General features: G+C 35.3%; 11 protein-coding genes and 4 pseudogenes across 17 annotated transcripts; 5 read left to right on the plus strand and 10 right to left on the minus strand.

The window, feature by feature from the left end:
* Positions 1 to 5,041: 5,041 nt before the first annotated feature.
* On the minus strand, positions 5,042 to 6,704 carry LOC125215625 (putative aquaporin PIP2-2). The gene is made up of 4 exons (XM_048117093.2): positions 6,392 to 6,704; positions 5,892 to 6,187; positions 5,402 to 5,542; positions 5,042 to 5,305 (listed from the first exon to the last, which is right to left on the minus strand). Exons 1-4 carry the CDS (start codon positions 6,669 to 6,671, stop codon positions 5,180 to 5,182), a joined length of 843 nt encoding a protein of 280 aa, XP_047973050.1. The 5' UTR covers positions 6,672 to 6,704; the 3' UTR covers positions 5,042 to 5,179.
* A 10,122-nt stretch (positions 6,705 to 16,826) lies between these two features.
* Positions 16,827 to 17,504, minus strand: LOC148931014 (uncharacterized). Its single transcript, XM_089066684.1, has 2 exons — positions 17,478 to 17,504; positions 16,827 to 17,402 (listed from the first exon to the last, which is right to left on the minus strand). The coding sequence occupies exons 1-2, from the start codon at positions 17,502 to 17,504 to the stop codon at positions 16,827 to 16,829; spliced, it is 603 nt and encodes a 200-aa protein (XP_088922810.1).
* A 9,256-nt stretch (positions 17,505 to 26,760) lies between these two features.
* On the plus strand, positions 26,761 to 29,664 carry LOC125212845 (putative protein phosphatase 2C 38; annotated as a pseudogene). Its single transcript, XR_016136611.1, has 5 exons — positions 26,761 to 26,924; positions 27,178 to 27,690; positions 28,289 to 28,656; positions 28,861 to 29,097; positions 29,171 to 29,664. The product of XR_016136611.1 is annotated as a putative protein phosphatase 2C 38 (transcript).
* LOC125212846 (CDP-diacylglycerol--glycerol-3-phosphate 3-phosphatidyltransferase 2-like) lies at positions 29,607 to 33,151 on the minus strand. Its single transcript, XM_048113121.2, has 7 exons — positions 32,598 to 33,151; positions 32,094 to 32,191; positions 31,946 to 31,996; positions 31,499 to 31,612; positions 30,557 to 30,613; positions 30,363 to 30,448; positions 29,607 to 30,250 (listed from the first exon to the last, which is right to left on the minus strand). The coding sequence occupies exons 1-7, from the start codon at positions 33,022 to 33,024 to the stop codon at positions 30,127 to 30,129; spliced, it is 957 nt and encodes a 318-aa protein (XP_047969078.2). The 5' UTR covers positions 33,025 to 33,151; the 3' UTR covers positions 29,607 to 30,126.
* A 1,921-nt stretch (positions 33,152 to 35,072) lies between these two features.
* Positions 35,073 to 38,416, minus strand: LOC125212847 (protein TONNEAU 1a-like). The gene is made up of 8 exons (XM_048113122.2): positions 38,102 to 38,416; positions 37,321 to 37,453; positions 36,760 to 36,848; positions 36,552 to 36,674; positions 36,206 to 36,339; positions 36,086 to 36,111; positions 35,852 to 36,008; positions 35,073 to 35,396 (listed from the first exon to the last, which is right to left on the minus strand). The coding sequence occupies exons 1-8, from the start codon at positions 38,186 to 38,188 to the stop codon at positions 35,360 to 35,362; spliced, it is 786 nt and encodes a 261-aa protein (XP_047969079.1). The 5' UTR covers positions 38,189 to 38,416; the 3' UTR covers positions 35,073 to 35,359.
* A 971-nt stretch (positions 38,417 to 39,387) lies between these two features.
* Positions 39,388 to 42,712, minus strand: LOC125211094 (mitochondrial hydrolase YKR070W-like). Of its 2 annotated transcripts, none has more exons than XM_048110783.2 (12): positions 42,558 to 42,712; positions 42,369 to 42,472; positions 41,976 to 42,011; positions 41,619 to 41,677; positions 41,495 to 41,535; positions 41,049 to 41,120; positions 40,769 to 40,964; positions 40,578 to 40,673; positions 40,395 to 40,462; positions 39,912 to 40,113; positions 39,737 to 39,820; positions 39,388 to 39,573 (listed from the first exon to the last, which is right to left on the minus strand). In XM_048110783.2, the coding sequence occupies exons 1-12, from the start codon at positions 42,650 to 42,652 to the stop codon at positions 39,514 to 39,516; spliced, it is 1,113 nt and encodes a 370-aa protein (XP_047966740.1). In that variant the 5' UTR covers positions 42,653 to 42,712; the 3' UTR covers positions 39,388 to 39,513. The 2 variants fall into 2 exon arrangements, with proteins under 2 accessions (XP_047966740.1, XP_047966739.1); XM_048110782.2 differs by having other exon boundaries at positions 41,619 to 41,692.
* An 8,787-nt stretch (positions 42,713 to 51,499) lies between these two features.
* Positions 51,500 to 54,791, minus strand: LOC125212584 (putative late blight resistance protein homolog R1A-10; annotated as a pseudogene). Its single transcript, XR_016136669.1, has 2 exons — positions 52,236 to 54,791; positions 51,500 to 51,916 (listed from the first exon to the last, which is right to left on the minus strand). The product of XR_016136669.1 is annotated as a putative late blight resistance protein homolog R1A-10 (transcript).
* Positions 54,792 to 63,781: 8,990 nt separating this feature from the next.
* On the minus strand, positions 63,782 to 65,280 carry LOC148931015 (zinc finger CCCH domain-containing protein 34-like; annotated as a pseudogene).
* A 4,010-nt stretch (positions 65,281 to 69,290) lies between these two features.
* Positions 69,291 to 73,153, minus strand: LOC125216501 (putative late blight resistance protein homolog R1A-3). The gene has a single exon (XM_089068781.1). It carries the CDS (start codon positions 73,080 to 73,082, stop codon positions 69,339 to 69,341), a length of 3,744 nt encoding a protein of 1,247 aa, XP_088924907.1. The 5' UTR covers positions 73,083 to 73,153; the 3' UTR covers positions 69,291 to 69,338.
* A 5,000-nt stretch (positions 73,154 to 78,153) lies between these two features.
* On the plus strand, positions 78,154 to 83,739 carry LOC125210261 (putative late blight resistance protein homolog R1A-3; annotated as a pseudogene). The gene is made up of 5 exons (XR_016136831.1): positions 78,154 to 80,576; positions 82,289 to 82,396; positions 82,498 to 82,752; positions 82,915 to 83,216; positions 83,574 to 83,739. The product of XR_016136831.1 is annotated as a putative late blight resistance protein homolog R1A-3 (transcript).
* Positions 83,740 to 88,652: 4,913 nt separating this feature from the next.
* On the plus strand, positions 88,653 to 94,789 carry LOC125210262 (kirola-like). The gene is made up of 3 exons (XM_089066295.1): positions 88,653 to 88,822; positions 94,201 to 94,244; positions 94,499 to 94,789. Exons 1-3 carry the CDS (start codon positions 88,695 to 88,697, stop codon positions 94,777 to 94,779), a joined length of 453 nt encoding a protein of 150 aa, XP_088922421.1. The 5' UTR covers positions 88,653 to 88,694; the 3' UTR covers positions 94,780 to 94,789.
* Positions 94,790 to 99,610: 4,821 nt separating this feature from the next.
* On the plus strand, positions 99,611 to 102,123 carry LOC125212439 (Tetratricopeptide repeat (TPR)-like superfamily protein). Its single transcript, XM_048112612.2, has one exon. It carries the CDS (start codon positions 99,713 to 99,715, stop codon positions 101,684 to 101,686), a length of 1,974 nt encoding a protein of 657 aa, XP_047968569.1. The 5' UTR covers positions 99,611 to 99,712; the 3' UTR covers positions 101,687 to 102,123.
* A 15,128-nt stretch (positions 102,124 to 117,251) lies between these two features.
* Positions 117,252 to 120,410, plus strand: LOC125216910 (ethylene-responsive transcription factor RAP2-7-like). 2 transcript variants are annotated; one of them, XM_048118696.2, is made up of 9 exons: positions 117,252 to 118,040; positions 118,264 to 118,289; positions 118,378 to 118,408; positions 118,500 to 118,587; positions 118,669 to 118,814; positions 119,163 to 119,266; positions 119,376 to 119,482; positions 119,642 to 119,731; positions 119,888 to 120,410. In XM_048118696.2, the coding sequence occupies exons 1-9, from the start codon at positions 117,565 to 117,567 to the stop codon at positions 120,110 to 120,112; spliced, it is 1,293 nt and encodes a 430-aa protein (XP_047974653.2). In that variant the 5' UTR covers positions 117,252 to 117,564; the 3' UTR covers positions 120,113 to 120,410. The 2 variants fall into 2 exon arrangements, with proteins under 2 accessions (XP_047974653.2, XP_047974654.2); XM_048118697.2 differs by lacking the exon at positions 119,642 to 119,731 and having other exon boundaries at positions 117,253 to 118,040.
* Positions 120,411 to 124,222: 3,812 nt separating this feature from the next.
* On the minus strand, positions 124,223 to 126,250 carry LOC125213736 (glutathione S-transferase L1-like). The gene is made up of 10 exons (XM_048114444.2): positions 126,056 to 126,250; positions 125,897 to 125,971; positions 125,746 to 125,806; positions 125,563 to 125,649; positions 125,363 to 125,461; positions 125,184 to 125,286; positions 125,027 to 125,103; positions 124,711 to 124,818; positions 124,495 to 124,578; positions 124,223 to 124,393 (listed from the first exon to the last, which is right to left on the minus strand). Exons 1-10 carry the CDS (start codon positions 126,199 to 126,201, stop codon positions 124,376 to 124,378), a joined length of 858 nt encoding a protein of 285 aa, XP_047970401.1. The 5' UTR covers positions 126,202 to 126,250; the 3' UTR covers positions 124,223 to 124,375.
* Positions 126,251 to 126,683: 433 nt separating this feature from the next.
* On the minus strand, positions 126,684 to 133,023 carry LOC125213735 (uncharacterized). 2 transcript variants are annotated; one of them, XM_048114442.2, is made up of 12 exons: positions 132,879 to 133,023; positions 132,230 to 132,368; positions 131,491 to 131,618; positions 131,266 to 131,416; positions 130,994 to 131,103; positions 130,147 to 130,230; positions 130,018 to 130,066; positions 129,836 to 129,927; positions 129,020 to 129,158; positions 127,969 to 128,926; positions 127,469 to 127,579; positions 126,684 to 127,376 (listed from the first exon to the last, which is right to left on the minus strand). In XM_048114442.2, the coding sequence occupies exons 2-12, from the start codon at positions 132,320 to 132,322 to the stop codon at positions 126,790 to 126,792; spliced, it is 2,502 nt and encodes an 833-aa protein (XP_047970399.1). In that variant the 5' UTR covers positions 132,323 to 132,368; positions 132,879 to 133,023; the 3' UTR covers positions 126,684 to 126,789. The 2 variants fall into 2 exon arrangements, with proteins under 2 accessions (XP_047970399.1, XP_047970398.1); XM_048114441.2 differs by having other exon boundaries at positions 132,832 to 132,963.
* Positions 133,024 to 134,972: the final 1,949 nt, after the last annotated feature.

Below are 134,972 nucleotides of genomic sequence, written 5' to 3' on the forward strand. Positions count from 1 at the left end.
CCACCCGCACGACTACTCGCCATTATAGATAATTGAAAAAAGAGGTTAGAGAGAGAAACTTGTCAACACAAGTGGTGTGAATGAAATGATGTTGGAGGAGCCCTATTTATAGAGTTTTAAAAAAAAATTTAAAAATTCCGGACGTCCGGGTCGGACGTCGACCCGGACGTCGACGCGAGGGGCGAGCCCTTCGCAGGGGCACTCGGGACGGGCGTGGGCGCCCTTCCCGCTCACTACGACGCCCGTCCGATCGGACGTCGCCGACGGGCAAACGGGAAGGGCGCCGTTGGAGACACCCTTAGATTCTTTATGTTCCAATACAGCATTAAATCATTTCATGTGTTTGATTACCCATAAAAAGGGAAGAAAGTGGCTGTTTTATTGAACCACCACTCTTTTCATACCACATTTTGGCTCTTTGTCGCCTGCTATGGATCAATATCGCTACCAGAATAATAACGGAAGGAATATGTAATAGGGGTGTATTAGGAAAATTAAATTTTGTAAATAATGCTATTTGGGTGACACGTTTGATGGATTCGTTATATTGCTAACTTACTCTTAAATTGCTAACTACAACTAAATAATAGGCTTTAGATTATTAAATCAGGACACATAATCATATATCTACGAATATATCAATACAGTGTAAAAAAAATATCAATCAAAGGTATTAATGTCAATTAATAAAAAGTTAGTTATAACTAACTTTTATAAATCATTCCAAAACTTTAAATGATTATAACTATTCTAATTTAAATTATTTTTTCACACCAACACATATCAAATTAAAGATAATTTTATAAGGATTTCAACGAGATCTTACTGTTGGAACATATATACTAAAAAACATTTTTCGAGTTTATTATGAATTTGATAAATTGCTTGTATATTGTAAACTCTCTTCCTTTAATGAGAATAATAAGTGTTTTCTTCATACTGTGCATTTTACTTTAATGGGTATTGACCATATTTAATTATATATTAAATTGTATAATTAAAGCGCCGGAAAGTAAAATCAGTCTAAATCTTCTACATTGAAGGTTGGGTCGTGGAACAGGTCATCACAATAGGTGGTCCAGCCGGTACCTTGCAGAAGTAAAACTTTTTCACAACCTAGATAGGCTTTGGCTACCTATCGCGAAAGGTTGCAGTGTCCATCCGAAAGTCGTCTTTACCTTGAGAATGACTAGTGACACTGGTGTGGTATCGCATTGAAAGGATCTAAATAATAGACACGTCTTTATTGCTATCTACTGTAAGACGATGTCTTGGAGATTTAATATTTCTTATTCTTTGTAATAATATAGGGTACACGTTAATCGATCATACGCTGTTTTGACTTATCAATAGGTGCGGGTTTTTCGTAACCCAATATTCCTGATATCTTGGGTAGTAGTAATTGATAACTAGTATGATGTCAAGTTTATTATTACAATGAATCGTGTGCCCGTGGTATGACTATATCCCCAAGAGGTGTTCGAGAAAAGTTCTATTGCTCGGAAACCCGACCTGTTTGGATTTTATCCAAGAATAATAGAAAAGGCAAAGTACTCCCTCCGTCCCATAAAAGTTGAGACAAAACTTTTGGGTACGGAGGTTAAGAATTTATATTAAAGGAGAGATGAAAAAAGTAGAAAAGATAAAAGAGAATAAAGTAAATGATGGAATAAAAAAAGAGTGATTAGATGTTTTGTCTTTTGTTAAAAAAAGAAATGACTCAACTTTGTTGGGACGGACTAAAAAGGAATACGACTCAACTTTTTTGGGACGGAGGGAGTATATTTTAATATACTTCTCGTACTAGACAACTCTTGGAAATAAAAGATATTGATTAATTTAAAGTCCATAACAGACTACAAATTAACTAATGGATATAGAAAGTCTTAGATACGTGAAATAATATATTAAAGAGGTTAACCCGGATTGGATGGGCGGTCAATATTTCTTCGATAGTGGCACAAGAAATATTCCATTGGCCTTATATTGAATTATGAGTTATAATTTAATTAGTAAAGAAGGTCCAATGGGGAGTCCCAATCCAAGCCCCATAGATCCCTAACCTAGCCCACACAAAACTCTATATAAAGGGATGAAGGAGGCATGACAAACACACACATCACAAGTGTGAAACCCTAGCCTCCACACATCAAATTTTCAGCCCCCTCTCTCTATAGGGAAGTCGAAAATTGCACTTTGTGTGTTCTTGGCATTCTTTTCTTCTCCTTCGAGATCCCTACATTTCAAAGAGATTCCTTCCACAAGGTAGAAGATCCTTGGTCTTGCAATCGTGTTCTAGTTCCAAGATCTACCGTGGAGAAGTAGCAAGCCACTTCGATTCTTAGGAGAATCATTATTGTAAGTATTCAACGACATAATTTAATTGTAAGTTATGTGATTAATTGTACAATAATATGTCTCTATATGTTCATGCATGAAACTGAACCGGTCCACATAATCACCTAAATAGATTCTTATGTGGATTTATTTTATTTGCAATTTCCGCTGTGCCAATTCCCCAACACTTACATGCATATGTTCCGACGTCAAAATTTTTAAAAAAATTTGTAAATTTTCAAATTTTCGACAAACAACCTAATATCAATATAGATCACATGATATGTCAGCATAATATGTGTACAATGTTAATATTAAATTGTGTTTACATATTCAATGCATTGTGTTGATATCTTTAATACACTAAATTGACATTACGATTCAAAACCCTAAATGTGATAGGTAATCTTATTTTTTTAATATTAAATATAAAAAATGAAATTGCACATGACAAATTATGGACCATTAGATTTCTTAATGTCTATGGTCTTAAATTAATTGTAGTTAGCAACTAAGGAATAATTTAGCAATTGATCACTCCCCCACATTTGATTCGCATAGAACTTAAGAAAACGGTCCACTAGGGGAGTGATCATTTGTAACTCAACCTTTAATTGCTAACTACAACTAATTTAAACCATAAGATTTGTAGAGATCTAGTGGTCTATAAATCGCTATGTGTAAATTTGTTTTAATATTATTTAAATTTAAAAAGATAAGAAAACTATCAAAATTAGGGTTTTGGATCAAAATGTCAATATAGTGTATTAAACATATCAAAACAATTTAGCATTGACATTATATATATTTTATATTGACATATTATGATAGCTACATTGACATTATGCTGCTTTTGAAAATTACGAAAATTAGAGAATTTTTTTTCAAATATTGATATAAGTTATGTAAAAAAATAATTTAAATTGAGATAGTTATAATCATTAAAAGTTTTTGGATATTTTTTTAAAGTTAGTTATAACTAACTTTTGGTCAATTTACATTAATACCCCTAATTGGCATTTTTTGTGTATTGTATTGATACTCATGGATGGTTAATTCTTGTCCCTTGATTTCATGATCCAATGTCTATTATTTAGTTGTAGTTAGCAATTTAGGGGTGAGTTAGCAATATAACACACCCCACGGTCCACTATGTAGAAAAAATGTTATTTTTTGGGGGATTTCAAATATAGTTGTGGTATATTATTATGGAACGTATGAAGGAGTGGGTACAAGCTATTCGAATAGAAATTTGTTGTAATTTTCTTTCTATTTATTTTTGTAATTTTCACAAAAAAAGTTTGACGTTACAAAATTTGTAGTGAAGCCTCTATAAGTTCCATTTTCAGAGAAAAATAGAGCGATAGGTAGGGGCCGATATAATCCCTATGCCCAGGTCAATTTAAGCCCTATATTTTAGAATAGGGCTCGATGTGTTAGTTTGAGTGGGATGTGAAAGGAAAGGATTAATAACTAATAAGCATATTAGTTAAATTTAATGCGTTCATATTAAATTCAAATTTATTTTGACTATATGGTGTTAGTAAGAGATTTCAGATTAAGTTTAATTTAACTATGGACCAATGTTGTCAAATGGCGGATATGGCGGTGCTATGGCAATGTTATGGTGCTATGGCGTTTCCACCACTAAACGCTATGCTATAGCGCCATGGCGCTGCCATATCCGCTATTTGATAACACTGCTATCGACAAGCTATAAAATAACAGCATGATGGTGGTGAAAACTGAAAACTATATATATTATCTCTACCTATAAATCTAGTGATCTTTTATCGTATAATTGTTTTGAAAATGTGTTTGTAAATTACACATTGGATCTTGTACTTATAATCTTAGCCTGTATGGTTTAGTGAGTAAATTATATGCCGTTTTGTGGTAAAGCTAACATATGATTAGAATTATTATAAGTAAAGACAGAGTACAAGTACTTCATCGAAGTGGGTAAATTGCATGGGAGTTGAAGAAATAAAATAAAATAAAAATGCTGTCTAAAATATAATAGTTCCATTATTAAAAGATACTTATATCTTGGTAAGATAAATATGTTATCTCAGTCAGACATAAAAGAGCGTAAGTATAGGAAGAAGGCGTAAAATATAAATATGCTGTCTAAATTAAAAGAGCGAAAATGTAGGAAGAAGGCGTAAAATATAATCACGGATTTCAAATCATGAATAAAGCTTGTATTATTTGATATTAACCACACCATGTATATTGTGTGGATCGGAAATAAAATTCAATGCACTTGAGTGACTGATTTTTTTGTCTTCATTAAGTTTTTTATGTTTAATATAATATCATTTTAATTTTGAATATCGGGTGAATTTTGTTTCATTGATTGTGACGTATAAAATATATATTCGTTTAGGTAATTAGCATTTACTAACACTTATCTGGTAATTAGAATATCGATGTGATGAATAAACTTACACCTCAATTACCCAATTGATATGTAATTTCGATTATTGCATCGCATGATATATATTTTGTTATAAATAACGAAACAATATGTTTAAATTGTTGTAATTATCTAAATGGTGATACATTTTCTAGTAAACGATATAATAAGGAGACAAAATCTATCATTTATCCGCAAATTTATATATAAGTTGGTGCAATTACGTCAATATATATCACTTATTTAGGGAAAGGCTATTAGAAGTTAACGTTCATAACATCAGGCTAAATGAGTAACTCAAAACTAGCATAAATTCACATGAAAACGATAAAATATTTTTCTTGTTCCATTTGCTGCCCGATAAAATAAAAAAGATTACACAATTATCACTTTCTTTTTTGGTGAGAAATTCATCATAGAAAATCAAACATGGTGGGAAGCATTGCTCCTGAATGAGCCAAGGGCCTTAGCTGCTCCTGCCCTCAATATGAATTGATGGTAGAATGCTGCAATGGCTGCACCAATAAAGGGTCCCACCCAAAATATCCACTGCAAAATACAATAGTAGTAACAAAAATCAATACAAAAAAAATATATTCAAGAATTAGCTATATATATTTGGAATTGAAGATGAGAATTAGTTACTTGATCATCCCAAGCCTTGTCCTGATTGTAAATCACTGCAGCTCCTAGACTTCTAGCCGGGTTGATGCCGGTGCCGGTGATCGGGATCGTGGCGAGATGCACCATGAACACCGCAAATCCAATTGGAAGAGGCGCCAACACCTAATGTCCGATAAATTTAATTAGAACTATTTTTCGTAGACAGAGATAGTATCCAGTATTATATCCAGTATTATAGTAATAGGTGGGGGAATCTTTTCCATTGCCTAATTGGTTATACTTATAAATTAATTCCAAATCCTATTTATAGACATAGATTTCTTTAAATTGTGACCACCACATGACTTTGTAACTGCACAACATATGCTGACTCGGATACACATTAGAAAAGGTTGGATTTAGCTACCAAAAAGGTAGGCAACATTCAATAAAGTATAAAAATAAGTATGCATAACAAACAATGTCATTTATATCTAACTTTAGTCTTCTAAGTGAGGAAATTGAGACTAACCGGAATATGTGAGTCTCTAGCGCTTCTCTTGGGATCGGTGGCGGAGAAGACGGTGTAGACGAGAACGAAGGTGCCGATGATCTCGGCTCCGAGCCCCACTCCGGTGGTGTATCCGAGGCTGAGCTCGTTGGCACCGCCGCCGTGCTTCTTGTAGTAGGAGCTTTGGAAGGCCTTGACCAGCCCCACTCCACAAATTGCACCCAAACATTGAGCCACCATGTACATCACGGCCCGAACCAACGACACTTTTCGGGCCAACAGAAGCCCGAATGTCACAGCCGGGTTAATGTGACCCCCTGCAACAACAACACCAATATTGATAGGACCGTCGACATTAGTCTGATTCACTCCTAAAAAAGCCTCAAACTAATCGGAGTTACAAATAACAACACTTGTATACATCTTCCAACTGATACGGGATGAGTTTGTAACCCAACAAATATAACGTTAATAAAACGAAAAAAGAAATGGTTATAAAAAAATGAAAAGAAGCTACTGACCGGAGATTCCGGCGGTGCAGTAGACGAGGATGAAAATCATGCCACCGAAGGCCCATGCGATGCCGAGAATGCCGACCCCGCCGCACTGGTCGGTCGCGGACTGGCTTTTGTAGGCGATGACAGTGAGCACAGTGATGTAGAGGAAGAGCAGAGTTGCGATGAACTCGGCGATTAGAGCTCTGTAGAAAGACCATTTGGTGAGCTCCTCCGCGTCCATCAGCGGGGCAGGAGGCGGATCGTGGTAGTCCTTGGCGCCACCGTCCGACACCTCCTTCGCCATTTGTGGAGAGAGAAAAATGCGTAGAGAGAGATCGTGGAGTGCAGTGGGTATTTATGGAAGAGATGAGCTTACTAAGTGATTAGTGGGAATAAAAAGTGATTAATTTTACTAATTCTACTAACTCATTTCACCCACCTTTTATTGAAAATTAATACTATCCACTTTCCTTTTTTATTTGTCTCAATCAAAATGAGTCATTACTAAAAATAAAAATACTTTTATCTCTATTTTATTCTATTGCTCTTACTTTATTTTCTCCACTTTAACACATAAAATAAAGTCACGTGCCGTACAAGGAAGATGTCATCTTACTTGGGACGGAAAGAGTATATATAAGTGGAATCTATATTCAACTAGTTTTTTTCCATCCATTGTTTTAACATTTTTTAAAACTTGTGTTACCAAAAAAATATAACTTCTTGGAACAAGCATGAAGAAATTAACGATATTTCTTTATCTTTTGAACTGTTGTGCCGGGTCGGTTGCTCAAGATCTTTGATCTGTACATGCACCCGATGAAAAAAATGGGATCACTTCTTGATGACGGAGGAAGTAATTGAAATTGAGTGGAGATTGGGCCACAACAGGCTGGGTTTCGGTTTTCACCGACCCACGAGTCGGTGGCCCACTACCTTTTCAGTTTAACGGCTACTTTAGTGATATCAATTTCTCGAGTTCTAATATAAGAGAAATAATTTATTAATTTTTTATTTATGAGATGGTTGATACAACAATTACTTTTCTTGAGATAAAAGTATAATTTGCTCGATATGGTTTGTATATAAATTTAATAACTAGGTTAAGGAAAAGAAGTTTTTTTGAGATTTTATTGTTTTGAAGAGAAAGTTTAGGTAGGCTATCGTTCATGTTGAAAATGGACCGGCCATGACTTTATAGCTAACGTTATTGGCTCAAAATTTCAATAATTTTGTTACGAGTTAGGTTATGTGACTATTTGCTACTTTTAATCACACTCTCATGTTCTTTAAATAAATGCACTCTTAAATAATACTCCATTCATCCTTAAACAGTAGCTATAAACTATTTTCTTTTTTAGTCCATCTATCAACTTTCTAATTTTAGGAATTCAGTTACATTATTAATAATGTGGACTCCACCCTCGACTAATACTGTTTTCACTACCTCTCTATATCTTTTTCTTACTTTACCAATTATGTATTAAAACTCGTACTCAACTAAATGTTCTAGGGACGAGGGAGTCCTATCACTCAAATACCAATTAAATTGTTTATGGGACTAAGCTTCTTAAGTAGGAATCAGATTCTTAACAAGAAATTTCTTCTTCAGTTCTTGAAGATTCTTACAAAGAATTACTGCCGATTTTTCTACTCAACGGAAATAAGATTATTCTTTTAGGTATGGACGTAACTCTTTTTTTTTTTTTAAGTTTTGCGCTCACATAATTATGTAGTTTGTGAAATTAGACGTTTCCAGTAAAGTGGAAAAAATAAGCATATTGTTGATAAAGACTACTTCAAAGTGGAGCCCAAAATCAGATTTAGACAATCTGAAATCGATTTCATTCTGCCGATAACCTGATTTTTTTTAATATTCTGCACTAATTATGACATGTTAAATTATTTGATAAGTAGAATCAAGTCAATTAATTAATTTTTTAGAGTACATCAATTGATTTTTTAGATGTACAATGAATTGAATTTCCTTCTGGATGAAGGTCGTTAGAGAGCAACTAGCTAGCAATTAAACCTGTGACAATCTAATTTGCTCCAAAAAAAATTTAATAAAATAAAATCTAATTTGCTCCAACTCTGAATAAACTGTTATCAAGAGTCAAATTAGAGACGAATACACTAATTAAGTCAATTTCGACTGCTAAAATATTGAAGCTTCAGGGAATTCGTCTCTAATTAGTGGAATAGTAATTAAATTCGCTTAAAATGTAAACATTATTAACATATGGATTACCATCAAATCTAATTACATTATTAGAACAGTCCCGATAAAATTTATCATCATCGTCTATTATTGAATGTTTTCCAAAATCATGTTTCGTTCATCCACCCGTGAAAACCCAGTACTTGATTTTTCAAATAAAAAATGCCAAAATTTTTTTACAAAATATAAAGTTATTTTATATAGTACTGGCTGCTACAATTTTATTATCAAGTCGAAAAATTAAATCTGTTGGAATTTAAAGCTAAAAAAGTTGGTAAATAGATCACTTTCCCACTATAAAATTGAACCAATAGGAGTATTTTTGTACAAAAACAAAAAAAAAAAAAAAAAAAAAAAAAAACAGAAACCAAAATAATAGCCAAAACAACATAATTTTGAAATATATATGTACTTATATTATAAGAAAAAATATTCCCGAAATTCATCCTATAAAATAGCCAACAAAGCAACAAGATAGAAAAAGTATGCCTAGAATACACAGTTGAAATCGAAGTGTACATGCATATTTTATCTATACCATTAATATTAATAAAATATTTAAAAAACATTAAATTACATAAATCAAAAATGGAATAAATATTGCAAAGTGCGAGGCTTTTCATGATAAAGAAAATGGTAAAGTAACAGAATGGAAAATAATGATGCCAATTAATCATGTTAGCCCCCCTTTTTGCGTGCAAAAGATAGAACTATGGAATTATTTGGCATGATTTTCTAGAAAAGCAGTGTTGCTTAGAAAATTATACTACTCTAATTTATTGGCAGAAGTATTTCCGAAAATGATTGGTTTTAAGTGGCCGGGTTTAGTTTAATTTAATTTATTTTTTACTTCTATCAAATCAAACTATGGTAAAACAAGAATATAACTTTCTTTGAGTCACTATACTAGGCTTTTTATAAAACAACGACGACATTGTTATTAAGTTACATATTTGCCAAAAACTAATAATTTTTCTTTTCTTGAAATTGCAATCTATATATGCTTAAATTGCTTGTGTTCGTTATAGATGTGTGAACGTACGCTTTACTATTTGTACATAAGTAAATACTTCCTCCATTCCATGGCAGCGGAGATATTTCTTTTCAGCACGAAGATTAAGAAAGGAAGAGAGATGAAGAGAGAATAAAGTAAAAGTGAGTAAAGTAAGTGAGAAAAAATGTGTTGAGGAAATAGTTTCACTACTATGAAATTTACCAAAATGACAAAATGACTCCACTACTATGGAACGGAGGGAATAATTGCATTTGAAAATCATTGTGACAGAAGTTCAACATGTATAATCATAACATAGCAATCAATTCAAATCCACCCTAGTCTTTCTCTATATATTAAAAAGTGCATAGATGTCCAAAGTGTGTGGTTGAGTGATGAGAGTTGATGGTGGATTTGTATATTTTCCTTAACAAGATGATTTAAAAAATGGTGGAAGATGATTGTGTAAGAGATTTATCGAGTAAACAAAGCGTGAAAAATTGAAGCTCACAACTACCTTTAGTTTCCAGTTTGTCACAACTAAATTCCAATTCAATTTCTCTCATCCATGAACATGCCAAGTTTTCTATAAATAATTATACGAGTATGTATTACTAAAATTGCAGTTCTCTTTAATTATAACTAAGAAAGTGATTTATAATTATAAATATAATGCTTCAAAAAATTAATGTGAACAAATTTGAGTAAACAATGTGTTACTTCTAGAAATCAAATTTCTTTTATTTAGCTTACTATTTCTGGGTTAATTGGGCTAATTAAGATTATTGTGTCTTTAATCAGTGTCTTTAGTTACTAAGCCCATTGGGATTTTTCAAGCACCATATTTTGTTAATTGAATAGAGCAATGTGTTCCCTTTCGGGTCAACTTTATATGTAAAACATTCTTAAACTCAACAATGCAAATAAAATATTCTTATTTAATACTTCATGCATCTCATGTTAACTGATTGCATTCCTCTTCCAAGTATCCAAGATCAATTGAGTTAGTAGTATTATTTTTACAAAAATATAACTCTCTTTCACTCTCTTACTTTAATCCCTTTGTCCTAAAGAATTATCTCAAATAATTTGATACGGAGAGAGAGTATAATGTTTAACCTTATTTATCACTGAGAAATTAAAACAAACATCAAACTAAAGCACGAAACAATAGGTTATGAATTTTGTACTGCAACATTAGTTTCAAATAGTTTGAATAGACATATATATTTATTTAGTTCCTCTCAATCTTAATAACTTTAACTAGGTTGAATATCCATTTACTTAATTGTTGGTCTTAATAAATCACTTTGGTTAGGTTGGATATGTATTTACTTAATTGTTGATCTTATCAAGTTACATTAATTAGGTTGAATATGTATAAACTGTTGAAAAAATATGGTAATTTGTATTTGCAATTAAGGGCAATAATGAAAATGTTGACTCTTTTTTTTAGCCCTAATGAAAATATTGACTTATGACCAAAAAAACTCAAATGTGTATTTATGCAGAGTAGATTACATGTGACATATATTAATGTAGATTACATATTTTTATTAGATATTCGCCGTATGTTACTATGACTCTATTAATGTCATGCATGATTCACATTAGTGATCAACATTTCTATTTTCTAACCATACTTAAATTTGAGTTTGTGTAGTAAGGAAAAGTAGAATCATGGCGTTGTGTAAAGTCCCGTCAAAGTATATTTCGATTCTTATAGGAAAGTAATAGTCAAATTTTATTTATTTCGTAGTATCGTATGCGTTAACTGTTTTTAAAATACTATGGTTAATATCACTTTTCTTTCTTACTTAAATAATGAGTGGTTTTCCTAATGCTTTATGTGACTTTTTCATTGTAAAGAATTTGCTTTAGGCTTTATTTAATTTTCATGTTGATTTATAATGCATCTTATTTATGTACTAAAATAAATTTCTTATATATTTGATGAGAATTTAAATTTTACATTACTTTTTGTGAGATTGTGGCCCTTATGCAGGAGGCCCAAGAATTAGTCCTGGGCCCAATATCCACTGCTCAGCTTCTTCTGGCCCAGCTTGTAACCCTAGCTACATGTCAGTGTGTGAGTGGGTGCTCTCTCTCTCTCTCTCTCTCTCTCTCTCTCTCTCTCTCTCTCTCTCTCTCTCTCTCTCTCTCTCTCTCTCTCTCTCTCTCTCTCTCTCTCTCTCTCTCTCTCTCTCTCTCTTATGCTATCCGGAATCAAACCGCCTTACTCACTCTTCGATCTCTCTCTCTCTCACTGCTTCCTCTCTCCTTCAATCTAGGGTTTTTTCCCTAAGATTGTGACTGCCTTCTCTCTGTGTAATCTTGAGAGTTCTCATCTCTTCCTTCATCTCTAGTGTGAGTGTAAGGTGTGAGCTGGTGTTAGGCTGCTTGTGGAAACCTCTGGTTTCTAGTCTTGTTTCTTGGACTGGTGTTTGGTTTCTGGGTTGAAGAGGCTCCTCCGAGAGTGAGTTCTGGTGTGTATCGGTTTGGTTGAGTGTTGGATGTGTGGTGGTGGATCTAGGGTTCCGGTGTGACTTGTCTTGATTGACTGCGGTCGATCTGTGTTCTCCCTTGGTGTAAATCGGAGATGGCTGGATGATTGAGGGCCGGATGTATAGATCTGTGTAGTTGTACGTGGTGCAACTTGAGCCACATCAAAACTTTGTTTTCTTCTTAATCTTTTGATTCTGTTTTGCTATTCTACTGCATTCTATTGTTGTTGAAATTACTAACCGTTTACTTAGTGTTTCAGGTTAGCTATCGTGGTTGCAGCTATAGTTTTAGTATTTTCTGTATCAGATCTGTAATCTGAGGGTTGATCTCCTCAGGACTTGTTGTAGATACTTGGATTATATCAAGCCTTCGGCTGATCAATACCTAACAGTGGTATCAGAGCCACGTTAGGATCAGTCAAGGCTTTGGTATTCACATAGCCTCGCACCTATCGTGGATATCTGGTAATTCAAGAGATCCTTCGGTCTCTTGTGTGGTATTGTTTTCTGAACCCCTTCTTCTTTGGTGTTCTGTGTTTTTCCTGGTTTTCTCTTCGTTTTTCCGCCGTGCTTCCTTATTTCTGTGGTTTCTTGGATTTAATTGTGGGTGGTGATTTTGCCTAAGGCTATCTCAAGTGGTCTGTAAAACTGTGTGGTTGCAATAGAGCTTAAGTCTGCCTCAGTGACCCCCTGCGCCCTCAAAACATTAAGTGTTTGCGAACTGGGAAATCCTGGGGATTGGATGCTCTGTTGTTCTTGACAACTTGTAGTACCTTGTTCTGTCAGAATCACTCCTAGATTAAGCTCAAGTTCTTGTTTCTGTTTCCTGTTGGCCATCTTTGGTTTGTGGTTTTGTTGTGTTCTCCTCTGTGCTTCTGTGCTTTGTGCTTGTTAGCCCCTGGTTCTTTTTCAACATGTCAAACCTTCCCTTTGGACTCACTCCTTTCAATGGAAAGGGTGATTTCAGCATCTGGAAACAGAAACTTAAGTGTGTTTTAATTCAACAGAAAGTGTATAAAGCTATTGATCTTAACTATTCTGATACTGATACTGATTCCACTAAGGCAGAAATGAATGAGTTGGCTTGCTCTACTATTGTCTTGAGCTTAAGTGACTCTGTGATGAGGAAAGTTGGTGTTATTGACTCTGCCAAGGATTTATGGGACAAGCTTGATGATTTGTATACTGAAACTTCTTTGTCCAACCGTATGTATTTGCTTGAGAAACTGTTCAAATTCAAGTTAGATATGTCTAAGGATATTGATGAGAATATTGATTGTTTCTCTAAGCTTGTGCTTGATATTAAAAGGTCTGGAGACAAGAATATTGATGATTATACCTCTATTGCTCTCATGAACTCTATTCCTGAATCTTATAGTGATGTTAAGGCAGCTATTAAATATGGGAGGGATACAGCCTCCCTGGATCTGATTGTGAGCTCCTTAAAATCCAAAGAGTTGGAACTAAAAGAGAAGAATGACTCCAAGGCTGTTCTGGATAAAGCCTTGCAGGTCAGAGGCAGATCTAACACCAGAGGAAAGGACAAGCAGGCTAATGGCAAGCCCTCTGAGAAAGGAAACAAAAAGCATCACAGAAATAAGTCCAGATCCTCCTCTCAAGACCCTAAAAAGTCTAGGAGATGTTATAAGTGTAATGAACTTGGCCATTATAGCAGGGAATGTCCACTTAAGAAAAATAAGAAGGATGATCCTGATCAGATTGCAAATTTGGTCAAGTCTGATGATGAAGGAACTTGCTTCATGCTAACTGATGTTATCTCTGTGAATGCCTCTCTTAGTAAAGAGTTTAATAAGTCTGAGTGGTTGGTAGACTCAGGCTGTACTTATCATATTTTCCCTTTCAAAGATATCTTTTCCGAATTAACCCCTGTTACTAATGGTTTTGTTTCTATGGCCAATAAAAAATAGTGCAGGATTGAAGGCATTGGTACAATTTGCCTCAGGTTTAATTCTGGTTGTAAGTTCACTTTGAAAAATGTGAAATATGTGCATAGCCTGCATTATAATCTGCTTTCTTGTGCTTCCCTTGAGGCTGAAGGGCTAGAAGGTAGATGGGGCAATGGGATGATGAAAATCTTTAAGGGCTCTTTGTGCATGTTCAAAGCTGAGAAAAAGTATAATCTATATGTTTGCACTGCCCAACCCTTATGTGATATTTCTGTTGCTCATACTGTGAAAGTAAATAATACTGTTTTATGGCACAATAGATTAGGACATATGAGTGAAAAAGGCATGCATATTCTTCATAAGCATGGTTATTTGCTGGATGATGATGTTAACTTGCCTCTTCCCTTCTGTGATACTTGTATAAAGGGGAAGCAACATAAAGTTTCTTTCCCTGTTTCTGTGCCTACTTGTTCCAGTACAAATGTGCTTGAATGTTTACATGCTGATGTCTGGGGTCCTTCCTCAGTTACTACACATGGAGGCTACTCTTATTTCCTATCTATTGTGGATGATTTCTCCAGGAAAGTTTGGGTTTTCTTGTTGAAACACAAGTCTGATGTGTTTGCTAAGTTTCAGGATTGGAAGAAGCTTGTAGAAAACCAAACTGGAAAGAGAATTGGGACTCTAAGAACTGACAATGGTTTAGAATTTTGTAACTCTCAGATTGATGAATTGTGTGTGAATGCAGGTATCAGAAGACACAAGACTGTTCCTTACACACCCCAGCAGAATGGGGTGGCAGAGAGGATGAATAGGACCTTACTAGAAAGAGTGAGGTGCCTCCTAACCCTGAGTGGCCTATCTAAAAAGTTCTGGGGGGAAGCCTTAAACACTGCAGCTTACTTAGTTAATAGGTCTCCCTCTGTTCCCCTAAAGGGCAAGTGCCCTGAGTCTGTGTTCTCTGGTAAAAATGTCAGCCTCACACACATTAGAGTTTTTGGTTGTAGTGCTTTTTTACACCAAAAGACTGATACGCTTGAGCCTAGGTCTAGGAAGTGTGTTTTCTTGGGATACCCTGAGGGTGTTAAAGGGTATAGAGTGTGGCTCAGAGATGAGTCTGGTTTCAGGGTTGCTACTTGCAGGGATGTTATCTTCAATGAGTCTGAGTTCCCTTGTCTCTCTGAGTCTGTCACTCCTATGACTACTGAGGTTACTCCAAATGAGGTGGAGTTTGCTCCAAATGAGGTGGGGGAACCTCAAATCCAGGAATATGTTCCCAGACAAGAAGTTGAAGCTGAAGCAACTCCAAATTCTCCAAATAGGGAAGAAGTTTCAGTTATTAATAATCAGGATGTAGATTCAAATAGTGATCTAACTGATTATGTGTTGTGCAGGGACAGGACAAGAAGGACTATCCATCAGCCAAGGAGATTTGCTGATGAAATGAACCTCGTAGCTTTGGCCTTTAATGTACATGAGGCTGATGGGGATGAGCCTCAGTCATATAAGCAAGCTCTCAAATCCATGTTCTACCCCAAATGGCTTATGGCCATGGAAGAAGAAGTTAAGTCTTTAGTTCAAAATAAAACTTGGATTCTTGTTCCTGAACCTACTAACTGTACTATTGTTGAGTGTAGGTGGTTATTTAAGCTGAAGCAGGAAGTTAGTGGTCCTAGATACAAGGCAAGACTTGTAGCTAAGGGATTCACTCAACAAGAGGGGGTGGACTACACTGAGATCTTTGCACCTGTTGTAAAGTTTACAACAGTGCGGTTGTTACTTGCTTTATGTGCCATTTTTAACTGGAACTGAAGCAAATGGATGTTAAGACAACCTTTCTACATGATGATCTTGACAAGCCTATATACATGAGGCAACCTGAGGGATTTGTAGATCCTAAATTCCCTAACCATGTCTGCCTGTTAAAGAAAGCTCTCTATGGTTTGAAGCAGTCACCAAGGAGATGGAACATCAAGTTTGATCAATGCATGCAAGCTTCTGGGTTCATGAGAAGTGCCTTTGATCACTGTTTATACTATAAAAATCTCAACTCTGTTCCTACCTTTCTCTTACTATATGTAGATGACATGCTTATTATGAGTCCTAGTCCTAATGCTGTTAAAGATGTGCAGGATATGCTATGTTCCAATTTTGACATGAAGGACTTAGGAGATGCACAAAAGATTTGGGGATTGATATTATCAGGGACAGAAAGAACTCCCAGATGACCTTACACCAGAAGTCTTATGTGAAGAAAATATTAAGCAAGTTCAGTATGGCTGATGCTAAGCCATGTACTGTTCCCTTGGCAGCTCATTTTGTTCTTAGCAAAGATCAGTGTCCTAAGAATGAGGATGAGGTTCTGAAAATGAAGAAAGTTCCATACTCCAATGCCATTGGTTCAGTTATGTATCTGATGGTGGGTACAAGGCCAGATATAGCCTACTCTATTTCCTGTCTATCTAGATACATGTCCAATCCTGGACCTCCTCAATGGGAAGCTTTGAAATGGCTTCTCAGGTACCTTAAGCATACTGCTCACTATGGTTTACATTTTTCTAAGTGTTCAGATGTTACTAACCTGTGTGGTTTTGTAGACTCAAATTATGCTAATGATAGGGACAAAAGGAAATCAACCACTTCCTATGTCTTCACTGTTGGAGGTTCCTGTGTGAGTTGGAAGTCACAATTACAACACATTGTGGCTCTCTCAACTACTGAGTCAGAATACATTGCTATCACTGAGACAATGAAAGAGGCCCTCTGGTTGAAACGGGTTGTGAGTGAACTGAGGTTCCTCAAGCAGCCCATTGTTGTATACTCTGACAGCCAGTCAGCTATCCAAGTGTGTAAAAATCATGTCTTTCATGATAGGACAAAGCACATTGATGTCAGGTTTCATCTTGAAGTCAGACCAAGTTCTGATAGAATTTGGTGGTAGCCTCATGAACCAAGTATTCGCCTCCCCTTTAAGAGCAAGGGGAAGGGCCTTCATCCTATAGTCATCCTCGCTTGATCCCACAGGCCGCTTTTGTGCCTTGCAGATCTTGCAAAATTCATGTAAAAACTCATAAGGGTTGTCACAACACCTCCCCAAGAACACAGGCAGGACGGCCATAATGTGGGGCTTCACGTAGACAGCTTCTTGTCCTAGGGTCGTGACGATAGCTTGCAGTGGTTCAGCAATTAAGTGGGCGTACAGTGAGCCTATCTTAGGATCATCTTCCTGGTCGTCAACCATGTTGGCTTTCTCCTCTTCAGATGTGGATAATGAATCCGGTTCACATGCAAGGCAATCTTCTTTAGTGCTCGCATCCAAGTCAACATGCAAGGCAGTGGTTAATCCTGAATGAGTGATGACTGGATCTACCCCTTCTCTCCTTAGCCAGTTGGACTCAGTGTCTTTAAACTGCGGAACACAAAAAATAAAAAAAAGTTTATTTACAATATTTACACCAAAATTCTTAACAAAAGCACATGATACGCCATCCATCCCCGGCAACGGCGCCATTTGACGGACGAGGTTTTTATAGGGCGGCGACTCTTGTGTGTGCGTGTCAACTGGCCAGGAGGGTGCCTAGACCTAGCTGTGTCGTTGGGTCTGTGCCTAAAACCTCTTGTCAACAAAAATACCTCAACCCACTTCTACTGGTTAGTATAGTGGAGTAAGGGTCGATCCCACAGAGATGGATGTAGGCGAAGTGCAATTGCAAAGACATTTTGGAAGGGTTGGTTAGCTACCACGCTTTTGGGGTTGAGTTCTACCTAGGCGTAAAATTAAAATGAGACTCTACCTATATTGACCAGTAGGTAACTAAATGCTTAATGCTACTGGATGTGTACGTGAATGTGAAAGTTGGACACCTAGTTATGCATATGAGAAGCTACTAGACGAAACTTACTAAAAATGGCTAGACAAAAGGTAAAGGGAACAAAGAACATGCTGGCAGACTGGCTGCTGGGTTTGCAGAAAAGCTGAAAAAAGTGCAAGTTCAAAAGAAAAAAGTAACTAAAGCAACATATCTTTGATTGTGACATTTTCTTCTTCACCAAGCTAAACTAACCAGATCTAACAAACTCCATTGATGAATGATCAAGCTCAAAAATTCGTAAATGCAATATTTAACTTGAAATCAAGAACGAATGCAAGAAAAACTGAGATTTACGCATACTGGTCAAAAGGACAGGGTGACAGAAACAAGCATAAACGAATTCCATGCATTTTTGAGAAACTTAACCATATTAAAACTTGTAAACATTAAGGAAAAACTAGATCTAACAAAGCTAGGCAGATTCAATTACTTAAACAACAGAAATCAACATAAAACTATCAGATCTAGCTAACTAGAGAGATTTAAAGCAATAACAAAGCTAAAACTCAAATAAAACCATAAAAACTTAACTTCATTCAAACGTTCAAACCAAAAGATGCTTCAAATAGATTTAACTACTGAAATCCGAGACAAATGCAAGTAAAACAAGTTCTTAAGCTAAGAAAGCATTAAAAGAAAGCATGTAAATGGCTGATGGCCTCTTCTGAAACTGGAACTGGACTACGGTGGCTGGAATGATTCAGGCATGATGACTCCCCGCCGGCTGGTGGCCGGAATCTTCATGGCAGGCTGTTGGATTTAGAGAGTGGAACTTAGAGCTAATGGAGCTATTTTCCCAAAAAGTGTTCTCAAAGTGATGATAAAAGTGATAAGTCCAAAGTGATGATAAAGTGATGATAAAGTGATGAGTTAAAAAGTAATTCCTCCTTATGTTCAACTCCTATTTATAGGGTGGCTTGCTCTAATTTCTAGGGCTGCCTCTTCATGCGAAATGATAATTTTGCCCCTCTTTAGTAGTTGATTGTTCCAAGCAAGTCCTTCCTTCTCGTGTCCAGTTCCGTAGCATCCATTCTGGCCAGTTTGCACCTTTTCTGCCCATAATTGCCAATTTGCACTTTTTCTGCTCATACTGGCCAGTTGCACACTTTTTGTTGCTTTTTCACGCCATTCCCTTCTGATCCTTTCCTCCTGATTTAGTACCGCAACCTGCACACTTTAGCAACTATTTTGCACATATTATAAATAAAGCACGTTATACTGACCAGTAACCAAGGCCTAGAACGAGACTCATCAGGCTGCTTGTGGAAACCTCTGGTTTCTAGTCTTGTTTCTTGGACTGGTGTTTGGTTTCTGGGTTGAAGAGGCTCCTCCGAGAGTGAGTTCTGGTGTGTATCGGTTTGGTTGAGTGTTGGATGTGTGGTGGTGGATCTAGGGTTCCGGTGTGACTTGTCTTGATTGACTGTGGTCGATCTGTGTTCTCCCTTGGTGCAAATCGGAGATGGCTGGATGATTGAGGGCCGGATGTATAGATCTGTGTAGTTGTACGTGGTGCAACTTGAGCCACATCAAAACTTTGTTTTCTTCTCAATCTTTTGATTCTGTTTTGCTATTCTACTGCATTCTATTGTTGTTGAAATTACTAACCGTTTACTTAGTGTTTCAGGTTAGCTAATCGTGGTTGCAGCTATAGTTTTAATATTTTCTGTATCAGATCTGTAATCTGAGGGTTGATCTCTCCAAGACTTGTTGTAGATACTTGGATTATATCAAGCCTTCGGCTAATCAATACCTAACACTTTTGTTTTTTTCGGATCTCATATACAACTAGCTAAAGAAAATCTCATCAAGCTTATGTACCAATCATTTTTACGAAATTTAGAAAACAATATTAAAGCAGTAGAAGTTGGGGATTATATTGCGATATGAATCCGCAAGTTGAACACTTTTTATATAGTAGCATTAAAATAAACTTACGAGTATCGCATTCATGAAAACTAATAATTAGATTCTAAGTATTGCAACATAAATCATACTATGCATTATCTAAACCACATGTTTTAAAGGATTTTATTACTACTAAATAGCCATAAATAAATAAATAAATAAATAAAGATAGAAATTTCGGATTGGATCAATTGAAGAAGGGAAATTCCATTTTGAGCATTAAGTCATTAACCCTTCAATTCAATCAATAGTAACTCCTTGTCTAGAATTAATACTACTATTATATTCCCTCCGTCCTACTTTAGTAGTCCCATTGACTTTTCTGCCCTCTTTTTTGTAAAAATGATAAAAAAATAGTTAGAGAGGAGAAATGGTAAATTAAGAGAGAGAATAATATAGAGAAGAGTCTTATCTACATTATTGTCTCACTTACTTTACCAGTTCTCTACTTTAACTATTTTTTATCATTTTTATAAAAAGGAGGGCAGAAAAGTCAATGTGACTGCTAAAGCGGGACGGAGGAAGTAATTTATATACTCATGTCTAGATTGTAGATTACACTGTTAAATTCCATTTTGAGCATTAACCTTTCAATTCAATCAATAGTAACTCGGGCTTTTCTAGAATAATCACTATTATCACTATACTTATGTTTAGATTGTAGATTACACATTGACCCTATTACGAATCACGAGTCTTGATAGTTTTTAGAATCATTCGTGCTCTCACAACTTAGTTTCAAACATTTTTGGTTAATATTCATTTCTCAAGTTTGGTATAAACGTAACATATCATTCAATTATTAGTCAAATACTTCATTTGTTTCATTAAAGATGACTCACTTTCCTTTTTACTTTGTGTAACGCCCCGAAAATTTGAACCCTAATTTTAGAGCAGTAAAATTTTATTTGATAACGTGGGAGACGTGAATTAATTGATGAATGAATTTATTGCATGAGTTCTTATGACCGAGTTGTGTCTAAGGTTTGCGTTGGAAGTTTGAAAAATTAAACTTGTTGATTATATGATGTGGCATGCGATTAATTAAATTATGAGGTGAATTATTTGTTTAAGGGTGAGTGAGAATATTAGGGAAAATTTCCATAAATACTAGCCACATAATTTTGAGATTTTCGACCCCTTCACTTTTGGAGAATGAATTCTATTTTTCCGGATTTAATTTAATTATTGGGATATTTATCCAAATTAAATCCAAAACCCAATTATTCTCTACTTCTTATTGAGAAAAATCGAACCCTCTTGTTTTTAAGGTGATTTTCAAAAATCACCTATTCTTGGGAAGGAAGAATTTATTTTATTGTTTAATTGATTCCTTATTGATTTCCTTCCATACCTAGAATTTAAATATTCTACCAAATCTTTCCATACCTCAAGAGATCTTGCAATATCTTATTTTAGTTAATATTGAAAATCCATTCCTTATATAAGAGCCATACTACACGCCTATTTTCAATCTCTAGGTGGGAGATTTATTATTTTATTTTGCTCCGTGATATTTTATTCTACTCCGAAAAATATACCAAACTAAATCTTGGCTAAATAAGGGCCATAATTTTCGAAATCTCCATGCCTTGAAACCCTAGTTCTCTTTTTATTTCTTCTTCCCTACTCCACAATATTGATTTTTATTTAATTGTGGAGAACCAAATCTTCCCAAATATTCTATTTTATTTACCTAGAGATTTTGTTTAACTCTATAAATAAGAGAAACTCCTAAACCTAACCCTAAAATTTTCGCCCCCTCCTCCATAAGTTTCGCCCCCTCCTCCATAAGTTTCGCCCCCTCCCTCTCTCCACACTCTCTCAATTTTCTTCTACTTTTCTTCAATAATTCTTCATCCTTTGAGAAGAATTAGAGTTTGAGCCTCAAGATTTTTGAAGAACCAAGTCTCTACTTTGTTTCTACCGTTCGTTTTTTCTCAAAAAGGTATTTTTATATTAATTCTTCTTCTTTCTAACCGATTAATCGGTATTCTTGAACTCTCATGCATATGGAACGAGTGAAAGGGGGGAAATAAATTGATGATTTGGATGTGTGTGTGTGTGTGTGTGTGAAATCGTGTGTGTGTGTGTGCGTGTGCGTCGTGTGTGTGTGTGTTGGCAAAACACTCATGTGTGATATATGTTGATGATAGATCTAGAGTTAAGATGCGAATGAAATTTATATGATGATCATGATTTTGATTGGTGATATTAAGATAAGTCGATGGGAAAAGGGAAAGCGTTGAGACATGCATGTTTTAGGAGTTGATTTTGAAACTGATTTGCGATATGTGCCTATGTGATTAAAAGGTGAAACCTCGGTTGCGAAGCAGGATAACAAAGGGAAAGAGCATACTTGAAATCTAAGCAGTCGAGGTGGGCTTTATTCTTAAACTTTCTTATGTTGCAAATTTATGAATGCGGAGAGATAAGGGTGGTTTAACTGTTATGCCATGCCTATGTCTGCTTTGTTGTGATATTGTGCGTCTGATGCCCAGTTTGAGAGTTCGCTCCATTGGGCTATAGGGCTATGGATATGTTTAAACGAATTCGGGTCTGAGTAGGGCCGCAAACCCTACCAGGCTGTGTACACGGTGGGATCGGGAGCCGTCCTTGCTAGTCGGTCGGTCTCGTGGGCGAAAAGTGTGGCCACACTTTCGTCGCACCATGGAAATGTTGTGATTGTGGAAATTGATGAGAAAAGTGGGGAGTTGTTTGACTGGCCAGTCTATGGAAATATTTTTGTGATACTCGATGATATTTCTTTTTAATAACTGCAAAAACTCGAGTTCACTATGGTAAGGGTGGCATAACTATTAAAATGTTTTGGCAACGAGTTCACTGAGTATTTCAAAATACTCAGCCCTGCATGTGTTTTCCTTATGTGCAGGTTGAACGACGACGAGCGGTGGCGGGTGTTGAGCATATTAATTAATTAAGATGGATGTTTTGAACTTCGAGCGTAGTCGTGTCTTCATACATGGCTTCGCTTTCTCTTGGTCGTTTCCGCTGAATTTTTTATACACTTTAGTATTATCTGGATATTTTGCATTTATTCCTTTCGGTATAGAAGCTTTAGACTTCTTGTAGTTTTCTTGGATATTATGTCAAACTCTTGAGATATTTGATCGTAGTTTATGGTATCTTTCTTTTATTTATTAAAGCTTCTAGGTTAAACCGTTGACTCATTGCTTTGATAGTTCTTTTAAATACTTTGGTCAAATCTCTTTAAATGAAACCCTAGCCTATGTTTATTTCTTTTAAATCCGTTTGGTAGCAGTCGACGTATTTATTATACCCTAGAAAACCGGGCTGTTACACTTTGTCTCAACCAAAATGACTCATTACTAAAAATAGAACACATTTATCTCTATTTTATTAATTTACTTATTTTTACTTTACTCTTTCCACTTAACACACAAAATAAAGCTGCATAAAATCCTGTGCTGCCTAAGAGCAACTCCAAGGGGAGAAGGTAAATGAAAAGGGTATATCATTTTTATACCTTCTCAAAAAGTGCAATATACCTTCCCAAAAAGCAATCAACTCCAAGGATGAAAGGTATATTGAAAAGGTAAATAGGTATATTGTTGAGATTTTGTCGCTTCTCTCTCCCGTTTCTCTCTTCCGCCAATCTCAAAATCAGTTTTTCTATTTTACCTTCTCTTCTATGGAGAGGTAAAGATACCTCCTCAATATGGGAAAATGTATTTTACCTTCCCATTTACCTCCTCCTTTGGAGGGTGTTTTTCCATTAAAAAAAAGATAAATTTGGCGGTTATCATTGTTTATCTTCTTATTTACCTCCTCCCTTGGAGTTGCTCTAAGGAATGAGTCATCTTCCTTGAGATGGAGGGAGTAATTAAAATCATCCAATTACATGTCAAATAGTCGGTTTTATAAAAAAATTATTAAAATAACAAAAAAATTTAATAAGATAAATATTTGGAGTCGATTACTTTCAAATCATAAAATTCTAAATGTTCAACTAATTAGACAACTAAACTAAAATAATCACAAGAAAAGAATATGTTTAACATGATAATTTTGTCGACTCTGGTCTTCTTTGGATCATTACTTTGCTTTGCCTTATTTTTGTTAGAGGTAGTAGAGTAGTTATAAAATATGAAGGGATAGTGAATATTAATTGATCATAAAAATAAATCCTACAAATAGAGATTAGAATAGGAGGTCCTATGGTGGAAGCTAGATCTATAAACAGATAATAGTAAATTCTTGGAGAATTATTTTTGAGTCAAAGTAGACCTATATATATAGCATGGAAAGGCTTACACGTGGTACTTCGTCTGTCTCACGCTAAGAGTCATATTTTTCATTTTGATCCATTTCACAATAAAAATCTTATTTCAACTCTTTCCATAAATAATGGGTAGACTAATTTTGCATATTCCACCAACTTATTTTACTAACATTTTATTATAAAACTAAATATGTAAGTGAGACCCATATTCCACTAACTTATTCAACTCACTTTTATTTACATTCCTTAAAACTCGTGTCATAACTAAATAGGACTCCTATTACAAGATGGAGGAAGTAGTATTTTGAATTTTAAAATATACTATATTGTACTCCTTAATATGTAGTAAGAGATTGGGCTTCAAGAAGAGTCAATTTATCATTGCACTACCTCACACAGTTTTCATTAAATGGTAGTAGTAACTTTCTCCGAAGAACTACAAATGGTAGTAGTAACTTTCTCCGAAGAACTACAATTGAAACGTGTAAGGTATCCACACAAATTTCATTTTAAGATTAAGCCCATAGTAACCTTAAAAGTCTGATTATAATTATTTTAGCCTTTTTTTTATTTTAAAACTCAACAAACTCAATCAAAATAATAAAATGGACAAAAGCATACTAAATCATGCAATATTTAATCAAATCAAGCTTAGTCTAATCCCTAAAAATGTGTAAAATCTATGTGGGATCATTCCAATGAATAAATTATTTTTCAAGATCTTCAAAGATGATGCTTTTTGGAGGTGACGATGTCTTGGTTGAATCCTAACCCTCCAACAACAACAATGAAAATGGAGACAGAGAATTATGGGGATAAATCAACGAAAGTTGGCAGAGCAGAGTGGTCGCAGCGAATTTTAGGATTGAGGGAGAATTTGAGTATAAAGAAAATTTTTAATTCGAAGTTTGAGATAAATAGATGACAAATTTTGATCAGTCTATCAAACTCCCAAGTAAAATTTTGTCCAAAAAACCATAAATTGACTGAATTTTATTCAAATAGAGTTAATAAATAACTACTACTATTATTTTGTACTTACTATATATATTGACAATTTCGCATTTTCCCTATAGGATAAAACTCTATGTTTTATTGCTGCCCACGTATTTTATGACGTCAGGTCAATTAATGGCTTGGAACTAGCACATTATTAATCAATAAATACACTATTAAACTTGCTCTTAGATTTGATTAGTCAGCGCATTATAAACTTGATTAGTCAATTAAAATTTTACATTATGTGCGGCTCATAACGAGAATTCTCCTGGTCAAAATCAGCTCTTATTTGAGCTAGGTTACATAGTAATGTAATATTTCAACCATGCCAACATTGCATTGAAATTTATGATTATTCATGCTAGACAAATTCATTTATCTTATGTTATACTATATCTCATTTTTATTATGTCCAACAAACCAAACATCGTGCTAAGACTATCTAGCAAAATTACTACACATACCTTTTGAATACGTTATCATGACTAAATTAAAAATAACCGTCCAATAAAAATTTCATTACACCTTCTCTCATGACATGTGAAATACTATTATTAAAAATTTTGATGGATGAAACATGTTAAATATAGGTAGAACGTCATTTATGATCATTTCGATCTATCCATTAAAAATAGTTTATTTTTATTTTTCAAAAACTTTTTCATCACGCGTTAAATTACTAGTTATGCAGATTCAACTATCACAAACATTCGTTTTCAAAGTTTTTATGTAAGTTGTTTTTCTTAAAATATCGAATTGACGAATATGGGTATTGTGCTAAAATGTAAAGATAGAGCATTATAATTGAAATGAGAAGTGCATCCAAATCCATGCTCTTTCGCAAGAGCATGGATGTAGGCCCGGACCCACATTTATTCATTTTTTAATCCATATTCTTTCGCAAGAGCACAACACTCACATCCATGCTCTTCCGCAAGAGCATGCTCAAAGGTCCCACCATTCTATTATTCAATTTAAATATTTCAAATACTAAAAACATTTTCACAATATTAAAATGCATTTAAAATACCCGAAATACTATTATAAATTACTGCAAAATTTAAAATTACATAATTAAAATCTTAAAAATTACAAAATTAAATTCATAATTAAAAAATTGAAGTACGAATGAAGATAATTTGATGTAAAGAATGGATGATCAATGTAGGTATTTGTAGATGATTTTGGGATAATTTTTTTTTTAATCAAAAAAAATTGAAAAAAAGGGCTATATTTTTGGGAATCCGTAAATATATTTTTTTCTTTTTTCCGAATTACTTTTGATCTTTTATGATTTTTTTAAAAAATAATTAATTTAACGGAATAAAAACGAACCTTCGGCACGGCGGTGCTCGATGCATCAAGCATGGACGTGCCATCGTCAAGAGCACAGCGGAGAGCAGGAGCTCGCCGCGCCGTCGGCACGGTGCCTGCTCAATGTATCATGCACCAATGCAGGTGCTCTAAGATGACTATTTTATTTTCGTGATAACGAAAGACAATGGAAGAACTGAATATTTCAAATATTATAACTACTAATTTTTGGTAAATTAAAAAAGAACATATTCGTTAATCGTTAGTAATGATTTACTCCAGTAATAAGGAAAGAGATTGAAAGAAAATGGAAGAAGTGAATAGTAAATTAAGCGTACTAAACTTTTTGGTAAATTAAATAATCATAAGAAAAGAGATGAGAAAAACTTGCCTAAAAGAAAGGTGCGTTCTTGGTCAAATTCAGAATCCTCTAACCCCTCCATCTATGAAAAATAAATTCCCTATAAATTCATATAAATTGACAAATGAAAATCCCCAAAAACCCAACCCAGAAACCGGCCAGCAAACAGCCCACAGGAATTTGATCATACACGATCAATTCTACTCCTAATTTATTGTATGTATCTTCGTCTGCTCTCCATGTCTCTTGATCTATCCTTTCTGGCATTATTTATCAATATATGTTAAAAAGATGCAATTTTTAGCCCCTCTTTTTTGGAATTTCAATATTTTGTTGAGCTAGCTTTTGATTGTTGGTTCTATTTTTCGATCTTTTAACTCTACTCTTTTAATTTGTGAGTTAGTTTAGTTTGTTTGCAATGTATTAATGGTGTTTGTTTATTTACTTAGTTAATTTTGGCATAATACAGATTGATGGTGCTTACATTTGTCTGCATTCGGAAATTGTGAAATTGGATTTGATAATAAGGGTTGAGGTTGGGGGCAGAATTCATAAGTATATCTGAATTTTGCACATAAAATAAAGTTATATTGGGGCTAAGAGTTGGTCTGGTGAAGAGAAGAGTGATAAATTGTGCTTATGAGTAAAATGGGGACAAATTCATGGAGAAAGTATGTTTCCCCTTGTTGGCGGCCCTCGGTGGAGAGCCGAGCAGTGAATTGCAACACTAGAGGGGGCAATCCTAGTGGTTGTGTGGACGGGTTGTGGTGGTACAAAGATATAGCTCAACATATACACGGGGAATTTTCAATGGCGGTTATCCAAGCAAACAATGTGTTGGAAGATCAATGCCAAGTAGAGTCGGGGCCGCTGAGCTCTATGGAGGCTGGCCCTCGTGGGACATTTGTTGGAATCTACGACGGGCATGCTGGCCCTGAAGCTTCCCGGTTTATAAACAGCCATCTATTCAAAAATATTAAGAGTATGCACATCTGCGTTCTTTGTTGCTATTATGGTCTTACCATGTGTTGCGTTTAGCGTTGTTCGTATGTTTGTGGTTGTGCTGTTTGATATGTTAGACTTCTAGTTGATGTTTCTTTATTTTACAGTGAAAGTGTTTTCGATAAAGTTTTGCACTTCTGGTAATATTCTGCTCTTTAGGTCGATCACACTAATGCTAATCCGACGAAAAATTCATGAAAAATGTGGAGTACTATGTTCAATAAGTGCCTTAATGCGATTTAGATTCTTTCTTAACATCATGTTGGGATAATATTTTTCGAATATTGTGTGTGTACATGTTGCTTATGTCGGTCTTTACATGTAATTTAGATAAATGCAGTTCCTATATGAACTCTATCCATGTACTTTTTTTTGTTTTGGTAAAAAAATTTAAGTAATTCCAATCTGGAAATGTCATCTAAGCTTCAAATGATTTATGATGAGATATAAGCCACTTGATCTATTGTTTTATTGTTTTTTGGAAGAGTTGTTGATCTATTGTTTGAAGTCCCTTACACGAGTTGATCGAAAACTTGCTAAAACTCGTTGTTTACTCACTTTCCAGCTGTCTGATGCAGGATTTACGTTAGAGAGTCAAGAAATGTCTGCGGATGTTATAAAAAGTGCTTATTTAGCAACGGAAGATCAATTTCTTTCTATGGTAAAGAAGCAATGGGAAATCAAACCACAACTCGCGTCTGTGGGTTCGTGTTGTTTAGTAGGCATAGTATGCAACGGGATGATATACACTGCAAATGCTGGAGATTCCAGGGTGGTGTTGGCAAGACTAGAAAAGTCTGGTAAAGAGGTCAAAGCCGTCCAATTATCAGACGAACACAACGCCAGTTTTGAATCTGTTCGGGAGGAGTTGCACTCGTTGCACCCCGAAGATCCGAACATCGTTGTTTTGAAGCACAATGTTTGGCGAGTGAAGGGTCTCATTCAGGTAAAAATATTGTTTTAAAGAAAAAGACTAAAACAATGGGGATTCTTTTGCAAGACGGTATATGCTTCCCTAACTATATCACAAAATCGTGCAAAAATCTAACTACGAACCATTTGAGGAGGACGTCATCAATTGTTTTCATTCCTTTTCTTTGCAATAATATGCTTCCCTAACTGTGTGTTTCCTCTCCTTGTTCCATCCCAGATTTCGAGATCAATAGGTGATGCCTACTTGAAGAAAGCAGAATTCAACAAACTGCCTTTGTTACCGAAGTTCAGAATTTCAGACCCTATCGAGAAGCCAATCCTGTTGGCCGAGCCATCGATACAAGTTCAGAAACTTCAACACGAAGACCAGTTTCTTATATATGCCTCGGATGGTCTATGGGAACACCTTAGCAATCAAGAGGCAGTCGACCTTGTCAACCACTCTCCGCGCCATGTACGGTTTCTAAACTTTCAAAAATTACTCGTTTTTCTTCCTCACGTAAAATCACACTATACACCCATTACAGGGTGTTGCCAAGAAGCTAGTAACAGCCGCCCTCCAGGAGGCTGCATTGAAGAGAGAGGTGAGATATTCAGACCTGGAAAGGATCGACAGGGGAGTGAGGAGACATTTCCACGACGACATCACTGTAATAGTCGTCTTCCTTGACTCCCATTTGATCAGCCGTAGCTCGTTTCAGGGGCCGATTCTCTCAATAAAAGGAGGCGGGTAGCACCCGGAGAAGCCAACACATAGACTAGATTGGTATAAACATGTTTTGTTCTTGATTAGTTTCATCGAAACTGAAAAGGAAAAGGGGAGATACTTGTTCAGATGTACAGAGCTGCCTTTGGGCATCTCACAACAGTTGATATATGTTAATGATTATGCCAGGAAGATGCAGAGGGACTCATGTTCTTTAAATTTTCTTGCTCACTGGCATATGAAACACACCAATTGACTGGAAAATAAAAACAGAAGGAATTATTGATGATGAAATGTGATAAATTCAGTGCTGTATCTCTGCATTTGTTCCATAATAGTGCCACTGAGTATAATATAGATAAACAGCATCATGACTATGCTTCATGATTTTATGATACCATCTATCTATATAGTACATTTGATAACAAATAATACTAGCCTAAATCAGGTACCAAGCTGCTAAAGCAGTGACTTTTAACAAAAATAAAGAAGACTGCCTCAGCAACACATGGAATGTCATCTACTGTTGTTCGCTTGTTACATTGGTGACGAGGGGTCACTAGAGTGACGGGCATTATTTCATCTACTATATTTTTTGGATAATTGGAACACAGCTCCTGGGATAGAACTCAGTTGATGCTAAAGAATCTCAAATGGAGAGCTGCACTTGCTCACCCATATTTAGAACAATCTCTTCTTTTTACGGGTGGGGATGTCTTTGCTCCTCCATTCTTCGTTATAGTTACTACGAACCATGATAAAAATTGATACGCCAAGTTACTGGCTAAGAAGCACTTTCCATATCTTACTCATGTACACAACCAGTGACCATAAGGCAAGCCATGCTGAAATATATAGCAACACAACCCCAGAATAAGCAAAGGTTTGGGCTCCGATGATGCTGCATGAATAGGAAAACGGCATACCAGTTTCAGAAAACAATAATGTGTGTATATATCGGACTTCAATTGAAAAAAAGCTGGATAATATGAAGGAAAAGAAGAAAACTGAACCTGGCATCTCTGGCAGCCAAGAGGATGGTTAATGCACTCATCTGTGTGGCAGTTTTCCACTTCCCCAAATTATTGACTGCAACAGCCTAGAAAGTAAAGTAATAAATTTGGATGAGTTCTTCGATTCCATTATTCACCAGTTTGTAATATTAATTTTAATTATGAATTTACAATTCAAGGCCATTGGTTCAAACCTCAAGAAGCTTTTTGTCCTGAGCAGCAGCCCATTCCCTGACAGCGGACATAGTAATCTACATGTAGACATAACAAATATGTAAATGCTAGAACTAAACCAAATTGAAACATGGCCATGTATCAAGCTTTAAATATAAGGATCTACAGTGCAAAATTAGAGGTGAAGAAATTCAAGAAAATAAGATTTCCAACCGATGAAAAGAAATAACTTTCCCCCAAAGTCAAAATGAGCTATCCAAGTCTATTAATGATATCTAAATACAAAAGAATGAAGTTGAATTTTTTTCTTGTTTGTATGCTCTATGTGCATTTCAAGCTGGTAGCTGATTGTTTCTCCCATATGAAGATTATAAAAGAGTTATGATATTGTTTTAAATCATATCTATCAATTCTAATATAAGCTCAATTGCAAATTGGTGCGAGAAGAGATTCAGAAAGTGTCATCCACTGCTTTTCTCCCATACGAAGATTAAATATGTCTTATGATATTGTTCTAAAGTATCAGTGTGTGGAGAGATTCAAGAAGTATCATCCACCTCTTTCTTCTCTTAGGAGGCACAACTTACAATTTTCAGAGTTGCAGGGGATAAAAAATAACCATGTATCATTTCCCTATTTATAAGAGAATTAACTCATTGTTCCTTGCAACTGTACCAAACATCATGGATTAGAAGGATAAAAAACTTAAATTTCCGACTGTTTCCCCTATCTCCCTTCACTTCCTCTTCTAGGCACAATGCATATCTTTAACAGATAGAGAGAGAGGGGTTGAAATATTGTTGATGTAAAAGCTTTGATATCAATATTCAATACAATATATAAACGTACTTATTTCAATGGCAGATGCACCAGTAGCTAAGCATAAAAATTTTATCTTGTGTATGGATATGCCTGAAAAGGCACAAATTTGTTTCTGTGAGAAGAAAGTGTTAAGCTCTTACCTCTCTGCCAATTACAGCAATAGCAGGTATAGTTAACAGCCATGGTGCATGCTCTAACCCACCAGCTTCAAGAGGTCGGGTACACAACAAGATCAGTGTGGCAGCAACCATAAGCTGCATTCATTTTACGAAGAAAGAAGATGAACATGTAGCAGTCTTCATGTATTTCAACATAAGTCATGCAACAGTTGGTCCCATAAAATAAATAGAGGACAATACTTCTACAGCAAGATGTATGTATCTCCATAGGTTAAAAAAGTGGGCCCCTTGTGTTCAAATTTTGAATTAAGTGTACCCTTGGGAAAAACACCTGGGTTTTCCTCTGAAAAATGTAACCCAATTTTGTCATATTGGAAGATATTTTCTGATCCAAATTTATTTACATAATCAATGTATTTAGTGAGACTTGTTTTTCTGCCGAGTGAGTACAATTGCTCTAAGTGTTACCTTATCTGCCACTGGATCTAAAAATGCACCAAACGGAGTTCCCAAATCCATCTGTCGAACAAAATATCATCAGAAATAAAGAAAAAAATGAAAATAAAGATAAGCATGACAAGATAATTCAAAGAAGCTGAGTCTAGACAGACCGCACCTTTCGAGCAAGGTATCCATCAAGCCAATCTGTAAAGGCTGCAGCAATGAAAATCCCAGTTGTAACAGCAGGTCCCCACCAGCTCTCAACATAAAATGCTACACCATTGAAAGTAGAGTGTCAATCTCATGACTTCCATAAACACACTAACACAGCGAACTGAAACCATAAAATAGATAGAATGCACACTCAAACCAATCACTAAAATCACCTAAAACTGATTATGCATTTCCAAGGAAAAATTACAGCTCAATTAACAATTCCAATAGACTGTGTAGTCATCCATTAGATGATGATGTTATATTATACCACAATCTTATTATTCAATAGAAGACACGAACCTTCAATCAGAAATACGGTATCAGGATACAACAAATTGTGCAAAAGAAGCAAATAATACATTGTGCACAATTGCATGATTCGAGATAAAATCAAACCATACCACATAAACATCCTAAAATAAACACATGGAAGCACAATTTACGATGCGCAATCGATACATACTGCCTACAAGGAGCGGCACCGCGGCGACGCGTCCAATCGTCAATATCGTAGGCAATGTGAGCAGCTTCGCCGGTGGTTTTCCGGTTAGCTTCTGCGTGGGCGGAGACACGTCGGATTGGCTCTCGGCCTTGCCATTGTTGGTGACGCACATTTCGGAACCGAAATTAGTATCCGAATTGCAAAACAGCTTTTTATCTACTTCTCCGCTTCGAGAATCCGATGCGAATCGGTGATGTTCCCGGCCACTCCGCGAAGCGATTCTACGGCGTGGCGGAGGAGAGAATGCGGTCGTCCTGCGCCACCAACCGGTGGAGTTAGATGCCGTCGATTGGCCGGTAGTGGTGGCGGAGGATGAGGGGGCGAGAAATGTGAAGGGTTGGTGTGGGCGTAGGATAATGGAATTGGTGAATTTGAGAGCGCAAGGCATAGTATGGTGCGGAGTTAAATTGTCTCAGGAAGCTCAAGATAGCGAGGGAGGCGTACGATAGCAGTGGGGAAGATCGGAATTTCGCAATCTTACCGAATCGATCGATTTTCCCTGTGCGATAAATAAGTGACCTATATTTTCCACACACGTATTTCATGTGGGAGTTTTAGTGTCACGTGTCAATAGAGATTTGCAGGCTAATCGGCCTCGGATTTAAATTACAATCTTAACCCTTAACGTTCAGTGTTGGATTTGCCAAGCGGGCTAATCGGGCTACACTTAAAATTAGCAAATGATAGATTATAAATGCATGAGGTTATGATCGGTTTAAAATCAACATGATCGGTTATGAATTCATTGTCCCACATCGTTTGTATGAACAAACATAGACTAAATGGACTATCTCTCTTAATATGATAATCTTTTAGGCTGAATTATTTGTTTAATGGAAATCTCTTAAATTGGGAATAAGAGAATGCCATGGTTTAGGTAGACTATTGCTAGACTGAGTGAATTTTTCTCTTTCTCATATATTGTTTCTACTTTTTGTATCCCTTTCAAAGATTTTAATGAGGGTAGAACAAGAACAGAAAGTGACAGAAGATGCCCACATGTTTACCGAGCAAGACGCTGCTGCTACAGTGCTGCAGCTTTGGTCATCTTCATGAGTTTCTAAGGAACGAATCTAGTACCATAATCAATGCCTTTTTTTTGAGGGAATTTACAAACCTCTTGACGGTGAATCTAGTACCATAGACATCATTACCATTGGAAATATATGTTCCAAGTTGTGGATTGTCAAAAGTTGAGGTTTTTGTTTTGACTTAGGTAGGGGATGAGTTGAACATTGATTTGTACACTTGCATCAGCATCAAGATCCTCAATTAATTCAAGCCATATGAAATCAATGTGGCTTATAGGTTAATAAATTTTACTAATTTCTTATTATTTTTTTTAGAATAATAGTAATATCTAATGTACGTTTAAATAGAGATTAAAATATTACTCACTCCATCCAAGCCTAAGCGAGACGTTTTATTTTTGCATGTGTTTTGGAAAAATGATACTAATAAATAGTTAAAGTGAAAAGAAAATAAAGTAAGAGAGAATAATGTCGAAGAGAGTCTCTCTACATTATTCTCTCTCTTATTTTACTTTTTCTCCACTTAACTATTTATTAGTATCTTTTTCCAAAACACATGCGAAAATAAAACGTCTCACTTAGCATAGGACGGAGGGGGGAGTGTTATATTGCTAACTCATAACTTAATAGCTAACTACAACTAAATAATAGCCATTAGATATTCAAATTAAGGTCTTAGATCATCAATCCCTAAATGTTAATACGAAAAACGTCAATAATGCCATATGATTAATTCCAAAAAATATCAATAGAGGTATTAATGTCAATTAACTACATGTTTAGTTATAACTAACTTTTAAAAGAAATCCCAAAACTTTAAATTCATATAACATATATCAAATTAAAGATAATTTTATAAGGATTCCAACGATATCCTATATGCATATGTTCCGACGTCAAAATTTGAAAAAAAATTCAAAATTTTTTAATTTTTTCGTACAACAGAAATGTCAACATACTATATAAAATATGTTAATATAATACATGTAGAATGTCAATATAAGCAATAGGTTAACATTCTTAAAGCATTGTGTTGACATTCTCAAAGCGTTGTGTTTATATTTTCGAAACATTATATTGACATTTTCATCCAAAACCCTAATTTGAAGTTTTTTTTTCATTTTTTTTATTTTACTAATAAAAATGAAAAGTACACGTGGCAAATTGTAGACCACACGATTTCTAAAATTATATGGCCTTAAATTAGTTATAGTTAGTAATTAAATGATGAGTTAGCAATTGATCACTTCCCGGATGGAGGGAGTATCTTGGTTAATGAATTTTATACGTTAAACTTATTTGATAGGGTGTGTGATAAAAATGAAATTTGACTTTATGTTTATTATTTAACTATAATAGTAAAAAAGACTATTTTTGTGCTTGATAGGTGAGTAGATATGTCATATGAACAACTTAGAAATAAACCATACATTAGCTTAAACAATAATCAGTAGCGTATTGATACAATCGGCACACCCTACAGGATTATAATCCTGAAACTAACAACTTTAAACACGAAAATGAACAAGAAAAAAAATGAATAGGAAGAAAAAAGACTGGGATTAAGCAGTTATATGATCACAAAATACAAAAACACATATTGATCTTAGATAAAATCACTTGGTACATTGTTGGAGCAGCAAAAATCACCTGCAGACTATGTCAAAGATCAAGCAGTTATATGCGGTTTACTCAGCTGGTATCCTCAGACATTCCATCACCAGCATGCCTGTCCCCAAATTATTGAATCAAGATATCAATCCCATATTCCATAGAGATAATAAAACAATAACACACAACAAAAAAATAAACCCAATATGTTTATTCACAATCTTGGACAAGAGGGCTCTATTGTATGTGCGCCCATCCATATCCTTTAGAATACTTCTCAGATGTGCCACTTTATTTTACTTCATCCTTCCCAATTTGAAGGCCAAATTCTCCCGGATATGAAGACCCAGGGTTCAGAAAATGGTATTTGCATACAAGGGTACATGTTTACAATGAATGAGTTTTCTTATGTTGTAACTGGAAGATTCCACTTTCCACTTACGAGAGATTATTAAACACTAGCAGGGTCATTACAAAGTATATTGTAGAACCAAAATTTTTGAATTATGATTCACGGATCTCTAGCATGGTGTAAAGAACCATAAGGTCAATGTTCAGATTTCAGAAACAAACCTCCATGAGCTGGTTAAATTACGAGCTTTTCTATCCAACTGCAGATTTTCCAGTGCAGCTGAAGCCCGGCCTACATCTTCTGGAAGTTCATCATTATCATATCTCCAACTGTATTCGTCTTTCCTATAGCCAGATGTAGATGACCCAGCTCGACGATCTGATAGTCGGACAGTTAGAAGGTACATCACATTAAATGGTTCTGCAAAACCAAATTTAGATGCTTTAGCTACTTACCAGATGGTTGTGAAGCAGGAAGAGGCCTGAAATGAGCACAGCATAAAGTAGATGATATGATGGGAAGCTTCAAATCAAGTTATAGAAAGTTGGCAGTGAAATGAATTATTGACAACAAACCTTCCTAATGGAGGTACACCGCCAGCAAGAGATGACGGTGAAGTCCTTCTCATGTTTCTAGGATCAATGTTTGATAGAGAGTCGGCATCTGGAATAGTTGATCTCCTGCTGCTCCCTCTTCCTTGGGATAAATTCTGCAACATCATGCATTAAAATTGAGAGGGAAAGCTAACAATTCCTCAGAAACATATCTATGAATTCAGATTCTTTACAATCAGCAAAGCTCATTAGTGTTATTTGTTCAACCCAGCAAGCTAAACACATTAAGCAAGCAAATAGAACCATTTGTAGAATTGCCAATTTGCTTATGTAATAAATTATTAATTATAGGACTGGACTCACATACCTCGTACTTTAAGAACCCCTCAAGTACGTCCAAAAGCAAAGGCCCACTGTCACCATTACGATTAAGGTCATATCCATTTTTGCTGCTAAAGTCTCTTAATTCCGATTTCCATGAATCCTTTGGCTGAAACAGAAGGGAAGTAAAGAACTCTGTACAGATAAAGCTCACACCGCAAGAATATTACAAGGAAAACATGTCAAAAAAGTACCAAATTGCACTCTGGCAAGTAAACTTTCAAGGTATGGTTTAGTTGAGCCCAATCTAGATATTCACATATCAATGCAGTTAGAAGTCTTCCTGCAATTACAAGATGATACAATATTAATATCATGAAGATCATAACAGAACTAGAAATAACAAATGCATCTGTGTGAAAGTTAATGTCCCTCCTGAAACTTTTCAACCCTGTTGGAATATATGATTTACTTAATGTTTAATGCAAAAGAAGTGTCCTTATGAGAACCATAGTCCAGAATAAATGTCCCTCCTGAAACTTTAAACCCTGTTGGAACATATGATTTACTTAATGTTCAATGTAAACGAAGAGTCCTTATGAGAACCATAGTCCTGAATAAAGTCTGCACATTTGAGGTCATCGAGTTTTTTTTATAACAGTCTGACTCAATCTCCAGGTAACGTAAACATAAGTTCACCAAATGGGAGGACTTTGCTTATAGATTTCTATTTCAAAGTACATAACTGCAACCTAATGAAATGAGATGTAAATACATAACAACATTGGGCAAGAGGACATTTTTATGGTAAGTACCAGAAGGAGAGTTGTGGAGCTGCTTTGCACGATCATTGCAACTACCCAGAAGAGCAGGAGGCAGTCCATCATCTTTCTCTATAACTCTATCCTCTTCTTCTATCGCTTCAAATACACTAGCTCTCAATTCAGCCTAATAAACCAGAACATATAGAACTCTCAGCATTTAAGATGATAGGCGCACAAAGGAACATCTATAAAATGTAGTAGTGCATGCAGTAATCAGGATCACATATAAAGAGGTGTAGATAGTCTGATGAGCTTCACAGCTTCACTTCTTACTTAACTCTGAGTGACACTATGAATCTTTGCAAAACTAATTATGCAATGCTCATAATAGAATAACTAATGTGTAATGTATCATTTTTCAAACCAAATTCTCATGTAAATTAAGACAATAATTCAAGTCCAACCATCAACACAAAAAAAAGGTCGCAAAGCCTAAGACCTCTTACTAGAAATCTAATAATAATCCAAATGCGCTATATATCTCAGCAAATACTACCATTACATGCAATTAAAATCCCATTCCTTTACCTTTACCTAACCATTCAAAGCTGAATATAACAATATACGCATGGAATCGAGTAAACTTAAATTCTGAACAAATTCCCCCACCGTGAAAACTCCCCAATTCCCTAAAAATGACAATCTGCCTTGATAATTCACTCAAAATCACCAGATCGCCCGAGCAATTTGAATCCCAAACACGCGAACTAAAAAAGAGGGAGCGATATGAATCAGAAAAGAAGATAAACAATAAGAGAGTGGCAATGCTCACACGGATCTTGGCGAGAACGCCTTTCTTCTCGAGAGTGCGTGTAACAAGGGTTTTCAAATCCATCATTTCTCGCGTGTAATCGTCCATTTCTCCCCCAATTCTTGGGCCCCGTCGTGCTCAGCTCAAAAATTGAAGGATCTCGTTATTCTTCAAGCTTCTTCGGTTTCGATTTTGCAGAATTTGGAGCTAAGTGGTGAAGATAAGAGTGTTTGTTTTCCCAAATTATGAAATTTTGTATATTCAAGTTTGGTGAAATTTCACTATTGGTTGCTAATCGTGGAAATTCACACTCATAACGAAGCAACAACTGCGACTTCTGCAGGTAATGCATAAAAGCGTGCCAAAGGGCAGTGGAGAGGATATGCGACTCATGGTGTAGCTTCTATTTAATTTACTCCCTTCGTCCCACAATAGGAGGGAGTCACATTCGGTATGTGCACGGGTTTTAAGAAATACTCTCTTCGTCCACGAAAATTTGTCCCAGTTTTTCATTTCCGTCCGTCCCCCAAAATTTGTCCCATTTCACTTTTACCATTTTTGGTAGTGGACCTCATATTCTACTAACTCATTCCTACTCACATTTATTATAAAACTAATACTTTAAAAGTAGGAAAAGAATAGGAGATTAGACTAGTTAGTGGAATATAAGGTACACTTAATTGAGTTAGTAGAATGTGAGACGTATTTATTATTAATGGTAAAAGATGAAATGTGACTCATATTATGGGAATGACCGAAATGAAAAAATATGACTCTTATTATGGGACGAAGGGAATAGACCGTATTGCAAATACAACTTTAAAATAAAACAGATGTAGATAATACTCAAATCAATATTGCAAGCTCCTTACATGTTCGTTTGTTGCAATCAAGGTCCCCACAAAATTAAGGCTTTGCCATCTACTAGTGAGAGTATGTCAATATGAAGGATCAAGAAATACATTCGAGCTCTGAATTTTGTTTTTATTTGCAGCTTAATGATAGATACTATGTCAATATGAAGGATCGGCGAAAATTATTTTGCCAGAGATTGATGGCATGATACATTATCTTAGCCCGCGGTGGTGATTTCATGCATTACCTAATTTTCAACATTATGTTTCTTTATTCCCTTCCTCATTTTTTCTTGATTTCCATTATTTTAGGGATTCACTATTGTTAATTGGGATAAATAGGATATTACTACTACTATATGAATAAGTTATCCTTTTCGAAGGGCAATAACACTACAAACTTATTTTGTTTTCTTTTTCTTTTTCAAACACTTTGTTTTCATCTAGCAGCGGTAGACAGCAGGAAGAGAAAGATTATAAAAAAATATTGTTACATGATAAGCTAATGTGTTTGAATATATAAAGAATAAGGAATCCAAAAATTGTAGTGGGTGTTTAGAGCTGATGCATTGGCTACAACTACAAAGCATCCTCCCTGTTTAGTATAAACGCCACCGCATCTTCCACTGTATCCACAACCTGCAAAATCAGAAACCGACATCGCAAGCTCAGTGGCTCATAGGCATCATTGTTGCACATCATATATGGTGCAAATGCAGGTTTGCACTGACATAGTGGAACGGATCGAAGATCAGCAGATATATTGGTAAATCAAAGAGGAACAGCGTTGAGTATTGCGTACCAAATCAGCTGGATACTTCGTGTGGTTCTCTCTTTGTCGAAACACACCAGTTCTTGTCAAAATTGAAAACCATGGATACCCTGCCTGTGGGGCAAGAACAAATTACCTCAGAAACACTATCCTTAACGTTTGTTCTTTGTACAAAGGAACTTGAGAGAGAGAGAGAGAGAGAGACCTGTTGAGCTCCTTTGATGTCAACTAAAGGATTGTCACCAATCATGTAAAGCGTCCTGAAAGACGGCGAACCAGAATCACCATTTCCAACATCAGCAGGACTGCAAGTTTGTAGAAGATGTGCTAATATAGTTTCAGCATTTCTGAAGACGAAAGGATTTGGCTTCCCGAAGCATGTGAACTCTAAGGGTTTGTCATGAATTCTGTAATTGAGAGAGTGGAAAGAGAGTAAACAATTTCAGTTCAGACAAATTATTATTCAGCTAGGATCTACACTTATCTATTTTTTTCATACAATTAGAATCTGTATCTTTTTTTATAAGATTTCTCGCGCACTACTTTAATCATTATCAGTACTGCTAAACAAACACAATTAACTACACAATTCAACACTAAGTCACGTCTAAACTTGGTTGATTGCAGATCCATGGATTTAGGTGCATTAAGTATAGCATGATTAGAGCTGTAGAAGATGTTCAAGTACCTATTGAAGACACTCTCAAGGGCTATCCGGAAGGCACCCATGCCAAGACGTTCTGAGGGAAATGCAGCCTGTAGCAAGTTGGCAACATTTTTTTAATAGATTGCAAAGGTCACTGCTACAACACAAGAGATAATTCAGAGCTAGACATTAACAGATTTTTCCTTCATATCTGTTATAATCAACCTGGTATTGGAGATCATCTGCAGCAAAATATAAAGGTGGTTGATGCCAATTCTTTTGGCCAGGAATGCCTCCAGATGTCAAGATGTCGCAAAGAACCTAAAGTTGTCAATTACTCGTCTCAAGAAGAATCTTTCTGAGAATGCGCTGATATTGACAACTTTTACATTTTAAATTTAAATATAGCAAAATACCTGTATATCCCTACCCCAGTCGACAGGATCACTTACAACGAACACAGCATTAACATTTTTAGAGTAATCATGATGGATTTTCTTCTCTGAGTTTTTTGAGCAGTTTGATTCTTGTATAGTTGTCCACCGCTTGTATTGGGCCACCGGATCAATGTTACTGAAGTGTGATGCATACTCATCTAGTGAGACAACTCTCCTGAAAGTGGGATATGGCTTAGGAACAAATAACTGTACCAGAACAACTCAATTTCAACCCAAAAGTAACTAAGCTAGAACTTACTTAAAACCATATTCTGACATCACAACAGCAGGTTCCCCTTTTCCAGTGGCAACAATGAATTCATTTTCATATCTATAAAGGGAGACAGCAAAAATATTGGAAGCTCGTGACAATAATAAAAAGATTTAGTAACATTCTAATATCTGAAACAAAGAACTTTCAGTTTTGTCCCTGGCTTGTACAAACTTTCAAATAGTTTCAACACATAGTGACTACACATGGAAATCGATTAAAAATCCCAAATTTTTTTTGAGAAAGTAATTAAAATAGCTGGGAAACAGTTGATCAATATTCAAGCCTAACTTCCTATTCCTTATCTTGGTAATAAAGAACCATGAAGGAAAATCCATCAAGAAAAATTGTAGTATATGAGTAAACTGTACTGAGAATTTGAAAAGGAAACTAAATTATTCCAAAAAAATTAATATAAAGATGACACTGGATACCTTTTTAGCAAAGTGCTGAAGGGTGAGTGACCCTGCACTACCTATACCCAGAGCATGGTACTTAACATATCACATTAACAGATACTTGTATGCACGGGGCAACCTTCACAGTTTGTAACCACACCTGAGAGGGTAATATTTTCACGCCAAGAATATCGCTCAACTCAAGGGCTCTTCTCGACTCTGGAATACCACCACCTACAATTAGACGATGATATTTTACTTGCTTTCTACTGCTAGGACTTTTCACGAAACAGGAACAATGGAAATTCAACACGCCCCAAAGTCAAAATATGTACGAATCTCCGAGTATAACAAATTATGAATCATGCAATACAGATCTCTGCCAGTTACACGAAGCTACATTGATGAGTAACTAATAACTATAGAAGTAACGAGTCCTGTTTGTCTTCACAAACACAAGCAGTTAAGTTCGAAATAGAAACACAGAATGAAACGTAGGAAGACTTCGAATACCTACCATTTGTCAGGAACAAAAAGGGAATCTTCAATGAACCTGCAAGAAAAAAGTTGAGTATAAGGGAGATGCAAAATTACACAGACAATAAAATTACATCATTGAGATACAACATCAGTTATACACCCAACTGATTTATATACCAATGATGGTACAGAATCTAACCACACAACTAGTTACATTTCCCCAAGATGTAATTAGTGAAGTTAAATCCAAGTATATGATATGGCTAATTTTCCCCAATCAGACAATTTCAGCTTCAGAGAAACGCATATGATACGACAATTTTAGCTAATTTACAGAAATATTGCATCTCTTCGAGAGCCAGCCAGAAACCCTAATTATAAAGAGAAAGCAATGAAACAAACAGAGCATCGTGTTAGGAAGGCAAATTACCGGAGTCATCGTAAAATTTTCGGAGCGCTCTCCGTGAATTCCCAATTGGATTCGCGCCGTGAAGTATCACCCCATCTATATCAAATGCGACCCCAAATGATGAACTGCAAGCAACAAGGACTAGAAAAGATTTACCAAAGTAGGAAAGCTGAATCGAATTTGAATTAGTCAAAGGATCAGTTACAGAACTGCTGGGACACTGAGCGAAACTTCGCCGACGCCGACGCAGGCTGCGGCGGCCGGAGTAGCGACAGTGGTAGTGGCTGCTTGAATCGGAACCTCATATCCCCTATCTTAATAATCTTCTGTTTTTGCTTCAAAAAATACTAATGTGTTTTTATTTTTATTTTTTGTCAATATCCACTTTATTTTAGTAAAAACATTGTTGATTTTCAATTTTTTTAGATATATGTATAATTATGAAATAAAATGAACAAAATGATTAATTTGAAATTTGCATCTTTCGTTTTTATTGATGGAACAATTTGTAATATTGATACAACAACTATAATACAAATAGGGTGTTCATCTTCATATGAAGAAGAAGATCTAACAAATCAATCAACATAAAACTAAACTAGTGGAATTGGCCTTTGGTTTCTTTCTTGGCTTGTGGCATCTCACTCTTTCTTGATACAATGAAACTGAGAGTTTCTTTGATATCATCAAGAATTTGGCCTTTGATCTTGTTCTGTCCTCTGTTTTGTTGGAAGTTGCCATTTTTTGTTGCTTTTTTTTCTTCCTTATCCATCCAAAAAAACTTCTGCTATAGAAGATGGGTGGATTTTGAAAGTACAAATTTAAGTGATTGATTGGTGAGGCTTCCTGAAAGGATTTATATAGCTAAATTGAACGATAGAGAAATATTTTTATAAATTTTAACAAAATCTATGATGTCGCAAGCTTTACGTCATCGAGGTGATGTCATCCTCTGATCAAATTCCATACATGCTTGCAATAATTGATGCAAAAGCAAATATTGGTGTTTTACTTTTTCAAACTAGTCTCGCTAAGTTTTCGACTTTTGTAAAATGAATAAATTGTTGGGTAAATTTTTGTAGTAACTTTCTCCTAGAAATAATACATTATTCGTCCGGCTTAAAATGACACATTTTTCTTTTTAATTTATTCCAATTAAAATGACACATTTGCTTTTTTGAAAACTCTCTCTTTCCAATTAATACACTCAACCACTCTTTCTCACTCCTATTAAAATATTCGTCTTTCTTTATCTCTCTACTTTAATACTTACACCCATATTTTCTCTCTCCAATTAAGCACTTTAAATAATAATTCCTCAAATCTCGTACCCGCTAAGAAATGTGTCATCTTAGCCGGGACGGAGGGAGTACTACTATTTTCTCTATTTTTATTTTTAGTAACATTTTTCTCTTTATTTTTAGTAACATTTTTCTCTTTTAAGGATGGACCATAATCTCCACTATCATTCTATGTTATAATTTATTAATTATATATTAAAATTCGTATCATCTTAAAAGTATCTATTTTCATAGGACGAAGAAAGTATTTCGTGACATTATATTTGCATGTGTTGGTTATAATGAAAAGGCTTGAAAAGCAACAATTTAAGCCCTCTTCCAAGCGTTTAGTTGCATGAAAAGTTTTTTTATTGATCCGATTTTAAGTACACGACCCAACTCTAAACTTCGAAAACTAATGCAGAATTTGTGTTAACTCAACCCAAACCCCACCATCTGCTGGTATAGAGATTGAAATGATTTCAGTTTTGATATGATTCTATGTCGCTTGATTGAAGAACGATGAATAATGATCAAAGAACAAGTTAAAAAACTCGATACTTGAACTTGATATTCTGAGTTAGATGAAGAGATCAAGAAAATCAATAACCTAAAATTTTCTTTCAATAGAACTTCGTATATTTATTTTATGTTATCTATTTCATTATTAAATTTTGGTTATGCTATAGTACTGTGTGTTGTTGTACACTTGCATACTCCCTCCGTGCCATAGGATGCGTTTCTTTTCGGCACGGAGATTAAGAAAAATTGTTTTAGGTGAGTTAAGTAAAAAGGAGAATAAAGTGGAAAATGGAAAAGATAGAGAGATGAAGAGCGAAAAAAAGTAAGAGAGAGTAAAGTAAGTGTGGAAAAATGTGTTGACTTTTACTAAATGACAAAATGATTCTATTACCGTGGAACGTACCAAAATAACAAAATGACTCTATTACTATGGAACGGAGGGAGAACTATTTTTAAAAGCATAAGTCACAGTGAATCATTCCGTCCATACATACGTCTCATTTAAATGTGATGCGTTCTGGAGACGCAATTCTCACAAATATTTAATTACAAAATCTAAACTCTGGAAAAGTAAATGTATATAAATAATTCATTTGAGAAAATCGCAATAATTGTAGAAGCTTACAATAAAACCAAACACAACCATTATATATAGTACGGAGTAATAAATTGTTGGAGTATTATAAATATTCCAATATTTAAGTATTTATTTTGTATCTATATTCCAATAATTATTAGAACTATATTTAAGTAAAAAGTAGGAGTATAAATTTTTCATGCACGTCCAAATTTGACATTTAATTGGATCATTCTATGTGCAAATAAATATACAATGTAGTTAGTTTATTTGTGTAGACTATAACTTTCTACAGTTGATTGCGTGTCGATAATGTCTGAAAGTCATTCATCATATTTTACATTGTAAAGCTTGACAACTCAAACAGCTTAAAATTATTGGTTCACAGATATTTATAATATTTTAGAATATAGGATATAAAATAAATTAATTTATTAATGCTGATGACTGACCATGCATTGCAGTGCTCCTATTAAAAATATTGGGATCGGATGAATCGGGAGGGCATGCATACATACACATACAATGTGTTCAAATGTAGATTGATCCATTGACCAGAGTTTAGAGCCATGGGTCACTAATATTTATCATATTTTAGACGTATAGCATTATATAATAAAGTTATAAATGTTGATTATTGACAAGGCATTGCAGTGCCTCCCATTTAAAAAATCATAAAATTGTTCATCGATGAATTGAGAGGACATACATACACACACATACATACAGGGTGTTGATTGAAGGGTTTATGGAATAGAACCCGCGGGATGGTTTGAACGTGAACTGCTGACCGATTGGATTGATTTTTTAATTTTTTAACTGCATATCTAATGTTATTTTTTGATTAAGTGAATTCTAAAATATTTTGTATGATATATTTTGAATTAATATGTTTACAGTTTAATCACGATCTGACCAGTTGTATGATGAACCAGTAATCTTGTCGGCTTGCTTATCGGTTCAATTGTGCACCATAAGTTAATAGAAATAATTTGTATAAACATTAAATACGATTGGGTAATAAGTCCCTTTCCATCACTTGGGCCTATTCTTTTGGTACAGTATTTTTATAATACCTTAATCCAATCATATTGCTAAATGAATGTGCATATAATACAAAACACGAAACATGAGAATTAAAATGTATGTAAGAGATACAAAAGCAAGTAAAAGAAGATAAAGATTAACGATATTAGGCATGCTCTAAATTAAAAAAAGTAAATCCAAACCCACCAAATAAATTAATTTCCTCCTGGTAACATACAGCAGTACCAAAGCCTCAATTTCTTCAATATACCATGAAATATTTTGGATTTAATATCTCCTCTTTTAGGGAGAACTACGCGAGTTTTCCCCTTTCCCTTTTCCATTGCTGATTTTGCTAATTAATTTACTAGTGTTTAAACAAAGAAAAATGTTGAGCTTAATTTTCTAGATGAAGATTTAGTAACCTATTTATAAGGGTTGGGCCAAGAAAATGCGTGATTGACTTTTCAGCTTACAACTAATTCTAGTCAAATAGTTTCATACACAATTTATAACTTTTGCTATCTGTTTTGGTCGAATGAAGTTGCAACAATTTGTCAAAGGCATGAATTGGAAAACAGTAGAGGTGGACTTTTGTGTGAATATATAAATTAATAGTCAAACACTTGATGTGCTCCCTCCGTTCCATTAAATTTTATACGAGATTTTATGCAGCGTTATTTTTTGAGTTAATGAATAGAGAGTAAAGTAAGAAATATGAAAAAGTAGAGATAGAGTTATTTCTATTTTAAGAAACGTTTCATTTTTAATGAGACAATTTTAAAAGGAAAACATTTCATTTTTAATTGGCCGAGGGAGTATAAATATAGCATTGGAAGGGGTGGGCACTATAATTTAGTACTCCAATAACACAAAAGATTAAACATACTAATTAATTTGACAGTGAATTAAAACATAAATATAGAGATATAGTAATTCAAATTCATGGCTAGTGTAGGAGTTCTCAAGCTTAAGTCATAATACTAGCTATTATGGAAAAAATAATAAATTAGGGTTGTTCTATTGGTGACAATATTATCATGTTTGAAATAGTTGATATTTTTTCGAACCAAAATTATTTTACCCCATTTTCTTTCTCTTTGTGAATAACATTATTGTAGGGGAATGGTCCCATGGATGTGATAGTATTAAAGAGAATTGGTGTCATTCTATAAACATGTAAAAAAATAGAACGTCGCATTCCAATTATTTTCAACAAGGTTGACTTAATATATGTATGTGTATTAAATGGTAGGGTCAATTTGCTTTTTCTAATAATGTTCTTCATTTGGATTAATACGATTAATAATATTAACCTTTTGCATTTGCATTAATAGGATGGTCATTACTACCTTTCCTCCATCCAACAAAAAATTGTCTTAGTTATAATGCTAATTTTAATACAAAATTAATAAATAAAAGAGAGAAAAAATATTGATTAAAGTGTCGTTATTATTGAATAATAAGGTCAAGTGCTGTGGCAGATCCAATTCAATCCGTCCTTTAAAATTTGTTACTTATTTTTATTTTCGTCTCTTCTCTAAAAATTTATCATCTTTCACTTTTATCATTTTCAGTAGTGGATTCATATTCCAATGACTCATTCTCACTTACGTATTATTAGAGAACTAATATATATATATAAATAGTACCCACATATCACTAATTTTTTTAATCCAAATTTCATTAAATTTTTTAAAATTCGTGCCGAGTTAAATAGTGACAAATTATGGAAGACAGAGGCATGGTAAAGGAGTACAGTGATACGTCAAAATAAAATCTAATCAGTGGCCCACTAAATCGTTCACCTGTGTAATGCTGAGAACCTAGCTCAAATACCTGCAGGTGCATCTTTTACTAGTAAGTAGTACATCATTTAATATTTTGATCTTGGATTTGAGCATTTATTCTCTAATTGCTTTTGATTGATTACTCTTTATAACTATTCTCTGTGTATATTTCCATATAAAGCATTACAATTACAATATTTAACTTTTTTTAGCTTTTATACTTCTAATATATTTAAATTTTTCTTGTATTAGGTTTTCTAATTTTCTTCTTAATATGTTTAACATTTTTTTCTTTATCACTTCTCAATGTTCTTTGTAAAGTATTTTACATTTAATGTATTAATTTTGATTATCTTTTCAGTTATAAAACTTTAAAAAATTGAAATAAATTATCTTATAACATAGTACTATAAATTTAAGAAGATCCATTATAAAAAAGTGAAAGCTATCCAAGTAATAATACTAAAAAGTAACTCATTTTTATCTTTAATAAAATTTCTTGATTATAAAAATGATATATATTATGATTATGAAGAAGTATTGAAGAAAAGATAAAAAATTAGTCGACATTAATAAATGATATAATTATCTATCGCACCCCAAAATCAAAAATCATGGATCAGCCACTGATAAGCGCGTTATAAGGAACTACTATAAATAAAATTAGACTAATGTGCTCCAAAATAGAAAAATAAAATAATTTTTCACCTATATGGATAATATTGAACGCACATAGCCTTTGCTAGTTATATTAAAGAAACACATGCCATAATTATCAAAACAAAATCTGTATTTAGGATTTCCTTTACTGACTCACTATAAACTTGTGACCTCAAACGAATTGATCACAAAGATACACTTAAGAATGTCGATGTAGCCCAAAATTCTTGTCCTAACTTAAAGGATTAAAGTTAAAAATTTATAGTCTAATAAAATTTTAACCTGATAAACTACTACCCGGTAGAACTGACCCGGAATGTGGAAGATTGACACTAGGCCTGCTTATTCGGCCGGTTCCGGTTCTACCCGGTCTAGTTGACCGGGTACCCGGTTGCAAAATCTCATGAATCTTGGAACCGGAACCGGATCTGGAACCGTCCGGTTCCGGTTTGGAACCGACCGGGTAAGAACCGGCCGGTACCGGTTTCGAACCGGAACCGATTTGTAGTTTTAATTTTAATTTAAGTATACTAATTAGCGAAAAGTTGTTTATTATTTACCTAATTTTAATCTGACACCAAACTAGATTTAACTTATATATAACAACAATTACATTATCTCCACTTAGTATCAAGAAATATGATTCTCACATTAGCCCACGAGTTATCTGTGATGTCAAACCAGAATTACGGTATATTCTATTGCATGTTTCCTCAATTGGTAACCTCCACCTTGACTCCTCTAAGAGCTTTCATGATCTGTTAAAATTATGTTTGTTTAAAGAACTCAAAGTATAATGGTAAATAATGATCCAAACACATAAATTGGAAAATTATATTGTCAAACCAAAAGTAGCATTTATTTTAAGCAATATCAAAGTAGCAAAGGAATACATTCAGTAATACTAAAGAATCAAAACCAACCTTGATAATAATAAATGAATTACCGTTAATTACTATACTTCAATTTTAGTAAAAAAAAAATTAAATTTAATATATATTATTCGGTTCCGGGTAGGAACCGGTCGGTTCCGGGTAGAACCGGAACCGGAATTTATGAAAACATTAGAACCGGTACCGGAACCGGAACCGGATTCTTCGGTTCCGGTTCTTCAATTACCCGATCGGTTCCGGTTCCGATTCCGGGTACCCAAGAACCGGAGAACCGGTTAAGCAGGCCTAATTGGCACGATGGATTGATCATAGATGCATCTATTGCCTATTATTCCGGTATTGTTTCAAAAACTGATTCAACACTTTAAAATGATGCTTTTAATTAAAATAAACACTTGTATACTAACAACATATGCTCCATATTTTTGTTACAAAATCCACACGTGTTGAGTTGAACACCCAAGTTCAGGATTTTCAATTAAGAGACGAGAAAGTTGAGTTTCTAGAGAACAATTTGACTTGGGTACTCGGTTTTACTTGTTTATTGGTGTGTTAGAGTTGTAGAGTGAGGAATTCGGTAGGTAAGTATAATAATGGACCGATTTCTTTATTCCACAAATGCAATAATCACCACTAATTCAAAAGTCAAATTCAATCTCGAACGTTTTATATTGTCAAACGGTTCATGCATGATGCATTACACAAATAGAATTTTTGGACCCAACTCACGATTGAAAATCTTTCTAGTTTTGTTTTTCATGATATAGTTTTATAAGATAAAATAAAGTAAACGCCACAAGTAATGAGACAAAATCGAGATTGCCTCAAAGAATGGAACAAAATTGAGTTAAGTGGCTCTTTTATAGATTACAAATGATATGCTTATCACCATGTGGATAAGTGGTCTGTCTACCAAGTAAATATAACGATCGTCGAACATTTTTTATGAGATATTATATACTCAAAAGTGATATATTAAGAATCTAATACTCTCTTAGTCCACAAATAACCGACCCAATTTGACTAGTCATGAGTTTTAAGAAATGAAATGAAAAAGAATAGTAGATGGTGGATTATACTTTTATATACTCCCTCCGTTTCCTAAAATTAGAAACTTTGGAAATGACATAGATTTTAATGCAAAATTGATAAAGTATGAGAGAGAAAAAGAAAAAAAATGTGTAAAGAGATGAAGAGAAAAAGTAGTGAAATTATTGCTAGTGGATTGTGGAGTCCATTGTAAAATGAAAAATTTTCTACTTCTAGAAACAGACTCGAAAGAAAAAAAAAATCTATTTTTAAGAAACGGATGAAGTATTAGTTTTATAATATATATGAGTGGGACAAAATCAGTGGAATGTGTAGTTTATTACCAAAAGTCATAAGAAAGTAAATGGGTGGATGGACTAAAATATCAATTATTGATGGATGGAGGGAGTATTAACTACCTAGACGGTGAGAGCCATATTTTTGCGGAACAATAATTATATTAGGAATAAGATAAGAGCCTAATTCACTACGGACATGAATCCAACAATCATCAGTGTCTGAACCTTGAGGCCTATTCAAATGGGATGAAGAGTAAATGGAATGCACAACATTTGCTTTGAACTCTTTGATGGAGAATTGAGAAGCAGCATTCTAGGTCTAGTACAATTCATAGCTCACAACATAGCTACATTAAACTGCTTCTGTAATTCTAGTTCTCAGCTTGATGTGTGTTAGTGTGTATGACTACCATGACTTGCACCACTTGTGATGATAATGCCGTTTTTTTGCTGAGCCCAGAAAGCAGATCCATGATGAGAATAATGGAGCCGGAGTTGCAATTGTGGAGGATCCCACTGGCTAATCAAGGAGCAACTCATTCATTTTAGACAGCACATATTGATCAACCGTCTTCTGTTACAGAACTTGAGAACGTCTCAATGAACTCATCGGATGATCAAATTTGCACATTCCACAGTACTGTGCATAGTGTCTGACTTATGCATACTATCAGACAAATGAATCACAGTCCACAAATCAAGTTGTAGAGAGAAATGAATGCTTACATAGTTGGTCCTTGACAAACTCCACTCTGGTGGATGGTGATACTTACTTACATGTAGCTCCAAATTTACAATCCCCAGTCCTTAGATAGTACTGACATTCTGGCTGGTCGGGTCTATCGGCAAATGCTTCTACCTTTCTACTTCCCCTTGAGGGGCCAGCAGAAGATGTAGTGGAAAGATATGTCCTTGTATAGATAGCAGGCCAAGGAGAAAACTGTTAGCCCATGAACCGGGGTTGCACCAACTGTTGGCTGAGTACTTGGTGACGCAGCCGGACTAACAGGCACCTCCTGTACATGTACTTCAAGAATGAGTTATTGGTGCGAAATATGCTACTTAACGAATAGTCCTACATGAATGCTACTAGATCAAAATGTATAAACTCAATAGTAAGTACAACAAACATGAATTCCTACTAGATCCAAGTTATGTTCTTGTACTAGTCTCCTCTAGAAAATTGGAAAAATGGGAGGTATAGTCATAGCTGAGATTCATATGATCTCAACTTAAGACACATTGGTGGTCATCAAACCTATGACAAAAAGCTGTCACAAATTTTCCATCACACTAGATCACTCCAGGGAACCGATACACTTCATTTTTTCCCCTTTCCTCTCATCTTCAGACTCAATAGAATTTTCTTCCTTGTTCACCTTTCCCTTTCCTTTATCTGCAGCACTAAGCCTAGCCTTATTGATTTTCTTTGCAAAAAGCTGCACAACACCATCATCTTATGCATATCGCACACACTTCAAGCCTCCAAAAACCTATAATAAGAGGATTTTTAGTGACGAGACAATCACCATTTACCCTATAAAGCAGAGGATCTGGACTAGGTCGTTCATTGACAAGAACTTGGATAAAATCAACATAATACTATAAAGAACAAATCAATGCAAAATAAAACCTTTATTCTCATAAAATTGGAAAATAGTTATGCACATACAAGTAGATTGGAGCGTTTGTTTAGTATCAACCCAAACATGTTCTGAATTTGGTTATATAGTTGTACCAAATAAGATTTCAAATATTCAATCTAAAAAAAACAAAAGACTCTGAAAATTCTGAAGATAGTAAAATTCTAACCTCATGACTGGCACAAACAACTTGTAGAACATCGTTTCCATAACTCTCTTGATCCTCTTTTATCTTCTTGGCTGATTCCACAAGAGAAGCAGTAGAGTATTCAACATCAATGAGTTCAAGTGTTGGAATTTCTCCTATACCTTCTGGAATCTCTCTTAGAGACCTGCAAGAATGAAGCACCAAGCATTTGAGTGTTGGGAAAGGGTTGCTCTCAGTTATCCATTGCTCGAGATATGATCCATCAATGAGAAGATATTTCAGCTGAGGAAAATGGTCATCATTTGTTTCCCATGTCAAACCATAGCAAGCATAATTTAGTAGTTTGAGGATTTCCAGATTTGGCAACAAACCCACAATGGCCATATCTTTCCAAGTGAATCCCACACCTACTAAGGTCAACTTTTTCAATGTACAAGGAAAACTAGGACTTTTGCTTCTCCATAAGGATCCTCCATATCCAATCACTTCCAATTTTTCAAGTTGATGCAAATCCTGGAGATGAAGTTCAAATGATTGACTTTGAGGGGTTATATAAGTAAGTCCCAATCTCTTGACATTTGGAATCAATTGTAGGATCTTTTCATCCAATACAAGATCTGATACAAGCAAAAGAGTTTGGAGATTTTCAAGAGGAAGGTTTAATCCTTGTAATGGATGAGGTAGCATATGAGGAGAATGGCAGAAAAGATGCCTTAACTGTGGCAACATCCAAATTTCCAACGGCAAAGAGTGACGGACACCACCATCACGCTTTTCCCGTAGCCTTCCAGATGCTAGATGAATGATCAGCGTTTGAAGATTCACGAGATTAGACACAGCTGATGGAATGGTAAAAGATCCCATTAAAGCAAGATATCTTAAATGATACAGCTCAAATAATTGGGAAGGAAGTTCTTTTAGGTATACACCTAAAGCATCCAATACTCTTAGCAATTTATAACTTCCAACTCGGATAGCCAACTGGAAAATTTCTGGATTTGGAAGCATAAAATGGTCCGGAAAGTTGGACCCAAAATGTTGTCTGCATAAAATCGACTGAAACTGATGCGTCTCTCATTCATCAATCCTTGTGGAAGATCAAGTCCATCCATAACAAGAAGAAAGTCCACATCGCGGGCTTTCTTAATGCACATGTCTCGTACCATATCATGGAGGCAGCAACTCTTGATTTTTCCATTACTCTTTCTACTGGCCACCATTACAAGATTTCTCTTAACAAGATCCTCCAAATACTCCTCAGCCTCATCTTCCAAGCTTTTACTGCATCCATTTTGATGTTTCAGAAAACCCTCTGCTATCCACAATCTAACGAGTCTTGAAGTGCGAATATTCACATCGTGTAGGAAACCTCCAACATACAAAAAACAAGACCTTAAATGATGAGGCAAATAGGTGTAGCTCAAAGATAGTATCTCCTCTAGTTCCCGGCCAACAATAGGATTAACATTTTCAGCAATTTCCTCCCAAGAAGCTTGAATCTTATCTACTGGAGATAAGACGCCAGCAAGGAGGACAACAGCAAGAGGTAGTCCTGCACACCTCCGTGCAATCTCTTTCCCAACATTCTCCAATTGAGGTGGACAAAGGCTGTCTGGGAACACCTTTTGCTTGAGCAAATCCCAACTTTGAGAATCATTCATGAACGACATCTCATGAACATCACCTGCAGTTTCAGGATAACATGCCACATCCAATTGTCTTGTGGTTAACATGATTCTACTTCCATTATTGTCATCCGGAAAGATACACCTTATATCATCCCAAACATGCTTATCCCAAACATCATCGATTACAACAAGATACCTCCTTCTCTTCAAATATTGAAACACTTCCAATGCAATTTCAGATTCATCAATCTCATCACCAGACATTTGTTTTTCTAATAATTTAAATGAATCTAAAAGAACTTTCCTAAACCTATGTGGACTGTAATCTTGCGATACCACAACCCAAGCACAAACATCAAAATAATTCGTGATACATAGTTCATCATAAACAGCTCTAGCAAGTGTAGTCTTACCGATCCCACCCATTCCCACAATGGGGATGATTTGAAGACCGGATGATGGCTCTCCACAAAGGCGCATCTTTATTGCTAAGATATCTTCGCGTAAACCAATGACTGAACCGTTGCCAGTAGCTGCTAGTAGTCTTGATGATGAAGGAGGTTTATAAGCAGGTCGCTCTTCCATGACTTCTCCGGCGATTAAACCGATTTCAACGGTTAAATTTTTAAGCTGATCATCCAATTTGACGTGTAAAGGTTGATGCGATTGGATTCGCTGCCACATAAAGGTTTCGAGAATATCCTCAATTTTGTAAGCTATATCCCTAATCCTTGTTTCCCAACGGCTGACTTTGTGTGGAAACTCTTGAAAGAAAAGTATCAGAAAATTGGCATAGTCGTGGATAGATGCTACTATTTCTTTCGCTTTGGAAGAAAAGAGAGATTCATTATTGGGATGTGTGGATCGAGCAATGGAAAGGAGAGCAGCATAAGCTGCCATACTGTGAAACTGCAAATGGATGATATGATTTTGGTTTAGTGAGGGAGAAAAGAAGGGACAGATTTTGAGGCTCGAATCTATCAGGATTGATTGTATGATTACAAGAACAAATTTTTATCAACTACGTAGCTTCCAATTACATGCATACCGATTACATGGACGGCCATTTGACGCATTTTTTGTATTTTGTCACTTGTCTTACTATAAGCCAATTTTTGAGATAGGAGATTTAATAAATTCAATGGGGAGAATAAAATAGAAAAAGAGAATTAGACGATGACAAAACAAAATAAGAGAGAAAAAAATATTGTCAAAAAAATGAAATGTCTTGGTGGGAAAACGAAAAATAAAAAATAAAAAACTCAACTACAAGAAGAATATTTCATCCGTCCCTGAAAATTTGTTGTCACCTATTTTCATTCTCATCCGTCCCAACAAATTTGTCAATTTTCATTTTTACCATTTTTGGCAGTCGAACCTACACTCCACTAACTCATTCATACTCACATTTTATTATAAAACTAGACGGAACATCTTTTTAGGTCCACGAACTTTGTCAAAGCATCATTTTAGGTCCGTGGACTTTGAAAATATCATTTTAGGTCCATGAACTACAAGTTAATATCATTTAAGGGAAAATGCCCTTAAGGCCTTCAAAGGGCAATTTGGACAATTCTGTCGCCACTCATCTTGCGTCAAAGACCTAGAGTCCAACAATTTTTTTTACTACTATTTAATTCAATTACTATCCAAATTAAATTTAAATATAATTAAAATTTATCGTAAAAGATGTGTTACTTTTTCAATTATTAGATGACCAATTATTTAATGATAGTGAATTGGGACTTGATACTTTATTTTATTTTTTCAATCTAAACTGGGTTTTAAGAACTTACTATAGGTGATTTGTGAATTATATTTAGTTTATTTGTTTTGAAATTAGATAGCCATTAATTTGGATTGTCATTTGAAGTATTATTTAGGGAGATCAATTAACATCAAAATTGAATTTAAATATAAAATTTGCCGTTAAAATTGTATATCAATTTTATAATAAAATGTTAATGAATTAAGTTAGTGGAATATTAGACCTACTTACTTTTATGGTAAAAAACTGAAAGTGAATAATTGATTAGGGACGGACAAAAATGACAAAATAGACAATTAATTAGGGACGGAGGGAGTATTTAGCAATATAAGGAACGTGATCAAATACAAACTGTAAATATTGTATAAACTCCAAACTATAATCTGGATTGCTAGAAATGTCAACAGATGATAAGTAATAGCAAAAGAAAATGTCAATACAATGTTAAAGGTTGATATTATGTCAACGGAATTTCACCCATATCTTGTGGAATCTCCCTTAAATCCTGACAACAACTAAGCACTAGACACTTGAGTCTCGGGAAGTGGCTGCTCTCAGTTATCCAGCACTCAAGACCTGATCCCTCAATTAACAAATATCTCAGTTCAGGAAATTCTCCATCTGCTGTTTCCCATGTTTTACCAAAACATTGATCCCTTAGTTTAAGCACTAGTAGATTAGGCAATGAACCAATAATACTCATATCCTCCCATGGAAATTCACCACCCACTAAGGTCAACTTTTTTAGTATCCTGGGCTTATCTATTTTGTACTCTTTGGTAATTATATTCACATCTACATGAGATATTTATAAAAAAAGTTATTTTTTGAAAAAAATAATTGTCATTTGCATAAATTATTTATGTTCACAAGTTTCAATTCTAAAAACTACTCCTATTTATCTATAAAAAATAATTAAAACTATACTCCAATATCTTATGTTCAAAAAATATATTTCTAAACTATACTCCCTCCGTCCCAGATAATTCGTCCCATTATTCCATTTTGATCCGTCCCACATAATTTGTCTCACTTCACTTTTACCATTTTTGGTAGTGGACCCCATATTCCACTAACTCATTCCTACTCACATTTTATTATAAAACTAATACTTTAAAAGTAGGACCCACATCCCACCAATTTTTTCAACTCACTTTCCATTAGATTTCTTAAAACCCGTGTCCGGTCAAAGTGGGACGAATTATCCGGGACGGAGGGAGTATGATTTATGTTTAGTCATATATTGTGTCTATACAAGATATTCATATTTAAGTGAATGAAAAGGATTGTTCGAATTTCCAAACTCTCATATTAGTTGCCGTACCCCCAAATTGAAAATCCTGGATACGCCACTGTACACAAATCCCAAACTTTTGACATTTTGAATCATTTGCAATATCTTTTCAGTCCATACAAGATCTTTTATGTAAGAAAGAGTTTGGAGATTTTCCAGAGGAAGACTTGGATTTGATCCATCTGAGGGATGAGGTAGCATATTAAGATGATAGAGGACAAGATTCCTTAGTTATTGCATCCTCCAAATCTCCGATGGCAAAGAGAAATGATCTCTACCTTCTCTCCAATGTCTTTTCCTAGTATAATAAACAGGAAGCATGTCTAAAGATGCAATCATGTTACAGTTTGGAAGCATGCCTGAAGCTGGAAGAATGATCAAGGTTTGAAGATTCACAAGATTAGATATGGCTGAGGGAACATTTGAAGAGCAGATTAAAGTAAGATATCTAAAATGAAACAACTCAAATACTTGGGACGCTCTTTGGACTTGTCACCCATGGCCTCTAATATCCTAAGCAGTCTTAACCGTCTTAGAAAGGTGGGCGAACTAGGGAAACTCCAGAGTTGGAAGCATAGCATGGTATGGATGGCTGGGCACCAAATGTCATCTATATCAGAAAGCCTGGAACTGATGCGTCGCTCATTTATCATATCTTGTGGAGCAGGAAGAAACTTATCATTGTCTACAACACGAATAAAATTCTCATCATATGCTTTCCTTATGCATAAGTCTCCTAACATATCACGGAGACTGCACCACTTGATTTTCCCATCAGTCTTCCTACTAGTCAGTATTACAAGATTTCTCTTGATAAGATCCTCCAAATCCTATTTCCCCTTAAAAAGTAAAATTTTGTTTTCATTCCATTCATAAATCAATGCTACTATTATATGCTAATGCCAATTAACCATAGCTGAAACAAATCAAATTAAATCCCTTATTTTAAACCCTAGTTTTTCAACCCTAATTCAAATTTCACTTCAAACTCAACTCAACTCCACAATCACACTCCGCAACACCAAATCAACAAGATCAACACTGTAATTCACACACAAAACAGAAAACTCAAGTAATCAACTAATAACACCAATTGGAGAATGTAATACGGATAATTTGATAGATTAGATAATCAAATAAGAACCCTATCTATGTAAGGAATTGAACAATAATGAAATACTCCCTCCGTCCCAGATAATTCGATCCAGTATTCCATTTCGGGCTGTCTCACATAATTTGTCCCACTTCACTTTTACCATTTTTGGTACTCGACCTCATATTCCACTAACTCATTCCTACTCACATTATAGAAATGCCTCGCATCGCTGATCCTAGCCCAAGTGCTCACGCACACACAATTTTCATGAATGAGTTGCTCTTCTCCTAATTATAGCCAGCTCCCCTTTCTCTCCTTCACTTTTTTCTCTCTCTTGGTAGTTAGATAGTAGCTACTCCACGTGTCCCTAATATATTCGCTGATGTGGCATCCCCTCCTACGTCAAATTATGATCGTAACAATCCATCCCCCGTAAGATTCCTTGTCCGCAAGGAATCTAAGAGCCTAGCCTCTCATGTTTCATCTTTACAGGGAAACCAAATCGACACCAACCAACCAATGTCACATAGCGGATGGAATCTTAAGTTCCAAACGGAACTGATCGACATAGTTTTCAAATGCATCTTGAGCAAGTGGTAGTCCATTTGCTGAAATCTCGTGTGGAGTGACTGCTGCGGCCAAGTTTACTTGAATTTCTCCTGTGGAATGACTGCTGCTGCAGCACTGCAAAACGGAGCACCCATGCTGGTGCAGTGCAATATATTGTACTCTCGGTACTCGTTTAAGTCCTTGATAAGTGCAAGGAAGCTATACATTGAAGGCAAGGAGAAAAGACAGACCTTCCTTTGATCATGCTGCATTCCCACAATTGCAGTGCCATTCTCCCCCTTAGTCCTCAAATATCTTCTACCACCGAAGATGTTAAAACCTCCCCATGCCCCAAAAACCCCTCCTTACGAACATCATCCCCATGTAAGTGATGCGTAGTTTTAGTTGCCAAGTCAATATTACTCTCGTCGAACATTTTTTGCAAAATATATTTAGATCTTAATACTAGTAATAAGTAATTACCTAAATGGTGAGAGCCTTATTTTGTGGAACATTTAATTATATTCCGAAGAAGATAATAGCCCTATTCACTAGGGACGTGAATCCAACAATCACCGCATATTCAAATAGGATGAAGGGAGTAAATGTAATACACAATATTTGTTTTGAATTCTTAGATGGAGAATTGTGAAGCAGGATTCGACGTCTAGCACAATTCCTATCTCACAACATAACTACATATCTCACATACAAATGAAGCATTGAACTGCTTCTGTAATTCTACTTTTCAACTTGGTGTGTGTTAGTGTGCATGACCACCATGACTTGCACCACTTGTGATGATAATGCAATTTTTGCTGAGCCCAGAAAGCAGCTCGGACCTTAAAATCCAAGGAGAAAACTCTGTTAGCCCATGAAATGGGGTTGGATCAAGTGTTGGCTGAGTACTTGGTGACGCAGCCGGACTACCAGGAACCACCTGTACATGTACTTCAAGAATGAGTTAATGGGTTATAGTCCACCCAAAATCAAAACAAGACTAAAATGCAGGACTGAAAATGATCACCAAGAGGCAGACCGGTGGCAGAGGATATCCATACAAGTTTGTGCTGTAGACTCAACTCCTTTCTTGGTGATGATAATCCTTCCATAAACCAGGAAGGATGTTGCTCATAATGTCCTACAAAGCCAAAGTGAATGTTTGAATTAAACAAAAAACAAAATTTCCACAAAGATATAATGCTCAAATGAAATATGAAAAAATGAGTAGAATATTACAATGGTTTAAAGTCTATAAACATACATCACAGAGTTTAAATAATTGAAAGTCTGACATGTGATAAAATATGAATGCGTAATGACAACCTTCTCTTATTTAAAATTCTGATGGAGTTTAACATTGTCAAAATGATAACCAATTAATCACTTAATCAATAGTAAGTACAACAAACATGAGTTCCTACTAGATCCAAACTGATATGCAGTTGTTTACGGAATGAATACACTAAACATGAGTTCAATATCCATAGCTGATTGCATATGATCTCAACTCAGACATTGGTGTCATCAAACCTATGACAAAAAGCTGTCACAAATTTTCCATCACCACTAGATCACTCCAGGGAACGGAATATAACTTGACAACACGTTGCGATGGCCATTGAAGGAATTCACTACGCCTGGGATCATCTAGAATTATTGTACAGAATGAAAGTATGCATTCAAAACATAAATTTCTACGGTTGCTCAAACTAGCATGGAATTTCTAGAAATTGAAATTCCTAAACATGCTTGACTAAAATATTGAATTCCAAAGATCATGATAGCTTACTCCTTTTCCATGAGACAATTTCCTTATTTATATTTAACCTTCAATCTTATAGCTTATTCTCACTATCTATCTTAGATTATAACTTATCAAAGCTTCTTAAAAGGATTAGCAAATTGAAAGTTGGAGAAGAATACGATTTTACGCAATACTATGCCGTAATCTTATACTCCGTCTGTTCCATAGTAATAGAGTCATTTTGCCATTTCAGTACGTTCCACACTATTAGAGTCATTTCCCTTTTTAGTAAAAGTCAACACATTTTTCCACACCTACTTTACTCTCTCCTATTTTTTATTCTCTCTTCATCTTTCTACCTTTTTCATTTTTCATTTTACTCTCCTTTACTTAATTCACCTAACACAATTTTTTCTTAATCCCTGTGCCGAAAAGACACGCCTCCATTACTATGGAACAGAGGGAGTACTAGCTCATTATTGCAATCTAACTTTCAATTAAATATTTTTCTCATTCTTAATATTTTTTAAATATTTATTAATCAATTCAATTCTTACACTGGAATTAAACTCCAAATAGTCAGGAATTCAAATCCAACGAATTTTTTTACAACAAAATCTTTCTATCGAGCGCCTCTTTGATATTATCATTTGAAAGGAGCTAGGCTACAGATAATGGTGTACTCGAAACAGTGGCTAGCTTTCTCAGATCCAGGGAATCCACCAGATCGCAAGATGTAGTAACTCAAAGAATCTTCAAGAACTGTCGGTCGTTGGGCACACAATTTTATCTGCCTTTCAACGACCGATGGAAGCGTAAGGAAGTAGGGATCGAATCCCTCATTACCAGACCTAGAGACCTAGAGAATAACTATTCCTAAAGTGCTTAGACAGAAGAAGAACAGATCGTGGGGACCATTTCCTAAAATAGCAAGGTACGAATGAAAAGCTGCAAAATAACTAACTTAAGGTTCAAGTAACAACTAGCTTCATCTTCTCCAACGATCCTTGATCATGAAATGCAGAAAAAAACAGAGTAAACTACAAATCAAACAAAGCTTGCCGAATTAAACTATCAGATTACGATTAACTAAGGAAATTGAACAGATCTACTACTACTAGACGAGGTAAATGAGAAAACAGAAGCTAAACATCAAAACCATGCAGAAATATAACAGATCTAGGCATCAGACGCTTTATCTGCTCCGGATCCAAGCCATCCACAACAGAACACAACCATTCTCATCTCCGATCACAACGATCCAACCAAATCCCAACCGATCAACCACAATTCAGCACCGTTTAACTTAAACAACTCAAATCAAGTGCGAAAAGCATCCAAAGTAAAACGCAAAGCAACATAAACATGAAACGAAAACATAACATAGATTTCCATAGCTAAATAAGTGCAAATTTAACAGAGATTCAAAAAAATAAGGTCGTGCTTCGAACAACGAAGACTCGGAAAATTCAGAAGTATAAATTAAAGACAAAAAACTTTAAACTGTATCTTCGCCTCGCGTAGAGACGGTGGTGCACAACGATTATCCAACTACGAACCGAATCCTCAAATTGGCACCCCTTGATGTGTGTGTAGAGTGTGAGAAGTGAGCTAAGAGCTAAAAAGATGATGGAAGGATTGTTAGATGCCCTCTGGCGTGTTGCGTGCTCTTATTTATAGGAGTGGAGTTGAACTTCTAGATCCTTCTTTGAATTCTTCATTCTGCCCTTCGTCTAGGATTCTCCTCCGTCTGGTTATTTTCTCTGCCAGAATCCTTCTCCAGGCAATCTCCTTCCTTCCGTCTGCTCATTTTCTCTGCCAGAATCCTTCTCCAGGCAATCTCCTTCCTTCTTCCTGGATCTGGTATTTGGTTTACAAACCGTGTTAGACCCAAGAAATTACAGATTTTGAGGCATGATTCTAATCATTGTCTCTTGTATGTCCCAATTTAGTAGTCTCGTTTGAGTTCGACGCCAGTTTTCCATTTTAGTAGTCTCATTTGAGTTCGATACCAGTTTTATGAAATGTAAGAGAAAGTTAATTAAAAATTAGTGATATGTAAGTTTGATTATTATATATTAATTCATCTGTCCCAACCGAGTAGAGTTTTATTTATTTTTAGAATGTCTCAATTAAGTTGAGTCATTTCACTTTTTATAAAAAAAAAACAAAACATCAAATCAGTCTTACTTTATTCTATCATCTACTTTACTCTCTATTTATTTTTTCTACTTTATTCATCTCTTCTACATTCCTGCAAAATTTATTAATCTCTGTGCCCAAAAATTTTGTATCAACTTAGTTGAGACAGAGGGAGTATTTTTTATTATAATAAAATATGACAAAATAAAGGTTTGTGAAATGTGGAGAATTACATAATACATACAAAATATTTCCAATATTTCAATTTAGTACAAAATATTTTAAATTTATATATTTAATACATGGGTTATTTGCCGGTAAATATACGAAATTTAGTACCAATGTCTCGGTGCCAATGTGGAAATCGATAGAGAAACTGGTGAATTATGCAAGGAGGATGTGGAGTCGCTTATTCTTATTCTGGTTTTCTTTTTAAATTCATTTGAGTAAGAAGGATTTGGAAATGATAAATGTTTGTTTAGGAAGAAAGAAGATGACAGGAGGAGAGAGGAATGAGAGAGGGGGATGTGAATCATGCGTTGATATGGAATTTTAATTAATTATTTTCAATTATGAAATAAGAATAATATAGTTTCAATTGCCACATTCTCCCTCCATTCCACATAATTTTACCCACTTTGACCTGGTACGAGTTTTAAAAAATTTAATGGAAAGTGAGTTGAAAAAGTTGGTGGGATGTGGGTCATACTTTTAAAGTATTAGTTTTATAATAAAATGTGAGTAGGAATGAGTTAGTGGAATATGAGGTCCATTACTAAAAATGGTAAATGTGAAGTGTGTAAAATTATGTGGGACGGCCTAAAATGGAATACTGGGTAAAATTATGTGGAACAAAATCAAGTACAGTAACTCTTTTACATATTACTCCACAAATCATATAGTACTCCCTCCGATCCATAGTAATGGAGGCAAAACTTTTCGGCACGGAGATTAAGAAAAATTGTGTTAGGTGAGTTAAGTAAAGAGAGAATAAAGTGGAAAATGAAAAAGGTAGAGAGATGAAGATAAAAAAAAGTAAGAGAGAGTAAAGTATGTGTGAAAAAATGCGTTGACTTTTATTAAAAAGGGAAATAACTCTATTACTATGGAACCGACGGAAATGGAAAAATGCCCTTATTACTATAGAACAGAGGGAGTACTATATATCACCTCGTATATAAGTGAGGTGTAGTTTTAGACTTTAGTTGCCAAGTCAATATTACTATCGTCGAACATTTTTTGCAAAATATATTTAGAACCTAGTAGTAATTAGTAATTACCTAAACGGTGAGAGCCTTATTTTGTATGACATTTAATTATATTTCGAAGAAGATAGAGCGCTATGCACTACGGACATGAATACAACAATCACCGCATATCCAAATGGGATGAAGCAGCATTCTAGGTCTAGCACAATTCATAGCTCACAATATAACTACATATCTCGCATACAAATGAAGCATTAAATTGCTTCTGTAATTCTACTTTTTAGCCTGATGTGTGTTACTTAGTGTGTAAGACCACCATGACTTGCACCACTTTTTGATGATGCATTTTCTGCTGAGTCCATAAAAGCTGTTCGGACCTTAAAATCCATGATGAGAATGATGGAGCCGGAGTTGTAATTGTGGAGGATCCCACCGGCTAATTAAGTAGCAACTCGTTCATGTTAGATAGCACATATTGATCAACCGTCTTCTGTTACAGAACTTGAGGAACGTCTCAAATAACAAATCGGATGATCAAATTTGCACATTCCATTCTGTGCATAGTGTCTGACTTATGCATACCATAATACAAATGAATCACAGTCCACAAATAAAGTTGTAGAGAGAAATAAATGCTTACTGGACGTAGTGGCAGATCCACTGGGCTAAGTACATACTCGGTCCTTGACAAACTCCACTCTGGTGGATGGTCATACTTGCGTACATGTAGCTCCAATTTTACAATCCCCAGTCCTTAGATACTACTGACATTCTGGCTGGCCGCGGGGTGTATCGGGAAACACTTCTACCTTTTTACTTCTCCTTGAGGGGCCAGCAGAAGATGTAGTGGAGAGATATGGCCTTGTATAGGTATCAGGCCAAGGAGAAAACTCTGTTAGCCCATGAACCGGGGTTGCACCAATTGTTGGCTGACTACTTGGAGACGCAGCCAGACTAACAGACACCACCTACCACCTGTAAATGTACTTCAAGCTAGAATGAGTTAATGGTATATAGTCGAGCCTAAATCAAAAGTTGTCCACCAACTTAATTCAATTAGCTCTAGCCAATGTTGACATGAAGAGATTTAAATGCCCTTAACAAATAGTTCTACTTGGATGCTATACACCCATGACCGGTACTAATAGTCCTCATTCTTAACAGGTGTGCCGCTCGATAATTTTGTCCGAATTTCTGAAACCTGGCTACAATTTGTACAAATAAAGTTGGTGGCCACCTTTTAATGATGGCTGTCTCAAACGTTGCATCTAACGAATTTAGCTTAAAAGAAGGAACACCAAATTATATTACAGTGCCGGAAACACCTACATGATAGGCGGAGTCAAGCCTGTAACAGGAACAAATCCAGGAGGAAGGATTATAGGGACATAAGAGCCTTGGAGCGTAGCAGGCCTGGAAACTGGCAAGTTTCCTTGATGAGGAGATTGAATAGAAGGCTGTCCAGTTGAATACATAGCTGCTGAAGCTGGCATTGGTGTATGGCTAGCAGGATGTGGATGATGAAATTTACAGGTGATCATACCGAACTTGCACCGCCCCGTCTTTACATAACATGCACATTCGATTCTTCCCTGCCAAAACAAGACTCTGAAACAGTAAAAAAAAATAATGGTTTAGGAAATGCAGGACTGAATATGATCATTAAGGGGTGTTCGGTTAGAAAGACTAAATCTCATGATTAAACATGTATCATGTTTGGTTCATAAGATTAATCCCCACAACTTAATCCTAGATGGATAGTCTCATGATAATTAGTCATAGCCTCCCGCCTCCAACTAAAATAACCCTACAACTTAATCCTAGATGGATAGTGTTGGGTCCCGGTGGCGCACACCCGAACTCCACATTAGTATGATATTGTCCGCTTTGGGCAAACCCCTAACGGTTTTGCTCTTGGGGTACTCCCAAAAAGGCCTCATACTAATGGAGTTGGGGTAGCCCATTTATACACTTACAACTCTTGTTCATTCTCCGATGTGGGATATGGTTTGCTCCCTTTTAATCCTCACCTCAAACCAAGACCACCAGACCACAGAATACATGCCTACCCCATGTTACAGGTCACCAGGTCACCAAAGGTCTTGGTCGAGACCGCCACATCGGACAACTTGCAAGCGCAACCACCGAACCCCGAGCCACACAGGCCCAGCCCTGAACCAACGCTCTGATACCACTGTTGGGTCTCGGTGGCGCACACCCGAACTCCACATTAGTATGATATTGTCCGTTTTGGGCAAAGCCCTCACGGTTCTGCTCTTGGGGTACTCCCCAAAAGGCCTCATACTAATGGAGTTGGGGTAGCCCATTTATACACTTGCAAGTCTTATTCATTCTCCGATGTGGGATATGGTTTGCTCTACCACAATCCTCCCCTCAAACCAAGACCACTAGACCACAGACCACATGTTGTGCCCTATGTTACAGGTCACCAGGTCACCACAGGTCTTGGTCGAGTTCACGCAGAGACATCGGAGAACTTGCAAGCGCAACCACCGAACCCCGAGCCACACAGGTCCAGCCCTGAACCAGGGCTCTGATACCACTATTGGGATCAGATCAGTCTAGATTCACTATTTACCGAGACCTCTTTGTTCTTGTACAAGAGAGCTCAGCCAAACTCTCACCCACGCGGCTGATAATACAAATGAATCAAGTATTACAGATTCAAGTGCAAGAATTAGAAACCCTAGCTATTACAAGATCTTGTATAGACCTAAGCTAGTATCCTTGCAAGCTCCATAATTTGCACACTTAATAAACCAGTTAGTAATAACAAGAAGGATCCCAACGGATCTAAATGCAGAATACTAACTAAGAACAATAACAAAGACAATAGATCAAAGATTCTTGGCTCAAATTCCGCCACACCAACACTGTGTTTGATCTATTCTACCAGAACAAGACCCAAGGGAGCATAGATGGATTGGATAGAGTTAACCCTCGGACCACAAATACTTCCACCAGAAAGTCCCCTCACACCAGACCAGGTTCCACTTAACAAATCTCAGTACAGAGCCTCCAAGTCTCACAAACCCTAACTCTTTCTCCAGCAACTAGCAATCGAAGGGATTGCCTTACACCAGCACTCACAAAAGATCTATCACTCAACAAACCATGAGAGATCACCAAGAGATGGCCGGGAACTCATCGGAGAAGAAGAGAGAGAAGAGAGAATACACTGAATCGAGTGTAGAGAGAGAGAGAGAGATTAGAGAGTGAATGAGAAAGGCGCATAGCCTTCTCTCAATAACAACACAGCCTTAAATCCAACGACTAAGGAGCAGGATCCAAGTGAGAGAGCACGTGGCAGCATCTGGTGCAAGGAGACAAGCAATGGGCTCAGCCCAATTAATTACATCCGGGCTTACTAAAATCACAGCCCAAATAAAAGTCCACCCAATAATTCCAACATACTCCACCTTGGACTTTATGGGAAACCAATCACATGTTATAGGCTAGGGTATCTTCATCACAGCCTACAAGGCAGATTCCTCAGCACCAAAAGACAAAGTCCACAAGCATTTTGGGAACCACCAGGTTGCCTTTAAACACCAGAGGGGCTGACACCCATTAGTCTAAAAGGACTTCATGCCTCCAGACACCTACCACCCTTACCACAGCTGATAAAGTGGCTGAGGTCTTTCTCCCGGGACATGCAACCTATCCTAGATCAAAGTACAAATATTTAATGCAGAAAAGAAGTTTTTCTAATGGTAAGGGCTTAGTTCCCATGTCAGCTGGGTTTTTATCTGTATGCATTTTTCGAAGAAAAACCTCACCTTTTTCTACAATATCTCTTATATAATGAAACCTTACATCTATATGCTTTGTCCTATCATGGAAAATAGGCACACCCGAACTTCACATTAGTATGATATTGTCCGCTTTGGGCAAAACCCTCACGGTTTTGCTCTTGGGGCCCAAAAGGCCTCATACTAATGGAGTTGGGGTAGCCCATTTATGCACTTGCAACTCTTGTTCATTCTACGATGTGAGATATGGTTTGCTCCCTTTCAGACAATCTCATGACAATTAGTCATGACAACCGAATGCCACCTAAGATGCAGACCGGTCGCAGAGGATATCCATACAAATTCAGTGCCGCAGGGGCTGTAGACTCAATCCTCTACGAATATAAGTCCTGTAAATTCATTGTGAATGTTTGAATTAAACTAAAACCAAAATTTCCACAAAGATATAATGGTCAAATGAAATATGAACAAATGATAGAACATTACATTGGTTTAAAGTGTATAAACATCACAGAGATTAAATAATTGAAAGTCTGACATGTGATAAAAATATTAATGCTTAATGACAACCTTCTCTTATTTAAAATTCTGATAGAGTTTACCATTGTCAAAATGATAACCAATTAATCACTTAGTAAGTACAACAAACATGAGTTCCTACTAGATCCAAACTGATATGTTCAGTTGTTTACGGAATGAATATACTAAACATGAGTTCGATATCCATAGCTGATTGCATATGATCTCAGCTCAGACACTGGTGTCTTCAAACCTATGACAAACGGTTGCTCAAATTAGCATGGAACTTCTAGAAATTGAAATTCCTAAACATGCTTACTGGTATGAGATTTCAAGGAATTATTACTAAAATATTGACTTCCAAAGATCATGATAGCTTAGTCCTTTTCCATGACACAATTTCCTTATTCATATTTAACCTTCAATCTTATAGCTTGTTCTCACTATCTATCATAGATTATAATTTATCAAAGCTTATTCTCACTATCTATCTTAGATTATAATTTATCAAAGCTTATTCTCACTATCTATTTTAGATTATAATTTATATCAAAGCTTCTTAAAAGGACTAGCAAATTGAAAGTTGGAGAAGAGTACGATTTTACGTAATACTATACCGTAATCTTATACTACTAGCTTATTCTCGCAATCTAACTCTCAATTAATTATTTTTCTCATTCTTAAGATTTTTTTTAATACTATTTATTAATTAATTCAATTTTCTACTAGTTTAATTATTCAATATTACACTGGAATTAAATTCTAACTAGTCAGTTTGCAGGAATTCAAATTCCAGAAAACTTTTTTACAATAAAATCTTTCTATCGAGCACCTCTTTGATATTATCGATCTTGCCTCAACTAGGACACGAGTCAATGCAATAACAACCACAACATCCCTAGACATAATTATCCATGCCCAAAATGTCAGGATCTATATGGGTTACTAAAGCCCTCACATATTGACAAGTCAAAACAATAGATAGAAAATGCCATAAGTACAAGATTCGAAAAGTTCTGAAGATGGTAAGTGTGATAAATATTGATGGATAGACCAGAAAGCAGTGCGGATGTAGAAAACAGAACTCACGGGGTCGGATGCGGACAAGAATTAATTATATATTGGTATTAAAATTATTCTTTTATTATACTCATTTGTTTTAATTGTGATTATATGCTTACAAATAGATAGAATTTTTATACTCCCTCTTCCTATAATAAAAGTTACATTTAGGTAATAGCATGAAATTTTAGAAGATGTTTTGTGTGTTAAGTGACCGGAGAAAATAGTATATTAAAATTAATGTGAGAGAATATATTTTTTAAAAATGTGATATTTTATGTGAGACAAACTAAAAGGAAAAGTGTGACATATATTATGAGACAGAGGAAGAGTATAATTTACTGAAAATATCTCGCCACCGACTCCCACAAAAACTTCTCATCATGTGCTTGCCATATGCACCAGTCTCGTACCATATCATGGACTCCGCAATACTTGATTTTCCCATCAGTCTTCCTACTAGTCACAATTACAAGATTTCTCTTGATAAGATCCTCCAAATACTCCTCTGCCTCCTCTTCCAAGCTTTTATTGCATTCATTTTGATGCCTTAAGAAGCCCTCAGCTAACCACAATCTGATAAGTTTTGAAGCACTGATATTTTCATCTTCTGGAAACAATCCAATAAATAGAAAACACGGCCTCAAACGATGAGGCAAGTGCGTGTAGCTCAGTGATAGTATCTTCACTAGCCCTGCTTGACCAGCAATGGGCTTTACATTCTGGGAAATCTTCTCCCAGGAAGATGGAGTCATATTCGTTGTAGACAGGATTCCAGCAACAAGGACGACAGCAAGAGGCAGCCCTGCACAGCTTTTTGCAATCTCTTTCCCAATACCTTCCAACTCAGGTGGGCAGCTGTTGTTTGCAAAAATCTTTCCCTTAAGCAAATCCCAACTTTGAGAAACATCCATGAGTTTAATCTGATGAGGAGGACTATTAGAGTCGACATAAGAAGCTATATCCGCTAGTCTTGTGGTTAACATGATTCGACTTCCATTACCATCATCTGGAAATACGTTCCTCACATCATCCCAAACCTCTGAGCTCCAAACACCATCCATAACAATCAGATACCTCCTATCCTTTAATCTTTTGAACACTTTTGGAAAATCATCAGCCTCATATTCGTTAGTCTCAAAATCATTAGTTTTCTCCTCTATGATCCATTGGGCTTCTTCTGACCTTTTTGAATCTAGAAAACCTAAAACAACATTTCGTGCACTATAATCTTGTGATATTGTAACCCAAACACGATTGTCAAAATACTCAATGGTAAGTGGATCATCATAAAGAGTTCTTGCAAGAGTGGTCTTACCGATACCATCCATTCCCAGTATGGGGATTACTTGGAGTTCTAATGACATCCCATAAAGCCTGTACTTTATTGCCATCACATCGTCGTCCAAACCAACCACCGCACTGTTGCTAGTCGATGCAACTCTTGATGACGATGATGATGATGAGACAGCGAAGTGTAAGTAATCAGGTGCTTCATCCACCAAACCTCCTGACGTTAAATATACCTTTTCAGTTATAAAAGATTCTGAAGATGGTAACACTATAACCCCATGACTGGCACAAACAACTTGTAGAACATCGTTTCCATAACTCTCTTGATCCTCTTTTATCTTCTTGGCTGATTCCACAAGAGAAGCAGTACAGTATTCAACTTCAATGAGTTCAAGTGTTGGAATTTCTCCTATACCTTCTGGAATCTCTCTTAGCGACCTGCAAGAATGAAGCACCAAGCATTTGAGTGTTGGGAAAGGGTTGCTCTCAGTTATCCATTGCTCGAGATATGATCCATCAATGAGAAGATATTTCAGCTGAGGAAAATGGTCATCATTTGTTTCCCATGTCAAACCATAGCAAGCATAATTTAGTAGTTTGAGGATTTCCAGATTTGGCAACAAACCCACAATGGCCATATCTTTCCAAGGATATCTCCCACCTACTAAGGTCAACTTTTTCAATGTACTAGGAAAACTAGGATTTTCCTTTGTCCATAAGAAACCATATCCATACCCGATCACTTCCAATTTTTCAAGTTGATGCAAATCCTGGAGATGGTGAAGGCCAAATGACTGAGTTTGAGTGGTTGTATAAGTAAGTCCCACTCTCTTGACATTTGGAATCAATTGTAGGATCTTTTCATCCCATACAAGATCTGCTACAAGCAAAAGAGTTTGGAGATTTTCTAGAGGAAGGTTTAATCCTTGAATTGGATAAGGCAGCATATAAGGAGAATGGAAGAAAAGATGCCTTAACTGTGGCAGCATCCAAATTTCCAACGGCAAAGAGTGACGCACATCATCATCATGCTTTCCCCGTAGCCTTCCAGATGCTAGAGGAATGATTAGCGTTTGAAGATTCACGAGATTAGACACAGCTGATGGAATGCTAAATGAGCCCATTAAAGCAAGATATCTTAAACGATACAGCTCAAATAATTGGGAAGGAAGTTCTTTTAGGTATACACCTAAAGCATCCAATACTCTTAGCAATTTATAACTTCCCAACTCGGATAGCCAACTGGAAAATTTCTGAATTTGGAAGCATAAAATGGTCCAGAAAGTTGGACCCAAAATATCATCTGCATCTAAACGACTGAAACTGATGCGTCTCTCACTCATCAATCCTTGTGGAAGATCACGTCCATCCATAACATGAAGAAAGTCCTCATCACGGGCTTTCTTAATGCACGTGTTTCGTACCATATCATGGAGACTGCAACTCTTTATTTTTCCATTACTCTTTCTACTGGTCACCATTACAAGATTTCTCTTTACAAGATCCTCCAAATACTCCTCAGCCTCATCTTCCAAGCTTTTACTGCATCCATTTTGATGTTTCAGAAAACCCTCTGCTATCCACAATCTAACGAGTCTTGAAGTGCGAATATTCACATCGTGTAGGAAACCTCCAACATACAAAAAACAAGACCTTAAATGATGAGGCAAATAGGTGTAGCTCAAAGATAGTATCTCCTCTAGTTCCCGGCCAACAATAGGATTAACATTTTCAGCAATTTCCTCCCAAGAAGCTTGAATCTTATCTACTGGAGATAAGACGCCAGCAAGGAGGACAACAGCAAGAGGTAGTCCTGCACACCTCCGTGCAATCTCTTTCCCAACATTCTCCAATTGAGGTGGACAAAGGCTGTCTGGGAACACCTTTTGCTTGAGCAAATCCCAACTTTGAGAATCATTCATGAACGACATCTCATGAACATCACCTGCAGTTTCAGGATAACATGCCACATCCAATTGTCTTGTGGTTAACATGATTCTACTTCCATTATTGTCATCCGGAAAGATACACCTTATATCATCCCAAACATGCTTATCCCAAACATCATCGATTACAACAAGATACCTCCTTCTCTTCAAATATTGAAACACTTCCAATGCAATTTCAGATTCATCAATCTCATCACCAGACATTTGTTTTTCTAATAATTTAAATGAATCTAAAAGAACTTTCCTAAACCTATGTGGACTGTAATCTTGCGATACCACAACCCAAGCACAAACATCAAAATAATTCGTGATACATAGTTCATCATAAACAGCTCTAGCAAGTGTAGTCTTACCGATCCCACCCATTCCCACAATGGGGATGATTTGAAGACCGGATGATGGCTCTCCACAAAGGCGCATCTTTATTGCTAAGATATCTTCGCGTAAACCAATGACTGAACCGTTGCCAGTAGCTGCTAGTAGTTTTGATGATGAAGCAGGTTTATAAGCAGGTCGCTCTTCCGTGACTTCTCCGGCGATTAAACCGATTTCTTCGGTTACATTTTCGAGCTGATCACCCAATTTGAAGCGTGAAGGTTGATGCGATTGGGTTCTCTGCCACATGAATGTTTCGAGAATATCATCAATTTTGTAAGCTACAACCCTAATCCTTGTTTCCCAACGGTTGACTTTATGTGGAAACTGTTCAAAAAAGAGTATCAGGAAATTGACATAGTTGTGGATAGATCCAACTATTTCTTTCGCTTCGGAAGAAAAGAGAAAATGATTATTGGGATGTGTGGATTGAGCAAGGGAAAGGAGAGCTGCATAAGCTGCCATAATGTGTAAACTGCAAATGGAAGATTTGCTTTTGGTTTAGTGATGAAGAAAAGAAAAGATACAGATGTTGAGGTACGAATATAGTCGAACTTTTCTGCGCCATGCTTCAACCACGTAAAATTCTTTCAGCCACACGCTTACATATTTTTGATAATTGGTAAGTTTCGGTTCACTTTTACCATAAATAGTAATGGGTTCCACCTTTCACTAACTAATTCCACTCATATTTCATTTAAAACTAATATATACAAGTGGAACCCCATTCTACTAACTTTATTCCACCCTCTATTTTTAACATTCTTAAAACCTGTGCCGACAAGAAATGAGACTTCTAATGGCTGACGAAGGGAGTATATTTTAATTGGATTATAAGAAAATTACTAGACAAAAAGAAATAAAATGGATGGAATGGAATGACATAAATAAATTGGAAATAGATATTTTTTATAGATAAAAATTTTAAAATTAAAAATAATAATAAATAAATTAAAGACAATACTGATGTGGTAGATGCGCGGCTCGCAATAGACCACCGCGGGACCACCGTCCCACCCGCCGCACGGCTCCGCCGGGTACTCGGCTGTTCCCCATGCACAGTGGCGCCCCTCTATCCCAGTTAAGATGACAATTTCTTTTTTTGCACTTGTTTTTAAAAAAATGACAATAAATAGTTAAAGTGGAAAGAAAGCTTATTATAAGTGAGAATAATGTAGAAGAGAGAATGTGTGAGAAAGAAAGGGTTATCACAACTGAGACGGAGGGATATTATTTTCATCCCTAAAAGTATGAACTAGTATTTTCTTTATAGTGTGTCACCGAAAAAATATGAATATTCTAATTTTTAAAATTATTTTCTCTCCCACTAACCAAACTTTAAAAACTTTTTATATCTCTCTCTTACTTTATTAATTAAACATTAAAACTCGTACCAAACAAAATGTTCATACTTTTGAGGGCTTAGTAGTTAGTACTTACTAGTATCAACCCTGTGTGTTGCACGACTCAATAAATTTTATTAATACAAAATTAAATACATAAAATATTAAATTATAAAAATTTTATAAATCAATAAAATTTAATAATTTTTGTTCTGTTAAGCTTTGTTGTATTCTCTTAATAACTCTGAAGGGAGAGGTTTTGTACGTGTGTCATGTGCACATGTCCCTCCTTTCAACAAGATTTATAGTTTTCCACTTTTGCAACAAATATTACTAAGTATATGCGGCAAAAACGGGGTCGAACCCACAGAGACCATGGACCTATTCGAGATTGTTTCTACGACACGGGGTTGGTGTTAGCCACCACGCCTTAAGCACTTGAGTGTGGAGTGGGAAACTTGAACTTTAAACTGGGGTTGAGAGCTTAAACTAAATCTAACTGAGGGAGCATGGAATGAAATGTAATCCCGGCGTCGGAGTTGTCAATTCCTCGGCCGAGACTATAGAGCTAAGCTAAATGATCTAAACATCTAAACTACCAATTGTAAAAAGCATCAAGAAACACGAGTAAATAAATCATCAACACGAAAGTAAATCAAAGCGGTAAAGAAAGCAAGGATCCAACATCGGAGTCGTCAATTCCTTTGTCGAAACCATTAAATCTAACTAGAAAGCATAATGTGAAGAAGCTTGATCCAACGACGAAGTCGTCAATTCCTCCGATGAAACTCGGGATCTAACTACAGCATCTCAAAAGCAGCAAAGAAAGCAAAGGTCCAACATCGAAGTCGTCAATTCCTCTGCCGAACCCATTAAATCTAACTAGAAAGCAAGGTGTGAATGAGCTTCTAGGATGGAGGCGTCAATTCCACTGTCGATTCAACCAGCACACTGTAAACATGCACTAAAGTATGGAAAACATGAAATTAAATGTAAGCTTCAATAAACTGGAAATAAGAAAAATCCAACTCCGGAGTCGTCAATTCTTTTGCCGAACCCATTTAATTTAACTAGAAAGCAAGGTGGTGAAGGAGCTTCTAAAATGGATGTGTCAATTGCACCATCGAGTCTACCAACACACTGTAAATCTACACTAAAGCATTAAAAACATGAAATTAAATGTAAACAGGAAATGAAATAACCAAAGCTTCAATAAATTGGAAATGAGCGAGGTCCAATGCCGGAGTCATCAATTCCTTTGCCGAACCCATTAAACCTAACTACAAAGCAAGGTGGTGAAGGAGCTTCTAGGATTGAGGCGTCAATTCCACCGTTGAAACGACCAACATCATGTAAATCTACACTAAAGTCTTGAAAACATGGAATGAAATGTAATCCCGACGTCGGAGTCATCAATTCCACCGTCGGGACAATAGAGCTAAGCTAAACTAAACTAAACTAAGTTAAGAGAACTACCTATCTAAACTACTGTAGCGTTGAGTGTCCCTTCTTTATTGTGGAAAACTTCTATTTATAGAGCGGCTTCAATCTTCAACCCTAAGGCAACTTCTCGTCTGAGTTGACCATTTTACCCTTGCAGTAATTTAGGATGATTCAGCAGATGCGTCTTCATGTGTGAATTCCTCTTGATCAACTTGATTAGCTCATGTCTTCACATAGTGGCCTGATCAGCTCAGCGCTCCTCTTGATCAGCTTGTGTCTTCATATGGTGGCCTGATCAGCTCAGTGCTCCCCTTGATCAACTTGTCTCCAACTGATTAATTTGCCTTCAGATTGGACCATTTTTTGCTCATTTTCCGAATTGATCAAGTTGTTCTTGCATTCTGTTGTTTCAACACTTTCTAGCTCCTGCACACTTAAATTCACCACTTTTTCGCACATTATCAACCCAGTTAGTATAATAAACTCTTGTAAAACCATGCGTGAAACAAGCCTCATCAAACTCCAAATCCTAATTCTTGTATATTGATGACTGTACAAATTAGTGATCCTACTTATTGGATTGTTTCAAGTTTAGCGCACATTCTTAAAACAACTGATATAAGGGTCATGGAAGCTTCATCAACTTCAGCAAATTTTTCTTCAAAATGGATCCTCACTACCTTTTCATGAAGACTCTATATCTTAAAAAATCTCTTTGAATTGTGATGGAGGAGATTATCTTTTTGTCACTTTCACCGTCTGATGAGATAATTTCACTCACCCAGAATGATAAGAAACATAGTGTAAAGTTTCCACAAGAAAAAAGTTTGTAAGCTAACAGATATTGGACATGTTGTTGTATTTGTCTTGTCTATCTTTTCTTTCCTCTTCCATCAAAGGTTTCACGCGCGTGAAATGAAAGAAATCTAGTGCATAAACTAATGAAAATTTAGAGATTAGTGATGAATTTAGGGTAGTAAAAAAAATGCATATCAGTAGACTAAGAAAAAAGAAAATCTTAAAACAAACTAAAATAATAGAAAAAAATAAAAAGAATATCATAACTTCATGTTAAACAATATGAAGTGTATTGGAGAAAATGGAGGGAGTGAAAAACGTGATGAAAAAAATATGTGAGTTGATTTTAAGTTACCAAATATCATATTTATAGTCCAAAAAATGAAAGATAACTTCTCAAAACTTTTTCACTTTCTTCACCTATTAGTAAAAATTTTAAAACCTTTTAATTTCCAAAAAATTAAAACCTAAATGTTACATAAACGTTATCAAATTTTGGAAATTAAAATGAATGACAATAATTTTTGCCATTGTATTTCTATGAAATGAGCAACGAATAAATGTATAATAAATTTTGGAAAATGAAATGGAAGGCCATTGAAGCAATAATCTCATAATTCACTTTACAACTTTTCGGTTAATTCTCATACTCGTACAACAAAAGGTCGTTATTCCTCGTATTTATAAATATTCCCACCAATAATGGCAATAATAAATGTCCGTAAATATCATTATGGATTGCATAATAATTGTATAAAATTGAAGCCAGTGGATGAACATTTTTTTCAACCTTCATTCTCTACATTGATTATGACATATTTTGTAAATATTCAAATTCATCCCATAACTTTATAATATTTCAAAAAAATGGCCAAAATTCATTTTTTATATATGTATAGATCATATCATCTCTCCCCTTATATCTTTTTTTTAAAATCATATTTTCATTAAAAATTTAAACAGCCAATGACCATACAAAATATACACCCATACACATCTCACACACACCGCACTCCATTCAATCTCTAGCTTAAGATTGAAATATTTTACACGCACATGCCCTAAATATTCCACCTGCACCCCAATCCTTCTCCGAGAGGGATTCCAATTTGTCGGGCTTGCATCTCTTTTAGAATTTGAAATATAATTTTCGATATTAAAAGATGAATTTCGATTCTGATATTGATTTTGGAAAACAAATTTGGATTTTGGATGAAGAATTTTCAAATTTGGAAGATGAATTTCTAGACTTCCATATGCGATATACAAACTCTGGCCAACCTGATGATGAAGGAACTCAACATACCATTTCATTTTTTAAAAGACTCACATAATGAATCACATCATATTGGTGCTTCATGGGATCAAATTGTACAAATTAACTATCATGTGAATCCCATTTTGTCTTCTCCAATATGTCTACTAGGGATGGCAATGTAGCCCGTAATCTGTGGGCTGACCCGAATAGACCGCTAAATTTAGAGGGTTATGGCTGGAAATTTATAGCCCAATAAAATCAAAACTCGATTAACCCGCAACCCGTTAGGGTCAGACTCGTAAACCCAATAGGCTGGCCCGAAAACCCGATAAAATTTCTATTATAGGCTGGCCCGATAGTAAGATAAAAGAATTTGGACATTGTCTTAATAAGAAACGAACAGTTTGAATTAGACCGGAAAACCTGACATGGGAAAATGACAACCGACAATAAAATTCGTGATATTACACGAATTTTTTAAAGTTCATGGGAAAAACCAGAATTCATGGAAAGTTGATAACTTTAAAACAATTCCCCTAAAAACAAAAGGTAAAGTTGGCTTAACTATAAAAAAAACAAAAGATGCACTGTGGGAATCAAATAAACGTCCATGTTTTCATCTCGTTGGAATTGTACAATCATACAACTATATTCGTGCCTCAAAATCAAATCCTCCATTTGTAGTTGACACAGTATGGCAGCTTATGCTGCTCTTCTTTCCCTTGCTCGATCCACACATCCCAATAATGAATCCCTCTTCTCTTCAGATATAATTAGGTCAATCCACGACTATGTCAATTTCCTGATTCTCTTCTTTCAACAGTTTCCACATAAAGTCAACCGTTGGGAGACTAGGATCAGGGATGTAGCTTACAAAATTGAAGACATTCTCGAAACCTTTATGTGGCAGCGAATCCAATCGCATCAACCTTCGCGCGTCAAAATGGATGATCAGCTCAAAAATGTAACCGAAGAAATCGGTTTAATTGCAGGAGAAGTCATGGAAGAACGACCTGCTTATAAACCTGCTTCATCATCAAGACTAGCTGCTGCTGGAAACGATTCGGTCATTGGTTTACGTGAAGATATCTTAGCAATACATAGGCGCCTTTGTGGAGCGCCATCCGGTCTTCAAGTCATCCCCATTGTGTGGGAATGGGTTGTGGTATCGCAAGATTACAGTCCACATAGGTTTAGGAAAGTTCTTTTAGATTCATTTAAATTAGTAGAAAAACAAATGTCTGGAGATGAGATTGGTGAATCTGAAATTGCATTGAAAGTGTTTCAATATTTGAAGAGAAGGAGGTATCTTGTTGTAATCGATGATGTTTGGGATAAGCGTGTTTGGGATGATATAAGGTGCATCTTTCCGGATGATAATAATGGAAGTAGAATTATGTTAACCACAAGACAATTGGATGTGGCATGTTATCCTGAAACTGCAGGCGATGTTCATGAGATGTCGTTCATGAATGATTCTCAAAGTTGGGATTTGCTCAAGTAAAAGGTGTTCCCAGACAGCCTTTGCCCACCTCAATTGGAGAATGTTGGGAAAGAGATTGCACGGAGGTGCGCGGGACTACCTCTTGCTGTTGTCCTCCTTGCTGGCGTCTTGTCTCCAGTCGATAAGATTAGAGCTTCTTGGGAGAAAATTGCCAAAAATGTAAATCCTATTATTGGCCAGGAACTAGAGGAGATACTATCTTTGAGCTACACCTACTTGCCTCATCATTTAAGGTCTTGTTTTTTGTATGTTGGAGGTTTCCTACACGATGTGAATATTCGCACTTCAAGACTCGTTAGATTGTGGATAGCAGAGGGTTTTCTGAAACATCAAAATGGAGGCAGTAAAAGCTTGGAAGATGAGGCTGAGGAGTATTTCGAGGATCTTGTGAAGAGAAATCTTGTAATGGTGACCAGTAGAAAGAGTGATGGAAAAATCAAGAGTTGCAGCCTCCATGATATGGTACGAGACATGTGCATTAAGAAAGCCCGTGATGAGGACTTTATTCATGTTATGGATGGACGTGATCTTCCACAAGGATTGATGAGTGAGAGACGCATAAGTTTCAGTCGTTCTGATGCAGATGATATTTTGGGTCCAACTTTCCGGACCATTTTATGCTTCCAAATTCAGAAATTTTCCAGTTGGCTAGCCGAGTTGGGAAGTTATAAATTGCTAAGAGTATAAGATGCTTTAGGTGTGTACCTAAAAGAACTTCCTTCCCAAGTATTTGAGTTGTATCATTTAAGATATCTTGCTTTAATGGGCTCTTTTAGAATTCCATCAGTTGTGTCTAATCTCGTGAATCTTCAAACGTTAATCATTCATCTAGCATCCGGAAGGCTACGGGGAAAACATGATGATGATGTGCATCACTCTTTGCCATTGGAAATTTGGGTGTTGCCACAGTTAAGGCATCTTTTCTTCCATTCTCCTTATATGCTGCCTTATCCAATTCAAGGATTAAACCTTCCTCTAGAAAATATCCAAACTCTTTTTCTTGTAGCAGATCTTGTATGGAATGAAAAGATCCTACAATTAATTCCAAATGTCAAGAGATTGGGACTTACTTATACAAGTGCAACCACTCAAACTCAATCATTTGACCTTCATCGTCTCCAGGATTTGCATCAACTTGAAATTTGGAAGTGATTGGGTATGGAGGTTTCTTGTGGAGAAGGGAAAATCCTAGTTTTCCTAGTACATTGAAAAAGTTAACCTTAGTAGGTGGGGGATTTCCTTGGAAAGATATGGCCATTGTGGGTTTGTTGCCAAAACTGGAAATCCTCAAACTACTACGTCATGCTTGCTATGGTAACACATGGGAAACAAATGATGACTATTTTCCCCTGCTTAAATATTTGCTAATTGATGGATCACATCTCGAGCACTGGACAACTCAGGGAAACCCATTCCCAACACTCAAATGCTTGGTGCTTCGCTCTTGCGGGTCTCTAAGAGAGATTCCAGAAGTTATAGGAGAAATTTCAACACTTGAACTCATTGAAGTTGAATATTGTTCTCCTTCTCTTGTGGAATCAGCCATGAAAATAAAAGATGATCAAGAGAGTTGTGGAAACGATGTTCTACAAGTTGTTTGTGCCAGTCATGAGGTTAGAGTTTTACCATCTTCAGATTTTTCAGAATCTTTTAGTTTTTTAAGATTGACATATTTGAAATCTTATTTGGTACTCCCTCCGTTCCCTCATAGTTGAGGCGGAACTTTTCGGCATGGAGTTTAAGAAATAAATGTTGAGTGTGTTAAATAAATAGATAAAAAAGTAAGAAAGAGAAAAAGGTGGAGAGAATAAAGTCTAAAGTGAATAAAGTATGAGAGAATAAAGTAAGAGAGAGTAAAGTAAGAAAGAGGAAAAAGTTACTATATATGGAAATGACTCAACTACGAGGGAACTTCCCAAAATGGAAAAATGACTCAACTATGAAGGAACGGAGGGAGTAGTATAACTATATAACCAAATTCATTCAGAACGTGTCTGGGTTGATACTAAAAACACGCTCCGACCTGCTTGTATGTTTATAATTGTTTCCCAATTTTATGAGAATAAAGTAATTTGTTGCATTGATTTGTTATCTATATTATGTTGATTTTATCCAATATCTTGTCATTGTTAGAACGAGTCCAGATCTTCCGCATTATAGGGTAAATGGTGATTGTCTCATCACTAAAAGTTCTCTTATTCAGTTCAGTCCTTGTATAAGTAAATAAGTACTATTTCACAACTCAGATAAGTAATGAAAAACCTATCGTGAATGGCTGTGGTGTGAAAAACTTTAAGTCTCCTAACCTACTTTGGGATGACGAATGACATTGAAAGTATGGTATGACATTGAAAGGATCACAGTGGAATAATCCTTCTTGCTGAGTACTAAAGTATGTCAGAAATTATTATTTCATAAATCTTTGTACATGAGCATATGACATTAATTCTGCATTGCTATAACTTGGTAATATGTGAGGGTTTTTCGTAAAACAGATAAATCCTAACATTTTGGGCAGATAATTATTGTCTATGAGTGTTATGATTGTTATTGCATTGACTTGTGTCCTAATTAAGGCCAGATTGATAAATACCAAAGAGGTACTCGATATATAGATTTTATTGTACGAAAGACTGGCTGGAATTAAATTCCAGCAAACTGACTAGTTGGAATTTAACACCGGCGTAATATTAAATAATTAAACCAGAAGTAGCAAATTAAATTATGCAATGAGTATTAAAAATATTAAGAATGAGAAAATAATTAACTGAAAGTTAATGATCACTAGGGACATGAATCCAACAATCATCAGTGTCTGAACTTGTGTAGGATCCCACCGGCTAATTAAGGAGCAAGTCGTTCATGTTAGAAAGCACATATTAATCACCATCTTCTGTTAAAGAAGTTGATGATCAAATTTGTGTATGAACTCATCGGTAAACAAGAACATATGACTTTGGTATTTATCAATCCTGTGGAAAATTTGTGACAGCTTTTTGTTATAGATTTGATGACCAGTAAACAAGAACATATGACTTTGGATCTAGTAGGAACTCATGTTTGTTGTGCGTACTATTGAATAAGTGATTAATGGTTATCATTTTGACAATGGAAAACTCTATCAAAGTTTTAAATAAGACACGGTTGTCATTGAGCATTATATTTTTTGTCTCATTTCAGACTTTCAATTGTTTAGTATCTGTGATGTTTATACATTTTAAACCCTGTAATTTTCAATCATTTCTTCATATTTCATTTTAGCATTATATATCTTCATGGAAATTTTGGTTTTTGTTCAATTCACACATTCACAATGGATTTGTAGGACTATATGCATAGAGGATTGAGTAAATTATCTGATCAGCAGCCCAAGAAAGGAGTTGAGTCTACAGCCCCTGTGGTACTGAATTTGTATGGATTTCCTCTGCGACCGGTGTGCCTCTTCATGATCATTTTCATTCCCACATTTCCTAAAGCATTATCTTTCTGAGAAAAATATATCTTGGCAGCTGTTTCATAGTCTTGTTTTGGCAGGGACAAAAAGAATGTGCATATTATGTAAGGACAGGGCAGTGCAGGTTTGGTGTCACCTGTAAATATCATCATCCACTTCCTGCTAGCCATATACAAATGCCAGCTTCAGCAGCTATGTATTTAACTGGACAGTCTCCTATTCAATCTTCTCATCAATATATTCAAGGCAACTTGCCAGTTTCCAGGCCTGCTATGCTTCGAGGCTCTTATGTTCCTATGATCCCTCCTCCTGTTCCTGGCTGGACTCCATATTGGGTAGGTGTTCATGGGCGTTAGGCGTATGTCATCCAATTAGGATTGTTCATTAAGGGCATTCAAATCTCTTCATGTCAACATTGGCTGGAGTTAATTGAAAATTAGTTGGTATCCATATTGCATATTTCGCGCCATTAACTCATTCTTAAATTACATGCACAGGCACCTGTTAGTCCGGCTGCGTCACCAAGTAGTCAGCCAACACTTGATGCAACCCCGGTTCATGGGCTAACCGAGTTTCCTCCTTGGGCTACTACCTATACAAGGCCATATCTTTCCACTGCATCCTCTGCTGGCCCCTCAAGGGGGAGTAAAAAAGTAGACCCGGCCAGCCAGAATGTCAGTACTATCTAAGAACTGGGGATTGTAAATTTGGAACTACATGTAAGTTCAACCATCCACCAGGGTAGAGTGTGTCAAGGACCAATTGTGCACTTAGCCCAGCGAGTCTGCCACTACGTCCAGTAAGCTTTCATTTTTCTCCTGAACTTAAAATGTTACTACCTCCGTCTTTAAAAAGTAGAAACTTTTGAAACAGTACGGGTTTAATGCACAATTGGTAAAGTAAGAAAGAGGAAGAGAACAATGGGTAAAGTAGGAGAGAGTATGAGAAAAAGTAGCGAAAGTAGTTTTATTAGATTGTGGAGTTCACTTCCTAAAATAGAAAGTTTAGAAAGTTTCTATTTTTAAGGGAGGAGGTAGTATGTTGAAAATACTGATTAGTCTTAATTTGTGGACTTGTGATTCATTTGTATGATGGGTATGCATAAAGACACTATTCATAGCTCGTGTTTCTAAACATTGTGCACCATATTTCTCAGGGGCGCCACTTTGTTCTTACTACGCACAGTATGGAGTGTGCAAATTCGGGCCCTCTTGCAAATTTGATCATCCGATGAGTTCATTCACGCCTTCATCAACTTCTTTAACACATCAATATGTGCTTCCTAACTTGAACGAGTTGCTCCTTATTTAGCGGGTGGGATCCTCCACAAGTTCAGACACTGATGATTGTTGGATTCATGTCCGTAGTGAATAAGGTTCATCTTCTTCAGAATATAATTAATGTACGTTCCACAAAAATAAGGCTGTGAGAATTACTACTCCTTCTGTCTATAATAATCGTTCCGTTTTGCCATTTTCGTCCGTCCACCTATAAATGTCCATTTACTTATTTACTTTCTTATGATTTTTGATAATGGACCACACATTCCACTAACTTTATCTCACTCACATTTTATTATAAAAGTAATAGGAGTATATAGTAAATATAATCCACCTTATGCCATGTTTTTCCATTCACTTTACATTTCATTTCTTATAACTCGTGCCTAGTCAAACTGAGTCTATCATTTGTAGACGGAGAGAGTATTAGGTTCTTAACATGTCATTTTTGGGAGTATAAATCTCACAAAAATTTTCAACGATCGTAATATTAACTTGGCAGCTGAAAACATCACATATCTACATGGTGATAAACACATTTGTAATCTACCAAAGAGTTATTTTAGTCGATTTTGTCTCATTGCTTAGAGCGTGTTTACTTGATTTTATCCTATAAAAATATTGGATTAGAACAATATCATGGAAAAAAGATTTTTAATCGTAAGTTTTGTCCATATCCTAAAATTTATTTGTGATGCAATATGATACGTTCGAGATTTAGTGGGACAGAGAGGAAGAAGGAAGGAGGGGAGAAGTGACGAGGTGGAACAGCGGCAGTGAGGTGCCGTTGAACGCTGGCGACGGCGCTGATTTCCGGCCGGGAGAAGGAGATGTGAAGAGAGATAGCAGTAGTGGTGAGTTGGGGTGTTGACCATTTGTTTGAAAGAGGACATGGGTGTTTGGGCTAGATTAGTTTTAATTAATTAGTCTAGGACAAGGACATAAGTGTTCTAATTAACAAATATTTCATGTTGGTTTGATTTATAACTTATTTAAATTTAACTCATAATTTTTTAACATGCTAACATGAGGATTGATATGCTGAAGGACAACTGTTGTGCGACAGTAGGCTCTCCTTCGAGGTCAGAGATAATAATTGTGTGTATGAGTATTGGTTGTTGCAAATAAAAAGAGAATATTTATGGAGAATTTGCGAATTAGCAAAATCGAATTCAAGATAATTTTCTTCATCTCCTTCCTTTTTGCTACCATTCTCATAATCTGTGATAAAAGTTGAGAACTGGTAGAAGGAGAGACGTACAGAAAAACTTACTAATCTAAAGTGTCAGTTTATTGAAAAGACATTTTTGCCCTTTTTGAAGGGAAAATATGAAGCTATTTTGTTTATCCTTTTGGTCATTTTAAACAATGGCAACCATTAGATAAAAAAAAGGCAACTCCTATTGAGCAATGCAGTGGCTTCTCAAATAAGATTACACATTTATATATACCCACGACATTAATTAAATCTACATTTTAGGGGCGTGATATCGAGAGAGGTCTGAGATAATGGCGAGAAGAAGAAAAGGAGACGAAGGAGGTAAAGAGAAGCAGTGGGAGGCGGGAGGCGGCTGAGCGAGAGAACTGCCGGTGTGGGCGGCGGCGGCGGCTGCCCGAGGTTGGTGGGATAGCTGAAGCAGGCGGTAGAACTAGGGATGCACAGCGGTGGAGAGGCTTGGCGAGCAGGAAGTAGGGCGGAGGGAGCGGTGGCGTAGACGAGAGAAACAGAGCAGGGAGAGAGGGAAATGACGGCGGCACCTCTGTAGATTTGAAGATTACGGTTAATTAAAAATGGAGTAATTTATGTATAGTACTAATAATATTTGGTATTTAGGTTACGACTTTAGTCACATGACACATACGTATATATATTGAGAAATACTCATGTCATCAATAAATAGAAAAAACAGGTTTGGAAAAAAGATATTTAATTAATAAAAATACGACGTCTTTAGTACCATAAATATTAGTATATCGTCATAAATTAATACATTTGTCAAATTTTAAATCATCAATGATCTTATACTATATTTTAAATCATCAATGATAGTATATATATATATATATGGATATTAGTATATTATAATATTAAAAAATAATTAAGATTTATTATTAACTCTACAAAGTTATGGAGTAGTAATAAATTTTTAGAATGAGATTTAAAGAAAGTTGATATTTAAGAAATTATTCTAATAAATTACTACTGCTTTTTATAAAACTTCAAGTAAGTTGATTATAAGTAAATAAAAACTAATATATTAAAATTAAAAATAAAAACTAGAATACCAAACCCTAAATTTTAAATGTTATTATTATTACTTTTTATTTTGATTATAATAAATTTTCAAATAAATTCATGTTAGCAAACTATACTAACTAACAATTTTTATTTCTTTCGGGTCATGCCAAAATAGTTGAGTCATTGTAAGAAATACTTATTGGTTTGTAAATCAAATTTATTGTGGTATAATTAAATTATTGTAATGAATATAAATATATATAATTATTTGTATGGTAAAATTATTAATCATCTTTATAATACATTTTCCTTTTTGTGAAGTGTATTGTATATAATGATATTATTTTCTTAATTCTATTATGAGATGGAAGGGTACTATATTTTTAGTTTTCAATATCACTAAAAATAATCAAAGATAAGTGAAAGCTATTTGAACTTTTTAAAATTTCCAAAAATAATTTATAACATAATCCTGCATGGTATCGCTCCGTGATTAATTGAATTGATTTATGATTTATTGAATTGATGGGGTTATTTTGTTTAAATGCTGTTTTATTTTTGTTAATTATCAAGAATTGAATAATCTTCCGTTACATATAGGAAATACAATTCCGTTATATCTATACTAGCAAAATTAACAAATCAATTCTTATCTTACTAAAGAGTTTATTAAAAAGATATTTTTGTCCTTTTTGGAGGAAAAACGTGAAGCTATTTTGTTTACCAAAAGGTCATTTTGAAAAATGCCAATCACTTGATAGAAAAAAGGCAGCTCCTATTGAGCAATATTGACTTCTCAAATAAGATTAAACATTTATATATACCTACACCATTAATTAAATTTGCATTTTAGTGGACTAATTATCTGATTTTTTTCTTGCAATCGGCGACAGCTCCAAGCCTCCACCGATGGATGACGAGGACTAATTATATGATTTTTTGTGGACTGATTTTCTGATTTTGCGATTGCAGCACAATAGATCTGGAATCCGACGACGGCTCCGGTGACAACTGGCGGGTGAGGCGACGAGAGAGATGCCGAAAATGAAGATGAAGCGGTGGCGACGCTGCTGTGCAGGATGGGTTACTTCGCCGGCGGCGGTGCAGGAGGACCGACAGCGGCGGTAACAAAATAAAGAGAAGGAAAGGAGAGCCGACGGCAGTGGCGGCTTGACTCGAACACCGACAAGCCCGATACCTGAGAGTTACGAGAGAGAGGGGTTTGAAATATGTTCATATTGAATTCAAATGTGGCTAAACCAAGTAAATATGAAACACCAATAAATAATGATGTAAAGTGAAACTAAATTAATACCATTATCAAACAAAGAACAATATTGCATAACATTAATTGTTGTTGTGTATAGTAATATACAATTTTATATATAATATATTAGTTTAATTAAATTTGTTGACTTACTTATAAATACGTATATATATTTATATTCAAGATATATAATTTATAAATATATTTATATTTAAATTATTAGAAGTACACATAGTTATAATTGAGTTGATTTTGTTAATCGAAATTGGTGAGCTATTTTTTTGTTCAAATAGTTTGCTTTTTTTTTCTTTTGTAAATAGTAGTATTACATTTTTCTTTATTTGTATATCTTATTCTATTTCATCCACACATCTCCTCTTTTGTTATTTCTTTTATTTTGTACTGCACTCATAACAAATATTAAAAAAAGTATACAATTATCTGCCTAAATGTGAAATGTTTCATTGAGAGTGGGTTAAGAGAAGTACAATTGTACAAATAATTTTTTGTTGTTGTTTATAATATTACAAATACTTATTTCAATTAGTTTTTATCTGTAAATATATTTTTATACTTATTTACTCTATATTCTTTATTTTAAGATATTATATCTTCATTATATAAAAATCTTTTGTCCTGTGCATAGCACAGGTGTTAACACTAGTTATTACAAAAAGAGATATGGGAGTGCATGAGAATTTTGGATCTCCAGAGTAAATAGCGTTAAGGGAGGATAGAAAATTTTGTATAAAGAAAATAATAATAAAAAATTACTGACCTGGAAGGAGCACTCAATGTCTAAGCAATTGTCCCACAGCATATCAATTCTCGTGTTAGTAGTTTATTTTTTATGATATTATTTCTTATTTTGTTTAATTTTTCTTAATATTAAATTAATAAAATACAAATATTAAGCTGCGCATAGCGCAAGGGTTAATACTAGTTTTACAATAAAATGTGAGTATAAAAAGTTAACAAAAGTGAATTTACTTAAAATAAAAAATTATTAAGAGAAATTAGTGAAATATGTAATATATACATTAAAAATAATAAAAATAAAATAAAAATTTTAAGGATAGATATTAAAATAATAATAATATAAATAATTTTTTTTAAGTCCATGCCCAAATCACATATGATAAGCGGCATACATTATCAGACTATTTTGATCATATTTTTACAGGACCAAACTGGGAAATAAATATAGCAAAATTCGATTATGTGAAAAGGACATCTAGTAGTAGTATAAAAAATCCAAATGCTAGGAGAATATTGTGAAAATTAGGTAAAGGGGAATCAAATTCTAAATGGAGAATGTTATGGAACACAACAATAATGTAGAATAAAGGTGAGAGTAAGGATCGAATTGAATCTCATGATAGATAGAGTAGACGCACAAAATAAAATAAGATAGCATAGGCCTTTTGAAGTATATATATATATAAGAAATAATGTTGTGAAATAGCAGTAACTAAAGGAGCAAAGATAGAGATGGGTAAGCTTGTATCACAAAGAAATATAAAGTGGGAGGGGGATTTGTTCAACCTATTTTTGTTCCCCCATCAATTCTCCAAAGTCGCTCCTCAAACTGTTCACTCTTGTGATCTCTTAGCTGGTACATGGTGTTAGATATTTTAGTGTAATTAGATTAACTTGAATGATCGTTTATTGTTATAATGATACATCATTTAAGTATGGAGGTGCGGAGTGCACGCTTATTTGAATTCGTTATAATATTAGGAGCGAAGCTCCTAGATAGATGAACGGGGTCCGGGGGCAGCGCCCCCGGGTAGCGGGGTCCAAGGGGCAGAGCCCCTGGCTGGGGTCGAGCTGTTTCATTGCGCTGTTTCATCTTCTTCTTCTACTGATCATTTTCTGGTTCAATATCATCAAAAATACAAACATATGATCTTCTATCCGATCAAACATTTTGGTTGAACCCCGAAATTGATTTGATCTGAAAGTGATAAACACGACTTTCAGATATCCGGTTTTTGTTTCTCTGTTTTATATCTCCCTAACAAAGATCAAATCAATATGTCGAACAAAGAAACGATGAAGGAAGGAGCGAAAGGGTTCGCAAAGTTAGATAAGTTTGCTGGCCAGAACTTTAGACGCTGGCAAAAGAAGATGCATTTCATGCTGACAAATCTCAAGGTGGTGTACGTTCTGAGTACTCCCATGCCCGAGGCTGTTGATAATGAAACTCTGGAACAGACGAGGAGGCGGATGAAGTGGGAGAACGATGACTACATATATCGTGGTCACATCTTAAATGGTATGTCTGATTCCCTCTTTGATGTGTATCAAAATGTAGAGTCTGCTAAGGAATTGTGGGATTCTCTCGAAGCCAAGTATATGGCAGAAGATGCCTCTAGCAAGAAATTTCTTGTTGGTAACTTTATCAACTATAAAATGGTTGATTCGAGGCCTGTCATGGAACAATACAATGAATTGTTGAGGATATTGGGACAGTTTTCCCAATATGATATGAAAATGGATGAATCTATTTCTGTTTCTAGTATTATCGATAAATTGCCACCTTCTTGGAAGGATTTTAAAAATAATCTGAAACACAAGAAGGAGGAACTGAACTTGGTCGAACTTGGAAGTGATTTCCAAATTGAACAGTCCATACGTGATATGGAAAAGAGTTCTGATGGTAATACTAAAAATGTGGTCGGTTCTTCTGTGAACATGGTGGAAGAGGGTGAATCCTCAAAGGCTGGTAAAGAGAAACGTAAGTTTCAAGGGAAACGGAAGTTTCAAGGTTATAACAGTAAGGATGGGAATAAGAAGCCCAAACTGACTTGCTGGAAGTGTGGCAAATCCGGGCACTTCAAGAAGGATTGTAAGTCTGGAAAGGGTGGAGGAAAAGGGAAAAACGAGGCTGGTCAAAATGGATCCAAGGATCCGGAAAAGCAATCAGGTTCATCTTTTGTACCTAATGATCATTCGGTTGAGAATTATTATGCATCAATAATCTCTGAAGCATTTTATGTGCAGGATGATGATATCTCATGGTGGATTGATTCGGGTGCAACATGTCATGTATGCAAGGATCGTCAATGGTTCAAGGACTTTAAACCAATTGAAGATGGATCTTCCTTGAAGATGGGCAATGTTGCAACAGAACCAATCAAAGGAATAGGATCTGTTAGCCTAGTATTTACCTCTGGAAATTCGTTATTGTTAGAAAATGTTATGTATGTACCTGGAATTCGTAAAAACTTAGTTTCTGGTATTGTATTGAATAGTTGTGGCTATAAACAAGTATTAGAAAGTGATAAATACATTCTGTCAAGGCATGGTAATTTTATTGGCTTTGGTTATCTTTGTGGCATGTTTAGGTTGAATCTAGATGTCTCTTTTGTGAATAATTCTGTTTGCATGACCTCTTCAAGTATTGGTAATCATGTTAGTAAATCAGAATTGTGGCATGCTAGACTTGGACATGTTCATTATAAGAGATTAAAAGATATGTCGAAAATGAGTTTGATACCTGCTTTCGAGTTGAATAATGAAAGGTGTAAAACTTGCATGTTAACTAAAATAACTAGACAACCTTTCAATAAGAATGTAAATAAAGAAACTAAGGTATTAGAACTTATACATAGTGACTTGTGTGATTTTCATTCGACTCCATCACTTGGTAATAAAAAGTATGTAGTTACTTTTATTGATGATGCTACTAGATTTTGCCATGTCTATATATGTCATTCAAAAGATGAATCTCTTGATAAATTTAAAATCTTTAAGGAAAGTGTAGAGCTTTATCATGGTGTGAAGATTAAAACTCTTCGCACTGATAGGGGAGGTGAGTATTATGATCCAGCGTATTTTGAATCGACTGGTATAGTAAATCAAACGACTGCTCCATATACACCACAACAAAATGGTGTAGTTGAAAGAAAGAATAGAACGTTGAAAGAAATGATTAATTCAATGTTGTGTTATTCTGGCCTAAGTGAAGGATTTTGGGGTGAGGTTATGTTAACAGCCTGTTATTTGTTGAATAGAGTTCCTAACAAAAGGAACAAGATTACCCCTTATGAACTTTGGCATAAGAAACCTCCAAAATTGAGTTATCTTAGAGTTTGGGGTTGTCGAGCAGTGGTAAGACTAACTGACCCTAAAATGAAAACCATAGGTCAAAGAGGCATAGATTGTGTGTTTCTGGGGTATTCAGAAAATTATGTTTGTTATAGGTTCTATGTCTTAGAACCTAATGACTATGTATATGTGCACTCTATTATTGAGTCAAGGGATGCTGATTTTGGCAATGAGGATAGATTCACGTCTATACCTAAACCTGGAGGCATGATTGCAAGGTCTAGTAACTCTGATGATGTTACTGGAAAGGTGATAGGTACACCTCCTGAGGCTAGGGTAGAGCAAGAAAAGCTAAGTCCTTTGGAAATGATTTCCAATTGTACTTACTTGAAGGATCAAGAAATGAAATTAATTTCAATATCAGTATTGCTTTACTATTGGTGATGATCCAAGGACCTACAAAGAAGCTATGGCTTCAAGAGATTCCGCTTTTTGGAAAGAGGCAATCCAAGAGGAGATGGATTCTATAATCCAAAATGGTACTTGGATACTGACTGATTTACCACCCGGTTGTGAAGCTTTAAATAGCAAATGGATCTTCAAAACGAAGATGAAGGTGGATGGAAGCATAGACAAGTATAAAGTCAGATTGGTTATCCAAGCCTTTAGACAAAGGGAAGGCATTGACTACTTTGATACCTATGCTCCTGTTGCTAGGATTTCCACAATTAGATTATTGTTAGCACTTGCTGCTATACATAATCTTGTAATTCACCAAATGGATGTTAAGACTGCCTTCTTGAATGGTGAATTAAAGGAAGAGATTTATATCAAACAACCAGAAGGCTTTGTCATGCCTGGTAATGAACATAAGGTTTGTAAGTTGGTAAAATCTCTTTTGGACTAAAGCAAGCCCCCAAGCAATGGCATCAAAAGTTTGATGACGTGGTGTTGTCGAATGGTTTTGTATTAAACCAAGCAGACAAGTGTGTATATAGCAAATTTGATGCTACCGGTAAAGGAGTTATCATTTGCTTATATGTAGATGACATGTTGATCTTTGGTACTGACCAAGATCAAGTTGATAAAACAAAAGAATTTTTGTCATCTAAGTTTGAAATGAAAGACATGGGGAAGGCTGATGTGATTCTTGGAATTAAGATCACACATGGAGAACAAGGAATTTCCATTTCTCAATCACATTATATTGAGAAAGTGTTGGAAAAGTTCAACTTCAAAGATTGTTCTTCAGTTAAGACTCCTTTTGATCCTAGTGCAAAACTCATGCCTAATAAAGGAGTTGCTATGTATCAGCTTGAATATTCGAAGGCTATTGGATCACTAATGTATGCTATGATTAGTACTATGCAGTTGGAAAATTGAGTCGATATACTCATAATCCAAGTTTAATCCATTGGCAAGCAATGAATCGAGTATTTAAGTACTTAAAAGGAACAATGGATTATAAGTTGACTTATTCTAGATTTCCTTCTGTTCTTGAAGGTTATTCGGATGCAAGTTGGATCACCAATATGGAAGATCATTTTTCCACAAGTGGTTGGGTATTCCGTCTTGGAGGTGGTGCTATATGTTGGGCATCAAAGAAACAAACTTGTATAACAAATTCAACAATGGAATCGGAGTTTGTGGCATTAGCAGCAGCTGGTAAAGAGGCTGAATGGCTAAGAAATTTGATATATGAGATTCCATTGTGGCCTAAACCGATATCACCTATATCTATCAGATGTGATAGTGCTGCTACCTTGGCTAAGGCATATAGTCAAGTGTATAATGGAAAGTCAAGACACTTAGGTGTTAGACATGGCATGATTCGTGAACTTATTTTGGATGGTGTGATATCTGTGGAGTTTGTAAGAACTCATGACAACTTAGCCGATCATTTAACTAAAGGGTTAAGTAGAGATCTTGTGTACAAATCGGCTATAGGGATGGGATTAAAGTCCACTACAAATCTCTGATATTAAGATACCCAATTCCCATTTAGTATGACACTAGATGCAGAATTCAATGTGGAAAACTTAATGTTGGAGATTGGAACACATTTGAAAATCGTTCCAAGGTATGTGTTCGGACCTACAAGTTAAGGAGGTTGAATATATAGATTCTTAATAGTTCTTTTGAAAAATTGCAAATGTAGGTGCAAGAATAAAGGAGCTACCTATATAAGCATGAAGTTTAGCCGCTTCAAGAAGCTGGGACTTGGTTTCGATATGTTTATGAAGGATAAGGACATAGGCTAGTAAAATATAGTGTCAAGATAGAACTATTCATATGTAAACTTTTGTGTACATTATCTTCGTGTATTCAATGTGAGTTCCCAGGGTTCAATCCTTAGAGACACCCGGGGTATTCGAATATTTGGAATGTGTAATGTACTAATATAGAATTCAATCGTTACGATATTTCATTTATGCAAAAGTTTGAATGTTTGAGATGACTTGTTTTAGTTAATCAAGGATTGCACTAAAATAGGGGAGGATTGTTAGATATTTTAGTGTAATTGGATTAACTTGAATGATCGGTTATTGTTATAATGATACATCATTTATGTATGGAGGTGCGGAGTGCACGCTTATTTGAATTCGTTATAATATTAGGAGCGAAGCTCCTAGATAGATGAACGGGGTCCGGGGGCAGCGCCCCCGGGTAGCGGGGTCCAAGGGGCGGCAGCCCCTGGCGGGGTCCAAGGGGCAGAGCCCCTGGCTGGGGTCGAGCTGTTTCATTGCACTGTTTCATCTTCTTCTTCTACTGATCATTTTCTGGTTCAATATCATCGAAAATACAAACATATGATCTTCTAATATTCTGAATTTTATCCGATCAAACATTTTGGTTGAACCCCGAAATTGATTTGATCTGAAAGTGATAAACACGACTTTCAGATATCCGGTTTTTGTTTCTCTGTTTTATATCTCCCTAACACATGGGGAACCAACGGTTCCCTCATTCACTGGACATATAACGTTGGTATAATCACTCATTATATCTTATGCTTTCATTTTAACATGAACTAAACGCGATCGTTACACATGAATCGTAAGAGCATCATGACATATATATTATTAGTTTCATGTTGTGATCAATTTTATGAGGAGCAAAAGTTACATTTTTAGTGCAATAGATTGACTTCATAAGTTCAGACAAGTATTCTCAAGTTCTCACAAAAAATGTGGTGCGTATATAATTTGTTTTTTTACGCAATATGATGGTGATTTGAGTAGGTGGAGCAAAGAACGTCTCGAAGGAGATAGTCGAAGGCATCGACGAGAAGAAGAAATCGATCACGTACAAGGTGATTGAAGGAGATCCATTGAAATTGTATAGTGAATTCAAAATAAAATGTGATGTGGAAAGCAATGGACATGATAACATAGTTACCTACACCTTGGAGTACAAGAAAAGGAACGGCCAATCGCTGGAGCCTACCGGATTCATGGATTTACTCGTTCATCAGTTCTCCAAAGAGATTGAAGAATGCAACCGCCGCCTCCGGCCCAATTAACACTACCATCCTATCGAAAATTACTAAATAAGGCCAGTTGAGATTATAACAATGCCATGTAATAAAATGATGCTATCAGTTTCTAATTAAGTCCAATTAATCCAAGCGTTTACTTGTACGTGACGGTTGCATATGGATATGTTATTAAAGTTCCATATTAGTAGTGGAGTATATTCTCACGTTGCGTTATATTGCTAACTCATCCTTAATGGTGTTAAAGTTCCATATTAGTGGAATATATTCTCAGATTGCGTTATATTGCTAACTCACCCTTAAATTGCTAAGTACGATTAAATGATAGACATTGGATCATTAAATCGACCCATAAGATCATTAAACCACGAGTATCAATACAGTGTACAAAAAATGTCAATTGTATTACTGTTAATTAAAAAAAATTATAACTAACTTTTAAAAAATATCTCAAAACTTTAAATGCATATAACTATCTCGGTTTAAATTATTTTTTTTACACAACATATATCAAATTAAAGATAATTTTATAAGTATTCCAACTAGTTCTAGATAAGTATATTTCGATGTCAAAATTTGATAATATTTTCATGAATTTTCATATAATTCGTGCAGCAAATTACGTTAATGCAACTTGCAAAATATGTCAATATAATACATGGATGATGTCAATATAAAACCATATTTACGTTTTCATGTATTCGTGTTGACATATTTAATACACTATATTGTAAAATAAGTTTTCAAAAGGACTTTACTCTCTTTCCATTTTATTTATTTATTAATATCAATTTTGTAAAATCAGTTTTCAAAATGAAACATATAGCTCCTAAAATCAAATTACAAATGTACAATGAAGATAATAGTACAAATTTTCTTACGAATACTCTTGCTACAAAAATAAAGGGAATAAGAAACAAAATAATAATATAAGTTTGCTTACAAAATACTCTTGCTACAAATTTTCTTACAAATACTCTTGCTACAAAAAGATAATGGTACCAATTTTCTTACAATCGAATTAGAAATGAAACGTTTGCTTTTTCACATATATTTTTAAAAAATAATACTCCCTCTGTCCCATTAGAAATGCAACGTTTTCCTTTTTGGGTTGTCCCACTAAAAATGAAACGTTTCCTAAAATGGAAACATCACTCTCTCTACTTTTCCCTCTCTCTTACTTTACTCTCTCTTCATTAACTCACAAAACAACACTTGCATAAAATCCTGTGCCGGAAACCAAATGTTTCATATTTATTGGGACGGAAGGAGTAATAAATAGTTAAAGTAGAGAAAAAATAAAGTAAAAAAGAGAATAATATAAAGAGGACTCTCATCTACATGATTATCTCTCTTACTTTACTTTTTCACCAAACGTTGCATATTTAATGGGACGGTCTACTCCAAAACTCATAGGTTGAGGTTGTAATTTCGCAATCTGAATACCAAACAAGCAAAACGGGTTAGCCCATTAGGATTGACGGGTTAAACGGATTGGACTGAACGAATTGCGGGTCAACCTGACGGGTTGTAGTTTTTAATAAAAAAATACTACTCTCTCCGTCCTTAATAATTCGTCACCATTTGACCCGTCACAGATTTTAAGAAATGTACTGTAATAGAAAGTGCATTAAAAAAGTTTGAGTACTACTTTTATATACTGTATTAGTTTTATACTCCCTCCGTCTCACTTTAGGAGTCCCGATTTATCATTTTTTTGGTGTTCCACTTTAGGAGTCTCGGTTGGAATATTCCATAAATGGTAATAAGCCCTACATTCTACTAACTTTTTTTCACTCACAATTAATTATAAAACTAATATTTAAAAGTAGAACTCACATTCCACTATCTTTTTTTCACCAACTTTCCTTTACATTTCTTAAAACTCGTGTCGAACTCAAATGGGACTCCTAAATTGGGACGGAGAAAGTAATAAAAATGTGAGTGAGAATGTGTTAGTGGAATATGAGGTTCACTACCAAAAATGGTAAAAGTGAAAGTTGATAAATTTTTAGGGACGGACACAATTGGAAATAAGTGACAAATTTTCAGAGACGAATGGAGTAAGTTTTAGTATTTTTCTTGTACTTTTGGATTTCATATGCCACAATTTACTCGGTTCCACACTACCAACTTTCAAGTTCCATATTGTCACATCTTCCGTCGTTCCATTATCCACCACCATTGGTTTATCACCGCCAAAACCAATTAAGACAAAATTAAAAATTATCTCATCAAAATCTCAATATATTTATCGTTTTAACAATGATTTATTAGTAAGATGTGTTTTTTAAATTTTATAAAGGATTGATTATGATAAATGCCAAAATAATGACACAAAGACAACCTTAATTCAAATTGATTAATTTTATTTTGATTTATCTTTGTTTATGTTATAGTTGATCAAGATGAAAGACTCGTATGCAACTATTATTGAGGAAAACCATGAAAATTTGAAGATTTTATGTGATTTCACAATTAAGAAAGAGAAAAACATCTAAAATTATACTTCATTCGTCCCACAAAAGATGTAACACTTTCCTTTTTAGTTTGTCCCACAAAAGATGTCACATTTCCCTTTTGGAAAAAGTTCTCTCTCACATAAATATAAAAATTATATTTTCTCTCTCCATTTAACACATAAAATAAAACCTCCTAAAATCTTATATCGTCCCACAAGTGTGACATCTTTTGTGGGACGAAGGGAGTACTCCGTATTACAAAGGAAAATTTTGAAACCAGAGATTGTTTTCGAAAGCTTTTTGGCCCGAATAGCCCGATGGATTAGTCTGAAACCTGGTAGGAAAGGATAAGGGTTAGTGTTGCAAATTTATAACCTGAAAAATTCATAACTTAAATGATGTGCACCTAAGGCCATCCGCAATGCTGTCTCTTATCCGTCTCTTAACCGTCTCATCTCTTCACTATTCATGGGCCCCACTGTACTTTTCAGCTCATCTCTTAACTAAGAGACAGCACCTGCATCCCTCCATCTCTTAACCATCTCTTAACTATTCATTCAATTTCATTTTTTATTTTTAATTCCAACAAATTCAATTAATAAAAAACACACTTCATTATAAATAAAATAAGATTACAATTTAAATACCTAAAAAAATAAAAAAGACATAATAAAAAAACTAGAAATTACAAATTGCACACTTAAACTCAAATAAAAAAAAATGGAGGCAAAGAAGCAGAAGAAGGAGTTCTCTAGTGACGATCATCTAACGGTTGCCAAATTTTGCCCAAATGTGCTCCATTAGATCCTCCTGGAGTTGGGCGTGAGCGGTAGAATCACGTGTCCTTGCCCGAATACACAACCGCTCTTGCAAAGACGGATGCACTCCCGTTCGAGGCGGACTACTTGCGGTTGAGCTTCCCGGGGTTTCAGGGTCGAACCAATTTCCCGCCTCAGGTCCTTCGTCGGCGACAATCATGTTGTGCAAGATTATGCACGTATACATGATGTCGACCATATTCTCCATAAACCACTGTCGAGTCGGGGCTTTGATAATGTTCCATCGAGCTTGGAGGACCCCGAACGCTCTCTCCACATCCTTGCGAGCAGACTCTTGCTTCTGCGCAAAAAGAGACTGCTTTTCGTCCGCAGGCCTGTTGAACGTCTTCACGAAGGTTGGCCACTTCGGATAGATGCCGTCGGCAAGATAGTATCCCATTTTATACTGGCGATTGTTAGCGACGAAGTTGATGGCCGGCGCTTTACCATTCAGAACTTCAACGAAGAGGTCGGAGTTGTTGAGCACGTTGACGTCGTTGTTCGAGCCGGGGACCCCGAAATACGCATGCCAAATCCATAGTCGGTAGTCGGCGACGGCCTCGAGTATAACGGTGGGGTGGGTGCCTTTGTGGCCGCTCGTGTATGACCCCCTCAACGCCACAGGGCAATTCTTCCATTGCCAATGCATGCAATCGACACTCCCGAGCATCCCGGGGAATCCATGCACTTGTTCGTGAAGACGGAGCAGAAACTGACAATCTGCGGTGGTTGGCTTCTTCAGAAATTCGGCGGTGAAGGCTGCCCGGACGCCTTTGCAAAAGTTCAGCAAACAAAGTCACCTAGTGGATTCTCCGACGTGCAGGTATTCGTCGAACGCATCCGCCGTTTGTCCAGTAGCAAGCTGACGGATCGCCGCAGTACATTTCTGGAGCGTCGTGTGGCTAGGACGGCTAACAGCGTCGAACCCTTCTCTGAAGAACTCTTCCCGTGCCGCCAATGTACTCGCGATATGCAAAAATAGCGGGCGTGACATACGGAAACGGCGACGGAAGTAGATATCTCCCCACACCGGGTACGGACTGAAGTAATCACGTTCCAACCTTGCGGCGGCTTCCTCCTTCCTACGGTGGATGTATGTCCGGCGTCGCCTAGGAGGTGCGGCGGCTTCCTCCTTCCTACGTCGATCTTCTTCTAGCGATTCTTCCATTATTCGACGCATTTGCTCAAATGGATCCATAATTGATTAAATTTGGGAGAAGAAAAAAATAAAGGAATGATTTTATAGAAGTGATTGGAGAGGAAAGAAAGAGAGATGAGAGAATAGATGTGTGTTTGTGTGTAAAATGGAGAATGGAGAAGAGTATATATAGAGGCGAGTGGGCGTCACGCCAGCCGCCCGCGCGCGCCACGTGGCGCCGGGCGCGTGTCTCGCTAGCTCGAGGCTAGCCTCGCCGGGACGCGTCGGGCGTCGAGACGAGACGGGAGCCGCAATGCTGTCTCGATGCCGTCTCGTCTCGTCGAAACGAGACTGAGACCGCAACGAGGCAGCGTTGCGGATGCTCTAAATAGCCCGGCAACTCGAGTGGGTTGCCCGGACCTGAACTAGTTAGCCCAAGTAAAACTCATCGATCACAGTGCCCAAGTAAAACTCATCGTTCACAGTACAGCTGATCGTTTTCACTATTCAGTCATCAAATTGCAAGAAGCGGCGGTGATGACATGAAAGGAGCCGCACAATTGCCAATTTTCCGCTCAATATCATACATCCGACGTTTCAAATCACTCATATCTGTCTCCTCTCGCAATTCCCACTCCGCATCAGTCTCAGTTCAATGCTCAGACACGGTAGAAGCTACAGAATCCGGTCAATTCAATGGCGTAATCGATGATAAGGACCTTCTCAGAAAATCCCCAAATGGCAATCTCCTAGTCCTCGACCTCATCGATCGCCGCGCTCTCCAACCCGACGCCAAATTATACGTGGACCTCTTCAAGAAATGCACTGATCAGCGGAAGCTCAAAGAGGGCCTAATCGCCCACGCTCACTTCGCGACGTCGAGCTTCAGAAACTACGTCGTTTTGCAGAATACAGTTGTGAATATGTATGCGAAATGCTGTGATATGGAGAGTGCACGCAAGGTGTTTGATGAAATGACTGAACGAGATATGGTTTCTTATACTATGCTAATCACTGGCTATTCGCAGAATAATGAGTTCTATAAAGCGTTGAGGTTGTACGTGGAGATGGTGGAGATGGGATTAAAGCCTAATGAATTCACATTCGGAAGCGCTCTGAAATCGGCTGGTGGTATGCAGAGTGTATCAATGGGTAGAGGGATTCATGGTGTTTGCATCCAATTCGGGTTCGGGGATAATGTCTATGTTGGTAGTGCATTGGTGGATATGTATGCAAGATGTGGTAAAATAGACGAAGCGAAAGTTCAATTTGATCAGCTTAAGATTAGGAATGAAGTCTCTTGGAATGCGCTGATTGCAGCATACGCAAGGGAAGGAGAGGGGCATTGTTCTCTTAAGCTATTCGCAGAGATGAAAAGGGGAGGTTTTAGACCCACTCATTTCACATACTCGAGCATCTTTGCAGCCTGCGCGAGCAATGGAGCTATGGAGCAGGCGAAATGGGCGCATACGGATATGATTAAGATGGGAGTGGAGCTCGTTGCGTTTGTTGGCAACACGCTTCTTGACATGTATGGCAAGGGTGGGAGCATTGAGGGCGCAAAGAAGGTTTTTGATCGGTTGGTGAAGAAGGACGTTGTTTCGTGGAACTCAATGCTCACTGCCTACGCACAGCATGGACATGGCCAGGAGGCCATTGATCTCTTTGAGAAAATGCGCGATTTGGGGCTCGAGCCGAATGAGATTAGTTACCTTTGTGTAATCAATGCTTGCAGCCACACTGGGCTCGTTGAGAAAGGGCTGCATTATTTTGAATTGATGAAAGAAAATAAGTGTGTTCCGGAGATTACACATTATGTAGCGATTGTTGATCTTCTTGGTCGCGCTGGGGAGCTCGAGCGTGCAGAAAGATTCATATTGAGTATGCCGATTGAGCCTACAGCAGCAATCTGGAAGGCTCTGCTTGGAGCTTGTAGGGTGCACAAGAACATGTTTTTAGGCGGATATGCAGCTGAGCGCGTCTTTGAGCTTGATCCTTACGAATCCGGGCCCCACATGCTGCTCTCAAACATCTACGCCTCTCATGGGAGGCGCAACGAGGCTGCAAGAGTGAGGAAGGTAATGGCTGAGAGCGGTGTGAAGAAGGAGCCGGCTTGTAGTTGGGTGGAGATTGGGAGCTCTGTGCATCTTTTCGTTGCAAATGATGACATGCACCCGCAGAGGGAGGAAATTCGTGCGAAGTGGGAGAAGTTGAGAGAGGAGATCAAGAAAATGGGGTATGAAGCAGATACAAGCCATGTGCTGTGGTATGCAGATGAGAGAGAGAGGGAGGAGAGGCTGCAGCTGCATAGCGAGAAGCTGGCTCTGGCGTTTGCGCTGCTGAACACGCCAGAGGGGGGCTCGGTGTCGATCAAGAAAAATATTAGAGTGTGTGGGGATTGCCACAATGCATTCAAGTTTGTGTCAAAGTTGGTTGGTAGGGAAATCATCTTGAGAGATACCAATAGGTTCCATCACTTTCACAATGGCTCTTGCTCGTGTAGAGACTATTGGTAGATTCGAGATGGTGTCAGCTGTTTTGAGTTATAGAGGCCGTAGCAGAAGAAACGCTCGCTGCACATCATGTCTGACGAATATTTTGCTGCGTTGCAGACATGAAGTTGATGTTATTTCTGCTCAAACGACGGAACAAGTTGGAACGATTAATATTTCAGGTTCAGGCTTTTCTCAGCATTGTGCAACATGATCATGGTGAGGAGGCAACAAACCAAAGCTATTCCCCATTCAGAAGTGGTGTGAGAGCGTAAATAATACCGGAAAAGAAGACGGAAACTGTTGCACGACGCCTCAGGCAATCACAACAGAGCCGCATGAAGCTAAATGGGACAGCGGCTGCTGTGAAACTATTTTTTATTTTTATTTTTTTAATTATTTTTGAATTATATTAAATTCTAATTTCATCATCAATACTCTCATTTTCAACATTTTTTTACTCTCACTGGTCTTTACACTATCTCTTTTTATCTCTCAATGGATGACTACTAGATTTCGATCACTGAACCAAGTATTGAATGTAGGAGACAAAGACGATTGCGATGTTCTTCGTTGACATTTATGAGGACTCAACTATCCATAACGGCAGAGGATGCTTAGGTTTTGGAAGAGAATTGTCGAAGTGTAAAACAAGAACAAACCAAATTGGGCATGAGTACGCGATTGGGACCGTATTTGCAAGCATTGGGTTCGGGTCTAGGAAATGGTCTCCAAATACGTCGCCATCGTCAATATAAAAAAACTGGGCTTAGGCTTGGGCTTGGGCTTGGGCTTGGGTTCTAACTTTGAGCCAATTTAAAACATAAGATAAAATCCCATACCTGCACCATCATATTCATAATTCATTACTACAATACAAACTCATGTCTCATTTCAATGTCCAGACATAAAAAAAACATCTTTTGATTATATTGGCATTCTTGGGTCGATTTGGAGAGATCTATACTAAACATGCCATCATTTCCATCTCACTAAATGAGCCCACCATGTAAATCAACACAAAGCCCAAGCTGAGATAGGTAGGGACATGTTGGGAAATTCACTACCATAAAAAGAGAGGACTCAACGTACGAAAGGAGCAGAAGCGGCCACGTCGCCTTTGACAGCCAATAATCATTAAAACCTCGTACCCCTACCGACAATTACACTCTCTACGCTGATTTCTTATCTACTTTTTGCCATCAATTGTTTATTATTTTTCTCCCCAGATTTTTGTGCAACAAACTATTTTTTTATTACATAGTAGCCAAAAAATCTTTATAATCATATGCCCACTTGCAGAATATATATGCATAAAATATTTGGATGGGCCAACCCCACCCTTTCCTAGTTTGGGGGGGTAGTGTTGTATAACTTGAATCATATATCATGGTACATATACTTTTGTTGCCAAGACAAACACATTCGATAATTGCAAGACTACATTAAGTAAAGAGGGAGGGCTATTGTCAATCTTTAAGGAATGTGCTACTTTTCTTATACTCTAATTCTTGTAGGAAACAAACAGAAAAAGGGGTTCTGCCATTTTAGGAAAGATTATTCAAATCTCAAGATTGCAGTGTGCGCTTTGTTTTATTGTATAGTATGGAGTAGACTGTAAATTAATGTTATTTTGTACAACTTAAAAATACATAATCATTATTAAACTTTTGAATTCATCTTTGTAATAATCGATCGATGTTACTTACCAAAATATTGTCTACTTTAACTAGTAATGCCAATTCATTTGAATAGGCGGTTCTAGATTTCTGAAATTATAAATAAATCAAATAGCATACTTAATCAAGGTCCTTTCCACATTCACCAAAAAATTGCCTCACTTTGTTATTTTGTGATGTTCTAAAAAAATTGTCTCATTTATAAGTATAGAAAGTTTTTCTTTCATATTTTACCCAATTTTTCATCCATCTCTCATATTGTATCTATTTTTTTTTATCTTTCTTACTTTATCTACTTTTTCCTTCATCTCTCTTACATGTGTCATCTACAAATGAGATTTTTTTTTCCGGAAAAAATATGTGATTTTCTCTCCTACCATAGTGCCATGCATCCCATGACCCATGCTATCCTATAAATTGAAAATCCATAACCACAATTGCTACTAGAAAACCAAATAGAATTAATTAAAAAAAACTAGTAATGTACTGGAACACATTTTAAAAATTAGTACGTGCAATGATCCAAAAATTTAATAATTTAGCTAGAAATTATGTATGGGGCAGCTGGCAAATGTATTATGTCCACATTTTTCATATTGCACCAAAAATATCAAGGATAATTTATTAATGAGGCCATGAGTTGCTTGTCTAAGTTTGTTTGCTGCGAAAACAACAAGGAATGAAGATCCTACGGCAGAGTTAAAGCAATCCAAAATTAAACAAAAGTAGTAATCACATATTTGATGTCACTGTCAGAAATCATATAATAATGGCAGTACATAATAGAGTGGGGACCAAAAAAAAGAAGTCGTTTGTTTGATGAAATCTTGGCCGTTGATTCGATCTCCAATCTTTCGGGCAAGAAGCCCCACGCTCAACCAGGCGCGTGTTTTGACCGTGAATTCGAGGGTCCATGGGCCAACCGTACCTTATCTAAATCCACTGTTATATCTACACGTGGCGAATTACTATTCGGTTTGACTCATCAAATTTGAGTTCCAGGGATTTCGTGATATGAAATGTATACTGAATAATGAAAAATGGTATTGCCCCCAATCTGTCGTTTAAAGAAATGTTTTGAGTTCATACGGATTATATAAAGGTATCTTCGTTCTTGAATAGCATGAACTCTATTTTTTTAATCTATTTTTAAAAAGTTTAAATTTTTTATTGTTAAAATTCATTTTTTTTAACTAGATGATGAATCTCTACTAATAATATTTTAAAATTTTTTTTTTTCTGTCTTTTATTTTACCAATTATACATTAAAACTCGTATCAAATCGAATGTTCATATTTTTCAGGAACGGATGAAATATTATACAATATTTTATATGGTATAGTTGCAAAATTTTCAAACTTGGTGCTTTACTATTATGTTTTTAAAAGCAGTGATTGACCAAAATTTGTAATTTCTTCCAATTTAATTGGCAATTTAACCTATGGTTGATTAGGTGTCTCCCTTTGACCGTAATTAAATATCTGATATTCATCATTATATGTCTCATTTTATTTTTAATAATTTTAATAAATTGGTCTTGCATTCTATTACAAAACTCTTTTTAACATTTTATAAATGTTTGTTATGAAATTAATATATAAGCATAAGATTCATATATTCTTATTAATTATTTAAAGATATGTTAACTTATTATATATAAGGTCAACTTTACTCTACTCACAATAATCCATTCCTTTTATTGCTAGATCTCACTATTTCATATATTATTCATTTTAATTTTCACTCAACCAATTTAATTTCAATGAACCATTAATAATAAAATTATAAAAAGTACATTTATATTAAAAATGTCATCACATTAAACACAAGATTTAAATAAAAAATAAAATTACAAAATTTAATTAACTTATTGAAAGCAATAAAATTATAGATGATTAATGGATGAATTGGGGAATCAAAATATGAAAAAAATAAAAAAAAGTTATTGAAAAAAACAATCATAAAAAGGTCATATTTGAGGAAGTGAAAATCTTTTTTTATATTTTTTTTGATTTTCTCTTATTTTTTTAAAATAAAACTAATTTATACCGATATAAAAGATGTCCACTCGCTCATTCTAGTAGAAGCCCCGCAATGGTGTGTCGATGCAGTGTCATCCCGGACGCAGGACGTGTTCTTCCAGACGGCATAGTTGTTGATGCTCTAAGTGACACCACCCCCACATTGAATGATGGACCCATTAATTTGCCCAATGAATCTCTTTCAATAAATCTAAAAGCAAGTGAAAATATACCTAAAAAAACTATGTAAATAATATTTTTACATTCCAAATAATTAAGTATTCCCTCTGTCCCACTTAAGATAATACGTTTTTCTTTTTAGTTTGTCCCAGTTAAGATGAAACATTTCCTTTTTTGGAAACTTTTGCTCTCCAATTAATACATCCAATCATTTTTTCCTACCTCTATTTAAATATTCATCTCTCTTTTTCTCTCTATTTTAATACTTTCATCCACATTTTCTCTCTCTAATTAAACACATTAACCAATAACTCTTAAAATCTGTGTCGGCTAAGGAATGTATCATTTTAGCCGAGACTGAGGGAGTACTACCTAAAAAAGCTCTGAAATAATATTTTTACATTCCAATAGTAATCAATTGTCACCGTGATGACAACTTTTGTAGAAATTTTCAAAACAAAAAGCTTTTGTAAAATATATAAATGGGATGGGTGAGTGGAGTAGGTATTCTAACCCAAAAGGGAATGCAACTAAGAAAATTTTAAGGTAATGGTTTGCCTGAAAGGGGAAAGTTAGTACAGTCTAGATTCTTGGTTCGTGGGCATCTATCAATGTTTATTGACAAATCAACTTTCTTTGTTATCTATCGTCTTTCATTAAATATTCTGTCTGGAAGTGTGAATGAGACACTGAATTGATTGGAAATCGAAATAATACTAATTTGACGGTCCAGATTTATTTTCTTATTTTTGTAGCTGATCACTGTGATTGGATATGCTTATGGTTTGGTAATTCTCTGTTTAAGGTTTTCTTCATGTACTATCTCCCTAGGACATTAGCAGTGTGGAATGACTAATGACTAATGTATCCTCCTCTTGGAAAATGACATCATCCATGATGTTCTTTCAAGAATCTTTTGTAGTACTAGTATAATTAATTTAGTTGACCATTTTTCAAAAGTTTATAATTATAGTAGTAGTACAAGATTTGAGGATGACATGGAATTTGTTTTCTTGATCATACTAAGATTAGATGTGATTATGGCGCTTTCATGTTTCATGTTTTAGGAGAATATTGGGTAGCATGAATATTTTAATTTGTATTGATAAAATTAGTTATTCAAACTTTTAATTGTGTATATCAGTATATATGGTATACACTACAAGAAAAAAAAATGACGTCTTTTAAATTCAATTAAAAAAGATTTTTTATGTTTCTAAATAATTTATCAATATAGATGTGATATGAGAAGTTCATTTCTTTTTTATGTTGTATGTGGATAGGTATTGTGACTTGGCGATGAAAATGTGAATATGATTTTACAAATATAGTATGTTGTATTTGACATCATTCATGACATCTTATAGCGATAATTATTAATTTAATAGAGTCAAATATTTTAATCGCCAAGTCACTTATAATATTTTTAGTATCCTCGATGACTTCGAATATAATATTCTAAATTTGTTAAGATAATGATTTTGGATTACTAAGTACATTATAATTATATTATACAAAGAATAAGAGAATTGATATGTCGAGAGATAAGTTTGAGCTATTGTAGTGTGGACAAAATTGTAATATAATTGTTTATAATTATTCCTTGAAGATTGTAATAACTTTAATGATAGATATATATTTTATTCGAAACTAAATTTTCATAATTATTGAGAGAATGTTTTTAAATTTAAATTGAAAATAAAATTATAACTTCACGCTATTTTCTTAATACAAAAGGGAGGGCAACACTCTAAAGAAAAAATTCGAAGAAATCATAGCGAGGTAGCGGATAAAAGCTTCACACTATGATCTCCACCCATAAAATCTGCCAATCATTTCAATTCACAAAGAAATAAACAACTTTCTCTCTTTTTTTTAAACAACTTTCTCTCTATAACTTGACACAAAGTTACTGAATTGAAATAATAAATAGAAATAATTAAAATAGATTTGCCGGTTGCAGTTGATATATTTCCTTTATTCTTCTTCTTTTTTGTAAATTCCTTTTACTCTTGAGATGAGACTAATTTGTGTTTTCAATTTGAGGATGTGCACCAAATGAGACTCAACTAAATTGAAATGTGTTCGTACATCTGATTATATGAGACATTTTCTAACTGTTTAGATATAAATATTTCATTTTACTATTTTGAGATATCTGTGATTTAAAGTTCATTCGTCTTTTCTATTCTAAGTAAGTTGACCATATCATCCACATAAATCATTACACTCACATTGTATTATAAAATCAATATATAAAAATAGGGTCCACGTTCCATAAATCAATTTTACCATTTTTCTTCACAATATCAAATAATATTTTAAAACCCGTGTTGAGTCAAAATGGACTAAAAATGGTGAAAAGGGAACTATTTTTTAAAAATTCATTTACAGCATGAAAGTTCAGGTTAAATTACTCAATGGTGAATTAAATTTGTGGCCTTTGCATCATTTATAAAATCATTTATGCTTAATATCTCTTAAATGAACTCATTGCATGTCCAAACAAGAAGACAAGTATACTAATTACAATTAAATTACATTGTCCTAGTTTTACAGATGCAAATTCACAAAACCAAGCCATAGCAAAATGAACGCCTATGTGCAAATTCAAAATTAGTTGAAAGAAACAGATACAATCATACAATCATACTTGTACATTACATCGTAGACCCACATGCTACATGACAGATTGGAGAAAATTAATAAAATGTAACTTAGTATGATCGGAATAAAATAAAAACCCAATCAAATCACTGAAGAAAATAAAAATTCTAAATGCTATTGTAAAATGATGAGTGGCAATTGTGCAACAAACAAAATATATGGACAACCGTTACCCACAACGTAAGTACAATATCTATACGCATCTACTTCAATAATTGGTGATTGCCTTTTCATACAATGGAAAGGCCATAAATTTAAATCACACACACATATTGCACGTGTTTGCTCTTCATCTTTGTTGTTTTGCAATTTATGGATATTTAGGAGGTTAGATATGGTGGAAAGAGGAACATGCGACAATTAACAACGTTGAAAACTATTTAAGAAAAAGTTATTGTAAATAAACGGAAAATGAACTTCAATTCATATCTTGATTAATTAGCTAGGAGTGTGTAATTACATATGGGAGAGTTTTTTTCGAATCATATATGCGATCTATGGCTAATTGATTTGCAAAGAGTTTTCAAGAATTTTGTCACTCCAAAATGTCGGGGAACGTGTATGGTTTGGTTAATTGAGCTGAATTGCATGTGGGTTAGGGTTTTGTTATCCTCTCTGCAATGGAAAGGTATCACATTATATAGACTAATTTTGCTGTCGGAAAGTGTTTAATTTCAAAATTTCATCGTAAAATAATGTCCAATTTTCTTTTTTTTATCTTTGTCTACGATACAAATTATGTAAACTTTCAGTTTTCATGAAATAATTATGAATTAAAAATATACAAGTTCCACTTTTATTTAGAGATAAGCATTATGGAAGTTCAAAATTAGAATATTGTACGTATATTCAGTTTTCATACACAAACACTGGGATTTTATAAAAAAAAATATGAAACACATCACATCAAATATAATTGCAGATAACATCGTATCGATGGGGAGTTTTGTTCATTCTAGTACTTACAAGATATGGAGTACATGACTATTGCACAATTAATTTGTGTGTTGATTAATGTGTTCTTCAATGTATTGACTAAATTTCTCAAGGACGGATCAGGTATATCATAATTAGGGATGTCAATCGGGTTAAACCGTTCAGGTTCAGGCCAATTCACTCGGGTTACCGGGCTATTTGAGTGCGGGCTATTCGGGTTATGAATTTTTGGGTCATAAATTTTCAACCCTAACCCGCCGGGTTTCGGGCTAACCCATTGGTCTATTCGGGCTAAAAGCTTTAGAAAATAATCTCTTGTATCAAAATTTCGATTTTAAATTTTAAATACTTTTTTTTTAGTTTTAGAATCATATAAAATCTTCAAATTTTCATAGTTTTCTTCAATAATAGTTGGAAAAATGCCTTTCATCTGGATCAACTACAACATAAATTAAAGTTTGTGTTCGTGTCATTATTTTGGCATTGTTCATAATTAATTCTTTATGAAAATTAAAAATCATATGATGATATGATGATGAGACGATGGAATAATGAGTCGAGGTGGAATTAGAAAGTTGATATCGTGAGATCAAGTAGAAAAGTGTCGAATGAAGATTGAAAAAGGATAATGATTGTGCCACATAAAATTCAAAATTACAAAAAACCCCTAAAACTTAATAGTAATTTTTAATTAAAAGTTGCAACCCATCGAGCCAATCCGCAACCCATTCGGGCTAACCTGTTTAGCCCGTTTTGTAATCGGGTTACAACATAACAGCCCTAACCCCCACTAATTTTACCGGGTTATTCAGGTTGGAATGACATCCCTAAATTTATAGTAATATTTATCTCTTGTGTGGATAAAACGAGCGTCCTTGGTTTAGCATTATAGAAGCGCTTCGCTAACTCTAAGCACCTGGGTAGGCCTGTCAAATCGGGTACCCGCGGATACCCGATCCGAAATTTTTGGGTACCCGATCCCGAAATTCCCTAAATCACATACCCGATACCTGACCCGATTTTTATTTCGGATACCCGGATACCCGACTCGGGTATCCAGTCCCGAAAAATCGGATATCCAGTCCCGATTGAGATTGTTACTTTTTTCAAAAAAAAAATCACTATAAAATTTTAGAATTTATTTCATATTATTTAGTTAGAATAGGGGCAGTACCTAAGGGGCATGCACCTGGTTGGACTAGAGCTGGTTTTGATGTGGATGGCAGAGGTTGAGAGTGAACACATTCCTTACCAAATTGTGGCACTCGACTATTTTTTAAAACCCATGTAATATTTGCTTTATCTAATACGAATAAACTTGTCCATATTTCAAAAAAAAACTATCACAATAACATCCTCCCTAATAAACATCACAATTCAATAATTCAAAAGTTCAATCATTCATCCACAATCACCTATCACAATTCATAAATCTAAATCACTAATATCTTACTTATATGCTAACAAGTATTAACTAAAAGATAATTAAGAAATTAAATTACATTTAATTATAAAAAAAATATAATTTATTAATTTTAAAAAATAAATCGGGTATTTCGGGAATACCCGATACCCGATCATCCAAAATTCTTACTACCCGATCGCGATCCGATACACGAAAAATCGGGTTTCGGATATCCAATTATCCGACATTTTTTCGGATTCGGATATCGGGTATCCAATTATCCGACATTTTCGGGTTCGGATATCGGGTATCCAATACCCGGTATCCATTTTGACACCCCTACACCTGGGTATGAGAATTTAGCTTCACTAACTCTCGACTAAGTCTTAAACCTTCACATTCATTATTCGCTTTTAGGGCATTACAAAAAAAAACATTTTCAATTTCCAATTTCCACTAACTCTTGACTAAGTCTTAAACCTAAATTTATAATATTGATATTTTGTATGGATAAAAAAAATATTTAAGGGGCATATTCATTTTAACGCAACCATATATATACATATGTGAGTGTGTAAGTGCGTGTGTGAAGAAAGAACTTTTACTTCAGCAATGAGCTTGATTCTTTCATTGAGTGGGTTGATGAAATCATGTGTGGCAACGAGATAAAGAGAAAGTAATGTTTGCATCGTAGACCGTTTTACGATCTTAACGCGACCATATATATACATATGTGAGTGTGTGTGTGAAGAAAGAACTTTTACTTCAACAATGAGCTCGATCATTTCATTGAGTGGATCGATGATAATCATGTGTGGCAACGAGATAAAGAGAAAGTGATGTTCGCATCGTAGACCTTTTTTGACCTTATTAGAATATATATATGTTTTGGTTTAAGTTAGAAACGATTTATTAGTAATGTTTGGACTCATTGGGGTAATTTTGCTTTTTCTTAAAAATATTAAAAAAATAAAAACATATCTTTTGAATGTAAATACAAACAGTATATTCATTAAATTTTGCTAGAACTAGGTATTCCCATTTAAAAGAAAGTTAAAACTCTAATTGTAAAATATACCATCACTTCACCAACCCTATATTATTATTATTATTATTATTATAACGGGGACCATCAAACTAATTGCTGCTTTAAAATTATACTAGTACTAAATTATTACTATGCTACTCATTGTGAAAATAAGTACTAGTAAATATTCTGCAACAAGTACAATATATAGTATCCTAAAATATTAGTCCCATTTGTAGCATTTCCTACACGTTTATACACTGTTTATTATGCTTCTATGATATCTCCGTCCATTTTATTTGTTGATGTTTCCAGCCTATCTCAACAAGCCACGTCGCTGTCTCTATGGGAAAATAATAAAGAATTCCAATTTTGGAAAGAAAATCGTTTGCTTTTTTCAGGCATATATTTCCTTGGACGGTGTCCAAGAAATTAATTAGTTTTCATTATTAATTTTTTTGCAGCAATAGATTATAGACTAAATGTAGTGTACTTACTTTATATGGGTAAATTTCCATATTTCTTGAGGTTTAGGGTTAAAGGATCAATGTTTATAAGTAGGGATGTAAATTGGGCCAGTCCATCGGGTTTCGGGCTAATCCTATTTGGGTTGTGGGTCATTCAGGTGCGGGCTAATCGGGTTGTGATTTTCTTCGGGTTATAAAAGTTCAACCTTAACCCTAGAAGCTCGGGTTTCGGGCTAGCCCAGTGGGCTAATCGGGTTGCTATCGATAAAATTAACATGTGATCAATCCAATAAATAATGGTGAAAATTAGTTATATTTATAAAATATAAAATATTTAATTATGATATATTTTAGATATATGCTTAAAATCAAACATAAACACCATCATACACTAATATTTGAGATTTATGCAAAATAAAACATAAACATCAAGAAATTTTAAAGCATGCTTTAGAAATTTAAATATATTTTTTAGTGAATTTGAAGTTTCTAATTTATATATCTATTATTATGTTAATAAAAATTTAATATATAATTTATATATTTAATATATAAAATTGAAAGTTATTTTTTTAGTAATCTACCCCCTCTGTCCGCGAATAGGAGTCCCGTTTTTCCATTTTAGTCAGTCCGTGAATAGGAGTCTCAGTTCACTTTTACCAAAATGGTCATAGGGTCCCACCTACTACTAACTCATTCCACTCACATTTCATTTAAAACTAATATTTACAAGTGGGACATCTATTCCACTAACTTTTTTCCACCCACTTTTCTAAACATTTCTTAAAACTCGTGCCGCCCATAAATGAGACTTCTAATGGCGGACGGAGAGAGTATATCATAAAATAACCAATGAAGTGTTGAATTAGAGTCAAACAAATAGAACGATAGAAATTTTATCGAGTTTTCGGGCCAGCCCATCGGGTTTTCGGATCTGACCCTAACGGGTTGCGGGCTAATCGGGTGTGGACTAGTCGGGCTGTTATTTTATCGGGCTAGAAATTTTCAGCCCTAACCCTAAAAATTTGACAGGCTATTACATCCACGGATTGCGGGCTACATTAACGTCCCTATTTATAAGTAACTAGTAGGGCTGATAGTCAAAACATTCTACTATTTAAATGATGAATATGCAAACCTAAATTTAATTTAAAAAAAAAACTTCTTTAAACTTGTTTCTTTAGTAATGATACGGAGGCATGAAATCATGCCAATATGCATATATTTGATGGTATATCTCACAAACTTTTGACTAGTTATAGTATTTCTCGTAAATTTAAAAAATATACTCCCTCCGTCCCATAAAAATATAAACAATGGATATAACACGAATATTAAGACAAAATTGATAAAGTAAGAGAGCGGATGAGAATGGTATGGTAAAGTAAGAGAGAGGATATGAATTGTAGTTAAAGTAGTATTAGTGGATAGTGAGACCTAAATTATAAAATTGATGTAACTTTCCAAAAATGAAATACACATATTTTTGTGGGATGTATGAAAATGGAAAGTGCACATATTTTTATGGGATGAAGGGAGTATATACTTCCTTTCTCCATCATTTAAAAAGCCCTTTTAACTCGGGATGAGTTTTAAGAAATTATTTTACTTTGTGAAAAAAGTTTAGAGAAAGTGCGTGGAATGTGTGACCCATTTTTAATATTAGTTTTATAATGGGTTGTGAGTACAGAAAGTTAGTAGAATATGAGGTCTGCATACTAAAAGTAGAATAAATTAGTAAATGGTTCTATAAATCATGAACAACCCAAAATGACAAAATGACTCTTTAAATTGTGAGAGAGTATAATTTTACCTATTCCAAAATGTTATTTCTGACTAACACACCTGACTTTTTTTATCCTATTTGACATAACTAAATCAATGTGATTTTTTTTTATCTCATTTGCCATGAACCTAAGAAGGGATAAAAAAGAATAACATAAACATTTTACAGTTCTATACTTAGAATAAGTTTTCGTGGAAAATATCTTATTTGAGTCGGATTGAGAAATAACACATGAAATATAAAATTTATAATTTTAGACCAATTGTGTAGGAAATATCAGAATTAGACCAAATTTCTAGTCTCAAGCATTGTCTCTACAATATTTACAAGTAGTACTATGGCCATGTTTGGTTGGCAAGGAAAATGATTCCTGAGAAAATGAATCTCGGGAATATGAATCCTAGTAATATTACTTTCATGTGTTCGGGGAATATCAAAATTTTAAATTTATACTTAATTTAAACACCAAACTAAAAATATACTTTTTATTTTTTTATTTTTTTATTTATAAAAACGAATAATATTGTAAATTTTTTTAATATATTATTAATTATAAATAATTATAACTATATTATTATATTTGTCATTACAATGGATAGTTTAAATATGGATTATCCATCATAATATATAATAATATAATTATAATTATAATTACATGGATTATTATACTCATTTATTATATTGTAATTATAACATTTACAGACATCATAGTTGAATAAATTTTATAAATTAAAATTGCACTATAACTTTATTGATTAATAATAGTTTATAAAATATAATAATTATTATTCATTATACAATTTATATATATAATTTTATTTTAATTATTAATAAATTATTAATTAATATTATGAATTATTATAAAATATATTTATAATTATGATAATTTTAATTATAGTTATTTATTATAGTGAAATTAAGTATAATTTATAATTTTAAATTATTTTTAAAATATAGTAACTAATAATAATAATAATAATATACTATATTGCTTAAATATGTAAGAATCCTAAAATTGGAAAAAAGAATACCTAAGAAAAGTTAGAATTCAGAATCCTGGAAAGTTGTACTAACTTTCCTTGTTCTCGGATTCTGATTACTTTCCCAGTTTGATTAAAAACCGAAACAAACGTAGAAATTTAAAATTTAAGAAATCAGATTACTTTCTCAGATAGAATCCTGCCAACCAAGGTATTTCATTTTAAGGGGGTAAATATACTTTCTAGTTAATTAACTCAAAATATTCCCGTGTTTCAATTTTTCATACATATGAGAATGAAAAACTAGTGGCCAATAAATTTAAGTTTTATTCTAAATACAAGATTAATTAAGTTTGCTTGGTTTTGAATATTTTAAGGTGAGTATTTTTGTAAATCTCAACTTGTAGCACACTTTAGTGTATATAGTAGTAATACAAAGTATCCCCAAGTAATAGGTTAGGTTGGTTTCGCCTCAACTCTACTGAAAAATAAAATTATTTGTCAACTATAATTACTTATCTGCACCAAGTCGTCATCCATTTTAATAATACATTAATTGGTTATTGCAACTGAATGTATTTCTAAATGGAGAAAATAATATGATAATGGGTTAGTCAAGAACTACTCCATAATGGTCCGGCTGCTGAAAAAGGGAAAGAGCAAATATATGTGAGCACCACATTTATTTAATGGACTTTTAGTATATTTGTTACTACTCCACTGTTTATTTTATTTTATAATTAAATTTGATTTTAATATTTTAAAATTTGTTATTAACATTTTTATTTTATAATTTTCATAAATATCGAAGTTAAATATTCTTTCTAAAATTAGTGCTGCACTTGTCATTTATGTACTCGTGCATTAAATAAATTTGGAGGAATGTGTGTTATGCCACTCTTATTCTATGATCTAATCTATAGTCCATTCTTACTAGTAGTAATGTTTATATGTCTATGATATAATCCATTTAAATGTATGAAATCATACTTGTTAGATATTATAATAATGCTGGATTCATAATTAATTACCTAAATGAAGATTGATTTTGTAAACCGAAACCTAAATTTGGTTATTAAGAAGTTTAATAAGAGTGTGGTATAAATGAAGTTGACAATTGCAAAGCATTAATTTGTGGTTAGTGTTTCGATTAACACTATTTTGAGTTAGGTACAAAATTACTAACTATGAATTCTTTTAAAAAAAAATCAAATACTCAAACCAAATATCGATAATTAATAAAATTGAGACATCAAAGGACAAAACTAGCAAGATGCGAATAAAACAACAACAACAAGAGATAACTTACTAAACAAAAACGCAAGCACAAACCATTAACACAGCAAAGATCGGAAAAAGCAAACAAATATAAAAAGTCTAAAACAACACCCAAATCAAATAAACAAAACCACAATGAACAAGTAGAATCACCTATTGTCAGGGAATTGATAGACAATCAGAGACAACCGACAATCAGCACAACATACCTCTTCATGAAACTCTTGATCATGGACATTCCCTAACAACATTCAATAAAAACCTTGGTGCAAAGGGATGTCCAGAAGACACCATCCTTTCACATTAGTTCTAAGACATCTCATATGAATCGTTTATTCTCGAATAAATCTCAGTTAGGTTTGATGTATTTGGGAAGATAAAATGAGAAATCCTAATACTAAAGGTTACTAGAAGGCTAATAGGAGAAAATGAAGTACTCCCTCCGTCTGTGAAGCGTTGTACAATTTTGTTATATTGGTCCGTCTGTGAAAAAATGTCAATTTTCTTTTTTTTTCTATTTTTGGTAAATAGACCCACTTTCCACTAATTTTTTACACTCACACTTCCTTCGTTCCATAGTAATGGAGGCGTTTCTTTTCGGCACGGAGATTAAGAAAAATTGTGTTAAGTGAGTTAAGTAAATGGAAAATAAAGTAGAAAATAAAAAAGGTAGAGAGATGAATAGAGAAAAAAGTAAGTAAATGCAAAGTAGGTGTGGAAAAATGTGTCGACTTTTACTAAAAAGAAAAATGACTCTATTACTATAGAACGTACCAAAATAGCAAAATGACTCTATTACTATGAAAGGAGAGAGTATAAAACTAATATATAAACGAGAGACTCTCATTCCACTAACATTTTCAACTTATTTTTTCTTCATATTTTTTAAAACTCACGTTGAGTCAAACATGGATAATATTTTGTGGACGAAACAAGTAGTATTCAATATTTTCATTCTCTTATTTGCATAGAATATGTCAATCATTCTTATTTTTAGCTACTCTCAATTTGAAAAGCATTTCTCTAATGCTATTTTTCCTTGATATGTATTCAGAAAAATGAGACCAAATAATGTTAATTGGAGGCCACCTTGATTAGCAAGGAAAAATGAGAATAGAAAGCTAAGGTTGAACAAGTTGAAAGAGAGCTACATTTATTTCACATTATTAATCAACCCTTCTTTTTTATTCTTCTTCCTTCTTCTTCATTAAAGCAAACCACCCAATTAAAATGCAACTCCTCTGACTTCCCTTTTCCAACTCTCTCTCTCTCTGCATATACATACATATTTACATACACCTCGCTGCCTGTATCTATATCCCTCGGTTTTTTCTTGTTGCAATTTTTTCAAACAAATGCATATACAGTTACAGATTCCGTTTTCCTCACTTTCTCTCTCTACATTCTTCATCTGATTTCAACGATTTTCTCTTCAACTACCATCATTTCACACTATTCCACGCACCAGAGAGTGAAATGTTGGATCTGAATGTTGGCGCCGCCTTCTCCGACGACGAGCTCAGCTTCCACAACGCCGCCACCACCGCCGATTCCGTCGCCTCCACGACCACCTCCGCCACCAATAATGCCGCCGCCGCCGAGGTCGACAGCAGCACCTGGACTCCGGCGAAATCCGTCTCCACGCTCAATTTCTCAATCCTCGACAAGTACGTGATCGAGATCGAGGATGACGTCAGCGTCGGAGGGAGCGAGCTGCAGCTGTTCCCGATCGCCGATTCGGCGCCGCCGCCGCTGGTTAGGGAGAAGTATTGGCTGAATCTGTCGGTGCCGGAGGACTCCGGCAGGGTGGAATTGGGGATTTATAAGGCGCAGTTGCCGGAGGCTGCTCCGGTGCAGCCGAAGAAGAGCAGGCGTGGGCCCCGCTCCAGGAGCTCTCAGTATCGTGGAGTTACCTTCTACCGTAGGACTGGAAGATGGGAATCTCATATTTGGTTGGTCTGCTTGTCTGCTTACCTTCCATGCATGCCTAATTTGGAGAAATTCTGTTTTGCTTTTCAATTGCTTTTCAAATTAAACGGTTGAATTGTGGTGGACTGTGATCTGTGGAAAGATGAGTGTTGAATCTGCGGATGAGATCACTGATTGAATGGAGTTAGGTGGTGGATTTGTTTGTTTTATGTGGTCCTTTTACTGAGTATTGGCCTTTTGTTGCAGGGATTGTGGAAAACAAGTCTATTTGGGTAAGAACACGGAGCTATTGTATAGCTTTGGTTTGCAAATATCAATTTATGTATCTGTTTTAGTGATTCGTTTATTGATTTCTATCAGGAGGGTTTGATACAGCACATGCTGCAGCTCGGTAAGAATCTTGGTTCATAATAAGAATTTTGGATGTGTGTTCTTGATTAATTAGTTATTAATACTGATCATATTTTGGAATACTTGTTTAGGGCATATGATCGAGCTGCAATCAAGTTCCGTGGGGTTGATGCTGACATCAATTTCACCATCAGTGATTATGATGAGGAGATGAAACAGGTTTGGAGGTGTTTAAGCTTTTGTGGCCAACATTTGGAATCTTGTCACTCTATTTGTGCTTATGCGGTTGGAGATTTGCAGATGAAGAGTTTGTCGAAGGAAGAGTTTGTTCACATTCTGCGTCGCCAGAGCAATGGGTTCGCCCGGGGAAGCTCCAAGTATAGAGGCGTAACTCTGCACAAATGTGGTCGTTGGGATACAAGAATGGGTCAATTCGTTGGAAAGAAGTAAGCGCTTTTCTTGGATTATTTCATTGCTTCATTTGACTGATTACAAGAGCTTGATTTAATTCCTTATACATGGTGTTTGTGAGATGTTTATGCATTCATCTAATCATGATTAATGCATGAAGGTTTCTGGTTTTGGAGTACTTGTTTAGGATAGTTAATTAAATGGAGAGAGGAATCCCTTTTATCTGTATGATACGATACTATAACGGTTATTCGAGAGCAAAATAAAGGCTGCAAGGTCCTTGTGATCATGAATTCATATGTCATTAGACGCTGTGTTGTGCTAAGACGAATTCATTTTTGTTGTCTCGCATAAAAAGCTTCCGTTTCATGTTGTGGATTCAGGGCATATGATGAAGCAGCCATCAAATCTAATGGGAGAGAAGCCATTGCAAAATTTGAGTTTAGCAACTATGACAAGGAGATGAACTTAAGCTCCAGAAATGGAGGTATATGGCAAATCACTATCTTAGTTTCAACCTCGTTTTTACTGAATATCAATTTTTCTTGTCTTGTCCGCACAGTGGCTAACTTGGTATCTTTTTGCTGCAATTCTAGGTAATGGCAGCAGTCTTGATCTCAACCTCGGGATGTCTTTATCTTCCGATGGGAATGACACTACCAGAAATCAGCATTATCCTGCTCCCGATGGGAAGAGATTAAAGGTATACAGCTATTAGATTCATTTCAAAATTTCACTAAAGCTGGAGAGCTTCATTTCATGGATATGCATTTTTGTTGCTGGCTTCAAAAAGAAAATGAATGTCTTCACCGATGCTAGGACAGTAGTTTTCCTTCATCTTATGATCTGTGTAATTTTATAGGTCGAGCCAATCTCTGTCCCTCAAGAACTAATACAAAAGTATCCTACCATGTGGGCTGGCATCTATTCTGGTTTTACCCCAAACGATAAGGTGAAACTAAAAAAAAAGCTAGTGACGCAAGTAGTAGTAACAAACATTGACACATTGGATATAAGTCGAAACGAAGCTTCATTTCTATAATAAAAGATGCATAATTTGAGTCATGAACTTGCTGAAGAATAACAGTAATAATTATATTTTTGACAGGAATTAGCTACAAGAATGAGTGGTGAAGCTGTTCCTTTGCCTGGATACAGCTCAAACTGGCCATGGAAAATGCCAAGCCATGGTATGGCCACCCCAGTCCCCATATTGGCTTCTTCTGCAGCATCATCAGGATTCTCTTCCGCAACTTCTCCATACTTCACTTCTGCCGTGCCATTGACCAATCGGGCACAATTTCCTACAACAGCTTTCCACAGCCTTCAGTGACCCTTCCTTGCAAGTTCGAATCACAACAGCCACAACTATTATCAGTAACAGGAGCGGAACAGCCTCATTTTAGTCTGTTTGAGATTTGGCTAGCAAAAGAAGCCATGCCAACTGGGGTGAGTCGTCTCAGCAGCCATACGTATAGCACAAATAATAGATTGACCAAATTATATGTTGGTACGATGATTCTCAAGAGTCTGAATACTGTGTAGATTCGATTCTGTTACAAACCATTGTTAAATCTTGTTTGCATCCATCTTTTTGAGCTATAAATGAGAAATGCATATATTCTTCTTTACATCCAGCTTGCTGTTGACAACCCCATTGTTGCAACTTGCAAATGGGAATTTTACCTCTAGTCAAAGAAATAAACATGATAACACCTAAGAGAGATTGTTCATATCATCCATTAGGTGCTCAATGAATACAGCTTTCGAGTTTAGGCAGCACCGAAAGACTTGACAGAAGAGACGGGACTAGGGAGATTGCACGTGCAAAGGGAAAGAGTGTCATCAGTTCGAGAGCAGTGTCGCTCATAAGATGATGTTAGAATAACAAAGTAGAAACCTTCAAGAAAAGACTCTTGTAGCTCTCACATACTCTTTGGTGTCTCTTCGGGTTTCTTTGTATGCTTCTATCATGTTCATCTCCTATGAAACTCGTAATGTCAAATTTTCTCACTAACTCAATTCATGTCATTTTGAATCTACCATAGACTTAAAACACTGCAAGCACACAATGAATGTTTAGCATCTTCACCTATTGCAGTTTCCATACATTCATATCACATAGAAGTTGGTAAATCAATCAATATACTGCATAATGTCTCACTCACCAAACTAAGCTGGCCAAGACAAAATGGTCAATCATCAAATTTGGATAAAGCACTCTCAATCTCATCAAAAGCAGCAAGTCAGCAACTATGGGAGGAGAACCACATAAGTATATTTAGTTTGAATTAGGACTTCAAAACTGTATCCAAAATTATTATATAAATTTGAATTAATTACCATTGCATTCATGTAAATTTTTAGAAAACTACTCTTTTATATATGTATAGATAAACTAAATTTATAAAAAAATGAGTTATAAATTTTTTTACCTTTCCAATTACAATTGACATGTCTCATGCATGTGCATTTACATTTAAAAACATTTGTTTCGAATTGCTAATAAGATCAATATTGCTTCATCCCTCAATAATAAATCTTTATTTAGTAAGATGAAAACTTTATTAGTAAAGTATCAAGAAAGGGAAGGGAAGGCGTTCTGAGTTGGCCACCTTAAATCTGTACTTTATAGTTCGCTTTGTTTGACAATTAATTCAACATTTTAACACTTCTAAGCTAATTTGATGTATAAGAGATTTTAATTTACACTTCTAAGCTAATTTTAATGATTTTTTTTTTATTTTATATTTTTTGATACATAAAAATTTAATGTTAATATATTTTTTAAAAAATATAAAGTACTCCCACCGTCCTATTGAAGATGACCCACATTCTTTTTTGGTTTGCCCTAACCAAAATGACCCATTGCCAAAAAAGGAAACACATTTATCTCTATTTTGTTCTCTCTCTTACTTCACTCTCTGCACTTAACACACAAAATAAAGTTACATAAAATTCCATGTCACCCAAGGAAGAGGTCATCTTCCTTGGGACGGAGGGAGTTTCTTGTGTTATCACAGGGGTGAGATACTACTAATAATTAAAGGTAGAGGTTACTTATAAATTTTATAAATAGCGATTAAAATGAAATAGAATATATCATATATCATGAACCTGAAATCTCAGCACTAAAAGTACCACAAATGACCAAGTCTAAAGTGGAAATACAAGAGCATAAAGGTGGCCTCTTTCGGGATGCAACAGGTTCTTGGAGTATGGTTTTGTGGTAAATATTGGGTTATGCTTCATTTTGTTGGCTGAACTCTGGTGCCTGCCTGCTCCCATGGTTTACGTTCGCGAAAGCTTTGGGCTTCCGAAATTTGGAGGTGGAAAGTGACAGTTTTATTAGAATCTCAATGATCAAGAGGGACTTTGAAGTGTCCATCAATTGTAAATCTATAGTGCAAGGCGTGCGTGACTTGCTTCCAGATTTTGATTCGGTGGTGGTCAAACCATTTGCATATGGAGGCAAATTTTGCTGCGGATTTTCAATCTCATTACGCATATAGTTTTCCTAAAGGAGTTAGTATTTGGATGTTGCACGATAGACTTGGTATTTCTTATGCTCGCTATTTTATCTTTATAATCAAGCAGTGATCTGCTTTCTCACACAAAAAAAAAACTAAGTGAAATTTTCTTGTACCAAATTTCGTCCTGATTAACATTTTAGCATTTTTAAGTTAAATTTGTACACTTCCATTTTAAAGAACTTTACAAGGAATTGCGACGTACATTAAAAAAAACAATAATTATAAATTCATAAATTTCAAAAAAATATTAAAACTAATCTCAAATCCTAAATTAACTAATCCAAAATTAATAACTTAGGGATTATTAGAAAACTAATGCATACCCAATTCAACAGATAGCAAAATCAAATCATTGAAGTCACTAGAAAAATCACGAATCTTTATCTGAATCGACCAATGGAAAATGTTATCGGAGTGGGAGATTTTGCTTCTTCTCGGATAATTTATGCAAAATAAACAACAGCTTCAGCCCAAAATAACAAACTGATTATTTAAAAACTAAGGCATACCAAATTCAGTAGACAACAAAATCAAATCTTTGAAGCCACTATATAAATGCATGAACATTTGTCATTTCATTATATTGTCTTTGAAGCCACTATATAAATGCATGAACATTTGTCATTTCATTATTCAATATATTGATGTAGTGCAGTGATTAACTCATTAGCAATTTCAAACAAAAATTAAATTTTAGTTATTAGATTAGAAGATCTAACGATTGAAATAATGTCACGTGGATTATATTTTTAATTAAAAAAATTAATAAATAAAATTAAAGGATATTAATGTCAATTCTCTTTCATTAAAATCATGTTAAAACTTTAAATTTACGTAACTCTCTCGATTTAAATTATTTTTTCGCAAAAAATATATCAAACTAAAGATAATTTTATAAGGATTCCAACGAGATCTCAATTGCATATGTTCCGACGACGTTCGGATGATGAAATTTGATATTTTTTATTTTAGTTTTCGTGAATGTTGATAACCAGATTTTTATCAACAAATACATAAAAAATCTCAATAAAACCATGTAAAAATCTTAATAAAATAAAATTCTCAATAAATATGTGTTGATATTTTCTTGTACTAGTGTCGATATTCTTATGTGATATTTGTTGATATTTGTAATACACTATGTTGATATAAAAAAACATTCACGAAAATTATCATATGATAACATAATGATGATATTACCCTTTTGTTGATATTTTGTCTACTATTTATTGAGATTCGCAAAATTTAATCTCATCCACTCATTTTAAAATCTAAAGATGGAGATTTGGTCTTGATTTTGGATTAGGATGCTATAAGCATTAGAATATGACTTGATTGATGTATATTTATTATTATATAGTATAGATGAGGCAATGTTTATATTGGCAAAATTTGGCATTTCGTTGTATAATAGTAGTGATATATACCCGACTACATCATTTATAATGACAATTTTTTTGGTAATAATCTCATTTTGTTAATTGTTGCTACAATCCGTTTCCTATAATCTACAATCAATCCCGTGCGATTTCTAATTTTGGCATTGTGGTCCTATACTCCTATATATTTCATAATTATAATATCTTATTTAGAGATAATTAAAATTTTAAGAAATCCCTCTTAGTGATCTTGTAAATTCAATTTCCAGTCAATCAAGTACAATATATATTTATTTTCTACAATATAAATATATACTCCATCTTTGATTGCTTCTTATTGAGATGGATATATTTTAAACTAAATGGTAGGGGATTTGTTCATATCTATTTTGCCTAATATCCCTTTAATTACGTTTTGTAGACTCCATCTAGTAAATCATTCAAATGTTATTGGTAGCTTTATCTTTTAATGGAATCTTTAATTTAGTTTTAGTCACATTCTAATTTTCTTTTACAACACGTTGTGATCTCTTGTTTGCATCCATCTTTTTAAATGAGAAATGCAAATATTCTTCTTCACATCCACTAAAAGGAATGAACTCTAATAACACCACCTATGAGAGATCATGTAACATTAGGAGCTCAATCAATACAGCTTTCGAGTTTAGGCAGCACCCAAAAACTTCACGAAGAGACGGGAGACTGCACGTGCAAAGGGAAAGGGTGGCAGATCAGATAGAGAGCAATGTCTCTCATAGGATGATAATAGATTAGAATAACAAAGTAGAGTTTAAGAAAATAACCTTCAAGAAACGATTCTTGTAGCTCTCGACATGCTCTTTGGCGTCTCTTTGGGTTTGTTTGTACGCTTCTATCTTGTTCATCTCCTGTGAAACTCGTAATGTCATGTCGATTTCTAGAGGAAAACATTGATGTTTTCTTTTTGTAGATATCGTTCTCATGAAATGATTAATACAAGCATAAAATTGTCCACGCACACACAGAGTTTGTTTACGTACCTCAATCCACAGTGCAAGTTTTGGCCTGCCTACTCTGATATCATACTTCTTTACTTCGGAGAAGAAGGGTTGATATCTTTCAACGAAAGGAACATAGGCAATATCCACCTGAGACAAATCATGAAATGAAGCATTCTATCCAATTCCCGCATTAATCACTAACTCAAATTATGTCATTGGAATCGAATATAGACTTAAAACACTGCAAGAACACAATTAATGTTTAGAGTCTTTCCCTATTGGGGTTTCCACAAATCGTCTTACTTTCATATCATACAGAAGTTGGTAAATCAATATTGTATAGTGCCTCACTCACCAAACTGAGCTGGCCAAGAAAAAATGGCCCATCATCGAATTTGGAGAGAGCACTCTCAATATCATCAAAAGCAGCACCTATGGAAGGAAAATCAAATTAGTATTTAGTTCTACATCTTCTCATCGATGTAAATTCTGTCATTAGAATCCAAACTCACCAGCTTCATCGATTCTGTTTTCTTTCAATGAAGTAGTCACAGCTTTATGGAAGGAGCCCGTGAATGAGAGCAACTCCTCTCCGAACTCCCCCTTGGATGGATCCTGCAGTCATTCAGCACTTGAGCTACCACAAAAGCAAACATCAAATATGTGATATTAACATAGTAGAAGATCTTACATCAGGAAAAAGCGAAGGCCCTGGGAAGTTTTGATCAATATAACGAATCAAGTCAAGACTTTCCCCCTTAACCTCATTGTTGTGTTCTAGTGATGGAACCTACATAGGGAATGCAAACAAATTTCTAAAATAACTTGAAATCAACTAGTTTTCACTATCTTGAAATCTAAAATAACTCACATTAACACAAAAGTGTTCACCTTGTTTTCAGGATATACTTTTTCCTTATACCAACTAGGCCTATTCTTGAGATCAATAGGCACCAATTTGATAGTTTCTTGCAGTCCCTAAAACAAGGAAATTCAGCTTCTCATAACCTTAAATTCCACTACAAAACATACTAATTCATCAGTTATAACAAACAAACTCTAAATTCTCACAACCTTACAGTTCCTGGTAATCCAGGTACGTTGAGCATAGGGGCATGTGTAAGAAATATAAAGCCTAAAATTGAAGAAATGAACCCAATTAGAATATAAAAATTCAAAACTATTAAGCAAAGAGAGAAAAAAGAATCGACTTTGAATGGATTACTTTGGGGTTCCATCAAAGATTGCTGGTGGGTCCGAAGAGGAATCAAGAACAGGTGGAAGAACTTCTTTCACATTGCTATGCCACCAAAAATAGCAAGAAAATTAAACCCCATTATTTGTAATTAACATTCATAAAAATGGTTTGAGGGAAAAGACGAACCCAGAAGCCGTTGCAGCAGAAATGTGAAGGGGATAAATCAGCGGTTTCTTGATGCAAGCAAATCCTGAATTCGGAAAGAAGTTGCGAGATTTAACTTTGTTGTTGCAAGTGTAATGGATAATGCCATGATGACAGCTTAAGGCCATGTTTGGAAGTGGTTGTTTGCAGAAACGTAAATGAATTTTTATTTTATGTGATTTTCAATATTAAACGTTGGTGGATATATTTTTTTGACGACAAGAATATACGGGCAATTTGTTTTAGAGAAAAAGAGAGAATTTTTCGAAAACGATTGAAATAAAACTAAAATTCCCACCTTGGAATAGGCTGGAATACTACCTTATGCCTAGCATCTAAAAATTGAGGGACACTGCCGTGAGCACACGCAAATCCGAGCAACGATGGAAGGAGAAGGCGACAGCGAAGGTGGAGGAGATGTTGGCAGCGGTGAGGGTTAGATGAAGGTGAGGGGAGAGTGTCTTAAAAAAATTGAAAACATCGAATCCTTTTTCCCAACAAACTTGGAAGGGATTCTGTCATAAGACGTTGAACTATCTCTAACACATGTATAAGATGACATAATCAACATATGCATATAGAGAGAAAAGAGAGAGGAAGAGAGCAGAAATTATGGCGAACAAGATAAAAGGTGGGGCACTCCATTGGATCGATCTTAATACACTTCATTTTTTGCCCAAACTACAGAGTTTCTGCAACGAGAATCCGATCATCGACTACAGTCCAAACACTTTGGTGTATACATCGCCTGAACTAAACATTAGATCTCCTCCATACCCAGAAAAGTAATTCGCTCCTAGTCTCTCGTTTCTCTGAACTTCTGCCAACCCCGACTCACCTTTATGTTGCAACCCATCAAAACCATTGCTATTAGAGGCATGCCCATTTCCATACTTTTCCATCTGGGTGAAGAAAGATGGACCATGATTTTGGTTTTCATCAGGTAGTCTTGAGGATAGGCCATATACATCATTTAGTCCGGTCATGCCATTCTGACCACCGGCAAAACTCAGGCCCTGTTGCGAGGGTGGAATCTGGGGTGCAAAGATATGAGAGAAGTTGGAGTCTTGACATGCAGATGCAGACTGTTGCATCATAAGCAAAAATCTGGACTCCTCCTCAAATGCATTTAACCCATGAGTACCGGATGGCCTAGCTTCAAACATTGTGTTTTGAAAACCATTTGTTTGGTTACTTTTTCCGCTGGGTAACATTGCAGGATCAAAGAAATCAGCATCATTGAAGCCTGTTGATGGTTGAAACAAATTGCTCGAGAAAGAGCAAGTGTTGGCCAGACGACCACCTATGAACAAAGAAAACACATTAACCAAACGTGAGTTAATAATGGAGTAGCACTCTGCCACAATGTGTGGGAGATATGGTCAAGGCATGAACCTGATGAAGGACGGGGCAAAGAGCCAGTTCTGTCGCAGTTGGAAAACCCAGGAGGCGGATCCCTGGAGGGCATCGTGAATCCAGGTGGAGCCAAACTATGAGCTCTATTTACTGTAGAAAATAGAATATATTAAAGCAGACATGAGAACCCTGCCTGCTGTAATCTCAATCTGGCAGCATCAAAATAAGGCCATCACACTTAATTGGATCCTTAATAATGCAAGTTGTATACTATTATGCTTATAAATGTTTTCTTTAGGCATTCCCTCACAGCTCTTAAACTTAATATCAAATTTGACAATAATGAATGTCAAAGAGTGTATGGGAATAATAAAAGAGACAGAACAATCATGGTGATTTGTAAGCAACTGAGATTTATAAAGCAAAACCTACATTCTTATAGAGTACGCACATCTGAAACAATATACTATATGAATATAGAACATAATTCCTTTTAGCAAAAGTAGAAAGAGAAAATCTATAATAATTATTTCCGTTACCTGGAAACTGAGGCTTGCACAAGTAAGGCTCCTTGATATCTCCATATTCCGGAAGGATAGAGGCAGCCACTTGACTCGCAAAGCCATCTTGTTTGGAAAATGAGTAGCCTGATTGATCACTATTTAGGGAACTCCAAGAAGAACCACCCAACACTTCAGTTTCATCAAGTAACCTGGATAAACCATTAGGCATTCCCAAAGAATCTTCACATGAATCAAAATCTATCGACATAATATTTGAAATTATACTGCTCTTTACAGCATCTGAAACAGAATTTTCATCATCATTGTGCAAGTTATCATTATCTATTCTCCGTAAGTGCTCAACTATTTCTTCATTGGAAAATGACTGGGAACTTCTATATATTCTATCAGATTTAGCAGAATTTTGAAACTTCATCTCCTGGCATGAGTCATTAGATATGGAATTTACACATCTGATAGGTAAAGAAGCCTCATCATCTTGAATATTTACAGGATTGTGATCCAGAGTAAAACCAGTCAAACTAGGTGCCTTTCTGTGTAATGCAGCACCATCAGAATCCTCCAAATCGTGAGAAGTACACAATGGATGAAGAAAAGAAGCCCCATGACTTGAACCACATGTACCCTTATATCTGTGACTATGTGACAAAGAATCTCCTCCGAGCGGTTTTTCTGCACTATTTATAAACCCATTTGCACCATGATCAGAAGAGGGGATCTTAAAAAGGGAAGAAACAGAATATGAGGCTTCTGCATGCATTTCACCACCAACTGTGATTGAAGATACTTCAGAACATAAATCAAGAATCCTCCGATCTTCAGGGTTAGTTCCATCTTTTTCTGGAGCAGCAGAACTAGACCGCCCAACAATATCTACAAAAGACGACATTTTCTGGGGTACTGCAATAGGCCCTTCCTTGTCTTTATAGGGATACACATCACTGGTGCTATCGCCAGAACCATGAGCTCCATCCTGGACAAGGATATCAGAAACGATGAAGGTTCAGCAAAACTTGAAACATGGCATCCACAATAATGATGATACATTCCCGTAAGTGGGACTTACAGATATGCTACTTCTTGTGGTAGATTTATCACTAAAAGTATCAGAACTAATATGGACATCATCTAACGGAGGAGGCAGCACAGTGCCAGAGCGCTTTATGACATTGTTGGCAGCACCAACAATTTGTTGAACTCTACTCCTTCAAAACCAAAATGGACATTTCAGAGACAGTAAAAATACAGCACATTAATTTTCATATGAAGAAATAAATCTAATAAGCTCACCCATTGCTCATGAATATATACCCAAACTAAACAACTGGTAAAGAAAATCATCCAACAAAATAGGTCAAGCCAAAGTAAAAAAGAAAAGCACCAATAACCAATTAATGAGTACATATTTACAACATCACTGCTATGAGGATGCTAGCTGACAAGTTTGTGATCCATTATTGTTCCAGAAGAATTGGTGCCAAATGCATGTTGAATCGCATTTCCAAAATACTAAAGACCAGGCGACATAAACTACATACAGGTTAACAGAAGACCATATATCAGCCTGGGTTAGCATATAAATGGTGTCTAGTTCTCATGCTTTTAACATAAATAAGAAGAGAAAAGACACGCACTTATATCAGCTGCATCATAATTCTAAATAAAGTTAATTTTCTGGAAATAGGAACTATTATATAATCCAGGTACAGTCTGACTCCTACAAAAAAAAGATTACCACGTCCTAAACTGCAGTTTGATCATATCACAAGCACTGAGTTCATGGGGTTGTATGCAAATGATTATCGAAAGAGACAGACCCAACAGAGGCCAATGCTGGAAGTCAGAGCAGAGAAAAGAGAAATGTTTGTACACATCATGATACCTCGTGTGAACTGCAGCAACCTCATCTTTTCCAAAACTGTCTTCATCAGCCCCAATACTATGCAAATATAAACAAGCAGGATTGTTGCAAGGCTGAAACAAAATAACAACAAACCAAAATAATTGTTTAACCTCATGGTACGATATGAAATGAAATAAATAACAAATAAAACATCTCTATACCATGTTTTTTAGCCAAGCATGACAGTATTTTGCAGTTCCAAATGATGCTCTGCACAAGTAGTGTTAAATATAAAGTTCAAAGTTGGATGCATTTTTATGGCCCAAGAAAGGAATGGTGAAGATGCTTACCTCAAAAATCTACCTTCCAGGACAAATCCATGAACTGATTGAATACATCGCAATGCCTCCTCCTCTTTTGCATATGTTATGTATCTGAAGATCCATATTAAAAAGAATTAGGAATAGAGAGAATAAACAAATTTAAAAATGGAATCGTATGAGAAACAATTTTGTTCTGGAATTGTGTGAAAAGTAATTTTAAAAATAGACCCTTTTCCCCATTCACAGTACAAACAACACTAGATTTCCTAAAAGTTTACCCATTTATATCTTCATGTTTCTATGGCCCAGAGGGAGTACTAAACATGAAAGTCCTCTCATGACAGTTTTAATATGTTGTATAAGCATTAGTCTAGCATATCCTTCAATGTGATCATCAACTGAATGGGTGGATGGATGGTGAAAAAACAAAAAAAAAAAAAATTCACCCATTTGAGAAGGCTAGCTAGGGTGGATGCAAGTCTACAATCATCTTCAAATCTTAATTCTGTATTTGAGGAAAACCACAAGCAAGATACTTCCTACCACATCAGTTACCTTAAAACATAAAGCCAGGGATTTGAAATATAAACAACATAAAAAGAATGCATTTCTCAATTTCGATTTCATTTCTAGATCTATAGAGGGATCTAGTTTAGATCAAAAATCTAAGTTATCTTAATAATTTTTGGCCAAATATTGCCAAATCATATAAAGACAATGGTACTTGGACCAAGCTGTTACAGAGCATAGAAGTTAAGGATGCATGATAAAGCTGACAGGAACAAGTTTAAAATTTAATAGTGTGACATTTTACAGAGTATAACCGCCTACATTAGTTGAAGAAAGATTAACATATTTGCTAGAGTAAACTCACACGCTGCATGTATCATTGATAAACTGTTGAATGGCCCCACCAGCAGTCCGTGAAAGTGAGACCTTGGTCACTTTCCCGTACTGACCAAAATAATCATTCCGCAGCAACAACTGTTGAGGCAGATCACAAGTCATATCTAATTAGAACTAGCATGAAACAAGCAATGACAAGTAGAAGTTCATCAAAACAAAACACGAGAATATGAAAGCAATTTCTTTTTATCAGAATGTAGCTGGATATCTTGCAACCAATTTAATAAAACTGCTACTTACATCTTCATCAGCCAGGGTAAGAGGTAGTCCAATCACATATGCCATTTTCCGTTGAATCACTCTGATATTGGTCAAATCCTTCTTTACTTCAGTAGCCTTTGGCTTGGCCTTTGGTTGTTTAGTTTTCCTGTTAGAAACTTTTGACATTGACCTGTGTCGTATAAAAGTATTAATTGAACTGTTAGATTTACATAAAAGGGGGACAAGAAACAACATTGTAACCACCTTTCACAATTTGCTTGCATTGCAACAATTTTCTCCTTCTCATAGATTGTCCGACAAGCAGGACATCGCCCCTCTGTTGCATCTTTATCTGCCATGTCTATTATGTGATGCCAACACCAAACACATATCTGTAATGCAAACAATTACATGCTTAGAATGGAAACTCAGCAACAAGTTTCCAAGGAAAACAAGGATTTAGATAACATTATCCCTCTTCATGTAAACATGAAAATGATGATAGAATATGGTACGTAACTTCTGGCATACATACAAACAACTATTTTGAGTGAAAATATATGCCAGTTCTGCAGCATGACCAAATTTGTAAAATGCTTCTTAAACCATAGCTAATCTCATAACTGGATCCCCTAGGCCAGAGATCACCTCTTGCAACATAAATATAAAAATCTGGAGCAGCCGTTGCAGCTGTCACATATTAAAAGTTCAAAGATTCTCAAAATCAAAGGCATAACTGATCACATAATCCACAAATCCAGCGAACTTTAAATGAAATGGATAAGCGAAGGTCATCAAAGTAATCCTTGAGGCAGTAATAATCCCAAATTTTCCATTTAATTTATACTATATGGCATCAGATATCATATGAAACTCCTTCCACATAGAAATCAGCAACACTACCTCCAAAAATAGAAAACAAAATAGACGACGCAGTATGCACATAGAGCTACCTCCAACTACGAACAAAGAGAGGAAAGTTTCCAACGTAACAAATCATCACCTGATAACCACATTTGCAGGGCATGAACTGCTGGTCAGTCCAATCCATCTCCTCAGCACAAAGTGGACACTTCTTCTCTTCTTCGTTACTCATCTTTGCCTTTCGGCGCCTTCACCAAATCTTTGCACAACCAAGAAAGCTCAACAAAAGAAACAATAAAATGCCATCAAATTAGTTACTATACTATTTATCACAATACGCAAATTCAAAATAAAATAAATAAATAAATAAACCCGCATTAAAACCACACCACATTACAACATGCATATACATTTCCTCCCTCTCCACATTACAAAAAAGAAACAACACACAAGAAAAAAGACGAAACACAAACCCTAGCAGGAAGGTACAATGCCATTACCAGAATTCACAAAAAACGACAAAAACCTAATTATTTTTTTCTCGCGATTTTCAAATCAGAAACGGAGAAAAAAAAAAGAAAGTAGCTCGAGATTATGAAAATGCAAGAGAATGCGTGAGCAGGTCATCCACATTAAGAAGCTACACACTTAAAAAACACGTACAATAGACCAGAAACAGTAGAGACACACACACACATCTGGCGCACAAAAGGAACGAATAATGTAGGGTTTAGAGATTACATTAATAAGAATGGAGACAAAACGAGAAAATTGCAGAGAGATTTTACCCAAGGGGAGAGCGATGTAGAGAGAGGAGTCTGTACGGCAGAGGGAGAGGAGTGATGATTGAAAACCACAGCCTTTAATGGATGGCCTTTTTAATGCTCTAACTACACAAGCCTATCTATATACACCTACAAATACGTGTACCTGCGTCTGTGTGTCTTTGTGTGTGTGTCTCACTTTTCTATATTAATCAAGGCTTTACAACTATTTTTATTATTTCAATTTAAGTTTTTTTTTTATTTCTATTACTACACGTTTCAGTTTTAATCCACAACACTCATTTTGAATTGAAAATTTAGTCATTCCTCTAAAAAAATTTGTTTCTAGTATTTCTGCATAGAAATTTTAAATAAATGTTTTCTTCTGATATTATTTTTAGTTCGATAATAATTAATATATTTATATAATCTTTAAAGAGAATATTCTACTGGTTACTAAGGTGAGGGCATGGGATAAGAATTATAATCATCTTATTTACGAGCTCAAACAAAAACCAGTTGACTATACATTCAAATTAGTTATTCAATGAGTACATGTGACATTTAATTCAAATATAGTAATAAAATAATATGTGCATGAAAAAAGTGAAGTACATAGCAGTAATTCTTTAACAATGAGGCAAAATAGTCAATTAAAAATAATACAGTCGCACATTACCAAAGATCTAGTAATTAAATGCAAGCCTTTTCGTTAAGGTAGCTTAATTTTTTAGATTAGGAAATAAGTTTATTATCTTTTTAATTACGTTTATCAATTAATTTAAAGGGTACATAATTTTTTTTAAAATACAAAATATATAATTGGAGATGCGGGGTATCGATCCCCGTACCTCTCGCATGCTAAGCGAGCGCTCTACCATCTGATCTACATCCCCATGTGACATCTGTGCAATGAGAGTTATATACAAAGTCTCAGCATTATAGGCGTTTGTGCTCTATATGGAACTTGGTTGCACAACTTAGATCGTCTTAGTGTCAATTTTTAGGGTTCGACTAATAGTTTAAAATTTAAATTATTTTTTGAGAGAAAAGGAACAAATGTCTCATTTTCGATTTTTTTTTCTTCAGCTTAATATATTAAATTTTTAATTTGTTTAGAGAATAGGGAGAACTATATATTGTGGAAAGAAGGAAAACGAAAAAATAGCTTCACTTTATTATTCTATTTACATGAATAAATATTTCAAAAAATTATTCACTATTTAACTCATTTCTCTCGCATTTAGACTATTTACATTCGTAGGGATGTCAATCGGGCCAACTCATTTGGATTGTCTGGATGTTCGGGTTGTAAATTTTTCGGATTATAAATTTTTAATTCTAACCTTTCGTGTTTCATGCTAATCAGGCCAAAAAATTTTAAACAAAATACTTTTTTATTATTTTTTTTGTTCTTTCATTTTTTAATGTTTTTGGAATTGACAATAATAATTTGTTAACCTACAATATCATGAATCCCTAAGAATTAATATCCGAAGTAAACTCTCAGTGGTTTGAATCACATAGATCAATGTTGCGAAATTAAATAATGTTATGTTTGGTGGTATTAATAATTCTACAGATAAATTTTATCTTATCTCTACCGGTAAGCCAAGGACTAGTTTTATCCAGATGTGGGAATTTCCGAATTTGAAGGGATAGAAAACTCTCGAGATTGGGAAGTCCTTGATCTTTTTAAGTTGACACCCCTTTGTTAATCATCCGTGTCTTCATTGATATTGTGTTGTATCATGCAGAGTCCACTTTGGATGTTTACTCTTAACTTCATTAATTACATTCAAATTATGGAATCTGCACCCGTTTGCTTTATAGATGTTGTGAGCTTCATTCTCTACATCTTGGGCGCTCATTCCACTCTTCTTTCAAGTATTTTGTTTCTATGCAAGTAGACACTCATTTGTTTGTATTTTCTTTAATTCTTTTCCATCGACAATACATGTATTATTCAATGTTTCTTTTATGAATATCAGTTGGATTGTCGGCTTGACATTTAATCAAAATTGTTTTTATATGTTGACCTTTTCACCTAGGTTGCCGATGGACATAGCGTTACATTAGATACTCTCGACCACCTAAAATAAAATGAGTTTATTCACT

This window comes from Salvia hispanica, chromosome 3 (genome assembly GCF_029641045.1).
Source record: "Salvia hispanica isolate PSC_SH4W2 chromosome 3, Shi_PSC_v1, whole genome shotgun sequence".
NCBI lineage: Eukaryota > Viridiplantae > Streptophyta > Magnoliopsida > Lamiales > Lamiaceae > Salvia > Salvia hispanica.

Excerpts from the sequence above, each read along its gene's own strand:
- LOC125212439 (XM_048112612.2), top strand. The coding sequence starts at position 99,713 with ATGAAAGGAGCCGCACAATTGCCAATTTTCCGCTCAATATCATACATC.
- LOC125211094 (XM_048110782.2), bottom strand. The coding sequence starts at position 42,652 with ATGAGGTTCCGATTCAAGCAGCCACTACCACTGTCGCTACTCCGGCCG. Across the intron at positions 40,965-41,048 it reads ATGTCAGAATATGGTTTTAA|GAGAGTTGTCTCACTAGATG; the intron begins GTAAGTTCTAGC and ends TCCCACTTTCAG. Across the intron at positions 39,821-39,911 it reads ACATCAAAGGAGCTCAACAG|GCAGGGTATCCATGGTTTTC; the intron begins GTCTCTCTCTCT and ends CTTGCCCCACAG.
- LOC125216501 (XM_089068781.1), bottom strand. The coding sequence starts at position 73,082 with ATGGCAGCTTATGCAGCTCTCCTTTCCCTTGCTCAATCCACACATCCC.
- LOC125213736 (XM_048114444.2), bottom strand. The coding sequence starts at position 126,201 with ATGGCCTTAAGCTGTCATCATGGCATTATCCATTACACTTGCAACAAC. Across the intron at positions 125,650-125,745 it reads GGATTACCAGGAACTGTAAG|GGACTGCAAGAAACTATCAA; the intron begins GTTGTGAGAATT and ends TCCTTGTTTTAG. Across the intron at positions 124,819-125,026 it reads TTCTTGGCCAGCTCAGTTTG|GTGGATATTGCCTATGTTCC; the intron begins GTGAGTGAGGCA and ends GATTTGTCTCAG.
- LOC125212847 (XM_048113122.2), bottom strand. The coding sequence starts at position 38,188 with ATGGACGATTACACGCGAGAAATGATGGATTTGAAAACCCTTGTTACA. Across the intron at positions 37,454-38,101 it reads GCGTTCTCGCCAAGATCCGT|GCTGAATTGAGAGCTAGTGT; the intron begins GTGAGCATTGCC and ends CTGGTTTATTAG. Across the intron at positions 36,849-37,320 it reads GCTCCACAACTCTCCTTCTG|GAAGACTTCTAACTGCATTG; the intron begins GTACTTACCATA and ends TTGTAATTGCAG.
- LOC125215625 (XM_048117093.2), bottom strand. The coding sequence starts at position 6,671 with ATGGCGAAGGAGGTGTCGGACGGTGGCGCCAAGGACTACCACGATCCG. Across the intron at positions 5,543-5,891 it reads CTAGAGACTCACATATTCCG|GTGTTGGCGCCTCTTCCAAT; the intron begins GTTAGTCTCAAT and ends ATCGGACATTAG. Across the intron at positions 5,306-5,401 it reads ACAAGGCTTGGGATGATCAA|TGGATATTTTGGGTGGGACC; the intron begins GTAACTAATTCT and ends TGTATTTTGCAG.
- LOC125212846 (XM_048113121.2), bottom strand. The coding sequence starts at position 33,024 with ATGCCTTGCGCTCTCAAATTCACCAATTCCATTATCCTACGCCCACAC. Across the intron at positions 32,192-32,597 it reads GGTGCCGCTCCTTGTAGGCA|CATTTTATGTTGAGAGCTGG; the intron begins GTATGTATCGAT and ends TCAATGGTGTAG. Across the intron at positions 30,614-31,498 it reads TTGCTGTAATTGGCAGAGAG|ATTACTATGTCCGCTGTCAG; the intron begins GTAAGAGCTTAA and ends GTCTACATGTAG.
- LOC125210262 (XM_089066295.1), top strand. The coding sequence starts at position 88,695 with ATGGGTAAGCTTGTATCACAAAGAAATATAAAGTGGGAGGGGGATTTG. Across the intron at positions 88,823-94,200 it reads TGTGATCTCTTAGCTGGTAC|ATGGGGAACCAACGGTTCCC; the intron begins ATGGTGTTAGAT and ends TCTCCCTAACAC. Across the intron at positions 94,245-94,498 it reads TCACTGGACATATAACGTTG|GTGGAGCAAAGAACGTCTCG; the intron begins GTATAATCACTC and ends TGATTTGAGTAG.
- LOC125216910 (XM_048118696.2), top strand. The coding sequence starts at position 117,565 with ATGTTGGATCTGAATGTTGGCGCCGCCTTCTCCGACGACGAGCTCAGC. Across the intron at positions 118,290-118,377 it reads TGGAAAACAAGTCTATTTGG|GAGGGTTTGATACAGCACAT; the intron begins GTAAGAACACGG and ends GATTTCTATCAG. Across the intron at positions 119,483-119,641 it reads CCGATGGGAAGAGATTAAAG|GTCGAGCCAATCTCTGTCCC; the intron begins GTATACAGCTAT and ends GTAATTTTATAG.
- LOC125213735 (XM_048114442.2), bottom strand. The coding sequence starts at position 132,322 with ATGAGTAACGAAGAAGAGAAGAAGTGTCCACTTTGTGCTGAGGAGATG. Across the intron at positions 129,928-130,017 it reads ATGCTTGGCTAAAAAACATG|CCTTGCAACAATCCTGCTTG; the intron begins GTATAGAGATGT and ends ATTTTGTTTCAG. Across the intron at positions 128,927-129,019 it reads CCACAAGAAGTAGCATATCT|GATGGAGCTCATGGTTCTGG; the intron begins GTAAGTCCCACT and ends ATCCTTGTCCAG.
- LOC148931014 (XM_089066684.1), bottom strand. The coding sequence starts at position 17,504 with ATGGCGCCGTTGCCGGGGATGGATGGC. Across the intron at positions 17,403-17,477 it reads CGTTGCCGGGGATGGATGGC|TTTAAAGACACTGAGTCCAA; the intron begins GTATCATGTGCT and ends TGTGTTCCGCAG.